This window comes from Oenanthe melanoleuca, chromosome 3, assembly GCF_029582105.1.
Source record: "Oenanthe melanoleuca isolate GR-GAL-2019-014 chromosome 3, OMel1.0, whole genome shotgun sequence".
Lineage (NCBI taxonomy): Eukaryota > Metazoa > Chordata > Aves > Passeriformes > Muscicapidae > Oenanthe > Oenanthe melanoleuca.
The window spans coordinates 33,212,759-33,343,954 of NC_079336.1; the positions used below are offsets into that span (position 1 = coordinate 33,212,759).

General features: G+C 39.4%; 3 protein-coding genes across 9 annotated transcripts in view; 1 reads left to right on the forward strand and 2 right to left on the reverse strand.

Moving 5' to 3' along the window:
* The first annotated feature begins 43,871 nt into the window (after positions 1–43,871).
* Positions 43,872–69,086, forward strand: NT5E (5'-nucleotidase ecto). The gene is made up of 9 exons (XM_056486877.1): positions 43,872–44,391; positions 48,817–49,039; positions 54,070–54,258; positions 58,534–58,731; positions 60,167–60,318; positions 63,421–63,529; positions 64,337–64,486; positions 65,982–66,182; positions 67,754–69,086. Exons 1-9 carry the CDS (start codon positions 44,074–44,076, stop codon positions 67,909–67,911), a joined length of 1,698 nt encoding a protein of 565 aa, XP_056342852.1. The 5' UTR covers positions 43,872–44,073; the 3' UTR covers positions 67,912–69,086.
* Positions 69,087–69,628: 542 nt separating this feature from the next.
* SNX14 (sorting nexin 14) lies at positions 69,629–114,269 on the reverse strand. Of its 4 annotated transcripts, none has more exons than XM_056486874.1 (29): positions 114,066–114,269; positions 113,861–113,981; positions 112,968–113,041; positions 112,777–112,855; positions 106,325–106,368; positions 101,871–101,958; positions 98,958–99,042; positions 96,549–96,705; positions 96,192–96,267; positions 95,274–95,318; positions 95,109–95,189; positions 94,850–94,964; positions 94,314–94,469; positions 93,902–94,026; positions 92,799–92,857; positions 89,237–89,263; positions 85,493–85,625; positions 84,677–84,878; positions 83,642–83,725; positions 83,374–83,474; positions 82,981–83,092; positions 81,256–81,296; positions 80,970–81,089; positions 76,638–76,761; positions 75,954–76,118; positions 74,849–74,944; positions 74,056–74,147; positions 73,845–73,901; positions 69,629–70,498 (listed from the first exon to the last, which is right to left on the reverse strand). In XM_056486874.1, exons 1-29 carry the CDS (start codon positions 114,203–114,205, stop codon positions 70,460–70,462), a joined length of 2,838 nt encoding a protein of 945 aa, XP_056342849.1. In that variant the 5' UTR covers positions 114,206–114,269; the 3' UTR covers positions 69,629–70,459. The 4 variants fall into 4 exon arrangements, with proteins under 4 accessions (XP_056342849.1, XP_056342848.1, XP_056342851.1 ...); XM_056486873.1 differs by having other exon boundaries at positions 112,968–113,044; XM_056486876.1 differs by lacking the exon at positions 89,237–89,263.
* Positions 114,270–129,251: 14,982 nt separating this feature from the next.
* The window catches only part of SYNCRIP (synaptotagmin binding cytoplasmic RNA interacting protein), a 26,238-nt gene continuing 24,293 nt past the window's right edge, over positions 129,252–131,196 (reverse strand). For all 4 annotated transcript variants that reach the window (XM_056486639.1, XM_056486641.1, XM_056486642.1 and 1 more), the window contains one exon: positions 129,252–131,196. This exon is cut by the window's right edge. The gene's annotated coding sequence lies outside the window, so the exon portion shown is untranslated.

A 131,196-nucleotide genomic window follows, 5' to 3' on the forward strand; every position in this document is an offset into this window, starting at 1 on the left:
AGCAGGATTGTAGTGGAAATTATGGTTAAAATATTTTCTAGAGGAAAAGGTCAGCCTAAGCAAGAAAGAAAGATGATCTCATATTTCTGACAGCTCAGATACAAGCAAATTTTAGCACCAATGAGTTATGTCATCTGTTAAATTCACATAAGCAGAATGCCTCTGTAGATTTTGCACTGTTATGACAAGGCTGTAGAGAACAGGGGTAAATATCCCATATGAAATAGCTATCTATACAGGGTTACTTGTATCTACTATTATCTTTAAAGAAATCAACTGAGAGTTAAGGCCAGCATGGTTCTCTGTTCTGTCTTCAGAGAACTAAGCTGTGCCACATTAAAAAACATGGAAAGCATAAATTTATATTTGGCCAGAACAACACTGAAAGCCATGCCTTATGAGATACCATCCATCCCGACCTTGGCTGTAGCTTCATATTTTATACACTATTACTGTCATAGTAACAGACAGAGCCAACAATAATTTGCTTATACAATTTACAATACATTGTCTCCCAGCCACACTGAGGTCTCTTTAACCATCAGCAGATGTGTTGCTTGTATTATCTATATTTGAACAAAGCAGAATCTATTCAGCCCTAAAGTCCCCATGGCTGGTTGGCTGTGTTTTGAACTTAGAGCATAGCTAATTTGGTGTTCATACCACTGTAAATAATAAAAAAACAGCTGAGGAGGTCCAAAAGTTTTAGCCCACAACCTGCTGACTAAATTCTATGTGTTTTTTCCCTTGCTGGCAACTGAGTTTTAGGAGTCCATACTCAGAAAGGTTAATTGGCAATTAATACTGTAGATGTTCTGTGAACATTCAATTCTTAAAGTTATTTATATGTGAAAAAACATCCAAAATTTCCTTCATCATAACATTAAAATGTTAAATGACACTTGTTAAATTCTCAGTATTCATGATTCACAATCGAGCCACAAAATCTTGTACAAAAATCTAGATACTCACATTGATATTCCTGAGAAATAAACTAATGCAAAGAAGAAAAGCACCATCACTGTTGTCTCACATGAAAGACAGAAGGGTTGTAGTATCCATTAATGTGTAGATATGGACCTACTTCTATAAACAAAGGCACTAAAGAAAGAAAAAAGAGAACTGCCTCCCCCAAAAGCAAGTCTTTTGTTCTAAATCTGGGTTCCTGATACGGCAATAGGAATGTGTCTAGCACAGTGCAATAAAGAATGCAGCTATAAATACATTTTCTCTGGGTATAAAGTCATTCTGACTGGTGAAAACAGGTTAATCCTAAACAAGTATTAAGCAAATTACTTAAGCTAGTATTCCCTCTACTCAAATTCATTTGGACAGAAAAGCTGTATGGCTTCAAGGATCAATAGGCTGAGAACTATGACTACTATTTTTAGTCAAATTAGACAAAGAATTGTCTTCCCAGAAGGTTCCCCCGAAAACTTTTGATTCCTATTGAAATAATACGAAGGAAAGAGAAACAGTTCAGAAAGCTGCAATATATTTTACCTTTTTTTGCTAATTCTTGTTCTTTTACATTTCAGAATAAGAAGGCAAGGAACAAGGCAAGTCTTAAATAGATGGGGTTGACTTAAGCAGTCTGTGTATTCCTCGGTTTACTTACCCCTTCTTCTAGCTTTTTCTTACATGTTTTATCCAGCATACAGCCTTTTCTTTTTAATACCTTTATCCCATCATTTATTTCCCTTCCTGGTATCATACCTATCTTTGACATCTGGTCACTAAACCTACCATTATAGCACAATATAAAACAGGGAGTTTATAAAGCTTGTTGCTTATTTTGATAATGTGGCTCTGCAGCCCAAATATTTTGCTTTTAAGCCTGACATATCTAGTCTGCAAGGGATTCATACAGCTGTAGACATGTTCTTATGCCTGCTAGAAAATGAGAAATTTAGGTTCAGAATTTCCCCTTCTTCTTGCTGCCTCCACAGGAGATAGCATTTCTCTAAGCTGATCCCCAGCTGCTTTATTGGACCCTTGAGTCCATTGCCAGGTAATACATAACCCCAAACAGCCTTAAGTTTGCTGGAAGTTCCTGAAGGGTCTGGATGGAGGAATACTGCAACTCAGAAAAAGGCAGCTTTATACTTCCTCCCCTGGGTGTCCTTTTTGCCCTTTGGACATAGTAGAGCATCCAGATTTCATATTTCACTTCTTTCTCTCTGCTTCCCTTTCTAAAAATCTAGGTGAATTTGCTATAAAGTTAGATGTTGGCCTAATTACTGCAGACTGGATGTTTAATCCTTCTGCTTCATTTCTCTGAGACTCACAATGCCTGAACTGTCAAGTACTGGCAATGTTTCTCTAGGATCCTTTGTTCTTATATAATAATATTCATCTTAGTTGAGATGATTATGAAATGAAGGACCTTATTCCTTTTCCTAAGATGGTTTTGCTTAGTTCCAATATGTCTCCAAGTTTTCTGAACTTCAGGGTAGTAATTGTCATCGAAATAGATAATTCTGTTCTTATACAGCTCTTCATTGTTCTTCTCAGCTGCCTGTAAAAAATTATTGCTGAGTTTGATAGTTCTGGAAACAGAAAACAACGTGTCTTGAGGGGTTTTGTGCTTCTGCCCTTTAAGATCTTTACATAAGACCATCAAAATGCAAGGACTGTATAAGTGACAGAGACAACATTTCCACATTTTAGTTATTTTCTCTGTTTTTAGGAATGCCATAAATCCTGTCATTGCTTCTCCTTTGAGTGGTTTTCTAAATCACCACATTTTACTCTTTGGAGCCTGTTCTGTTTTACCAGGAAAAATGAGATGTGTGTTCCCTGCACAAGGTTAATCGATAAAATCTTTACAGTCTCTTCTCATCTGGCCAACCTCACTTTAATTTCAGTAACAGTGCTGTCAACTCACTCAGAGAGGCAGCTTAAGCTTTTTGAAACCTTTGTACTTCACTTCCCCATTCTTTTACTCTTTACTGCTAACCCTTTTGAATGTATTATCCAAGTTTCTGATAGCCAATGGCTTTCACAAAACCCAAGCTTTTCAAGTCATGTTACCTCGTGAACATCTCCATTTCTTAGAGTATTTGTTAACCCTCAAAGTTGTGGAAGATTACTTGGAAAATATGTTGCAAAATACTGAAAATACAGGGTACAAATATCATCAAATGTGTACTGTTTCTGAAAGTTCTTCTTTTTTTCTTAATCTTGTGATTTTTGAGGCCTGATTCATGATTTTCAAATGCCTGAGGCTGGCAGTGATATTTGTTCCCAAAAATAGAGCAAATTTTCTTTTTGGCCAGCTGAGTACCTCAGGACAGTTCTGGACAAGAGTCACTCTATATCTCACCACTTAAGCCACTTTCCCCAGCAGATGCTTAATACCCTACTTCACCTTCCTTTCCATGGGAAAATACTCTTACCAGTGTTCCAAGTCCTTCTACACCAATTTTTTCCCCATCTAAGTGTTGAAATGGACGAGGTGTGGCAGGCATCATTTCTTTTAAAGCCATATTTTCCAATATCAGTCACATTTACACGTGCATCCCTGCAGCTTATGGACAGAGACACGTCAGAAGGATGGGTGATCAGCACAAGAGCAGCAAGGAAGGCTCAAGGACAGCCAGGATTTGTTTCTGCCAAACTCTTTGGTGCTTGTGCCAAATACCTCACCACAGCCTGAGATCTGATGAAGCTGAATGTTTTGGAGAATATTGTGGAAGGCTGCCAACATCCCCCATAAAATTAAGAAAAAAGCATGAAATATTATATTTAATTTTATGATTCAGAGAAAATTAATATATTTATATGGGATAACCTTTATGGCTGAAATAGATTTTTTAATTGGCAATTTCACTGTACTTTATTTTTCAGATCCATCTGTCTGAAAAAATAAAGGGAACAGGAACTGAAACAGTGCACAGTGCTTCAGCAAAGTACCAGGGGTGTTTAAAACTTCTAATATTAATGTACTAAAAATATCCATTCTTTTTCCAGTCCTGCCATTGTAATATTTGGGAACATGAGATTTTATATCCATAGCATTCTAGTTTTTAATTAAGGAAATTAAGAATAAGATTAAATTACAGACATTAAAGACAAGGAAACAAAAATAGTGAAAAAAATGCAAACGTAATGCAAAGTGAATCTTCCTTCTACCATGGCCTAAAGATTACTGCACAGGCAACAAGCTCCAGGTTTTCCAAATAAAAATTACTCTAGACAGACCTGATGGGAAAGCTGGGAGCTGGGTTGTTAAACACTGGAAGTAGTGAAAGCATGAAAAGGGCTCTCTTGGGCAAGTCTGTAAAATATATTTTTAAATACAACCTGAGGAGATCTGGGAATCACTGAAGAAATTTAAAAGGTAAGTTAGGCTGGTTTATACTGAAAATTTAGGTAGGTCTACAATTCTGGATGACATGAAGAAGGGTTCAACTACACGTGGCAGCCTCCACTGCAAAGAGCCATCACAGGGTTATCAAAGGGCAACAAATGCAGGTAGGAAAAGCCACAACTGAAACAAGGAGGATGTGGCAGCAACCTGCAAACTCATGCAACTCCTCAGCTAGGAGCAAAACAAATTTTACACTCTGCAGTGCCAGCCACACACCTAAATTTTTATTTAAATTAATTGTTATTCCAATAGCTATAGATTCTATCTTTAAAAAGAAAGATTTTTTTCCAAAATATTCCTTTTAGAAATCTATTTAATTAAAAAAACCCTCAAAGTGAAGGTTCTTCTTTAATTAAAAAACACATTTTAACGAGATTAGGACTATAATGTATTTTAAAACCTACCAGCTTGGTGTGTAAAATAACAAATACATAATAGAAGAATAGATCTTTTCCTGTTCCCAGTTGTCTAGAAGTAGTGTCAAAAATGTTTCTAAACAACAGGATTAAAATATTGCACATTGCTTATTATGCTGCTAGCAGCTGTACTATCCTCTGCAAACTTAGCTTTTCCAAATGATTAGAGCTACATATTACAAAATCATGGTTTGTTTACTTTTCTATCTAATACCTTTAATTTGCACTCTGAATAGAAGTGCTTTAGGTTCCAACTCAAATAACAGTAGGTTTTGAAGCTGTAGCCACGAGTGCTTTAATCATGTGCTATATGGACCAAGTTCTAAATATTAAGGAGAATATGAGCTCCACCAGCTAAATAAAAGGCTGGGATCCAGCAAAACTTCTCTGCAAAGACAAACTAAATCTCACTCTCTGGGTGACCTTGAGCAAGCTACTTGATCTTTTTGTGCCTTGACAAGACAATTATTAAAACTTGGACTTCTCTGACTAACAGATGTTTCTGTACATCAGCACAGAGAATACTAGAGTAAACACATTACTGAAAACATTCATGACAATAAAACCATGTGGAACCAAATTTCTTTCATTCCCTGTGATTTGCATCTTCAGAATTCTTACTGCACTCACTGACAAAGCCACTTAAACCATGAGATCACTTGTTTTCCAACAAATTAAGTTCCAATACTTGCCAATCATTCTGCTTCAGAGGTCAACAAAGATAAAGTCCTTCTCTTCCTTGCATAGATCCTTAAGACCATTAGAATTACATTTATTTGCAAGAACTGCTCACAAAGCTAACAAGTTCCAAATGTTTCCTTTTCTTAAATGAATGTTTGTTTCAAATCACATGTTTTTAATCTGCACAAACTGCCCATTTCTTATTTATCTCAAGTATAAGCTGTCCAAGAGATAACATAAGTAATACAAGATAGAAAATCTTTTTTTACTATCACACAAACTGTTGAGCTAGACAAAAAACCACCTCTTCTCATGAGCAAACTATGAAGTCTGTAGTATCACTAAATAAAATACTAATTGCAGAGATTATCATTAGTAGAGCTGATTACTTAAAATAGACCTAGCCATAATTAACACTAAATACATCACGATAAAAGGTTTAAATACCTTGGAGTCACAATCACACTTACCTAATCAGTGTGGGTTCATTGCATGCTATCCCAAGGTGATCATTCAAAGGCTAAGTGCTTATTAAAGCTCATCTTAAATTCTGGATGTATTGAAGAAAGGAAGGGAAAAGCTTCTAAGGGTGGGACATCCCACCCTAGACCAGCTGATTAAAGTCACCTGTCTCAGTTAGAGACAGTCCAGATGAAACTCTTTATTGAGTTACTTTATTGAACACCTAAATTCAGGTGAGAAAAATGCCTGCCAAATATGGGACAGTCTTCTAAATGATGCCAGACAAAGAATGTAAAAATTAACCAAGGTTAGTAAGTCTGTTAGATAGGAAAATACATCTAGGTCTCTTATTCTTATATGTGTAATGCTTGGTAATTCTTGCTTGGGAGGAAGAACTTAAGACAACATGGCTTTTGTATTTTTAAAATTTATATTCAAATGAATGTATGCTTTATGCAAATAGAGAAATAATATGCTTCAATAATATGTGCCCAACGGTTCTACTGTAAAAAGAACAATGTTAAAAGAGACAATGCACAAAACAGGACAGGGAAAACACTAAAGTTCAGACACAGGAGAAGCACTATTACATATTTAGCATGACCTCTGGTAGGTTCAGATTATTGCTATTCAGGCTGATGTCAAAGTAAAACCCATTAGATACTGCAGACTCAAGATGGTTCCATGAGACTTGCTCTTCCAGTAGGCATCATTATAGAGTTTAGGTGTTATTTTACTTTCATAGCACTGATTAGCTTTAAGTGTTTAAACAGGAGGTTGGATTGGAGAGTTTTGAGTGGATTTTTTCTTTTGCTTAACATAATGTCCAATAAAAATTATTACTTCCACTTAGGGCTTATTATATGTGAATCCATCTTTGCCTAAGGATGCAACCTCATTAAACAACTTTTCTAAGGTTGTAACAGTTGGGGTTTGAAATGTGAGTTCAGGTCTATAATAATATAGGGATAAACCAGAATCTCTCTGGTGTCTCAGAGTGATTCCAGAAGGTCATCCAACAACAACAACGATGTTATGTGTCATATATGCACTTGTCATATCACAGCAAGAACCTATTTCATAGCAAAAAGAATCCAAAGAGATTTTGGCAAGAAAACAAGAGATTCTCAGGAGATGTAAGCCAGTGAGGCTCTAGTGGCATCCATTCTTCCAAAAATTCATGGGGACCAGAACTAGCTTTAGAGCTGGAAGGAAAGATAAAAGGGTAATTTAAAAGAATCTGACAGCAACATTGATGGAATTATGCTTCCAATTTGAGTCTGGTATGAACTCTAACGAGGTTTCTTCTGGAAACTGGAATTTTTTTTCTTTGCCATTCATATTAAAATAACTCCAGAAATTTGCACTTAGCTCTAGCTTCAATGTCATAAGTTTTCTCTCCATTCTTATCTAATTTTTAGAGACATTGAAAAGTTAACAATGCCAAGTGCTTGAAAGATTTCTTCACAAGACAGTTTCCAGCACATAACTCTCAAGGCTCTCTAATCTCTCACTCATTTCCATGCAGTGAGTGAAATACTGGCTTATAAAAACATTAATCCAAGAAGCATTTTTGCACTTCTAGGTTAAAAGAACCTCACAATAAAACCCTGCTCTATGTCAATATCAGTCATTACAACTGGCTTTGTCCAGCTTTTTTTATGTGATGAGAGCTTGATATGAAACCTGAAGCCTTTTGCCATACCTCTCAAGAAAAAAACAAAATAAAAAAAATAAAAAAGACAAAACAGCCCAAATCCTGACTTACGTTTCCTAAAGCTGTAGATCAAAGTGATGCTAGTTAGCAGGTTTCTAATGAGACTTACCAATAATTAATCAGTTTCTTCTGGGACAAAACAAATCTTCAGACATCAGTTCTACTGTTGACTAGGGGAAGAATTAGGTTTTGAGGGATTTTTTTTTAGACAGTAAGTGTAGAAAACCATGTGGACTCTTCCTATAGATTGGCTTCACCTTGCTGTACATGGAACTAAAACACAGTTCTTTCCTGTGCAGAGAAGTCCCAACTTAAATGTAACTTTTTCTTCTTTTGAGAGCCTCACTGGAAGGCAACTTCTTCAAGTCTCCTCCACAGTCACCTCCTGGCCCTGCCCAAGCAGGTACCCCAGGTCTGAAGGAGGATAAATGACAGCAAGGCTCACAGCAAATTTGGGGGGAGAAAAGTAGGGGTATGTGGAATTCCCCCTTTTTGAGTAGAACCCAGCACATTGGGAAGCTCCCACCATTTCCCTGGGCACTCAGTGTCCCCCAGCCCATCCCTTAGCCATCTCTTTCCCAGCCTTTAAGCCATGTCATTTCAGCTCTCATCAGTTCACCTCCTGGCTTAATTCCTCTGTTTCCTTCCTCTTGCCCCTTCCTAATTGGTAGACTTGGTTAGGACTGAACATTAGTCCTAAAAGGAAAATGGACAAAATAACCACAATCTAGTGGTTACAGATGCTCTTCTCACTTTCAGTCTAAATGTATCTACATCATTTTGCAGCCCTGTGCCTTCCTTCTGGGATGAGGTAAGACAGAGGAGTTCCCAACTGTGTTTATTCTCTATTGTCCTAACCCACAAAATACAACTATGAACTATTTATATCCCTTATCAGCCTTAATCAATCAGGCTAAATATCAATTATTTTTAGTCCACCCTCCTAAACAGGCTTCCTCTTCCACCCTCCTCTGCACCTGTTTCAATTTGAATCTTTTTTATGTTTTTTAACACAAGCAGATGAAATTGCATGAGAATTCAGCTAAGCTCATATTGGTACCACACACAAAAACTCCTCTTTTGTTTAATGCTTCTGCTAGCAATATTCTGCCTGAGATTTATATTTACTTTTTTCCCAGCTGTGCCACATCCTTGGCTCTGTCAGAAACTTTTGTCTTTCCCTCTTTCAACTGCAGCTTCCTGCTTCACATAAAATTTAAGAGAAGCTATGGCAACGAATTGAAATGTGCTTAATAATGTCTTGCTTCACTTAATTTAGTCACAATGAAGATTAAATGTTATTTATAGTGCTATTTTACTTGTTTAGATTAGAAGAATTTCTTATTCTTGAAATTCCAATAACTCAAAAATTATACCAACAGTTATAAACCAAATGCAGGGTGAAGAGCAGGCATCTGTGCTGGTCTGGGACTGCAGTTCCAGAAGCTTCAGCTTTGCTACTGTCAGCTTCAAAGCCTGACTCCAGTTTCAAAGATGTCATCATCTTGCTGTAAAAATTAAGGCTATTTTAAGAGGTTCCTCAGCTGTTTATAGGGATTCAGCTCTCAGCACAGTCAACTCAAGAGGTGGGAGCACATGTCTGAGGACATCTCAGATGAGCATTGGACCTTCCCTCAGTGCACGTTCAGTGTCCTGTAGAGCCTGAGAGTTATCATTGGAATTAGCAATGAGTTGAGCACCAAAGCCACAGTCCTGCTAAACTAACTCTGGTTGAAACATGAGGTTCTTTGTTTTTTCATATTCCTTGAAAAGGTCATGGCAAAATGACAGATTTACAGAGCAGATAATCTTTCTCCAGCTGTTGCTGAAGCTGTGTCTCCTCCCATGCTGGATGTGGCCAGTTCAGCCAGCACTGTGGCTGTGAAGCATTAGTAGATCAGAAAACCCAGGGATCAAGGCCTTCCAGAGATTATGATGCCAGATAGATTATCCTTTATGACAGATAAAATTCCTCAAATCTATATATCTCACAGCTGAAGTAGCTTTATCAGTGGTGTTTAACTCTTCCAGAAAATGCATTTTTACTGGCTCACTTTGCTGATTGCTGGAGTGTGTGCAAATTAGGAAGCTGAACTTCCAGGACATGCTCTCAGTTTTCTTTTTACTTTCATTTGATGATTTGTCATTGGATTAAACAACACAGGCCTGTGAACATGATCTGAAATCCGAGTTCTGCCCTTGGCCCAAGCAGAATGAAGGACTAGAGCCCATCAGGCTTCCTTCTGCCTCCTGCTCTCCACCTCCTACTTCCCAACTGAGTGTTTTTAGCACTAGCCCATCATGCAAGAGGCAGATGGCATCATGTCAGATGAGGAAAGTTGCTTCCCTGACCAAATACAGTACCAGAATGCCTAGAATTTGAATATCAGGACAGTGCTAAGGGGAAATAAACTCCTCTCTTGAATGAGTGAGAAATCAATGCGAGACTAGACATGAGGGACTAAATGAAAATGTTCAGGTTGTCTGGGCTGGTGTCTAATAAATCTGCTTTCCTATGGGGTTGTCATGCAAAAAAGTTGGTAGATTGGAAGACCACTTGGCCTGTTCCAGAATATTTCTGCCTTTTATCACTCTGCTGCAAGGGTTAATATGATATGGGCTGTAATGAGCTGGCCAGCTCCTGACATGAACAGAATCTGATTGATTATATGCATAGTACACTAACTCTCTGCAGATGATAATGGCCATTCATGTATCATGCATTCAGCAATCACCAACATCTTTAATACAGATGTAAACCTTTGTATTGATGCCAGTTAAGCTACAATGAAGAGAGAAAGAATGTCAGAGAACATTCATTTTATTTCACTCCCAGCAGTGCAGCATGCCATTTTGTGCTGCCCTTGTTTCTCAGAAACATAATTCCCAGGAATGTTCTTTTCCCAGTTTCAGAAGTAGGGACACAATTAAACAGAGAAATACTGCAAACAGATAAAATCCATTGCAGCACAGCTCTCATCCTTTATGCAACAGCATAACAATGCCATAGCATTTGTGACAAGATGTCAGAGGAGAGAGGGTGGCCCCTGTTCCCCCTGGATCTTTTACGATGAGCTGGACACTAAATGAGTTCCAGTAGGTTTTTCTTACCTTCAGTTCACAAGATACATTTGCAAGTACAATGTCATGGCATTTTCAGAATAACCTCAGATCCTCCTGGAATCAATGAGAAACAAAACACAGGCAGATATTACAAAACAAATCTGCAGAAGAATAACTCAGGGAGAAATTTGTGCAGGGAATGGAAAAGAGATGCCAGTGGAAAAGGGAATAACATGAAAAAGAAACAAGAAATGTTCAAGAGCAAAAGAAAGGAAAGAATGGTGAGACACCTGCTTTTCCTAGTTCTCAGTATGGTGATATTACATAAAAACTTGCACAACACACTAGGCAGGCAGGGAAACAACAGCAGGAAAACATGGGATGGGTCATAACAGAAAACTGAAACTGCCAGGACAAGTAAATTGAGCTGAAAAGAAAGGTGAGATAAATTATAGTTTCAAATTATATGTTTCTTTGCAATATAAGCTAGGATCAGTACTCCTAGGTGCAAGTACTGCATCATACTGCTAAATCCCAGCTTTGTGCTGAACACAGGTACTGCTAGAGATGGTGCCCCCAGACACTGCCCTTGGCTTGGTGTCAGCCTGTTTGGTGTTACACTCAGGTCTTTTCTCTCTGGTGCCAGCACAAGCACTCAGGCAGCAATGAGCCAAAGAGCTCACCTGAATGAGAAGAAGGAAAACACAGCCATTCCTCACCTGCATCAGTTTTCTGACCAAATTCAGTAGGAGCTGTTGCAAATGGTTCTGTCAGCATAACACAGGAGCCAGCAGACAGACTGGCATGAAGAATGAGTGCTCATGGAATGGGGCATGGACACATGCAATGAATTACACCCTTGACACTTGCTGTTTCTGCTTCATATCTGAAAGAGGCTTGTATGCCTGAAATCTCATCTGTGTTATTTTATCAGTTAGTCTAGTAAAAGCAATAACAGAGTAGGGTCAGAATTAAGATTTGGAGCAAAACCATCTCTATTTTGTAACTAAAATAGTTGTTTCCTTGAATAATTAGATTCACAAAGTTAGCTCTGCTTTGCCTGCCTGGTTCAGTACACTATAAGCCAAGTTTTGCAGCAGTTGGAATTAAATTACAGCAATGGGATTGGTCAAAAAACAAATGATAAAGCAGAGTAGCTTAAAGGTTAAAGTCCCAAAGAGTTAAGTATTCTTTGAGGAATATTTTCATTCCCTAATGTAGATGGGTGTAACTCTTATTCTTGAAGTCATTGATAGGAGTGGCTGATTGCATCAGGTGCATGAATATGGCTCCTGAGAGGCCAAAGTATCCCACAGCACCAAATTAGATAAATAGGATGTTTGCTTTCTCTCATTCTCTGAGTGGTACTTCTTGCCTACTTCTTCTTCCTCTCTACCCTCCAGAAAATGTGCAAGTCACTTTTTGTGTCAAAATGTCCAACGGAGCTTCTTCTCCTTTCAAGACAAGTCTGATTTGCCATACCAAAAAAGCATGCAAGATATTCAGCAAATCTACATTTGCCCACACTGCATTTAGCCAATATTTTGACAGAGGTCATTTAAAGCCAGGAGAAATGAGATAGTGTTAGGTGTCTGTACTATATGAAGGAGGGGGAAATATTTAACAGCGTTATTTTTATATGTATGTAATTCTGAGAGACCTATGTATTCTGATAATTAATAATCATATGTCCAGAACACAAAACAGTCACCAATTCAGTTTATTCAGCAGTTCTTGCTGTGTTAAGACACTAAGAAAAAAAGAGAAGCAAAAAAACTTCCATATGCTGGAAAATAACAGCCTAGGACACCAAAGAGACAAAGGAATGCAAGTCCACTTAATATATAATCAATTCATCTCAGTTTATAATGGGAATTACTCTCACTTCCTCCCATACAGTAAAAAGTATGCAAACAGAGAAATGTACCTGATGAAAGTATATAAGAAATGTCAAATATTCCACATGTGCAAGCCAGGAGCTCAATTTAATTGGAAAACCACAATCAAGAGAGAAAATAGATCTAAGGACTTACTGTATGTCTCTTTTTGTACAGCTAATTCCCATGTATGTTAATGCCCTGTAAAAATTTTTTGGCCTCAACACATCACAAGAAAAAAATCAGGCAGAATTAACTATTCCATCCTGAAGGTGAAAATTTAGGAGACTAAGGTTCAGAATTTCAACTGCTCACCAAAAGCATTTAACATCAATTAATTTGTCTGAATTTTTCTGAAGCAGATTACTGAAACTAGGATCTGTCACTTTTTTTTTTTGTTTGTTTGTTTGTTTGTTTGTATCTACAGTGGGACTTTCAGACCTCTGTGTTTCCTGGGGAAACCCTTAGTTCTCTACTAGTCTTGATTTAGAGTGAGTAGTTGAGTTGCAGAAATCCAGAACTTCAAAATAAGAGGTAAACACCTTCAGGGCTTAGGATTCCAACCAATAAGAGATTTCCTTGTAGTCACAGTTATTTTTTAGTGCCAATCCTGCTGTCCCAAAAACAGTGAGTAGCTGAGGTCTCTAACATTACAGTGAGATGGAAGTTTGTTCTTCTGCCCTGTCATACATCAGAATATCACTGGAGAGGTCCTTGCCTACTTCAGAATTTGTTGAGCCTCTCTTGTAGATAATTTTCAGAACTATATGCTAAAAATGCAAGTCCAAATAGAGCCTGTGAGCACTAGTATGATATCCTACTATAAGATATCCTCACAACCACAACTTCTTGGCTAAACAGAAGGAAGAAGTACCCACAAACAAATGGGACATTCAAGAGAATTTAGACACCAGTCTCCAAAACTGCAAGATGTTCTGCTTCTTGACGTCCCCAAAGCACATCTCTCCCGAAGCCCTTCAAAATTCATTTTTGGACAACCACAGGATGAACTGCCTGAGCAGCTCAATACCTACCTGAGGCTTGAACCTTCTTCAGATCCACAAACCAAGCACTCTCTGTCAGTCTCTCCTGAGACACTCAATCTAGCAAGTGCTTGAAGGAACATGCAAAAAGCAGCAGCAACTGCCATACTTTTCCAAAACAGTTTAGTTTAACCAACACTGGATTTTCTCCCTCTCTTGCTGCCAGCTATGGAGACCTACCCCTCCCTGTCACCAGCTCTTGCATTCATTTGACCCCTTGGAAAGCAAATTTAGCTCACTAAACTGGTAGAAATCTAACCCAACAAAACAAAACAAATCAAGAAAAAGTGAATACTTTTCACCACTTTAGTGAGCTAATGGATCAGACACATCCCAGAGATGACAGAAGGGAGACAAATGGAGCGTGTGTCCAGGAGCCAGCCTGCCCCTTTCACCAGCAGCAAGTTCGTGGGCTGAATCAGCTTCCTCATGAATCCTCACCCTTGGGAGAGCATAAAGCCTGCTGGAGAGGCCAGATACTCTGAAGAGGACTGGCAGAGATAGAGTGAGACCTTTCTAGTCCAGCTGCAGTGCTGGAGGGCCCAAGCTGCTAGAAAATCAGGGCTAGGTAAGACTAAGTCTTCTCAGAGGAGAGCTGTGCCACCCTCTGGCTTGAAGTTTGGTCACCCATCAGCTCCAAAAGGGAAGGAAAGGCAGGAAGGGCAAGGGAGGTTGTCAAAGCCTCTCAGTCCCTGGAGCAGGGGTACTGCTGGACTAGTCATGCCTTTGAAAGGATAGTGCTACAGCTGGCTGTGAGCACAGAAAATGATGTGTCTTCTAACAAGAAAATTAAGGACCAATCACAACAAAGTTTACCACAGCGACTGAGGACATAAAGGACTGAGCTGAAATAAAAACCGATCTAACACAGCAGAACTGGGCCACATGCAGCATTTTCTGGTTGGTATATACAATTGAGAAACATCAGAGAGTGAGAAGTCTGGGTTGACAAAGCAAGTAAATAATTTGTCAAAGGGAAGAACCTGCCCCGTGTTATATCCATGTATGGATATAATTGACCACATTTCATCTTAGGAGAAAAGAAAAGTTGTGGCCAACATCAAAGGGAACTGAACAAAAGTATTCTAATGATTAATGAATTAGCATCGTTGAAGTAAACGAGCTATTCTGAATGCCTGCCCAGAGGCAGTCATGGGAAAGTTTCCAGAACTATTGTCATTTTTCCTGGAACTCATTGACTTTAAGGACTCCACAGCTGCAAGAATTGTGTGAGCATTTCAAGACTGTCATTTTCACCACCGATTTTCTGAAAAATTCTTCCTGAACTGATTTTTATTGGTTTCAGCTGGGGAATCCATTGCACCCAGCCAGGAAATGCCACATGCCTCCTAAGCTACTGCTCTATTCTTCTTGCACTGATGCTATCAGAGACTCAAATTCACTGCAGGGAGAATACTGGGGGCCAAATTTGCCCTCTGATGTATGCACACGGCTCCCATAGAGCTAATGCAGGATTTTTTCGCCTTTGATGCCTCCTATAAAGAAGCCTGGAAGTATTGCATTAGAACAGGGAGTTCACACTATTGGTGGTCCCCATTGTCATTAACACAGTGGCGTTCCAGTGAAAAACACAGAACAACTCTTTTGTTTGTTTGTTTTATAAGCAGATCTTCCAGGGTGGGATCAGGCTTGCTCAAATCCTGCCAGGGAAGAAACTTCAGCCTCTAAAAATCCATGTAAACCAAGAGTGATCCATTCTGCCTTCTTTTGAGAACTGTCTAACCTTTTAGGCACTCAAATAAATCAGTCACTTTCCTCCTCTGCCTAAAAACTCTACAGGCAACTAGTTCACAGCTCCATGCTCATCAAGGCCAGCTGAGCACACTCCCAAAATGAGTTAGGGAGGGTATCTCACTCCTGTTCCCACTCTTACTCCCAGCCACACCAAGCCATGGCTTCTGTTGCCCTGTGATGCTCACAGGACCCTTGCTGAGGCAATTTAACTCGTAACACAGCAGAAGATCACTTCTTTGCTGGGCTTGTCTTTGCTGCTACAGTGAGTTGAATCAGCTCCCAGAGGGTCTCAGTCCCACAGCCAGCCCTAGTTGTGTGGTTGTACATGCAGGCAGGAAGTGTGAATGTGACCACTTTGACAGCATTTTTGGCTCCTTGAACTGGTTGCTCAATTTCCAGTTCATGCTCAGAAGGTTCATTTCTGGGGAGAGAGGAGCTCTAAGTCATCTGCTGCCACTTGCAAGCAGGAAACTACCCCAGAACTGTCCCTACCCTCAGCAAAATCTGAAAAACTAAGCAAGGCCAAGGCTGCAGCTAGTGTGAATCACCGAGTCTTGAAAAATCTACATCAGGCAAGTTTGTTCAGTTGACTTGGCTTTTCCTTTGATACAGTTTGGAATTTTCTTTCTATGAAGTCTAATAAAGGCAGACAAATTAGAGCAAATCGTTAAAGCAAATTAAATACATATAAACATAATTTCACATTGAAGGGAACATAAGTGAAGACATGTAACTTGGAGCAGAACTGAAATCCACGCCCAGCAGCTGCAGCCAGCTCACCTCCTGCTTCCCCAAGAGCACACAGCCCGGGTGTGCTGCTCTGTGGAGCTGCTCTGGTCCTCTGTCCACTCCCAGCTTCAGCAGGGCTTTGATCACAGCTCCTTCCTGAGCTCATTCTTGTGTGCTGGAGCAGCCATGCCAGGGGCCTTGATGGGACTGAGTGCTGAGAGCCACAACAGAAACTCATTTAGTTTGATGTGACAAAACTGCTCCTCAGACAAATGCTCCATGGTGGTCCCTTGGTAGGAACATGTGTAGAAGGCCTTGCTGAAGTAATAATACTGAAGTAATTTCATGCCTCCACCCACTTCCAGGCCTTGGAAATTTGTCATCCTCAGCTGGTATAAATGGATGCAGCTTCTCTGAATTCAGTGAAGCCATGGTAATTTACTGAGGGTTCAAATTTACTGACGGTCTGGTCTTCGTGGTCTTACAGTAAACTATGAAAATGAGCTTTATTCAGAGTCCTATTTATAAATAAAAGCTTGCTCTTCATAAGTTCTACTTTCCTCAAGCCACAAAAATGCTCAATTATTTCCATCTTCTGATTAGGAAACAGACCTACAGACTATCTGTATTTATAAGTATCTGGATACTTAAATTCTCTCATTTCACAAAATGAAGGACCAAGTTCTGTAGGAGATATCCTAGAAAAGAATTCTTTCCCAGGTCTACAATTGGGCTTCAGATGAATCTGATATCCAAAGATTACAAAGAAGAAGTATTAACAGTAGTATTTAAAGTAAGTAAAAAAGTAAGTTATATAAAAGAAGTATTTAAAGTAAGTAATGTGTGAACTTTTACAATACTTTCTGAAGAAGTTATTTGCATACCTGTATTCAAGTTCTTATGAGCTCATTTGTTAAGCAATTCAATGTCATCACTAACACACAGACACATGTTATTTTGGCAGTATACTAAATCACTGACAGCATTTATCCAGCCATTTTTCAAGCACATAGAAGGTCTAGATTCCCAGGGCCACCAGTGGTGCAAAAGAAAGAGGATACAACAGGCTCCTCTGCCATCAAAAGAAAGCAGCCATGAATCCATCAGGAGTCTTGAGCAGAAGGACTCACAAATGAGCTTAGACCAGATTTGGGTACAACAGAAAAAGTTCCAGAGAGCTTGATGTGACACATAGGCTGAAATTGCAAACATCTCTGCCTCTCTGCAAGGGGGGCCAATATAATCCTGCATCTTGCTTGCAAATCCTGTGCTCAAACAACCATCTGAAATTCTGAAATCAATGCAGAATGTTAAAACTGTTAAGCTGTTTAAGTCTGATGGGATGCATTAGGTGGGGCCAGTTCTCTAGTAACTGGATATGAACTAAATTCATTGAAACTATGGTCTCTTCCAGTCCAAGCCATTCTGATTCTATGAAACACTGTTTAACAGCTATTTTATTTAATGAAGTACAATCACAACCAGGTTTGACATTTTCCTAAGGCCAACGGAAAAAGTTAGAGCATTAGAGAATTTCATTGCCTGCTTAGAATGCAACATTTCACACTGGAGCAGGATGGAAATGACATAGATCACTGCCAGGCATGCAGGTTTGTTCTTATAAGATCTCTCAGACTCAAACTAATTTTAGAATAACGAAAAACTCTGCTTCAAACTACCCTGCAGTACAAAAGTTCCAGTGACAAACTTCTACTGTCTTCTTTTATATTTCACATACACTTTCAAATCCTTCTCTACTACACTGTCAAGCTCTGTTAGCATCAGCACACTGTGAAAGAGACTGGAAACAAACCACAAGAAACCCTTTACTAAAATAAACCTGATTTCTCTTTTCATGTGAGATGACTAACTAGCATTAAAAAAGTAGCATTTTATTTTAGTTTAGTGAAGAGGTTTGGCAGAACTGCAACATTTTGGATAGAAACTAGGTTTTTAATTCTGTTTTTCAAATCTCTGTTGGCACATTAAAAGTCAAATGGATTTAGGCTGGTGTTTTGACCTCTTCTGCTGTTTTTTTTCCTCAGTGACCCACCATTCTACTATCTCCACTCAGATCCTAAGCTTCTTGCTAACAAAGAACAATGTATTTACTCTGGCTTGCTAAAATAGTAAGCATAGTTTTAAACCAGAACTGCTGGACACTTGAATTTGAAGTTCTCAGGGAATGGTTAAATGAGGGCGGCCACAGGGCGGGGGGGGGGGGGCTTAAAATAATTTACACTAAAATTATAGAGGCTAAAGGACGACAGTGGGCAATAAACCACCTCTTTTCCATGAGCCAATTAAGGGGAAAAGAGCATTGAGCCCAAGGTCTTATTGAAATATTTCATTAGTGTTGGATGATATATAGAACTGGTGTATTCAGAGAAGGTTACAGCTTGTTCAGCAGAAAGGAAAAATCTGACATACTAAGCATGCATACACTTTCTCTGAAGTCCAGACAGAGAGAGACTTGCTGCTTTAAGACCTTTGGACAATATTAAAAGAGCTAGAAGACTACTGGGACAGTCTTGGATTAGGGCACAGCATAGTATCACATTGGGAAATTCACATGGCTAAGCTTGTGATAGCTGCAACAAGAATGACCTCAAGTGTATAATCTGGTGCTTTGAATTTCCCAACATTTAGCTTAAAAGAAAAGGAATATTACAAGGCCTGTTCAAGTTGGCCAAATATTCAAACACTTTTATAGTCAGTGAAAAAAGATAAATATTTGACAAGAGCTGTTAATCAAGAGCTGGTATTCCAAATGGAGTCAAACACTCTTGGGAATGCTCCTAACCACTGACTGGAGAGACAGCCTGGACATCTGGTCTAGATACCCAATGTCTAGATGTGTAGGATACATGAGCCAACTCCTTCCCAGCAAGTTCTTGAAAAGTGTCTGTCCTGGAGCAAAAAGGACAGCACTTGCCTGGATTCCACTCTAAGGAGTAGGGAGGGATGGGGTAAAGAAGGTGGAGGTGGATTTGTGACCATGGATTTTTAGAAGACAAAGTGGTGAAGAGCAAAAACAACAACAGAATTTAGGAAAATTCAACTATCAAAAAAAACCAAAACAAAACAAAACAAAACAAAACAAACTATTTTAACAGTTTAGAAAGGAAAGAAGAGTCCAGTTCTTTAAAGAAGCAGCAAAGAGGACATTGTCAAAAAGCAGTAATTCTTCCAATCCACGTCTCATTGTCAGATGGTGGCACAGCACTTCACAAAATATGGCAGCCTCTTGTAGGGAGTCTGAAGAAGATATCTAGAAATATGAGGAAAAATAGGAATTCAGAATACTTAAGTCTAGCATAAAACTTCAGACTGATTTACAAAATTGTGATAATACTTTAAACATAGTGCTACATGAAGGAGATTAACCAGTTAGCATGAACATGTCTGATATTGAATTGGTCAAAAATGCTCTGAACTTACAGCAAGAGAGGTTTAGGTTGACATTAGAGATTTCTTTCTCTAGAAAAGAGGTGGTGCAGTGGAAATTCAACAGTCCCAATCTATTAACAGAGTTTTATGAACAACTTTCATCAGTGCCTGCAATAAACGTAGACAATTACCTTGGAGTAAGTGGTGGAGTAGATGAGCTCAGTCATTTCCTAAAGCAGACTCCAGTAAGGCTAATTTTAGCCTAGATTATAATTCCCCTTGGCTCTCTGCACAGTTAGTCAAGAACAGCTCCCATAGATGCAGGTACAGCACAGAACTCTCCCCACTGGCCTAACATGAATAGCCCCAATATTCCCAAAGCTAAGGACACCCATCCTGGTCCCCTACCTCCACTACTGTCACAAATAGTTTTGTGCTCCTTTCAATCCACTTAAAATCTTCTCTTCCTGATCTTTTCAAATATCAGACCTCAGCCTGTGAAACCCAGAGAGATCCCCATTCCTTCTCACTGTGATCCTTGTTCCTTATTTCTGAGTTTTGAAGAAGCATAATTTTTCAAGAACTCTTACAAAACAGATCAGACTGGCAGGGTTGTGTATCAGGAATGCCTCAGCCTGAGTTGCAGTCAGGTCTGTTTTCCAGGAAGTGAATATCACAATACAATATCACAAGCGTCCTTTGTCTCCAATTTTTTAAATCAACATTAACTAATAAGATATTGGTGCTCTCTGGAATATTCCCTCAGGTTTGAAAAGTAGTCACAAGTCAGCAACCACTCTTAAATATTTGCATAAGAAAACAAGTGGCCTCTTTGCCTTCCAAAAAAGCCTCATACTGCCTTTGAAATTAACTATCATTTAGTAGGGCACATTGCCCAATAGTGAAAACAAAACAAAAACCTGATCTCTGACAGACAGAGGTCAACAGCAACAACAGGCTCACAGTCACTCTGGGGTTTTTGCCCAGGATAAGGTTCAGCTTCCAGTGCACAGGTTATATGCAGGCTCAGTGACCACAGAGCAGACCCTTGAGGCAGCACCCTCCTCAGGGCTGGCCAGCTGCAGAGTGCTTCACCCAGCCCTGCCTCTGCAGGTGCTTCAGTCTGCTCTGCATGGGCAGGACTAACTCACAAGTGACACTGATCCTTCAGGGTGACACACAGGGCTGCCTGAACCTCACATGCACACATGAAACCCCCACTGTACTTCTAGGAATAAGGCAAAAAAAACATTGTGGCCACCTAGTCACTTTATGAATTATTTTGCCTCTCAGGAAACACTTGGGGACCCTTTCTTCAAACAACTTTCAGTTCAGAAATCAAGATTATATCTAAAGCCTCAGGAGAAAAAGCATAATATAGAGTAACCCAGACACCTACAGGTTTCAAAATGATTAGAAGAGTAAACACCTAAATCTCAAGTACTGCTCAGGCTCTAACATTATGGTTGCTAACCCCAGAGTTATTCAGCTGCAGATCCTCTATCACTTGCTTCTGTCTTCTGAGCTGCCCCACTGGGAGTCCCTGGGCGAGTGGCAGCAGATGATGTGGTGAGACAAGCCACAGCCTGGTATTGACACAGGCAGCACAGCCTCAGCCCTGAGCTCACCTCATTCACCCCTACATTCCCACTAGCCACCTGCAGGATAAGGAGGGCTGTGGATAACTACTGGGGGCTGTAACAATAGAATCATAGAATCATTAGGGCTGGAAAAGACCTCAGAGATCATCAAGTCCAGCTTTTGGCTGAATACCACCTTGTCAACTAAACCACAGCACTAGATGCCACATTCAGTTGTTTCTTGAGCACTTCCAGGGGTGGTGACTCCACCACTGCCCTGGGCAGCCAATGCACTGGGTGTGACAACACTTTCTGTGAAGAAACTCATCCTGATGTCCAACCTAATGGTTTGGAAGGAAGCAAAAACGATGTTTACACTGTCAAAAAGGTCCATAGATCACAACTTCTTCCTTGGGAGGTACTAAGCAGTATGAAGTCAAAGCAAACCACAGGGCTGAAGTGTTGCTGGCAGGAGAGACTTGGGGCTTGGCAGAGGAACTCATCTATTCAAGATCTGTGAAGGGAGTAGAGTGAATGAGCAGCTACAAACTCATTCACACAAGAATGAGTTTGAATTGAATCAATTAGATACCATGTAAAGGTAAATTCACACATCTGCTGACAATCAGACAATCCTACTATGCCATAAGAGAAAAAAGCCTGAAAATGGCAGAGAGCACATGCACTGGTCTCTGTAAAAACCAGAATGAGAGACATGAGTGATAGTTTGCTTAAAGTAACCAGACAGTTGCCAGAGAGAAGGAACTTGCTGAGAGAGAAACACTTGGTAAGAAGGTACAGGCAATGGCCATTTCTGCAAGTACCAGAATTAAGGCTCAAATAAGGAAGCAGTCAAGATGCAAGAGATTAATTAAATGATCCCTTTAGCCACATCCCCAGCTAAAAAGGGAGACTGTTCAAAGCAAGCAGTAAATAGGTACAGATCTTACTAAGAAAAGTAAACTAACCAGCAAATATCATTCAACAGACACACTTGATTTATTTTTCAGCTCATTGACTTGAACTCATTTAAACAAGTTTATGATAAATATTAAGACCCATTCTGCCTAAGAAAAGCAACAATGTATTAACATAAGCCATGCCAACTGAATACTGAATGCACCATAGGAATGCTATTGAATAAGAATGAATAAGAAATGTTGAATGCCTGGAGATTATTATCTTGATGATGCCTCTATTATTCATGTCATAACCAGAGCTCAGCACTCCTATGGAGTAGTCCCACATAGCTTCCAGCAAACTGCTATTTCTTTCTTATTCCAAATGGAGAAGTTTTGTCTTGAGATTTTAAAAAGGTTTATCAGTGAAGGACAGAAGATAGGTCTTGGTGAGGTGCTTGATCGGTCATTGACTCCTCTGAAAAATGTTCATCACATTTATGATGCTAAAACAAAATATCTTTGAAGCATTTTCAGGCATTGCTTTACAGTTTTCCACACATAAATTTTGGATACAAATAGCAACAGATTCAGACACTCTACTGGCATTTCCAGTAGTCCATAGTCATCAAACTGGCAGCTGCACAGCACCAGCAGCACCATCTGCAATTTAAGTTGTATATGTAAATAGTCAAGGGTGTAAAAAGAGACTGCCAGCTCTCAAGAAAATGAATGCTAAAAAGTGAAGTGTTGCAGTCCCTTTTCTCAGGTGATTCAGATTTATAATGGACAAATTTCTTATGAATCCTCAGCAAGTATGCAGACAACTGAATGTTAGCCAAAGATCCAGCACAAAGGTAGGCTGAAACACAGGAAGAGAAGTGTAATAGTAGCAATATATAATTTATTCCAGTATCCCAGTTACACTTGTATCTGCTTTCATCTCCACCCAGATATTTTCCTGCACCTTATAAAGAAATGTCAAGCACATTCCTAATCTGGTGTTGAGTGTAATCCGACATTTGGAAAAGTTTGGTAACTAGAAGGTGAGGTCACATACACCCCTGAGAGAATCTGGATACTTCAAAGGATGAAGTTACCAAGAAAGCAGAAATTATTTTTGCAACTCACACAATACTAAGATTACATCTTTCTCTGTTATTACTAGATGGAAAATAATCCTTATTCAAACTCTACTCTTCAAAGACAGCCAGAGGTTCTCGGCAGATAGCAGGGCCTTTTCACTTAAAAATATTAAAAATATTTTTTAAATACTGGTTTTTAAAAGAGGAGGAGGAAAGGTTCTCCATATAATACATACAAATAATGAGCAACATCAGGAGGGTGAGAATGGCTGTGTATGATGGTCAAGTAGCCCAGCTTTCACTGGGACCACAAAAATTCCAGTAGGTCTCCTGGTTCCCCCTGTGCCAGAGCAGCAAGAGGGCTGTGTTCCTTACCTTTATCCCACCAGGCTCCAGCTGTCCTTTCCCTGAATGCAGACTCCTACAACCCCCTGACATGGGAGCCTCTCACACATCAGTTTTCAGTCTGCCCATCACATCTCACCTGCACCTCATGCTCTTCCTCACCAGTGCCTCCCAGCACCATGGGCATTCCTCAGGCCTTTCCCATCAGAAGACAGCTCTACACACACACCCTCAGCCTTTCTCACCTTTCCCTGTCTACCAGCCCTTCCTGAAACATCCCTATCCCACTTGATGAGAGTAAATCATTCAGTCATCACCATTTCTAGCCTTTTACTAGAGATCAGATCACCTCCCCCTCCTGTTCCATAGCTTCATTTCCATTCCTGTCTTCCCTGCTCACAATTTCTTTTGTGCAGCAGGCAGTTTCAAACCTCATTTTCACCATCTGGAAGACAAGACAGCATGCTTTGAAGAGTTCCCCTCCACCATATTTTATCCAAATCCTTTAGTCTTGTGTGGATGAGTTGGTTTTGTCAGTAATTTGAGTAATAAGAGCACAAACACAATTGCTAACTGAGCCAAGCTGTTCCTGAGCTTTCCTCAGTAAAATTCCTGTCCTAAATCACAGCTCCCTGTGTTTTAAGAGATAATTGCTCTCCCAACTCTATCTGTCTTACAACCAGAATGGAGTCAGTGTTTTCTACCTGACTCCAAATCAGCAAGAGAGTTGCAGGAACCAGAAATTTAGCTAACAAGAGGGATTGAGAAGATCAGCAGGACAGCTTGCTATAGAAATTCTAATAAATGAGAAGAGTCCTATTAATAATGGCCTTTTTAATTTTCCTTTCAGTTCTGTTTAGATGAGAAATTCTTTTCAAGAAAGAAATTCCTAGCTTCTGGTTTAGAACTGGATTCCCTGGTTAATATTTTTCTTTGAATTCCATGGCCTATTTGCCTTCATTCCTGAAGACCTTTTATTTTTTTTCAAAGCCCATGAAAGCTCTTACTAAGTGTTCATCAGAACACACACATCAGTTCTTGTGTGCTGCCTTCTAGCAGAATGCTTTTAATTGAAAGGAAAACCCAGGCTCCTGCTAGGTTTGGGTGGGCTGCAATTAGTTCCATACTAGTTAGTTTTTCCATAAAGTCATATAACTCTTCTACACAGGCATTCCCACTCCGGTCCAGCTGCAAACAATATGCTGAGTCAGCAAAGAGGAGGGGAGAGAGAGAAAAAAAAAAAAAAAAAAAAGAAGAAAAAAAAAGCAGCAGAAGGAATTTTTCATTGAATTATGAATCCAATCTGTCCTCAAATCTTATAAAATATGTGTTGGATTCCAGCTGTCCTGGAAGATACCCACTCTGATCATGACAGTTCCTGACACTCGCACGGGATCCATGTGCCTGCAGTGATGCTGCAAATTCCCTCACTGCATGAAGTCTTTGGACTCCAGCAGCCAGGGACAACACCTTGCAAGCTAATGGTGTGGGCCTGTGTGGGGAGCAAGATGCAAATGTCCCCTTATGCCTGAACCACACTGCTTCAATGCAAAAAAATAAAAAATAAAATAAAAAACATCCACTGCGCTACTAGCAAGTTGCCAGGAGCAAAGTGTGCCGAACATCTGAATTTGGCAAATTCAGATGCAGATTAAAGTTGGAGGAAACCTTTTTCAGGGTACTTCTGGTTTATTTGAAGCCAACAAAGCGTGAAATGATCTTAGCAGTTTGTTATTTTTTGATGTAACATGAGGCTCCAGAATCTCTTGACAAGTAGAGCAGGAGCTCGAGTTTCAGTTCGTTGATTGGTGGTTTTCTGGATTTGTCCAAGAAATGTATTCAAACAGTATGTGCAGCAGAAACCATTGTCACAAATGTTCAATGGCAAACATCTGAAAGTGGACATCAGATTATGAAAACAACAGTTGAGTAAATAATTGGTTTCCAAAGACAACTGTTAGAATCGCGATATGTTTTATCTTTTCACGTGCACCAAGGTGTGTGTTAGGATATTTCTGTGTTCTAACAGAAAGCCTTGTGTTGCAGGCACATTCAGAGATTTCACTAGACCTAAGAAACACTTATGTTGAGTTGAATTTTGTGGGGTTTCACATCCTTGGCTTGGATCAGCACAGTTGGTCCTCTAACACAACAACTGCTGCATATAAATTCAAAATAGTCAGCCCATATTTAGCTTATTCTTCCACAAGCTTATCTTGGTAGTAGCAAAAGACACCAGTAAATTTTACTTTTTTTACTATAGGTAAAAGGAATGTGTCACTTTTTATTTCACATGGGAAGTGAAAAAAGAAATTTTTTTGAACTTTTTTCTTTGAAGTTACAGGTTTTCATCATGGGAAATTTTTTATAATTTTCAAGGAGTGTTTTATTTTCACTTTAACTCAAAATATCAAGGGTTTTTGCAAAAAGCCCCAAAAGTTAAAATTATTCCATAAATAAATATTTCTGAATATGATTCAGTATGAAAAAAACCCTTCTGGATGTATTTGCTGCAGGAAATTGAAAATTTCCAGTGGAAATAAAGCAACACCATAAAAAATCAACATTAACAAAGCAGTATTTTTGGGAAGAAAATCTTCTGCTCTAAATACTGTGGCCAAGAGTAATTACAATTTATCCAAAAGCCTGAGAGAGCTACAATGGATTTTGGGAACCTTTTAAATATCCCACCTAATGCAGTAATAATGTCACACTGTGAGAGTGTGAAAAGATTATAGTGAAAGGTTTGTATCCCAGCAGCACCTGAATATAAACAACATGTTTAACTTACAACAGCTTTTTTCCATACACTATTTTAAATTTGCACAAAACTATAAATAGATAGCACTTTCACTGAAAGCATTAAATTAACCAACTGGGTACTCAACTTTGTAATGTGGAGCAATGTGGAGTGATAATGAACACCATGTGTGTGTGATAATGGGGGTTGTAGAAAATAGATCTGGCCAGCTGAGTGAAAAGGAAATGCTAAAGAAGAAAAAAATCTGAAGTCCAAGCCAAAACAAGTGACCTAGTGGAGCAAGCAAGGGTTTGTATTTGGGGCAGGCTAGAGGCCTGAGAGAGATCAGCAATTCAGCTGGGTATTTTTAAGCATATGCTCAAGGCCCTCCTTATTCAGCAGGAAACTTAAGCATATGCTCAGAGGTTAAGCATCAGCTAAAGTCTCATTGATGTCAGTGGGTCTTAAACACATGCCTAGAGATACATATGTGCTGAAGTGCTTTTACAAATAGGAATGGACTGGGGATCAGGGCCTCAGTCCCCTGGTATTCCATAGCAGGCTAACTCTGCAACCTCCTGGCTTTCCAAATTCTTCGGAGTAGATCTCATTTATTATCCACACAGGACCAGACTTAAGCGTTAAGAACTTGCATTACTGTACATAACTGCCTTTGGCCCTTTAGTACCGAAATAAGTAGGAAAGTACAGATACATTTATAAAATACCAGTAATTTCTACTGCAATGTGGCCAAAGAATTCTCTTAATAGTAACAATGAAAGCATAAAAAAGCAGAAATGCGACTTTTGAGCAGGTCATTTAGTCTTTCCAGTACTGATGTAAGAAGACTTCCACAAGAACGTATTTAAAGATAAAACTGAATCTTAACTGAAAAGTGACTTAGAGTAATTTATTTTGAAAGAGCACATGGTGCTCTTAATTTTTGTTCAACCAATGGATCTCTATTTCTTTATGACCTTTTGTGCCTGATTAGTCCACTTATCAACCACAGAGCTGACTGGATATCACTGTAACAACAGAACAGACACTTTCTTTGGCAATTTGACTTCATGTGTGCAAACTGCAAAGCATTAACCTGCTATGAAACAAATTTAGAAATCCACAACAATTATTCTCTGAATCTCAGATGGCAGGTTAACATCATGAAAAAGGTCTCTGAAATTTTTAGGTAAGTTATGTCAGACTAAAGCACGGCTTGTCCTTCTTTAAAACTGCATGAAAACATACCATAAAGCGGCACAGGGAATTATGTGGTCAGGTTACTAATGATATTAAATATTTTTTCCATGAAGCTAGTACAGAATTTGAAATTATCAGTGAAAATCCTTCCTGTGCATTTCAGTGAACCTGAACAACCACTTGGTCTTTGCGTTTTGTAACTCTCCAAGGACAAATACTCGGCAGAGGAAATGGTAATAAAGATGCACTGTAGGGCCAGATGAGAACGACTTTAGGTGGATTCTGTAAATGATGGCCCATTTTAAAACACCCTTAATGCAACAGGAGCAAACTGGGGTGCATTTGAGTAGCAGGACACTGCCAGAGTACTGCTGTGTGGAGCACTGCATTGCTTTTCTCTAGTGGTGCCACAGTAATTATTATAGCAAAAAGCTGGCTTAAACAAACAAAGATAACTTCAATAAAATTTATTAAGAAAATGTATTATTTACATGTGTGTTTTCCTTCTGTCAGAGGACTCATGTCTAACTGGAGACCATTAGGATTTGGCATTTCCTGCAAATGCACTGAGGAAAAGCCACAGCAATATAGTATTCCTTCCATAGATGTTAACGTTTAAAGACTCACAGAAGTGGCCAATGTTCAATTTCTGGTTAACATTTGATTACTTCTTGCTTTGCTATTCCAGATGAAGACAACCTGGTGAAAGCATTCCCACATTCCTCTTTGCACTTCTGCTATGACAAAACTTAGCTGATGTAGGCAAATCCAAGTTCTAAAAGCATATATCTTAGTCCAATTTTGTTTCAAGTTTCTGCCTCTTTGTTAACCAGGGAAGAGCACCTCTTCCTTCTTGCCCAAGAAAGCTGCTGGTTATCATTCCCATCCCTCCAGTCGGTCGAGTAACACATGATGCTAGCCTAGTATAAATAGGAAACAGGTTCCTGTGGAATCTGAAATACTGTTTGTACATCCTACCACTGACCACAGCGGAACAATGGTGTGCCAATGACAGAGAAAAAAAAAAAAAACTCTATTTGCTTGCTCTTTCTGTGCCTCTGTCTGAAATACACCTAACTCCAAAGCTATTATTTATAGTTATGAGGTGACAACTGAGAGCTAGCAGTCTGCTGAGTGAAAAAATGTTTGCATTTATCCTTTCTAGAGATATCCTATATATGCACACACATGCATGGGCAGCAGCTATTCATATGTACTGGACAGGGAGAAATACCTAATCAACTACAGTGCTTATGCAGTGCTATGAAAGAAAAGTAAGGAAAAGTTCTTTATTTTGTGTGAATTACATGGAAGATCTTCATTTTGGAGACTATTCAAAATTAATATAATTCTAATCAAAGCCCACAGCTACACTGGTATTGTTTATAACACTGAGAAGCAGTGTTGTAAGTTTTCTGTGAACACTTCTGGGTACCAATTTTGTAAAAAAATCACCTCTTCGGAGTTGCAATATGTTGCAACTTCCAAATGTGTTTGGTTTTGGTTGTTTTTTTTTTTTTGTTTTTTTTTAAAGTCAATCTTGGGCAAAAAGGTTGAACAGGATAGACATTAGGGGGAATTTCTTCAAGGAAAGGATTGTCAAGGCTTGGATTGGATTGGAACAGGCTCTCCAGGGAGGTGGTGGAGTCCCCATCCCTGGCAGTGTCTAAGAAAAGACTGGATGTGGCACTTAGTCCCATGGTCTAGTTGACATGGGGGTGTTTGGCCAAATATTGGATCAGTGATCTCAGAGGTCTTTTCCAACCTAATTGATCCTGTGATTTTGTGAAAAAAATTTACATTGTTCACACAATCACCAAAATACTGATGTTGGAGGGTTCTTCTGGAGGTTATCCAGTTCAGCTGCTTGTCTGCAGAGCTATCACCAGCACCAGACCAAGCCACCCATGGTTTTCTTTAGTCAAGTCCTGAAAACCTTTAGGGATAGATATTCTGCCTCTTCTCCGGGTACCCTGCTCCAATCCTCCAAAGCAAAAAGATGATTCCTGGCTTCCATTCAACCTTCCACAGTCACAGTTTGATGTTGTGACCCCTTTTTGGCCACTTGAATCTATGGAGAAGGGTTTAGCTTCATTATATCCATAGCCTGCCTTCAAGCAGTTCCAGACTGCCCTCAGCTACTTCCTCATCAGGCTCTACAAGCACAGCACCTTCACTTTTCTGTGAAGGGCACATGCTCCAGGCTTCTGGCCAGCTTGGTAGCCCTCCACTTGTCCCTCTCCAGCATCTCTGCTCTCCTAGGGTTTCAGCCAACCTCACACATCACTTCTGTAGTTATGACAAATAGGATGAGCTCAGCTTCATCAGGGTTGACTGGAAGATTGTCACTGAACAACCCCTTTATCCTGCTTGGGATTTAAGCCCTCTTCTGTTGACTCTGCTCTGGGGACAGCACAGGGTGGCAGATCATGAGATCTGCTAAATCTCTTGGACATCATTTCCAGGTGGGCTTTACCTCCGCATTTCAAACAATTTCATTATTCCTGAATCATTTTTTTCCATGACTGGGTCATTTCAAGGAAATATAAAAAACAGTTCTATGATCAGATGCAGTTTAAGTCTTATGACCACTGCCCTTGATTTAAGAGGAGCAGAAATTCCCTGCACAATTCTTTCCAGCAGACAAGCATTTACTAAATCTTGTGAAAGTGTGAGGAAAATGTGGGGGGGAAGGAGACACTGATAAGAGAAATACTTTCAAAATAGACTGCAACAACAGATAGTTTAAAGTAATTTTCTAGCCAAGTAATTGCAAGAGTTCTCTATCATAATTTCCCATGGAAGAAAAAAGTCAAAAACAAATAGGTAGTAATCTGCAAGTCTGAACAACAGAAAATCTGTTGTTAAGGGAAGGATAGAACTTATGTTAAAATAGGAGGTCTGTGTTTTTCTAATCCCACAGAATTTATGGTCTACATCAGTTCCTGGCCCCTGACTGGATGGATTATGGGGGATACCACCCCTCCCATCAGCAGTGTGACTGACTTTGGCCTCTTCTTCAGCAGTTCAGCTTGCAGTCCCCTACTTAAGGTGGGAGAAACAACTACTGAACAGAAGAACCACATTCTAATAGCTGTGATTCCACCCAAATCTCAGCTTTCAGCATGTCAGGACATGCTGTCCATGTTTCCTACTGAGCAAAGCTAACTCCACTTCCCTATTCCTTTAGTTATCTCCCTGCTCAGTGCCTTGTTTATGGTCTCTGGGCTGCTTTCCAGAAGCCATCAAAGCTGCCTGGCTCTCCCCACAGGCTAGGAAGAGGGGATGAGGTGGGATTTAGGTTACCTGACCATGGCCTGAAGCAGAGTCCAAGTGTCCCACCAGCAGGTGACAAGTGCTTGGCTCTCCTCACCTTAGCCATCATGCATGCTTGATCCAGGCCAAATCCCACCCAGCCCAGGGGCTATCCATTCCTACAAGCTTCCAGTCAACCTTTGGGAGTGCAGTGTACACACACACACACTCCCCAGGCGGTTCCTGTGAGTGTGCCAGGCCATTAAAAATGTTTCTTGTTCCCAGCTTGGAAATATTTGACCATTTGAAGAGAAATATACTTTTGGCATGTACTCCCAACCCACACTTTGTTTTCATATTCTTTGCTATCAGTAAAGACATTTTATTATGCCACAAAAAAAGCTCTGGATGAATTTGCTCAGTTAAAAGTATTTCTGAATCTACACTGTAAACAGAGCTGACTCAATAGCAACACTTCCTAAAACCCCAAAACTCAACAGCAAGTTACATACAGGAAACAAGATAGTTTTAGTCATAAAAAGCAAACTCTATTCTCATATTGGGTATTTCTGTCATCTATGAGAGACACATTAATAAGTAATCAGACCTCTGTCATGTTATTTTCCCAATGCCTTAGCAGGCAAATGAGTTCTAGAGAAGTAATAAGCCTACTGTGACAATATGACAGAGACATCTTTCCCTTTTGCACTCCAGGAAACTTGAAAACCACCTCTGAAGATGTCTACACACATTTGCTTTCCAGCCATCAACTGGCAGAACAGCAGTAGCAAAGGGCAGCAGATTCTCTCCAGAGCTCTCCTGGAGACACACTGAGCTGGGATGGGATTTTGAGTCAAGCTGGATATCAGCTCATGGAGCAATTTCAACACTGCTGAAGCCAGGGCTTCAGCCATGAGAGCAATGCCTGCTGTTCCCTCTGCCAAATCCCTCTGTGCAGGTACAAAGGAGACCATGGATAACCAACTGCATGAAGCTGGATATCCTCAAGGAATAAACCTTCTAATTCCCTGTGGAGCTGAGGCTGGAGGTAAAGAAAAAAAAAAGGTTTTACAGGTTCCTCCCTGTTTTTTATGCCTCTCTTAGGGTCAAAGGTGTCATTGGGTGACCCCTTTCTCAATGAAAAGGAAAAAAGAAAAGTTCTGGCAGTTGACTTGATGTTTTTGTGAACATTTTGTTCTAAATTCTTGAAACTGTTCTCAAGAAACAGAAACTGTTTTCAAGTTTGTCTTTGCAAGGAGAAAAAAGTGCTCCCCTTCAAAGGGAGGATAGAAGAAGGTTTAAAAAAGAAATGCACATTTTAGGAATGTTTCTCACAGGAAAAAAAAGGGACACTCATACAAAAGGACATATAAGGCAAAATTCACAGGAGTATTAAGACCATAATAAAGGAAATACTAAAGATTACCAAGGTTTTCTGCTAGTCACACACCTAACCTGTCTGATTCCTCTCACACAAACCAGACAAGCTGCTCCTAGGTGAATGCCAGTGACTGCACTACTGCAGATTTGGGATCTTGACCCAGACTAACACTCTCACATGGACACTGAGGACATTGCTAAAGAAACACAGGCCCCATTGTTAGTCATTGCTTTTAGCAAACTTCCCTCCCAGCCTGAGCTAAGCACCATATTAAATTGTGAAGCAATCCCTAGAACTACTATGCTGCAAGTGACTTTTAAATCAAGTGCATCAGTTATACGATATTTAGCACTGTGCTGTAAAGGGTGGTAAATGGAGGTGTCATAAATATCTGACTTTATCATCTGTTGACTCATAATCCAGATGCCAATGGGATATAAATCATGTAAAGCATGTTTCCAGATTAGGAAAGTCTGGCTGTTCACTATTGTTCTAGTGAGCCACATTATTCCTTTGTAGGATCAGGAGTGCCCTCTGATGGATAGCAGCTATTACTGGGAAGAGTTGACTGGAAAGTGGCACATCCTAAATAGTCTATGCAACACAAGACAGTCTCACTTCCTGCACTATGCATTTACAGTCTACTGTATGCTTAACTACTATAATAACCACTTTTTTATTTCTTGGAAAGAACATTTTGCATATTTCTCTTTGCATTTCCATCAGTTATATTAGTGATGCAATCAGGGCACTGCATACATCTAGTTGTAAAATGAATAAACTGAAAAAAAATTTAAAACAAACTACAAAATTTGTGTAACAAACTCTGAGAAAGGCCTTGAAAGGCTCTGACAAATTTAAACACCTGAAAATTCAAATATTCAGCTGAATATAAAAATATATATTACTTGGGAAACAGGTAAACTCTGTGCATATAAGATTCCAAGAGCTTGTGTGTATTATTCTAGGTCTATATGCTAAACTAACAAAACATGCAAACTTTGCCTCATTTACATCCTTTGACAACCTCAACAGAACTGTGAGAAAACAGAAAATATTTTTGAGTTTTTGGTGAAGATGACTCTGCCCAGTACCTAGTAACATCTCTCCCTTCCACTGGAGTAGCAGGACTGGACTTACTGCCTTTGGTGAGACAAAAATCCCTCCTAAATGGTCTCAAACACACAATTAACCTATTATACACCCAAAAAAATGTACACACAAGTTTGATGTATCCAAGTCCTTACTATACTCATAAACCACACCTTAGGGCTAAGAGCAATTAATACTAGTACACACCACCTGAAGATGCGTTAAAAAGGCAAAATACCAAGAACTGCACATTGTTTTATAAGTTATAAATGCAAATACTCACAAATTTCAGAGCAAAACTCATCTCTTTAGACATGCAAAGGATGATGGGTGGCACCAAGGAATGTGGCTGAGGAACAGGGAGCTGTGAGCGTTTTCCCCACATTTCTCCATCCCTGCTGCTGGTGCACAAAGGCAGCAGCTGTTCTGCCCTGGGTCTGTTGCACCCTCCTGGCAGAGACCCACACAAGCTCTGCTCTCCCACCACTATTTTATTTTAATGTTATTTTCAAGATCTAAACCAAATGTCATTTTTAGATTTTCCCTCTGATGAGCAAAGCAGGAGGAGATAACAGCTTCAAATGAAAGAGAGCAGCAGGAAGTTCTGTGAAAGATTTTACTTGAGTTTTACACAGAACCCTAAATATTCTGAAACAGGCAATACCTGCCTGTATTATTTTAGTTCCCCTTTTTCACATAGAATTGCAGCCAGCTGAGACTCAGACTGGGATTATCCAGGCACTGCCCTGGATGGAGTATGAGGTATCTCCTCAGCACATCTGTCTGGGGAGAGCCCTGGTGCCACAGTTAAGTTGAGACAGACAGGGCTGGTATCACCCCCAGCCCTTTAACTGGCATTCCCACCAGTTCTTTATTAAAAAACTCTATATGTTCTCTTTTACAGACCATTTTCTCATGCAACTCTGACTCCTTCCTCCATAGACCTCTCTCTGACCACTCTGACTCCTTCTCTTTTTGGCAGCTTCACACAGTACTGATTCCTCATACAGGCAGTTCCACACAGCTCTGACTCCCTTTATTCTGCATGACTGGCTAACCCCAAGCTGTCCCTCACACAACATCTTCTTACCTTGTCTGTCCCTTGCATGATCACACGTCCCTTACCTCCTCACAACCAGCAGACTCTGAGTCTCAAGCTCCAACTACAGCTTATGGCCAGCCAGTCCACTCTTTTATAACACCCACCCTCACTGGGCAGGCAAGGCTGTCTCCACTTCTCTGCAATCACTAGAGCTGTAATTCATTGAGGAAAATTGCCTTCTGCACTGTCCTTACAAACCATCTTCCCACAGGATGGGGGTCGGCCTCTTATCCCAGGCAGCCAGAGACAGGACAGGAGGACATAATCCAAAACTGCACCAGGGGAGGTTTAGGTTGAACACTAGAAGGAATTCTTCACAGAAAAGGTGATTAGATGTTGGAATGGGCTGCCCGTGGGGGTAGTGGAGCCACCATCCCTGGAGGTGGCAAAGGAAGGACCAGATGTGGCACTTAGCTACAATTCAAAATTATGTGCCCTTCCAATTTTAAAAGAATAAAAAGGAAAAAAAAAAAAAAAAGAAAAAGAAAAAAGTTTCAATTTTAAAAGGTGAAACATGTTATGTTCTTAGCATCTCTTCAAAACAATTTTCCATTAAGATTAATAGGACCTGACCCTTTTAGCTCGACATTTTGTTCCAAATGTAAGCATTGTTTAGTGGGATAATAGTCATCATAGTAATCATCATTATAATATCACCAACACCATTTGGCATCACTAATACTGAGTGATCCCAGCTCTCTTCTGAAATCCCTGTGTCTCTGGTATCTAGATGTAGCAGTGTGCAACACCTGCTGTTACTCTTCAGCTATGGCAGCCTCTACAAAACAAAATCTGTTTTCAAAATGTGAGATGGGTGGTAAAAATTTAGGCTAAGGGAAAATATTTGTTTTCTAAGAGGAACTAAACTGTTTGGGAATAGCTCACAAACAGCTGCTGGCTTATGAGTATGCAAAATAATATGGTAGAAGAAGATTCCTACTGGGTCCTTCCTGTGTTCATGGCCCTTGGTGAAGTGCTTTTATTGTGAACAGTGTCAGAAGGAAAGTACCTGAGCTGCAGCCAGGGAAAGAGAGTTACAGATTTTTGAGGTTGTTTTTCAGTGAAAACTTTGTTGTTTGAAGTTGCCCTGGATTTCTGTAGAATAAAATACTGTCTTTTGTTGTTGCATAGCACTGAAGAAGCAAAAATTCTGCTGTTTGTACTCTTAAGTGATCAGGGTATTATCAGTTAAGTAGTATGACACCATTCCTGTGTGAACACATGGTTTAAATTTATTCTCCAAAGTTTGACTGGACTTACTCTTTATAGGTGAGGCCTTTCAGATCCTGCATACTTGTCTCTGCCATAAATAAGGAGTCAGAAGTGCAGTGTTGTACTTTTCATTTTGCTTGTCATTCCCCTGATCTGAAATCTTCTTTTGATTTGCTGACAATTCAGGGTAATCATGAATCAAACACAATAGATATGAGAAATGCAGAATTAAAAGCAGTCCAGAAACAGAATTCTATGGACCAAAAAGCAGTGAATTCCTTAGTCACTGGGATAGATGAACTTTAATTTGTCAATAATTCATCAGTGTTATGGAGAAGTATCAATAATAAAATGATACAAAAATACCAGTCTTGTTGCCTTATGGACAAATTGACCCAGCCAGTCCAACACCTTGAATGAGGGGAGGCTGACATGGTCTATACATCTTTACCCTTCAGGCATGCTGAGGTGATGGCAAGATCAAAGAGGCTTTTGAAATGCCAAGTTCTGAGAAAGGAAATTGGGAAATATAACTCCAGAGTTAGCTGGAGGGGGCAGGGATGCAGGTCATGTTAGAAGGTGTTAACCACTGTAGAGAGAAGAGAGGCTCTTATCCCAGATGGTGCAGACATTTCACTGTTGAAATACAACTGTGACCAGCCCATGTTATAAGGTAATGAAATCTGTCACAACTGGAACATCAAAAGTGGTCACAGGTTATAAAGGAACGGTGTTAGTGGGAGCAGTAGGGGCAAGAAATGTTGGACACTGGAGGCTGTGTCTCTGAGAGGCTGTAGTCAAGAGGATCAGAAAGGAGAGGAAGGAAGAGATTGTCTTGCTGACAGCTGCCCGAGGATAGGAGCAGAGGACAAGTAAGATATTGCTTCCTTTGTAATGAATCCAACATGTACCTCCATAGCCTGACATTTACTGAGTCAACTGAGTTAGTTCCTCGCTCAGACAAGTCCTTGCAGTCCACTCTGATTTTTCTATGCATTCTTAGTACATTCTGTTTTAATTAGACCAGTTGAGTCCTTGGTTGTTTGCAAATTTCATGCAGACTTTTCCTTAGCGGTGCTTCTAAAGAAAAGGAACTACAGGAAGATGCCTGGAGCCTGTCATAGCTGGGATGCTTGGTCAAAGGGGCTTGGACTGTGAATTCCCACAGGAGATGGCACCTGCAGAACTGGGGACTGGCAAACACAAAGAAAATACCTGGATGGTTGGATTTTCTTTTATCTTCCTCTGATTTTCTTATGACTTAGAATTTGAGGATAATAGAAGTCAAATCAGAAAGAGGGATGTCAATCAGCTTTCATGAAAATGCTGCAAAGTAGAAAAGTGCAAACTAATTGCAGTAAAACAGGGAGAGCAAACTAAAAAGTGCAAGTAGCAGAACTAGACACTTCCAGCAGAGTGCAGCATCACCCTGGATGAGCTGTGCATGAGCATGAAGGCTGAGAACTGCTTGCCTACCCATAAAAGATAAAATAGTTGGTGTCTGTTGCAAATAAATCTGCCAGAAAAATAATTGCACCTTTCAATTTTTGACTTTTGAGTAACAATTAGATGCTCTTAAATGACTGACTGTGTACTACAAATGTGATGGCAAGTAGGAGAAAGAATCTGGGACTGGAATTGGAAGTGAAAGCCAGGAAGATCCATGCCAGACACATGGGGAGGAGTGGAGGGTTAGCCAAAGAAATAATGAGTTGACTGGTAGCCTGGTGATAGGGCAGGACATTGGAAAGAAATGAACTCGTGGGACTGACCAAGCAGAGAATGAAATGAGAGGAAATACAGGCAAAGAGAAGAGGATTAGTACCTGGAGCCAGACAGCAAATAGAAAAACATGCTGGAAGAGATGGGGCAGGTGGAATCAAAGAGAGAAGGAATAAGCAGAAAGGATATTCTGTTAACCAGTAAAGCCCATCTCCCTGCAGAGGGGTTGGAATGCCTATGTGGCACTATTCTGCTTCCTGCAAGTCTCTGTGAAACCACGTCTGACGTGATAAAATATTGTCCTATCAAGGATGAAAACATGCTGTTGCTGTCTCTCCTTTTCAAAAAAGTCATCAGGTAGAGGTCAATACTGTGGATTTAGAGGTCCCAAGCCAACTGTAATATAATGGAGATAATAAGAAAATGCCACATGATAGAACTTATGATTTTTTGTTCTCTTTTTTAAAAGAGTTTTGCTTTCTTTATAAAAAAATAGGACGTTGCAGACAAAATAATTTTTTAAAACCTTCTTAAGTTTGCAGAGTCAAATCTGGAGAAGTCAGGCAATGAGACTGCCAGAGGGTTTCACCCAATCCTCTGTGGAAAGGCATTGTGATGGGTCCTTGAAGTACATGGCCACCTGGGTCTTTTTCCACTGGAATTCTGTTTCATTTTCTGTATGGAAAAAGCATGTTTTGGGGGCAATTAGATGTGTACAGTAAAGGAGGATGACTTCCTTTATGCCTCATTTGTTTCAGAATTACAAAGGACCTAAGACATGTGGAGAGAAGTTTGTAGAGAAGGACAGTGACCTGAATAACAGCACTTTCCTTCAGTGCCTTAGCACCTTCCTAGTTTTGTCATGATGTCTGGGAATTCACATAGTGAAACTAGAAAAAGCTGGTTGCTTTTGTTTTCTTCTGCTTTTTTTGCTCACTTTTATTTTCTAAGTGGTGCTCATGTCGTAGGGTGCTTGACTTGAGGGTCAGTGATGTGCAGTGTGTAGGACTAGCAAAGGCTCCAACTGAAGCAGTAGCATGCTTGAGACAAGACTACACCCACCTGAGTACTCTGGAAAGCCAGGTATTAAGAGACTGAAGCTGGAGAAGGTGACACTTCTAATCTAAATTTCTGTGCAGCATAAATCCCTGATTAATAAAATTGTGATGATGATGATTATGTCACTACATTACTCCAGAGAAGCAATCTAGAAATTAAATAACATTTTGGTAATACTGAGGGTACAGCAGTGAGGGATTCTACAATCCATCTTGCACATGAATTAGAGGTGCAATTGAAAAGTGTATTTTATGATCTTCTAATTAAAACCCAGTCATAACACCTACAGAGTGAAGTGAAATTAATATTGTGTGGCCGACACGGGATTCATCTGACTTAGTTTTAGTCATCTAGACTTGCTCCAGCAAGTAGGGATTTTATTCCAAAGCAGGCATCTGTGACAGGCAGATGTCTCTCTGTGTCTATTTGCTAGCTGCTTTCTCAGGGAAAATTTATTTAAGAACTAAGTATTTTGCTTCATGGCTTAAAAAATTACTATGATATTTCACACTGCTTGTGAAAACCAATGTGATTTATTACTGACACTTGCAAAGTAGACAGCTACGCCAGGTCAGTCAAGAAGAGACACAGCTATCTGGTGAACTTGATTTCCAAACTTTGTTTTCTGACCAAACAATAAAGGTATAAGCAAAACCCAACTTTGATCTCAAAACTTGTTTTATTTTAGATTTCGACATTATCTTTTCCAGACCCTTTTTTCTACCTGATACTTCTCCCTAGACAGTTCTTTGTTTAACAGCCTGCTCCATGTACTCTTAATCTGGACTGTAAACTCTGGCCTGGGGGCTCTTTTTTATGTGCTGTCTGTGTAACACCTAACATCTGAGACACCTCTTGGGTTTGAAACTAAGCACTGCCATAGAACAGGTAATAAATACTCATAATTCCAGTATTATAATGCTTTCAGTCAAATAGAAGTGAAGCAGTATATGTCAGAGATCCATGGCTGAATCTAGTACTGCATCCAGATTTTTCATCCAGATGAAATCTCTGCAGTGAACCATTTCATGCAGGTGCCATAGGAGTGGAAACAGAGGCTGAGGAAGTTAAATCTGCTTTCAGTAGCAGCAGAGGGTTCAACCAACCACACGTGGTTGCTGTTCCATTCTCAGGGAAGAAGTAGTGAGTATCCCCTAGCAGCTGGAAGGGATGCTATGAGTCACTGGCACCTTCCCACTCAGCTCTACTCTACTGTGGAAAGGAAGGGGCATTTTTCTAGAGTTTTTTTGCACATTTCTGACTAGCCATACTGCTTGAGAAATTTCATTATAGAGCCCCCCCAAAAAAACTAGGGGCAATAGATGCTCTCCTTTCCCCATCTCCCCAATCATATGCACAGAGTAGTGAGTTATCCTCAAGGAAAGCAAAGTACCTTCTCATTTTATTAAATTAAAATTACTATACTGGATATAAAGCAGTAGATATTGCATCAGTTAATGCCACAAAGCTAATAGCAATTAGTGATATTGGCAGAAACTGATGCACAGGAAATTCCACAAGGATATGAGGAACAGCTTCTTTACTGTGCAAGTGACTGAGCACTGGAACAGATTGCCCAGAGAGGGTGTGGAATCTCCCTCAGATGTTTGAGAACCATCTGGATGCAATCCTGTGCTTGAGCAGGGAGGCTGAACAAAATGACCCACTGTGGTTCCTTCCAACCTGCCCCATTCTGTGATTCTTGATACCGAGAAAAGTAGAAAATATAGCTGCATCAAAAGGGACTGAGTCTGTCTGGACTAAACATTGCAAGGAAAATTCATACTTCTAAGACACAGAAGAGAGAGACAGAAGATGAGGATCCCCACTGCACCAGGATGGAAATGGGAATGATGCCCAAAGGATTTAAAGAGGGAAAGAACAGTGGGATTGTTTTGTCTTATAAGACATGCCTATGAGCCTGTTATCAGAGGCATGAGAGTGTGCCCAAGGAGGGCATGTTCTTGTTCAGCTCTGGAAAAGCAATGACAGCATGTCTCAGAGATTATGTAAGCCAGGGCAAAATGAAGCCATGCATGGAGGTCATGAGCTATAGAGAGACCAAGGACAATTTTTAGGTCCCTGACAGCCTTCTGAAGCCTGCTGAGACAGTTCATTGCTCTGTGGTTCTCAGTTCAGGCTCCCTCCATCACACAGCTAGAAGGATAGCCTATGTCAAGGCTGAAGAGTGAAGTCTGGCTGTTCCTGTAATACCTCCAAGGAAAGAAATGCTGTGAATCACCAATCCTTGCAACTCAGCAGATTGCTGAGCCAGACCTGACAGCTCTTAGTCATCTCGGAGCAAGTCCCTGAAGAGAGGACACTCTTGGCCTCACTGCTCTGAGTTCCTCTTCCAGTGCAGTTGAGTGGCCTTGTCTTGGCCCATTCCAGAACATTTGGAAACCGAGTATTTTGTAATACCAGATGTGACCGCTAGGAATTGCAACAGAGATGCCAGGAAAGAATACAGTGACAAACCAAGCCTTTTATCGGGAAGCGCTGTGTGGACACTCCAGAAACATCTTCTAGCCACAAATGTCTTGAACCCTACAGTCAACACATGTAAATTAGCCTTTGCTCCACACTGGCCTCCAGAGTAAGACAAGAATTTGTTTCCCATCCAGTTCTGCTGAGTGACCTAGAAGAACAATAGAGAGCAACCTACTTCTTGGAGGGAAACAGCCAAGGAGAGATAATACCCATGGTCTCTCAAGGTACTGCTGGCTGGATGTGGGGGTCACCAGCCAAGGTTTGCAACACTTGCCCATGCCAGAAGTAGTCCTTTGTGAGAGTTTGGAGATGGTTAAAGAAATTTCAGAAGAGCTTTTCTGAGATATATGCCAGTGCTGAATATGAAGACTGATCTGCACTGTCATGGGATGTGCCACTGATGTCCTGGAGCAAGTCTTAATCACTTCTTTTAGAGGAGCAGAAGGGGAGAAAGGAAGGAGTCAACTACATTATACATTAAGCACTTTTTTCTCTCTCTTTAGCTCTCTCTCACAGATCTGCTAGACAGACACTCTCTGATGCTCTCTTGTCTTCTCTCACTTCAGTTCTAGGAGTCTCAGGTTTATTTCTGTACATTTTCATATGTTGCTCTTTTCCTTAGAGCATCAGTGAAAGGCTGGAGAGGCAGTGATAGGAGCAGATGGATTAGGTATCCAGTGACATCTTGTTTTAATAGCACATCCCTTGGCTCAGATATCCTTGTTTTGAGCATCCCAACAGGATTCTGGAGAAGGCCATTTTAGCATGAAGCTATTCCCACATATTTCCCCCATTATTGCCTGAATTAATATCCAAGAAGTTCTTTTCCAGGATAAAAACAGCTTTGACAAAGAGCCCTTCCCACAGCAAAAGGATGCCTTTTTATACTTCTGATCACTTCATAAATGGATGCCACGTGAGATGAGACCTTCCCAGAATCAGAAGGAGAAGCTTCCTGAGAGAGTCATTGTGAGTGGTCAAGGCCAGCAGACACAAGTGGCAGGGTGACACCCCACAAGTGCTCCATTGTCCACGCTTCCATGAGGTGCAGGGTCAGTTCAGGACAGCCCAGGCTGTTTCTGCTGCACTCTGCCCAACCAGACTAATGCATGAGTGTTCCAGGCATGGACAGCTCTGTTTGGGGTAGGGCTGTGCTGTACAAGCCAAAGACAATTTTGTGTATGCAAGTCCTTTTTTGCTTCCTTTGAGGTTTTGCTGTGTCTCTGTTTGCACACAGCTGTGGTGGGCAGAACCAGCATCTGTTTAGAAATGGTGTGGCTGTGGACAGGGATTGATGAGGAGAGGAAACAAGGCCAGACAGATGCCAACGAGATAAATGGTGTTGGTGCACACAAACATCCAGAAGCAGAATTATCTTTGTTTCTCACACAGCTGACTTCCTAGCAGACTTGAAACACTTGGTAATGATGGTGTTGCTATTTGTATAGCAGATTAGAGCAGGGCCACTGGATCAGGATGAAGTGGATGTGACTAAACTCAGGACCGGTGTTTACTTTCAACATATTGTGAGCAATTCAAACTTACCAGGTCAGCAGAGATCTAGTCACTGCAGGGAATGCACCCCAAAGAGCAATCCATCAGGCCTGAGACACTCAGCTGCCCAAAAAGAGCCAGCCAGACACCCAGACCTCTGCCATATGAGCCTGGCAGGTATGCCATAAGACCTACACAAGATCCTCCTTGCCAGAGGGAAACCTGGAGAGCTCCTAGGAAAACCAGCAAACTTTGAGTGATGAATCCCAGCTGGTGTGTCTACTTTAGTGTGACCAGACCCCACTCTAACTGCCCAAACGGATTTCCATTGGCCATAGAGAAAGTTTAAGTAAGCTAGAGCACATGCAATCACCTCCTTGTGAACATCTGAATGTGTCCTAGCTTTGAACTGAATCCCAGCCAGCTGCCAGCACAGGCCAGCTGAGGAAGAAAGCATAGCCAAAGAGGATGTGAAAAGGAGGGGAGGAAGCACAACTCCAGATTTTGCTAGCACGTAGCTCATGATGCTAAGGATTGCCCTGTGCTGGGGTGGGCAGTGACAGTGCAGTCACCAGGGCAATAGCAAGATACCACACAGCTGTTTTAATTCAAGCCACCTATGGGAGCATGTGGACAGCACAGCTTAGCCTTCATGGAAGAAAATACAGGTTCATTCACTTTCCAGCCATCTGAGGAAACAAACAAACCAAATGAGTCCAGATTCCATTCTGTGGACTTCGGGTACCCAGGAAACTGGGGCATGACATCATGCAGCAGAAAGAAGACGGCAGCTCATTCAGCTTCTGTAATGCTGTAAGAAACCACCACTTCCCTGCACAGTGGGGGAGCTTGTGTTTTTAAGGGAAAAAGTGACCTGTCGGTCACCACTTACAATGTGTGATTGTCCAGAAGTTCCAAAAAAGTGTGTGTAAGTGACAGCACTTCGACTTTGAAAAATTTCTTTGTCCAGATAATTTTGTCGTTTAATAGTGGAAGAAGGTGTGGACTCGCACTGTGAGTGCATGAATTAAAGAAGCAGCTGTGACTCCCAGTCAGTCTGATTTACCCAAGAGATGGTCACCCCATGCTGTACTCCTAACAAGCTGTTTATTTAGGGCATTGGCAGATTTTCCCCTCACCGTGCATTTGCCAAACCACAACTAAGAGCTTTGCATTTAGCCACGGAAGGAAAATCTTGAAAGCAATTCATGAATCTACACTAAAACCACTAGAGCTATAATTAAATCAACTCTTAAAGTAGTGTAACTCTTTTTATGGCTGAAATAGCAGCTTTTATTTTAAGCATCGTTGGAGAAAGAGGAGAGAGGCAAACATTTCCATGTGAAGGCTTGGAAACTCCTTTCAGCGTACTAAACATTCACCAAGGCTTCCTGTGAGCGTTGGAGTTTGTCCTTTCCCTGCTGGCTGGATTTTCATCCCGTTCGACCGTCAAAGGGCTTTGTCCAACCCGACAGCAGCTGAGATCGGTGGGACAGCGGGGACTGGGACGTGCGCGGGTTCAGGACATCGCCTGGAGCTCGGGGAGCGGACAGCGAGTGAGCAGCGGGGCGCGACGAGCGCAGAGCCGGGAGCGCCCCTCGCACACCCGGCAGACGGAGCACCTGGGGCCGGGGCAGCCCGGGGCGGGCGGAGGGACGAGCACACCCGGCAGACTCGGAGCACCTGCGGCCGGGGCAGCCCGGGGCGGGCGGAGGGACGAGCACACCCGGCAGACTCGGAGCACCTGCGGCCGGGGCAGCCCGTGCGGGCGGCGGGCGGGTCCCGGCGGGGGCAGCCCGGGGCGGTGCAGGCTGTGCCGTGTCCCCGAGGCTCGCCGCTCCCCGCCCCGCCGCGCCGCTCCCCAGCCCTCCTGCCCTGCCCTGCCCTGCGCAGCCACCCCGGCGGAGCGGGGATGGCGGGGCTGTGGCTGTGGCTGTGGCTGTGGCTGGGCACGGCGGCGGCGGAGCTGCGGCTGACCCTGCTGCACACCAACGACGTGCACGGGCGGCTGGAGGCGCAGGGCGCGGGCCCGCGGCGCTGCGCTCCCGGAGCGCAGGGATGCTTCGGCGGCGCGGCGCGGAGAGCGGCGCTGGTGGCGGCCGAGCGGGCCGCGCACCGCAACGTGCTGCTGCTGGACGCCGGGGACCAGTACCAGGGCACCGTGTGGTTCTCCCGCTTCAAGGGCCGCGAGGCCGCCCACTTCATGAACCTCCTGCGCTACGATGCCATGGTAAAGCGGGCCGGGGGGCGGCGAGAGGCGCGGCGGGCTCTGCCCTTGGGCGCTGGGTCTGTTCCTGCCTTTCCTCGCCCGATGCCGGCTTTTCTCATTGCCGCCTCCTTCCGTGCGCAAAGTCGCACCAGAAAAGGCAATGAATGCTGAAAGGTAATGCTAAAATCGTGGCCAAAGGTAGCTGGGAGGCAGGCGAGGAGAGGAGAATTGATTCGCTGGGGGATGATCTCCCGGCCGAATGAAGTCCCGAGCTGGCAGCCCCAGGGACAGCCAGAAGCCGGGCGATGATGGCAAGGCTGCACAGCGATGAATGCAGCTCTCCTTGGCAGATACAGCCTTGCGGGCTGGCAAAGGGCTGGACGGGCTCTGTTGGAGAGGGGTTGGCAAGCCGTGGAGACGACCCAGCGAAAGCCGGGTGAGGAGTCTGGTCTGCTCCAGGGGAGTTAACTCTGCTTGCGGCTCGCAGCCCGCCCTGCTTCGGTCCTGGGGGAAGGGACAGGTGGCACACGGTGGCAGTGCTGTTTCAAAGGGTGGAGGGTTTTGGTTTGCATCAATCCCAGCCTGGTTGTGTCCAGTCCGTCAGAGCTGTGGTCGTGACAGGTTGTATAAGGAGCTGTGCGCAAACAGCCCAGAGACTACAACAGCACCTTAGTGGGGAAAGTCTCTGACACTGCTAACCTTCACACTGCCTCTTCCCGTCGTGCAAGTGCTGAGAGGAAAGGTAGAATTTGTGGCTGAGATTGGGGGGTGCCACTCCATGTCCTTTTGTCTCAGGGCAGTGGCTTCTTTTGCTTGTGTAGAGCTCTGTAAAGGAGAAAGATTAAAGTCATGTTTGAGCTTGACTGCTGCTCTGTGAGTGACTGGATATTTGTTTCATCCCAGTTGCCAGCTTGAGGGGAAAATCTTCTGAGCACATCACATTCTCTGTCTTTGTGTTTTTTACTTTTTCTGGAAAAGGCAGACTGTGCTTTCCTTTCCAGGTAAAAATGGCTTCACCTGTGTATTCCCTCTGCCTCAGGACAGCTGTGGAAGGGAAGGTCATGCCCGAAGTGCACTTTCTTAGGCTAAGCACCAGACCTACAGGTCTGGGGTTTACTGCTCCCCATTCATATGCCCTATGAACGGTTTTCTAATTGTGAATCTGACAATAACCGGGTCTTTCCTCCCACTGGTGATGGAGAGGAGTGTGTGCATCCAGGACTCATCCTTGCTGAGAGCTGGGGAGCACCTTGGGATTCTGCAGTGCAGAAATAGCTTGAGGTGGTTTTTCCTACCTTTCTTCATAAAGCTTTCTGCTGTTCGTCATTTTTCAGTCTTGTGCTTGCTGGTATAACTGGTTCATGGGCAGTCTGTGAGCCTGTACAGTTCCTGATTATATCACAAGAAGTTTTTTCAGGCAGCGTCGAAGAGCTGTCAAGTTTTAGAAACAAGTTATGTAGGAGGCGCCTGGTTTTGGAGATACCATGAGCTTTTTCATCAGAAAAAGCTTTAAAAATAAACCCACCCCAGAGGCTTGCACAAGATGTGAATGTTTTAGGCGAAGTAGTCAACCACTTGTTCTCTGTGGAGGTGCTGCTTATTATAATTTGAATAGAAGGTGGCAGGATAGGTGCTAAACGTTCTGCAGCTCCTCAGTGTTTCTCTGCTACCAGGGAGCCTGAGGCACAGATGCCGAGTGCCGGGCAGTGCTGCAGCATCGGTTTCCATTCTCTGTCTGTGGATGCTGCAGGGGGGAGGGAGGCTGGGTGGGGGCACACGGAGCCAGGTGAGAACCGCGGTGAGAAGGGTGAGCTAGTGCTTCTTTAAGCAAAACTTGGGAAGTCACATCCCTGACAGAAGGGGTGGGGATTACTGAGATGTTTAGAAGTGAGCCCCAGCACTAGGATTACAAACAGGATGAAGGAGAGAGCATGAGTCATTGAAGTTGTTACAGGATGCGGGCAGGAGCCGTAGGAGGACTTAGGGCAGCCTGGAAACTTTCGAGCATTTCTCCACAAATGGGAGACAACTCCTTTTTTAAGTTTAGCTATTCTCGTTTATACCTGTTATCACCTCCAGTCTGTTTTCTCCTGTTTCATTGCCTTCCAAAAATTTGCATGGCACCAGCCGTTTTTTTCTGGTGTAATTAAGACTAAAATCCAATTTAAATTCCTCAAAGCCAGTAATTGGAGAAGTGATGGAAGTCTTCTAGCTTTACTTTTAATTTGCATCCTTCTGTTAATTTGTATCCTGATTTTGGAAATATTTTTAGACTTGCTCCTTGTGAAAAAAAAGGATTATATAATCACATGCTGTGTGCCTGAATATTTCTGATTATTTCCCTTGTGACTTACAGTCACTCTGGCCAAGAGATTCAGGTTTGGTGAAGGGATATTGCACAGGTGCAGAGTCCCAGGAGCTCTGGGTGTAAGGGCAGCTAGGTAGAGTACAGGAACCCAAAATGATCCACATCTTCCTCCTCAGAGGAGGAGTACCATAAAAAATAAAACTGTATTATTAGCCACTGGTGATTGCTCATTAACAACTTTGTAACCACCCACACCATGGGGAAAGTTTTGATTAAAGTTAGTGCCCTAATGGACATGAAACAATCCAAATGCAAGACACAAAGCCAAGAGAAATCATCTTTCCTAACTGGTTGTTGGGTTAGGGTTTTGGGTTTCTTCCCCCAACAAGCTGGTGGCAGTTATATCCCATTCAATTTCATAATTCATTTGCAGCCTTTCTTTGTTGGGTTTTAATTGCATATTTAGGAGGGACAGAAGGCATGTGCACTAGCCAAAAGAAACAGCTTTTTGCCATTCTGATATATTCTACCAGTCCATAGATATCTTTTCAGAAAATCCAGACAACATCAAGATGAATGTCTTGTCTTTTTTCCCCCCCTCTTTATTAGTATTTTTTTACAGGAAATTAGGTTTCAATTAGAAGAGTTAGAAATGGAGCATAGTTGGAGTATATCATGTCTTCCCAAGTCAGGATTTTTTTTTTAAGATAGTTCTTGGTTCTTTTGGAAAAGTGCTGCACCAGCACACAAACCATTTGGCTCCTTCCCAGGGGTGTGAGTAGTGTTCTTGCCAGTGTCAGCAGGAGCAGCTGATTTCCAATGCAAGTTACTGCTGATAGCCTGAAATTTCCACAGAGACACTGCCTGTGAGGATAAAAGGAGTCAGTCTGTCCCAAAAGAAAAACACTTCCAATCAATTGATTGAAATGCTGAGATCCCAGATCTGTGGTGGCTTCAAGATCCTGCTTGGTTTGGAATGTGATCAGGGTTAATTCATCCATTTGGAGAATAAAAGCTGGGGCCAGCACAGCTGGGTGTGTGGGTTGGTTTAGTAGAACAGAAGGGTACATAAGCCTTCTGAGATGATGGATACAGCTTTCCCCACTTCATCTCAGAATGAAATAAGAGCACACTTTTGCCTGGAAGAGTTGGCCCATTGGCTTTGATACCTTTTAGGTGCTTTACTCCATCTGCAACCTGAAACCTCACACAAATTTATTGTGTACCAGGTTACACAATTATTGTGATTCTGTGGATACATCTTTTCCTTGCCTAATACCTAAATACATGCTATCTCTGGAGGTTTTGCTGGTTTATCACAAAACTTGCAAGCACAGGCATGTGGCAACTTAGGTTGAGCATGAAAAAGGGGCAGGTAGGAGAAATTTCCCTCGAGGTAAGTCCTTTACCAGCCTGGAAAAAGCTAGACATTCTCATCTTGGTGGTATTACCTTGCCAATAAATAAACAGGACTGCTCACTTTGTGTGGCAGCCTTGATGCCTCACCGTGTTAAGTGCACACCCCCCTGAAGGATTGTCTCTGGGGATTCTCCCTCACTGATAAATATTAGATATTCCATAGGCAAGTAATGATATTGATGATGGATAGAAAATTATATTTTCTTGTTGCATGTTAAAGCAGGGAAGAATCTTTACTAAGTGGAATATATTTTAAAAACTGTAGTCCAAGCACAAAGCTCTTAAAATGAACTTTTTATTTAAAGAAAATATTAAATATCAATAACAATATTTGTTTTCTTCAGTATTTAAACAACATATCTTCCATACACAAAATATATGTTTTCCTTTGTGGTTATTCTTAATCCTCTTTTTCAAAGCTACAGGATGTAAAATGAGTGGGTTTTAATCTGGTACATGGTCACAAACAGGTTTTGGATTTCAATTTTCACATCTGAATCAATGTAAGAGAGTCTGAAAAACAAAAACTTACATCTAAAAAGAAAAATAACCCAAACACTTCTGTGTTCAAACAGGAATGTGTTGGTTTAGACAAGTCAGAATTTTCTTTCATAGAACTTAGACTTTGTTTTCTCAAACATACCATGAATATAACTTATGAGACTGTTTACACTGAATAGTTGAGATAGGGTCTCATATTTTCTTCTTACTTTTTGCAGGCTTTGGGTAACCATGAATTTGATGAAGGTGTGAGTGGATTGTTGGATCCTCTTCTTAAAAACGCAAATTTTACAGTCCTGAGTGCAAATATTAAAGGCAAAACTCCATTAGGAAATGAAATGATGAAATATGTTCATCCTTTTAAAATAGTTCGTTTTGACTCAGAATCTGTTGGAATTGTTGGCTACACTACAAAGGAAACTTCTTTTCTTTCACAGCCAGGTATGTTTTCTTTAGTATGTAAGTTTATGCCCTTTGTTACTATTTTGTTATTTCTCTACTTTTTTTAATCCAAAGATGAATGTTTTCAGCTGAAAAGTGGGAAGTCTGTTGTTTTATCAGTATTTACTTGTATTACTCAACTTAGCCTGATTTTTAAACTTAAAGAGGCTTGCTAACATTAAAACCCTCTTTCATACAGACCTGGGCCATATCTAAGAATATCAGAAAGTCAGTGAAATTGCAAGAGAGCTCAGGGGCTGTTGGGATTTTTATTCTTGCTTGGGTTTTTACAGTTATATTCCATTATATTTCATTGTTATTTATCCATTTAAATGAAAGTTAAAACACTAATACAACTTGTCTGGCATGAAGTCTGACATTTCTCTGTGTGTTGAAATTTTCTTCTTGGATGCCTCCATGCCCAAAAACAAGGAGAGGTTCATACTTGTTTTTGAAGCTAAAGTTGCCCAAGATGTTTTTAGCCTTTCAAAATATTTGTAGAATTCAGACTACAGAAGGAACAGCCATTCAGCTTTTACCACAATTGCTTCATTCATGAATAAAATTAGAATTGATGAGGAAAAAGCTTCTCAATTTCTGCCTGTTTTTTCCAGCATTTCAGGGGGTTTGGTTTGATGAGGATTTTGTTTGGGTTTGGTTTTTTTAGTAAAATAAAATGGTCTACTGGAATGAGAAACACATTTAAATCAGCTGTAGGAGATATGAGTCACTGCCTGCTCAGAGTTCAGCCAACATAACAAAAACAGAGTTTCTTCCCTGGGTCTTGCAGTTAGGGATGCTTTAAACACTGGTTTAAAACACTTTCACATTGAAAGAGGACCTCATGTTATTATTATTTCTCTTTCTATTCCTTAGTAATACAGGAATAGGGATATTCAATACTTTGAGGAAGTATTAGAATATAAAAGTATTCCTTCTGTAGTTTTTAATTCCAATGCTGCATGTTTAACCTGCCAAGAAATGGACATCTGAGGTCTGAATAGACTTATTGATCTCACCTCTATTTTTCAGTGATGTGTTTTTGGCTTCCTGTCTTTTCTTCCTCCCCAAAAAAAAAGAAAATTGAGCTGTATTTTGTGTAGGCAATAGAATTTTGTATGTGCCTGAGGGCATGAGGGTTGATACCATCAGGTGTCATACTAAGTTTGAGTAATGGCAGTCAATATTGTCCTCCATTATGGATTAATAACATCTGCTGCCACTCTGTGTTGGGGCAGCAAGATCATCAAAGTAACTTTCTTGCAAATAAATACACTAGGTGAAAATCCAGTTAGTGCTGCAATGATTCTATGAAGCATTTGAATACACTTCCAATAGCATTTAGACATCATATCCAATGCCTCAGTATGCAGAGACATTGTGAGAGACCACAGCTAGATAAAAAAGCAGTGTTAAAAGAGAAGTCTTGTTAGGTCCATAAATGGAGATGAAGCATCCCTAAGGAAGTATATCCCACAGTGTAACTGAGCAAAAAGCAGAGGGAATTCTAACAGCAACATTTATAGTGATCAGATTTTTTTATAGTTTTCTGCTTTGCTTTCTTGGTGTGTGAAGGAACATTTAGAAGCTTTGAAAACATGAACTCAGGACACATTAATATAACTCAGTGACTATATATTGCCATGACCTAGCAATCCTTCAGACTGGTATAATCATGGCAGACATGGGTCAGTGGCCAAATAATTATCAACCTAGTTCCTTATATTCAATTAATAAGGGACCCTGTAAATTTTAAATTCAGCACCTTGCTTATCTCCACACATTTCTTCCAGATGATTCAGTTTTCTCTGCCTCTGTGTGCTTTGGCATACTCTGCACTCTTAGGGCACTCTCAAGGCAAACAGGAAGTTTGAGAATGCTGAAATGTGAATTCCTACATTACCGCCTTCTGTGGAAGTATTTCTATTGTTAAATCTCAATAACTTCCACCAGATATGAAATTACAACTTGTGCTTTTCATAGTCTGCCTAAAAAAGGTTATCAAAAGACTTGAACGGAGGATAGAGTCCTTAAATCTCAGTGCTTCCATTGGGAGAGACCAACTAATCTCTGCTGAGGGTACTGTTAATGTCACTGTTTGGAAACCATAGGGATGGGGAGCACATTTATAGATCACAGCCAATTGGCAGTTTTTCTGGAGTTCTCTGTTTTGCTATGTACAGCTATCTCAGCTGAGTGCCCAGCAGGTTTTTCCAAGAGTTGCTCATAACTTGGCACATGGACACAATTATCTGAGTATTTACTTTGAGCTGGTAATCACAGGGCCATCTTTCTAGTATTTGATGGTTCCAGCCCATCTGCTTTAGTTCTGCAATGTTGTTAGGTCCACTGTATTTTTGTAAAAGATGCAAACCCAAACCTACCTACTCTGTAACCCTACAGGCAGCAAAATATTTACTAAAACTATCAACTTAGCAGAGTTTTCACAAATGTAATTTTAAATTGCATTTATTCCACTTTATTCTGGCTATCTTTCATAATATTTTTAACAGCCAGACAGTTATTTTTCCTTGTTCAGCTGTAGCAGTTTGGCTGTTTTTTCTGAACCTCTATCTCATCTAAAAAGAGAAGAGGGTGCCACATCAGTTTAATGCCTTGGAAGAGAAGTGAGATATTGACATGAGCAATAAGTTAGTCATTTTGATTCAGATTGTTTTGAAAAATGCCCTGATGAGTGCTAAGCAGTATTTTGCTTTTTATCTGGTTTCTTGAAGAATTGAGCACTGTGTAGTTGCTCTTGCAGTTCCCCACTGTATAACATTCAGTAGCAGGGGACAGGTCAAGAGGAAATGCCCTCAAAGTTTTGCCAGGAGAGGTTTACATTGGATTTTTGGAATAAATTTTTCTTGGAAAGGGTTGTCAAGCTGGAACAGACTGCCCAGGGAAGATCTGGAGTCACCAAGTTCTGGAGGTGTAGATGTGGCACTTAGGGACACAGTTCAGTGGTGGACTTGGCAGTGCTGGGTTAATGGTTGGACTCTATGATCTTAGAGGCATTTTCCAGCCTAAAGGATTCTATGAGTCTGTGTTTGAAGACTAATAACAATGTGTTTTCAATGTATGGTGCATTTGTAGGCTGCAGTGGCATAGAGGGATGACAGAGCTGGTGCTGATGAGCAGAGTTTGGCTGCCATGGACCACCTGGCTACTGGCCATGGAGAAGTTAGCCCACAGGCACCTGCACACTGGCACAGCTCATCAGTGGCTCGTTCCTGCTCTTTGTTTCAAGAGCTCAGCTCTCTTTGCAGAACTGGTCCCTGCACCATTGGGGTGCAGCTGGTGCATGGTGGTGAGAGGAGGACGTGCAGAGCCTGTGCTCAGGGATCAATCCTTGCACTTCCCTTCCTGCCAGCAGCAGACATCAGCCCCAGCTGCTGTCAAATGCAAGGATGTGCAAACAGGGGCTGAAGCCAGTGGTTTCCTTCAGCCTGGAGAAGGCTGAGAGGGAACCAAGTGCAGCCTTCCACTGGTGTAGGGGTATTTATGGGGAGGACAGGGACAGACACTTCCCAGAGGGGAAGAGAAAGGACGAGAAACAGGCTCAAGCAGTAACAAAGGACATTATGGTGGGAGTTAAGGAAAAATTTGTCATGGTTAAGCCATTAAACAGGTTGCCCAGAGAGACTGGAATTTCAGCCAGCTCAGACTAGACCCTGAGCATCCTCATCTGGCATTCAGATCCTGCTTTGAGTGGGTTTTGGACTACATGGCTCCTGGAAGTCTCTTCCAAGCTCAATTAAGTTCTGTCTCTTTGATTCTGAGAAGAGGTCCACAGGAAGAAAATGTGGGGATGCACTGCACAATTCACTCTGCAATGTGCAGTACAGAGATTCCCTCTGGCACTAACTGAACTATTGAATGGGTGTGGTGCTGAACCAGTTTATGTAACCCTCTTTTATCTCTTCCATTGTAGCAGCTTCCTCCTCATTTCCTGAAACATTTTGCCCTGGATTGTGAATTCGTTTCACTCCTCCCTTTGTTATGAAATAATGTAAATCTTTTTACTTTAAAGGCATATTTCAAAATTATTTGATCACAGAACTCTGCAGGAAGGAGAGGCAATAGGTGGAGGAGGAATTGGTAGAATTGGTTGTCTTCACCAGAAAGTCTTAAGTTTACAGTTGGTTGAATCTGTCCATAAACTCCATTCTTACAATTTTGTCAGAGAAATTATCCTCTTACATAAGAAGTCTTTTTATGCAACCCAAACCACTGTGTCTAGGATTAAAACTCCTGTTATTCTAGTGTTCATGTAACTGTTTGTCACATTAGAGTAATTTCAGCAGGGACAGAAAACTTGCAGAAAGGCAGTTTCTAAAGGTTGTCAGTTTCCCAGCATCCTTGTCCAGAAAAGGTTTCTCCTCTCCAGCCTTTCTGTTCCTTATGCCATCCTTTCAGGATGGTACCTCAGATGTGATACTGTGTGCTGTGCTGTGCTGGTATTACTGAGAGTGGTTCACATTAGGTGACATAATTTGTGTGAAAAGGCAATTCAGAGTTTAATGGGGGACTTTGAAGAAGCTGCTGTTTAAAGCCTTGGGGGAGGAGAGATAAAGGAAAGAACAAGTAAAAAGGGAGATTTAACTTGGGAGAAGATAGATGATCTCAAAGAAATACAGTTGGGGAACCTTTGTAATAGAGTACAAGTGTCTGTATGCAAACCCTGACACATTTAGTTTCCCTTTGCTAGTTAAATAATAAAAACCATTCAATTCTTGATCCTTCTATTGATGTCACTGAATTTTTTTATGGAGTTATAACTTTTTTAGTCTAGGCAAGTACATGCATCTTGTTGCAGAAATGTTGTATTAGTCTAAGCACACAGGTGCTCCTGAGAGACTGAAGAATATCAGCCCAGATCAAGAGCTTGAACCAGCTAAGGATATTTGAAAGTCACTGCCATTCAAAGTCCTTTTAATTATACAAACTAATATCTGATGTCAACTACTTTATTTTTAACTAGCAATTAAGGTACTTCGTATGTAAATTATTTTATTTTCTTTTTTAAGGGGATGATGTAACCTTTGAAGATGAAATTGAAGCATTGCAACTGCAAGTGAATAAACTTACTGCTATGGGAGTGAACAAAATAATTGCACTAGGACATTCTGGTTTTACTGTGGACAAAAATATCGCCCAAAAAGTGAAAGGAGTGGACGTTGTGATTGGAGGACATACAAACACATTTCTCTACACAGGTATTTTACTTCTTACTGAAATGTTGCTTCTGAAGCTAAGCTGAAACTGTTTGTCTTTAAACTCAGAGAACTTTCACCAATATAGTTTATTGCTGGCTGCACTCAGCCAGGTTCACAGCTGGCACATGTCCATAATTTCCATGGAAGAAACCAATTCAAAACAGCCTCACAACTCACTGAGAGGTTCCATAATGCTGTGGAGTTCAAGGTGACCTATGCAAAGTGGGGAAGAGGAACAAAGATAGTAATACTGGTAAATTACTGCTAAACATACTGTACTTCTTTGAAGATCACACCTATAAAAGAGTAAATTAGTTGTCTACTTTTAAACATGTATGTGACTTAAGTAGAAAAATGAATCATAGAAGACTTCAAAAGTGCTGCTGCTGATTTTCTCTGTAATCTGATTCTATATCCACAAGTCTCCATTTAGCCTGCCATTAAAATACTTTCCCCAAGTTTCATCTGTTTATTTCAATTGCTTAATCTCCAACTTTATTCTTTTCTCCAGAGGCAGACGTCATTCCAGAGATTAACATTGCTGATCTGGTTTCTCCTGCAGTAATACTACTTTAGCCAGCACGTACCATCAGCAGTTTCCCCAATGCTATTACCTTCCCCAGAGTGAAAGGACACAAGAGAGGCTGTTTTGTTGTTCTGTTTGATTGAATTTTTAAAGTTCTTTAAATTTAAATTTAAATAACTGTTTGAGACTATAATGGGAGCTTCCTGTACTTTTCAGAAAAGTTTCCCATGTATTCTAGTCACAGGGCTAACATTCTGTACCCTACCCTAGAACTTGACCACTTGAAAGGTTTGCACTGTCCATCATCCTCTCCTTTCCCTATTCATCTCCTCTCTTTCTCATGCCTTTCTTGTCTTATCTGGACCTTTTGTTATCTCACTTGTTAAAAAGAAACAATTGCATGCCACAGTTTGAGCAGATCAGAATATCTCTTGAATTTGGCCTCAGGGAATAACTTTGATGACTAATCTGGAGGCATTTACACACCTACCTACAAGTCAGCTCACAAACACTTTGCATAGGGTGCAGCAGAGAAGGAGCCAAACTGGAACGAACAGCAGGATGGACCATCCCAAAACCACGTGTCCAAGAGTGACCAAGGGGGGTTGAGGGGAGTGGATAAGCCTGTGGAGACACTTTACTCAGATCTGCCCATGTTTCCCACCAGCTTGCAGCTCAGGGACTCCCCAAGCCTGCAATGGTGTCTTGATATTTCCTGACTCCATCTTCCCTTGGCTACCTTCAACTTCCACAGCAGCCACAGCAGGGCATTCCAACACTGACCTGCACAATCCACAGGGACCTTGGTCTTGTCTTGGGGTGCAGCCTGCAATTTTATTGAATTATTTTGAGATGGGAGAAACAAGGATGGATTCCATATCCAAAGTGTGCAGTCACTGTGGATTTACACAGTGGAATCCATATTCTCTTGCTTGGTCTTGTTGGCCAATGCCTGCGTGTCACAATTTGGAATCATGACGTGAAGAGCTGAGACATCTGAATTCATATCCTGTCTAGATCTGCAGGAGTTTGCAAGCACACCTCTGGCCATCCCAGAGAGATGGGATGTCAGACTAGACTACGTCAAGCTGTTCCACCCCTCCCTGTTTGAAGCTGTCCAAGATTCACAAGGCCAGAGAGAGCACAATGCAGGAGACTCTGCAGCCTTCAGGTTAAAGATCTCAGCTGGGAATGAGTCCTGGTCCCTTTTCCTACTGTTTTGACAAAACAAAACTGTCTTACTTCCTTTTATTGATACTGGCAAGGTGAGAAAAATAGAGAAGTAATGTCTGGGGGAGATACACAAAAAGTGTCTATTTATTTAGTCAAAATATAAATTTTGACAGAATGTAGTCTAAGCATATAATTTTTATCCCAAGTGCTGTGAAGCACATGCTCACCCATTCAGGATCATCATGAGTGCATTTGTGAACTATGCCCTGCTGAGTCAAATCCATCAGTCAGCATTTCCAGAGAAACAGCCACATCTGTGGAGGTGATTTCACTGCAGAGTAAAACATCTGATTTGAAATGTCTTTCTGCATGTCTCAATGCATATATTAACTAACAAGCTCTCGTTTAAATCAAGGGATGTAATCAATAATTGGCAGCAGAATCTGGGAGAATGTTTCAGCTCAGTCTAAGTGGAGATGTATGAGCTGTTCAGCCTGTTCTGTCATGGAGGTTTAGAGACATACTGCCCATGAAGACATCTCCACAGAGAAATCTTAGTGTAGGGTTTCATCTTGGACTAGTCCAACCTGTCTCTAAAATATTTGCCAATCTCCAGTTTATCCACAGGTTGTAAGGCAAATATTGTCCTGACTTGTTCAGGTGTGCATTTGGTTTGTAGAACTTGATTTAAACAGCAGGGGTAGTTTTGGGTTAGAGCAGTTTAATTCCTGGTTTTCATCAGAACTGATGTCCTTAAAATGTAGTCTGTTGGATAAAACAGGGTAAGAAACAGGCAAGTGTTACATGTTCTTCAGTCACTCAGTATGAGCTTGTGCATTGGTAATGAAACAGCATCTCATGCCTTGACTGAGTGTGAATTCTAGTGCTGGGTTCTTTGGGGTAAGATGCACTGAATGGTCTTTGCATTTCAGAAGGAACACATCTATCTTACAAGGGAAAGATGTCATGGTGCTAATTAATCCTGCAAGGAAGTATCAGCATCAGAAAGTATTTTGTTAGAAAGCAAGAAATTAGTAAGACCCTGGACAAATATTTAACTATACACAGCTGTTATAAACTAAAATAGTGCCTAGAAAGAATAACTTTATCTTTCTAATGCTCTATTCATTTGAGGACTAAAGAAGGACAAGAAATCAAAACTGATTCCTTCTTCAGTTCAGAAAATCCCAAAGCCACTTTTGCATGCATAAATCCTGTGGAGTCCTCATTAGCTACAGGATTTCTTAAATTCTTCCCCAAAAAATGAACAGTTAAGCGGCACTCCAAGAAACCAACTCTGTTGGCCTGGCTGGAAGTAGAAAAGCTGGTTCTGTGGTAAGTTTGGTTCAGTTTGTTGCAGCTCTTCTCCCTGGAGAAATAGGAGGGATTAGAGAGGAATATAAATCGCATTGGAGTTCTAGAAGGAATATTTAGATGCTGTTTATCCTAGGATTTAGTATTACGTAAACAACTGTAAATGGAAGGAAGTGAGTTGTTCTGTGAGCAGTGGAAGTGAAGAGACAGCTTTCCTCTGGATCTGTGGCCCCTGCCTTGCCAGCAGCCCAGTGCTCACCAACACACGGACGGGAAATGCCACCACCTTTGGGACAGGAGTAGGGAGCAGGCTCTGAGGGAGCTCTGTCACACAGGACATTGTGGCTCTTGGAGCTACCCAGCCTTGGTCTGACCGTGGGGCAGAAATAATGGCAGGAATAACAGCAGGGAGAGATACTACTCAGATAATAATGTCACTAAGATAAGTGAAGGAGACTCGGAGAAGGCTGGTACCCTTGAGGAGAGAGCTGTGCTGTGCAGTTCCAGTTTTCTTTGCCACTTTCTGCCCCTATGTGGTTTCTAAATCCTGTGGTAGCCTATGCCAATTGAGCTCTTTTCTTCTGCCAGTGCGTTGCCTTAATGTGTTTCCAAGTCTTACCTCTAGTCACCTTTAAGACTTTGCAGGTTGATTAGAGTTTTAAATCCATGACCACACAACTTTAATGCTAATGAAGTTTGGTTTTGCAGAGGGTTTGCTGTCTCTCTGAAATTTTGGAGTTTGCTTGATATAGTGAAAAAAAATCACCTGGTTCTATGTACGAGTTCACAGAACTGTTTGTAGGTATTCTATCTGCTTATTAACAGTAAAAATGCATTTGACTTTTTCAGATCAAGAAGTCTGATGCCTATTTTACTAAGATTCTTACTTTCTATCTGATGCAGAATAATGTATGAAGGCTCAACAATAAACTTTTCATCCAGTGGCTGGCATGTTTGCATTACTGAGGGTGTTAGATTGCAGTAATTGGAATGAAAACTTGCTTTGTTGCTGTTGTGATGTGATGTCATGGTGGAGTGTGCTGTTAAAAACCACTGTGGTAGTTATTTGAGCTAGTGTCCTGAAAACAGCATTGTCTCTTATGAGATAACTGAACAATCAAATGTGTGCTTGTTGCCCAATGCAGTCATGGCTGTTTCCTGCCTGGGCTTTTTAAGGCTGAGAAATATTTGGAACGTCACTGTGGTAACTCCTTGAAGGTCACATGAGCTGAAGACCCACTTTTGATGCTTGTTCTGTGCAGGCACCCCACCCTCCACTGAACTGCCAGCTGGCCCCTATCCATTCATGGTTGACTCGGATGACGGGAGGAAGGTGCCAGTTGTACAAGCTTACGCTTATGGAAAATATCTTGGTTACTTAAATGTTACATTTGACAAGAAAGGAAATGTAGTTGAAGCAGTTGGAAACCCCATTCTGCTGGACAGCAGTGTTCCTGAAGGTATGTGGACTAGGCATTTGAGTTTGCCTGCAGCACTATGCTACAATTCAAGTTAAATACATGTTAAATACAATGTCTGAATAAGAATTCTGCTTTCTTTCTGAGCTTGCTGTTCTCTTCTGTGTAGGGTTCAGCCTGTGTCACAGTTGAATATGCATGCATTCAGAGTGTGTTTTTATCTACTTAAAATCCCTGAAAGTCCTTTTGTAAGAACTCAGGCGATACAATACCTTGCCACTTTGTAGAACCTGTTTAAGCTAGTCCTGTAATTGTGATTATAAAGATTATGAGGACTAATTTACAGTTTTGCCAGAGGCTGGTTTCTTCAGAACAGAGTTTAGAGCAATACAGGAAAGTGGAAATGTTCCAGGAAAAACTTGAAGTACCCTGCCAACTACTCTGCCAACGTGCAAATATAATATACAAACCCATGAGTTCTTGTATGCAGTGCTAATTGTGTTCAATGTTTTAACTCTGAAACATTTAAAGAAGTGGGAGGAGGAGTGGGAGAGTCTCTCTGTCACTTTTTGTTTGTAACTCTACCCGAGCTCTGTTAACTGGTCCTTTTTGTGAGCTCTGAAATTACTCAAAGCTGGTTTTCTAATCTCTGTTTCTTCTCCAGTGTTTGCTGTATGAAGTTCTGAGCTTATATCAGACTTTCTAGGTTCCAAAAAAAATCCTTTAAAAATTGTTTGTTCATAGATATTTACTGTGTTATTCTCAGTGACCTATTAATATAGTGAGGGATGTAATGAAACTTTACATTCTCCCTCTGAAGTCAGTAAAACTGAAAATTCAGGTACATTGGTGGTATAATTTTATAAATGTTGTTCTTGCTGACAGGTGTGAGCAAATTGATTAAAATTAGTAGCTGATATAAAATAGTTGCAACATCTGTCTCCATATACAAGTATCTTTGTTTTTTTTCCTGAAATAATTAAATTTTCACCTGAGAGACAGATGTGCAAAGAGAATTAATTTATATAAAGGGTTTATTCCTTGACATTGATATTTGAGCTATTTTTCCTTTTAGCAAAACATTAAAGGGAGGAAATTACAAGCAGAAAAAAAAAATGTCAAAGACCAGTCTCACTTGTATTTTAAAAATTCTCTCACCTGTCAAGGTAGGTACTAGAAACTCCATCAGTCAGAGGTTAGAACAGGACAAAAGGTTAGAACTGGGCAAAAGTACAGATAAGGTAACCTTGCTGTGGTACAGGACTGGCTTATTCCCTTGATTGTCCTGCCCTGCCTTCTCCCCTTACAGACTTTTTTTGAAGTGAATATAGTTGCCATGTTGCTTGAGAAGCTTTTAGGAAAACTGTAACCTTTTAGAATCATAACCTTTTTCTTTTCCTAAGGTTTGTATTCACTGAAGTGTCATTAATATGAGATATGTATGATGCTTATTTTACATTTTTATATTACTTTACAGATGAGCACATTAAGGAAGAAGTGGAAAAATGGAGAGAGAACCTGGGAAATTATTCTGAAGAGATTGGGAAAACTAGTGTGTACCTGAATGGTACAAGCCAAGCATGCCGTTTCCAAGAATGTAACATGGGAAATTTGCTTTGTGATGCTATGGTAAGATGTTTTCACCATTGCAATTACATCTAAGGGTTACTCCAGAGCTATCCAGCTCCAAACTATCAGCACATGGGCTCTGTGCCTGCTTTTCAACAGTGCAATATCCAGTGTGTCCCTAGAAAGACCTGGCAGAAGTGAGGCTATAAGGAATGCTGCTGTAGAGAGTAAGCAGCAGTTTATTCTCTGTGCATAGCCCCAGAGAGAGAACAGCTTTTTCACAGATAACTTTGAGGCTGCACTTTCAAAGGACATGGCAGTCTGATGTAAGAGCCCAGCAAGGAGGAGAGCTCAGCTCCCCTGCCCCTCTCCTGCCACTGTCCCCTGCTCACAGCATTCATCCTCTGTCCTCTCATTACTCACTTTGCTGTCACTTCAGTGCACCGGCACAGGAAACAAATCTGGGCAGTTTTCTGTCAAGCTACTGACAAGAATTGTCCCCCTGAAGAGCATAAAAGGCGCCAGCTGAAGTGAGGAGGGGGTGGGAAAGGCCATGCAGCCAGCTGGGCACAGAACCCCAGCCCAGAAGGAGCCACCAGCCCCTGCTGTGCTCTGACAGGCACTACTGGGCTTTAACAGTCACATAACTCCAGAAAAGTCTTTTTACAAGAAGTCACTTCCAGTTTTTAAACCTCCTGAGTCTGACAGTTTTACTGCCCTGCAGCAGCAGCATTTCATTTAAGTGTTTCAGTGAAAAACATTCACTAATGTGACTGTTTCCAGAAAATTAACTTTCCCATAAAGGGAAAGTTAAGAGACAATGAATAATCATGAGTTTTCACTTAGATATGTCCCGAAAGCTATTTATCTAATCTGTGGTATTGCTTTTACTGTAGTCCTTAAAATAATTCTCTAGTTCATGGGCTAATTTGCAAATCAGATTAATGTTTGGGAATTCTGCATACAGTTCTCCTAGAATTGCAACATCTTGCTTTTTTTTTTTTTTTTTTTTGCTAGAATTTTTAATATCTTTATTTGCAAAAATGTCAACAAATGCTTTGGCACTTTTTGAGCTTAAAGAAAGTAACCCTGTAATCTTTCAGAAGTCTGTTGATTTTCTTGCTACACATTTTTCCTTAAGGGGGTCAAATTCTAGTTAATTTCAGTCAATGTCTCTAGACAACCACCTGCAGCCATCAGTAGACACCTATATTTCTGTACACGCTGCCTTACCAGTTCTGTACTTGCTTTCCTGTCTGCTGACATGTGGTCAGAAGTATAAAGGTAAGAAACAGACCTGCCTGTTCCATGAGCTTTAGTATTTTGAGTTGCCCTGAGAAATTGAGAGGTTGAGAATTGCAGAAGACTGACTGAATGTTTGTGCTGGGTCAAAACAGACGTCCATTTAGTTCAGTGATGTGTCTCAACCAGTAACCGAAAATCTCAGAATAAAAGGTTGATAGGCCTAGATGGCAATTTACAAAGGACTTTAAAGGGACTCAGATGAGAAAAGACTGTGAAATTGATAACAGCACTGTGTGAGCTCCTCTTTCAAGCTGCCTGAGCTCAGGGCTGGGAAGCTGTAATCCTTTGATTATGAGTTACAAACCTAAGCATGGTTTAACCAGGGCATAACTTTGATGGAGGCACAAAGCATTTACACAGCTGCAAGTCAGAGGTCACAAACACTTCACACAGGGGTGCAGCAGAGAAGTGACCCACCTGGAGCAGATGACAGGATCATTCATCCCCAAGTTTTGTCTCTGAGAATGATGGAGTGGGGATGGTAGGGGACAAGCATACTCCTGCACAAGCCTGTGGAGTTGCTGTACTCAGATCTTACTAGGTCTCCCAACGGTTTGCAGCCCAGGCATTCCCCAAGGCAGAAGTGGTCTCTTGATATTTACTGGCTCAACTGGAACATGCAGGGAGGGCAGGAAACAGGGAGAGAGAGGGAGAAGGGGAGTGAAACAGTGGAGATTAGCTCCTGCAGAGCAGCTCCACCACCTTTTGCCAGCCTCCAGCTTTCCCAGCAGCTGGTGGCAGGGCATTCCACCACAGACCAATACATCCTGCAGAGCTCTTGGTCCTGTCAGTGTGAAGCCTGCTGCTCCCCACTGCCTGCATAACTGCTGGAGGTCAAGTGGTCCTTGCTCTGGAACACTTGCTCCCCATCCACCATCATACCACCCATAATTTTATAGCTTTCTTGAATATTTCCTTCCATTATCTCTTTACCAGGTCAGACAGTCCAAGTCCACTCTCTAATTCTGCATAAGCTTTTCTGTGTCTTTGACCATCCTCATCACCTCCCTCTGAATCTTTTGGGTTTTTTATCATTCTTGAAATGAGAAAACACAAAAATTCCTACTCATCCTCCACCATGCCCTTCTTTATTTTATAGGCTTCTGTCATGTGCTTCCTGTACTTCTCTCTTTGAGACTCTGTGAGACCTCTCTGTGAGACTGAAGTTATGACCATAGTCATTCCTATGTCCATCCTTTCTATTACCTCAGGTAATTTCAGCCTTCTCCCATTCAACTCAGTTATTTCTGAGGATTAACACTGGAGGCTTATCATCCTTATGCAATTGAGTAAATATCTGGTCTCCACTTTCTTTACTACTAAGGGTGTCACAAGCCAATATTATCCTGTCCTTGCATTTTGTCAGAGCCTCCCCACTAAACTGCTGTGGATAGACACATTGATGTGCATTTCTGATCCAGTATGCCTGTTTCCTGTTCTTCCATTGCTCTACATCTTTCTTTATGCTTTTCCTAAGAGATTTTAATGAACAACAGTATTTAAGGTCTTCTTCACTTCTCAGTTCCCCAAATATGATTAAATCATTTGCCTTTATCACAGTCATTTTCCTTTGATCAGCTGGCCTGCCTTGGCCATGCCATAGACACACACACCATAGGGCAAAGCCCAAGGGTCCATTACAGTAAAAGGAAGCTATTTTTCATTTTAAGAATTTTACAAAGCAAAACACTTGTTTGGGTTTTTTAATAACTAAGTATTTTACAATGGGGCTGAAGATAATGCAACAAAACCAAAACCCACCTTTCTGTCTCTTTTCAATCTCAGATTGTGTTTGGTGTAAATTTCGAGTCTATAATAAGTGAAGATAAAATCTGTTTAAATGTTTTCCTTTGGTAGCTTCATGAGAATGTCAGGCATCCAGATAAAAAGACATGGAACCACGTTTCAATGTGCGTCCTGAACGGAGGTGGGATACGGTCACCCATTGATGAGCAGAGCACCAATGGTACGTAAAATTACCAGCTGAATGACAACTTAATCAGAAAGAAGGAATCAGGTTATGCCAGCCTGAACACTTTTAGGTATGGGTTAGTTCTGATGAGGTTTTCACAGCGTTTAAAAGTGATTTCAAACTTGCTCAAATGGTTGTCCATCATTTGAGCACAGCTGCACTCAGGCTGACATTGGCAAAAGTCTCCAGCATTGTTTGTACACAATGCTTTTTATCATTTCCCTCTCTCCTTGCTGCCTTGGAACAAAGAAAGGTCTCCTGCTGTACAGGGTCATCTGGTATGGTCGCTGTGAGCCTTCTGTAGTCTGCTGTAGAGTAAGTAAATTCTGGGTTCTTCTCAATGCTAAGGTTTTAGTTTTTATTTTTCCTGATACCACATAAATGCAGCCTGAAAACAAACAGCTTTCTCAGTTTAACTAAATCTTTCTGTAGGACTATGTGAGTAAACTTTAATGAACTGGGAAAAGTGCCTTATGTAGTATGAATAGCTGTGTTTCTTCATCTTAGGTTGCTGGTTTGTCATGTCTTTTATAGCTCTGTAACATGCAGCTACATCAAACTCTGATTTATTGGTCTTGATACCTGCTGGACAGTAAAAGATGCAGGTTCTTTGGAACAATATACATGATTCTCACCCCTACCAGCCCTCATTTTCTTAAACTGTATTTGCCATGTTCCTTGTCAAAAACTCAAGGTTAAACAATCCTAAAATAATTCTGTAAAAAAAGGAAAAAGCAAAAAAAAAAAGAAAAAAAAAAACAAAACCCAAACCAAGAAGTGATCAAAGTCTCTTTCCCCCAGGTAGCATTACTGTGGAAGATTTGCTGTCTGTTTTGCCATTTGGAGGTCGTTTTGATATGGTGACGTTAAAAGGTTCCACACTGAAAGAAGCTTTTGAGCACAGTGTGAGGAGATATGGAAAAGGAAGTGGAGAGCTGCTGCAGGTTGGAGGTATATTTTCTTCTTTCCTCTTCTCAGTTTTCCAAAACAGCCATCCCTCCTGTTGTTCCTTATTACATCTGGAAGCCTTTTTTTAAGAATGGAATGTCCAGCTGGCCATACATCCTGGCCCTGTGCCTCGCACATGCCAGCCAGCAGATGCTGTTTATCCCCTGTATGTTTAATTGAGCCACTGCAGCACACAGGCCATTGCTGCTCCCTTCAGCACAGACAGTGTTTCCAAGTTCCTGAACCCAGAATGGCATCAGTTTAACACTGCAATTAACTGGAGGAAGATATAATTTAGTATAGCCGTAATACAGAAATAGCTACAACAAACTCCAGGTTTTAGTTCTTAACTGGCAGCCTACCTGAATTGCCAAAATGGACAGCTGTGCTGAATTTCAGTTCATCAAAATAATGTTCTGCAATTCTCTAATGATTGATGACAGTTTTAGAGTTTATCCAACTGGGCTATGGAATTGCTCCAGGAATTTCTAAATATTTTATGGATGAACAGTTAATATAAAAAAATTCTACTCATATCTTTAATTGCAGCTTCCTATATGTTTATCCAGATGTGTATTAGGCTACAGTCATGTTTATTCCTGGTTTTGTGCAGATTTAGAGCAGATTTTATTGTTTAGTTAGCAGAAGAGCTAAACTTCAAGAGCCCAGGGACATTCTCTCCCTCCATGCCTCTCATCCTATATAACCTCACATGTCACAGACACAACCCGTGTCTCACAATTTCACCAGTAAGTTTCCATGTTCTTAGGTACCTCTAAGGTAAAACAGGAACAAGCTCTGCTTGCTGCCTCTTCACAAAAAAGAAGAAAACCAGTAGCTCTGGAAAGGGTTCAGGATGGGAGATCCAGAGCAGGAAGAGCGCCAGGGTTGGAAGAGCCTCAGTGCTCTGAGTGACCTTTAGTGGCTTCCTCATCTGCAGATTCTTGGCAGTGCTGTTCTGGGGGCCTGGCTCTCCCCTGGCCTTGATCAAGGAAGGCTCACAATGAGAAATGTTGCTTCTTCTACAGTGAGGAGATACTGCAGCATACAGCCCTGGTGTGGCTTTCCTTTTTCAAGACAGTGCCTATTATGCAGAATAGCTACCAAGTTAGGCTTGCTGGCTGGCCTTAAAAAAAGTCATTTCAGCCAGCAGGCCAGGGAAATGAGAAAGCATGTGACTACAGAAATAAGGGAAGGTATTTTTATTTTGAAATATTCCAATCCCATGACCAGTAATTTCCTTTTGTGGAGTAGTGATGAGAACAGACATCAGATAAGCAAATGAGGGAGGACAGTGCTTCAGCAATTCTTATTTCTCTGGAATATTGCATAAAAGTTGAGTAAGTGTGCAAAGAGCTGGGGTAATTCAGAATGATACAACTCTCAGTCACAGAAAGTAATGCAAAGAACCAGCTGAAGATGAGGGAGAATGCTGCTTCTGGCCCTGTGTGTTCAACAAGCACTGCACTAAGTGGCATTCCAATGTGTATTTTTGTAGGCATCCACGTGGTCTATGACCTCTCCAGAGCCCCAGGAAGCAGAGTTGTTAGCTTAGAAGTGCTTTGCACAGCCTGCCGAGTCCCAGCCTATGTCCCACTCCAGATGGATGAAATCTACAACGTGACTCTGCCATCCTACATGTTATTTGGAGGAGATGGCTACAGTATGCTGAAAGACAAAAATCTGGGATACAGTAAAGGTAAGGGGGACACAGTCCAGGTAAGTATGGGCACTAGCAGGGTAGCCGACAAACAATTCCCTAAAATTATAAGATCTTTCTACAGTACAAACCTCTGCCTTTACTCAATGATTAAACTTGCTTTTACTCTGACAGCTCTGGATTCCTACATTTAGTTGTAGGCAGGAACTCCATTCTTTTTCAGTTAAAACAAAGTTTCAAAGAGAAACATCTTTATCAATTCAGCAGTGCTCAGAGAGCAGTTCTGAGACTGTGGTAAACCACAAAAGCAGCTAAGAACACAGAGAGTACCCCTTACACTGCCTTGCTCTTTACTGAATGATGCATCAAAAAGAAAAGTGCTATTTTCTATAGACCTTAACATTTACTGTGTAGAAGGATTTGGAAAAACAGCATCATCACCTCCACTATTAAACGACATGCAGCTCAGGCAAACAACATTGGATGAGATGAGAGATGCCATCCCACTCAAAGGGAATGAGCCTGCCCAGCCAAAACCAGGGACCTCAGGAGTTCTGCAGGCAGGAGAAGGCAGAGTGCCACAGACACCACACCACAGAGGAGACATGTTTTATAATGCTGGCTTAAGGTCCTCTAAAGCTGCATGCAAATTGTTAGAAAGTCTGTGTTTGTACAACTGACATTGTCCATCTTTAGGACGAAGGGAAACTTGAAAAAAATTTGAGATTAAAATCCATTCTTTCTGAAAACAAAAAAGGGGTGTAATGCTGTATTTAAAAAAAAAAATACCTTGTAGGAGCCCATCTACATTTTTGCAGAACTTTAATTTTGTATGTTCTGCTTGTGCATGGTGAAAGCATGCTTTTATCTCAAAAATTTTCCTTCTGGACATTTCTTAAAAGCCAATTTTTTGTTTCTGTAAGTGTTTAAATTTAAAATTTATTCTCACAGCTAGGACTGGTGTTTTAAATCAAGTTCAGTGTAACTAGATTTAAAACATCAGTCCTACTGCTGAGACTGAGAAAAATAATTAGGAATAGTGAAAGGGAACAACCTGTAATGTTCTGGTAAAGTCTTCCAGTACAACAGAAGGGTAAAACTGATTATTCTTAAGAGGAAGGGCTACACTTTGTAAGAGCTTGGATCTAAAGGGACTCATTGCATGGTTGGCAGCAGTGACTGAAAAGGGTCTCCCACTGCAGAAAACCCACATAATATCTTGTGTGCATACAAGCAGTGTCCAGACTCCTTAAAAAAGTAAATCTGAAAAAGTGTAAGTAATAGCTTTGCTAGGTCTACAGCCCTACACCCAAAATATGGGGGAGACTACCTCAAGCTACCTGACTGGAAAATACCATTGTAACAAATTCAAAACAAGCCAGACAAGACAAAAAGAATTTGTTTGGATTTTTTGTAAAATACAAACAAATACAACTTTTGCTACCAAAAATTCTGGCTACAAAGCACCACAGGTGATGTGTGCTGATTCAGAATGGCAAACCATAGAAAACAACTTGATTCTTGGGCTAAAACTGCAATTTAGGCAAGTTCTTACATTTTGGCTAAGAGGTTGGCAGATGGAGAGAACAGTTTTTTGTTTGTTTCTGTAGGTGAACCTGACATTGAGGTTGTTTCCCGCTACCTCCAGAGAATGAAGAGAGTTTACCCAGCAGTTGAAGGTCGAATAAAATTTTCTTCTGGAAGTCTTACTGAAGCAAGTCTCACCCTGATCTCTGTACTGCTCATGGTGACATTCTTGCACACTTGATTTTTTGTTTGGAGGAATACAGGAGGAGAGGTGATCCTGAGGAAGCTGTAAGAGACCTGTTCTCTTCTGTCACGCTTTACAATGAATGAGCAGTGAGCAGCCCCCAGCATTGTCTTTAACCTGGTGCTGCCACTGGAGCACTGTGTGCAGGGCAAGAGGGCAAAATCCATGACTTCTCTTGGTGAGAATAAGCAGGTACCTGAAATTGAGGTCTCAAAGCAAAGTTCCATTGAATACTTACTGCTCAATCATAAAACAAGGACAGACTGAAATGGGGTATTATAAATTGTCAAATTCTTACAGCTGGTTTAGACAGTGACTTAAGAACCTGATTCCAGATGTAAATAAGCTTCTAGAAATGGATTTATTATAGATGTATATTCCTTTCTTTAATCTCCACTCAGGGTTAAGGTATTCAATCTAACATTTCTACTTTGCTTCCAGTCATATTTATCATACCTACATGAAGGCCTGAAAGAGCTGGATTAAACTCAGTGCCATTAAAACCACGAGGTCTATTTAACAGGCAATTTAAAAAAAAAAGTTTTACTTTTGAAAAAGAAACATCACACTCATATTTTCCATTAACAAAGGACATAATGAAAGCTTGACTTGATTTTGATCAATTTTAACAAATTAAGTATTCTTCAGTCTTAAATATGACCAGATGGGGGACTGTGTTCTCACTCCATGTTCTCTCTCTCTCATACAATCTGTGACTGTATTTCATATAAATATGTTCAATTTTATACCTCTTCCAAAGGACAAAGCACAGGACTGCAGCCTGTTAATCTGTATTAGCAACATTCCAAAGAAATGTCAGATACAGGCATTGACTCCTGCAGTACTTTTGGCATCCTTTGGAAATAATCAGGTACCGGGGCTCTTTACAGCATAACCTGCCTTTATGATAACTGTAATTATACCTCTTCCATGGGAAGGATGTGTTTAAAAATTACTTGTAAGAGACAAGCTAGTGAGTATGAAATCAGATTAAATGCTAAATGTACACTGCTGATGCTTTATCAATAATTGATTGCTTATAAATGAGGACAAAAAAATATTATTTTTCTACGATTACTGGGAATTTTGACATTGACATGCTTGGGTTGTTTATTGCTGTTTTAAACTGACTGTGTTTTGAATAAACCTGCTATGTTTTCCTGGAAAGCTCACTACACTCTTTTTCAACAATGAAGCTGCCTCTTCCATTCACTGCACCTGTGAATTTCAAGGAGAAGGTGCATTAAGACAAACATTCAGTATGCTGAAATTTAAAGACCCCATTCATTTCCACATCCATTAAAGAGCAGTGCCTGAAAGGCTCCGAGCTACACAGCTGCATTAGGTAAGGGGTGTACAACAGGGAGACAAATGACAACTGACCTCCACACACTACAGGTTAGGTGCTGGCTTTGATGATTTGTCACTACTACTCCCTAAACTGTTAATTTATAGAATGGTCTTCCCCCATCAACATCAACCCAGTAACAGAGAGGGCACTGATGGGCAGAGCTGTACTTGCACACCAATTCTGAGAGCTGCAACAACTGCTTTGGCAGAGCCAGAAAGGAGAAAACACTTTTACCTTCCTTCAACAAACAGAAGAGAGAGGAATTGACAAAGAACACCATTGCTGCATTAGATTGGTTTGTTTGTAAAAGAGGAGAAAATGGTTGCTTGAAAAGAAAAATTAAGGAATGCCTATTAAAGTATCTCTGTATTTTCTGTGAGTAAAACTTAAAAGTTTACATAAAAGTCCTTTTCAAAATCTCTTTTATAAAGGCCAGGCCAACAAATTAAGATTTACAGAGAAAAACCTTCCACATTTTCATATGAATGGATTTTTATAAAATGCTGTGAACAGACTCACATCCTCTTTTCTAGGTCTGTAAAGAGGATGTCAGAAAAAACCCACAAAGCCAGATAAGAAACTGCAGAAAAATAAAAGCTAAGTTGAAAGTCAAAACCACTTTTCACATCCGTGATTATTTTAAGAAGCCTTTAGATTTGAAGGTCAGGTATTAAAAAGACTAAATTACAAATGTGATTTTCCAGATCACATTCCAGCTCACAGAAATATGAAGGTTTAAAGACAGTTCTGAGATTAATTATTTGTATGCAATAGATTCAATAATATACTTTTGTTAAGACATTTTAAAATAACTTAATGGGAGCACTCTACAACGTCTTCCAAGCAATTTTTCTACATATCCTTTCAGGAAGACACCCAGTAATTGCTCTTTTAGCAAAGTGTAAGTTGGCTGATCGCCCAGCTGTCTTTTTTGATGTCATCCGGTAGTTTCATACACTGAGAGATTTTGGTGAAATTAATTAGACTTTTACTGGTAACAGCTAAAACAAATTTTAAATAAAAAGTATAGATATTTTATTTACTTGCAATTTGTATTAAATTTTAATGTCTTTATTGCATAGAGGTATTTTTTTAACTTAAATTTTATGTTATTTACAACAAAATATACAAAGCAATGTTAAAATTTCACATGTCCATTACAACAGTGCACAGCAGATCCTACTGGGTATCCACTCACATCCAACTTGACATAGAGCTTGCTTCCTTTGGACCCTGTTAAAACAGGAAAGGGGGGAAATTAACTTATTAAGTTTGAAAATATGTATTTACATAGAAATGACTGAACTGAGCTGCAATGATTAATGGTATCTGAAAATACCCATTTGAGACCAGAGTTAAGAGAATGGAAGAATACTGGGTTTTAATAATTTTATTTTAAATTTTATTTCTCAAAATAGGAGTTTTCTTCTTTCTCTAGAGGTTCTCACCTCCCCCATTCGTAACTGCTAAATACAGTTTTCTTAACACAGCAATTTTCTGCTCTGGAAATAGTACTGGAGAGACTTTTTTTTCAACTGGATTTCTTTCCTTACTCTGCTTGGAATGCTTTTTCCCTTTCAGCTGTCCCTTTTCCTTGTATCCTGTCTGACAGAGTCCCAAGGGACTGGCTGCACACTATCTCAGAGGAGTTTTTCAGCTCACTCACACAAGCTGCCATCAAACACAGCACACATCCAGCGATCCGGCGTGTATCCGCACTGGTATGTGCAGCAGGAAATACCTTCAAGATACCAATCTCCAGACTGGGAAGCAGATTGACATCCCCACAAGGAAAATCTTCCCATTTCTCCCATCACTGTTTTCCCTGACAAAGGAGAGATGCTCAAAACAAAACTGAGATGCTCAGTTTCCCCTTTAAAAGCTGACTGGCCAGAAACATTTTTCCATTCTTCACTGTAACTGCAAAAACATTTTGGTATGAAGCAACTCAAAAAGGACCAGTCTGTGGTGAACAGAGAGAACAGGCTGATTCCCCCCAGTACAATGGATAGCTAAGTAAGAACCAGTCATTACTTTTAAACTTCCCCACTGCAGTTGTGAGGAAGAAACAATTCTCTTTCCAAGTGGCTTCACAGTGCCAAGTGTTTGCAGTGATTTTTGGGAAAATGGTTTCAGGGCTCTGAATGAAAACCACTGCCATCCCTCCACTGATCCCCTCTCCACATTGCATTTCCCCTCACAGTCCTGGTACACTGACAACCAGGCCCCAGTGCCAAACACCACAGATGAAGAACTTTGTTCTGAATTGCTCTCCGTATATCTGAAATAAGGAAATAGTTCAAGTCCCAGCTGAACTATTTTTCTTCCTTTCCTCAAATGAAATCTGGGCCAGAGATTCCCTTGCTCTGTCCCCATCAGCTTCAGTCACAGGGGGCAGGGGGATCCCCAATCCTCACTTATGCTATTTCACTTGGAGCAAAAGTGGCACAGAGGTCCCTCCTCAGCAGGTGGTCATGAAACACTACAGAGCAGCCAAGCAGTGTAACAGTTACACAGGAAAAAAAATAGATTAAGAAGTAGAAAATGTGATCTTGATTTACCTCAAATCAAGCTTGTCTTGACTTGTTTTTGAAGAAAAAATATTTTTTGCCATTAAATATACACACTTATGGAAAACCAGCATGGTTGGGGTTGGAAGGTGCCGCTGGAAGTCACCTGGTCATCTCAAGCAGAGCCACCTAGAGATGCCCAGGACCATGTCCAGACAGCTTTTAAGTATCTCCAAGGATAAGCATTCCATAGCACCCCTGGGCAACCTGTGAGAGTGCCTGGTCACCCTCACAGTAGAGAAGTGTTTCTTGACGTTCAGAGGGAACCTCTGGTGTTTCAGTTTGTGCCTGTTGCCACTGGTCCTGTCAGGGGGCACTGCTAGTTCTGTCCTCTTTGTACTATCCCCGCAGGTATTTACAGACATCCATAAGACCCTCTGAACTTTCTCTTCTCCTGGCTGAACAGTCCCTGCTCTGTAGCCTCTTCTCATAGGAGATATGCTATGGGGAGGCCAGACCTGGACACAGCACGCCAGGTGTGACCTCACCAGTGCTGAGCAGAGGGGCAGCATCACCTCCCTCAACCTGCTGGCAACACTGCTCCTACTGCAGCCCAGGATACCTGTGCCCAGGATGCCTTTTGTTCAGCTGTATGTCTGTCCAGCAGGCTGGCCCCCAGCCCATCCTGGCACCTGGGGCTGTTTTTCCCCAGGAACAGGACTCTGCACTTCCCTTTCTTGAAGTTCATTAGGGTCCTCTGCCAGTCCATTTCTCCAGCCTAGTTAGGTCCCTTTGGAAGGTAGCATGGCCTTCTGGTCTATCAGCCACTGATTCCAGTTTTGTGTCATCATCAGGCTTTGCACTCTGTCCCATATCCACATCATTAATGAAGATGTTAAACAGGACTGGAGCCACAACTGACCCCCTTGACTCCCTTGTTACCGGCCTGCCTCCAACTAGACTTCATTCTTCATTCCATTGATCACCACTCTCTGGGCCTGACTGGTGCTTTAAAGACTATTTAAATGCCACTCATTTTTTTCCATAATCAGCTGAAGAAAGACTAGTGTTTTAATACATATATATAATTAGCTGCTGAGACACAAAACCAGTTCAGCAGAGTAAAACAGCAGGGCTATGTCAGGTCTTTCGGCTCCCAGGTGACTTCCTTGTTCCTTTGGTCAGCTGGGTCTTTTTTTCCCTTTTTTTAGCTGTCTGAGCACTGGCTTGAGGAGGGCAGCTACAGAGCTGAAGTACAAAGTAGGTCAGACTTGCTGAGCCAGCCTCATTTCACTGAAAACAATGGAAGTGTCCTTGTTCCAATATCTTGCATTTGTTTTTGTTTGTCATGCAAAACAAATCACTGCTGGCACTCCTCATTTCTCAGGCACAGGGTTCATGGAATGAACATTTACTGTTAGTGAGGGATTTTTAAAATTTGTTTGGGGGTTTGTTTTTTACTAGCTAACTAGCAAGTATCTCCTGCTTGCCATGAAGACCAAACTGTAAAATTACTATGTAAAAATCTGTCAAGGTTTGATATATATGAGTGCAAATATTAGCCAGATCCCAAACCTAATGATATGCATTTATATAGCGATTTCTGTTGTGCAAATTCTTTCTCCTTTATCTGGATAGCTCAAGTTAACATTTCAGTGACCAAATCCTCCTGCCAGGTATTCTTAAGAAAAATTCTTCAGTTTGACCTGAGCTTTGCATGCAGAATTCCCTTCCTAAACTGAGAAATGCATGAAATAGAGTGGAGACAAATCAATCAAAGAGAAAGGCACAGAGATCCCAACTGCTGTTGATCTGTCCAAGTCTCCTGAAAGGCAACTCAGACTTGCTGCATGCTAAACAAATGTGCCTGAGCTGATTTTGAAAGAGCTAATTAGTCAAAATGTAAGTAATCTAGATTTCAATTATTTCAACGTATTGGAAAAATACATATTTTCCCCAAAATTTAGAATTAATATCAGTAATGGAGAACAACAGCAAAAATGCACCAGTGACCAGATTCAGTAGCAGCTTGAAGAATTCTGCAGTTCTCAAATGGAGCTAGCACATACCTTACTCAGCTCTGGAAAGAGTTCTTGAATCCCAATGTCCAGCAGAACGTAAGTAAACTAAAAGAAAATATAGAAAATTAAGGACATTCCAAGGCAAAACTACTGATTTTTATTCTTAATTCTGAGTAACAGTCCACTCCTCTGCTATATCAAGCATTCACTTCAGGAAATCCTGTGCCAGAAGGCAAGTTTTTCACATGTTATGAGTTACCTGTTTGTTGAGCACTGGTTGCTGCAGTCCATCAAAGAGAAGCCTGATGCCTTCGTATTTAGCCTCTTCCCCAATGCACTTGCCTATCAAATCTAGACCAAATTCCAAAAACAAATACACAAGTCATGAGGAAGCACTGCAAAGCAGCTTTATGATGCAGTTATAGAACTCCAGTAATTAACAAATACAAAAACTGTTTAAATTAAAGAAAGAGTTCAATTTTTTTCTGTCTTAAACGGTAAACGGTAAAAAAACCCCACACTTTTGGGTTCATCCTTTTTTCCTCCCTTTCCTTCAGGGCTCCACACCTTAGTAATTACTACACTTTTTATCATATCAATGTTTTGTTCTAATGCACTGTTTAATAAACCATAAACTGTTTTTTTAAAATTACTTTCAATTAAATGGGCCCCTCTTTCCTAGTTTATACAGTGCAAGAGAGCTCAGATGTACCTTCTGGTTTAATGAGGTGCCTTTTTTGACACAGTTTTCATCTGGATAAAATACAAACCATAGGAATATTCAAAAGATGAAAAATTATGGTATTAAACACATGTGTAAAGCTCTTGATTTCCATCACCATGGCTTTATTAATCACTATGCTACAATCTTAGTCAGCAACACTTAAATGACAGAACTGAACTGCCAGGTTTTTACACCTGGTATTCTAGTCAACTCAAATCTCAGCAGCACGAGTATTATTTGATTTGGAAAGATAGTGTGACTGTATTTGGGTTAAATATCTGCTTGACCAATTAACCACACCCATACAGGCAGTCATGGAATACACAACCTGGAATGTATCTCATCATTTCTTCAAAAGTCTGCTTTGCTCGTTTCTGTTTATCCTGGAGAGAGCGAGGCTCAGTGTTCTCACAGAACACAGCATCTGCAGTGAAGACACATTGAAAAAAAATATATCTTTAGGCAGCTACATATCACTGACACAGAAATATGGTTTGGATTGTGGCTTCAAAACTTAACTTCTTTGCATCGTGTTGATTAGAGGGGAATTCTTGTCTTGTCAGATCATACTTTTTGCTTACATTAGCTGGATCAAATCCAGAATACCCACCCTGTTTGAAGGACAATCATCTTTGTACAATTTGTTTCTCTTCAGAGTTTAAAGCATTCTCCACTAAGTTGGGATCATTTCTACTTTAGGTTAGATATGATCTCCTTACTAACAATTTCCCTTATGCTTTCAAAACTATAAGCAGTATTTACACCTTGTGCTGTCTGGAACTGTCAAAAACTTCAAATTTATCTATGAATGAGAAAGCAAGAATTGCTATTCATCTGAAACAACAGGTGGTCAGTTTTGGTTTTAGGCTTACTGCACTCCTTTTTTGCCTTTCACAAGCTCCATTTTTGGTTTGATAAGGACAGAGCTGTCTTGACTCCAGTTTTGGCTGGATGCATAGTTTGGATCAGATTTCAGTAATACTCTACAGTTGTGAGGTGATTTAAAAGTTTTATTTAGTCGCTCTCCCCTTCCTTTATTTGAAGGTCAGGAACACTCAAGCCCTCTCAAGAGCTGACGACAACAAAGGGAACCAAAAATTTAACAATAAAATACTGATGTAGTACACAAGTGAAGTAACTTGACTTCATCAAACATTTGAATTGATACACTAAACCACCTTTATTCTGTTTTTCTTGTTCTTTGCACACCTATGCAAATTACTGTTAATCATACTTTTTTTCTGTAATCATCAGACAGACAACATAGATGACTCAACATCTTTCCACAACAAGCTTTGAAGCTAGTCCAGGCCCACTTGATTTTTAATACTCCACTGGCATTGCAAAGTTTAGCACTCAGAAACTTCACTGAAGGGATTTCAAACGCCAGACTAAAGCAGTATTTTTTCATCAAAGATGTAACTATTACTGACCTCTCAGCAGTGTTATCAGGGAAACCAGCCGGTGCTCCTCAAATAGCTGTTCTAACTTGTTATGCAAGTAATAGTCTGTGTAGAGTTCCAGTGTATTTTTGAAGAGAATTCTTCCTCCCATCAAGAGATGATGCAGCCAGTCAGGAATGCGGAAAACTACCCTACCTGCAAAGTCACAGCAACATCTTTGAGCAGTAACCTACATGAGGGTCTCCTAATATGCATGATAAAAGAATCATTTATTCAAAAGAAAAGAAAAAAAAAACATTGCAAGAAAAGAATATTTCAGTTTTGTAAGTGCAGCACTGAAAATATCGGTACTCTCCAAAGTGCTTATCAAATACTTCCTTTAGCTATTTCTATTAATTTAACAATTCTAATTCCCAGAGTCTACCAGCAGCCTAGGTAGACCTGAGAAAAGGGATGGGACCTACTCTCATAAACTCAGACTACTGAGATGCAGAAAGATGGAGACGTAACAAAGCAACTAAGCAATGATGAATAATAAATGAACATTTTAGCACCACAATAAAGTCTTCTACGGAATGACCATGTTATTAAGTTGTATACTAGCTTGAAAGTGTTGAGTTATATGTGACTGCTATAATAGATTTTCATTTCTTACCAGAGACTGTGAACTTTATACTTGTCATGAAGTATATGAATAATTAAATCACTTCTTACCAATATACATTAAGTAGTCATAGACTCCTTCTACAGTCATCATTTCCATGAAGTAGTTCTGATTTTGTCGTCTCTCTGTATTCTCAGACCGGTTTGCATTATTCTTGAATAAATCATTAAAAAGCTAAAAACAGAAAGGTAAAAAATCAGTGCATTCAGAAGGACAGCCCCCAGTTCTTTGGGTTGGTTTTTTTTTTTATAGAAGTAGCTTCTTTATAGGAGCTCTATAGAAGCTCTTGCAGATCTTTCAAAGAACTGATCAGGGGTGTTGATTTGTTTCGTTGTTTCTAGTTTTGTTTTTTCCAAATCCTTCACTTTCCAATAAAGAGCACATCACATGTTGCTGAGATAGATAACAACCAAAATACCTGGGTTCAGAACAAATCAGCACTGAGATATTAATTCCTGAGCCTTTTTGCTCCCACTAACTTCTTCCAACCTAAACAATTGTATGACTGTAGGCATCTAGACTTTTATCACAGGCTCTGATTTCCTTGATGTACCTTGTTCTGAAAATGAGGGGCTAAGAGGAAACAGAGCTTGTCTACTTTAAATCACAAGGGAAGCCTATAACATCAAAGCATTCAAAAAAGTTCCTGTTGGTTTCTGCTTTGAAATAAATACAATGGAATCTAGACAAAATATACAAGTTTTTTACATAGAGAAATATCTTTTTCCCCTGCTAGCTTAATTATTTATAATAAAAATCTTTATGAACTAACATTTGAGTTTCTTTCCATTTATCTCATTTTTCAATTATACTTCTTTAGCCTTCTATTCTCCTACACCATCACGTTCTTCCCTGATCCCTGTATTTCTTTGCCTTTGATGCCTTCTGAAAAGATACTCTAATTCTTGCAAAACTCCAAGAGCCTCTTCCCTGCACACCAAAAGGGCTCCTAAGCCACCTAGGCAGCAGTCTTTGCCTCCCCTGCCACCAGGTCTGTGAATCTCAGCAGAGGGAAAGGAAAACGTCTCTAAATTCTGATGCTTTCCATGTTTAATACCTAGCAATCCCCCCTAACAGTTTAATTTAAATTAATTTACTCCCAAAACAGTTAATCTAGATATAAAAATAGGATTTATACAAAATACTCTCTATTATGAGAAGAAAGTTCAAAAGTTTATGCCAGGGCTCTAAAAAAAAAGATCCTAGAACTAGAAGGAAATGCAACATAATCACAGAATTGCCTAGGCTGAGGTGATTGCTACTCACTGAGGATTTTTACCACTCCCAAAATAATGTTAGTTCCAAGGAACAGGAAGTAATTTGCTTATATGTGGTTCACTTTCTGTACTGCAATTCTCCCCAAAGTAAATAAAGCCAAATACATGCTAATCCCAACAATCTCTGAATCACACAAGTCTGTAAACAGAATACTTTGCACTCTTAGGAAAAATGACATCAGGACATCTGGCAAGAGTCAGGTTTTTGACCTCCTTTAGGTCCTTTGTTAAGTGCTGAGCTGCTGGTATTACCTTCACAAGGTTCACTCAAACTAAAAACACCAACTTACTACATAAATTACATAAAAGGGCAAATATGGCTAATGCACTGGTGGATGACTGGTATTCAGGAATGTAACAAACCTAAAAAGAACACATAACTATCCACACCTACTTTATGAACACATCCCTAGCCTAGTAGGCTGTTTAAAAAACTCTGTATAAACTGAAGTCTACATCCTCCTTAATACTGAAACCAGAACAGCAGGAAAACCTTAGCTGTAGTACTGTAACTTAAACAAGAGCCTCCTTTATTTTTTAGATACACCCCGTGACCTGACAAAGGTGATACATACTGAGCCAACTCAAAGCAGCCCATTGTGCAATGTATGACACAGGTTCAGAACTGTGTGTGGAGATCAAACTAAATCATCAACAGCAATCTGCTAGGTAAACTATAAAAAAATCAACCATGAAGGCCAGCTTAGGGCAAAGGTTTTTGACTTTCAAGTGCTATTTCCACTTTCACTCCAAACCAAAAGCGGCATCTTCTGAATGTTGACTGCACAGATAATGAGTGTTGCACCTTAAGCAGTAATGGTTCCTTGATCAGAGGCACACTTTGAAAGCATTTCAGAGTGCAATCTACAATGCACTGCAGCAGCCATAACACAAAGTGGCATTAGACCTCTACTTCCATGTTTTACACTTTTCAGTATCTCGGCTCGGAAGAAATTCAAGTGAAAATTGGTTATCTAGCACAGAAGCTGAGATTATACTCACAATTCAGATAAGCATAGGATTTTGGTTTAGATGTTTCTATGCATGTTAATATTTGAGACTAACACCAGAAACCTCAATGTTATCACCATTTGTATCTTTAAGACTAAACACCAATTATAATTATAACCATGAAATATTCTTAAAAGGTTTACAATGAGGAAATTCCATGAATTAGTATTGATTAATAATGGGAGCCAAACTCTTGAAGTCTGTGAAAGATAAAGAAAGAAAAAGACCAATGTAATCCCTTGTACAATAGGTAATCATAGCTTACAGAGAAAAGCAAGCAAAGGAAACATGAAAGCTCATATAAAGTGACTCACAGAAAAAAAAAAAGTTAATCACTGGTGAGTGCATATGCAAACATACACCCATACATTCCAACACAGGAGTGAACTGTACAAAAACAATGCCATGACTATGAGCAGTATCTACAGCTAGAGGCATAAACCTCTCTCTAGTTCTTCCTGCTCATTTAAAAAGTACAGAGGATTATACCAAAATGGTAAGAAGAAAGATTGTATGCACTGTCTGAATCATAGCAGTCAGTGTAAATGATGTCCTCCTCCAAGTAGCTACGCAAAAGCATATATTAATTTATACTGCTGGTGTTCCAAAAGCAGCTTTTATTGCTGTTGGCAGGCCACCACAAGCCAGCAGAGCAGTGCCTTTGCTGGCATATTTGGCAAAGCCTGCATAAGCTAAGACCCGACCTATTATAGCAAGTCTGACAAAAGTATGTTCAGAAGATGATCAAGCTGCTTACACACCTTCAGAACAGAAACATGGCCAGAAATCCTGCCAGTGCCCCTAGGAGGGGGAAGCAGAGCTTTTTGTTCACTTGTTTTTTTTTAACCAGGCAGGTTGGTAACTCTTATTCTAGTGGATCTGATACAGAATGAAATCCAATAGCTCCTGGTTATACTGGGGTTCACTACCCACACTCACCATGCATTTTTAACTAGAAGTCTTTCCACCAGTATTTAAAATACACAAACATATCCATGCCCAGGAGCATTCAAAAGGAAGGAGCATGTGGAGTCAGAGCATTAGGCCCATTTCTGACTGGGCCTGCCCAGACAGACCCTCAGGCATCTCTTATTCAGCCTGCTGAGGAAGAGGGAGCCTGCATGTACCCACTCACGGCAGCACACACACTGGGGAATGTGCATTGTAATCTCAGCACAGTCCAACATGTTGAAACTGAAACAAACAGATCTGTGTCAGAGAAGACACATGAGAACATGGTGGCAATACAAGCATTAGCTGGAAATCGACTACCAATTACCAAAAAATTGGAGAACTCTCTTGCTATGAGATAACACATTCTTCTCACAGAGGGGCACTTAGGAAGTGCTAACCTTTCCTTGGCTGCCTACCATGTCTCCACACTGACTCCACACAGGCAGCTCACACAGTCCTGGCACAGACATTTGGTATTCACCTCCTTCACCAGAAGGGAGGTGCCCTGCTACTGCACAGCAGCAACCACACAGAATCACAGAATGGACTGGCTTGGAAAGGACCTCAAAGATCATCTAGTCCCAACCCTCTGCCATGGGCAGGGACACCTTTCACTAGACCACGCTGCTCAGAGCTCCATGCAATTTGGCATTAAACACTTCCAGGAATGAGGAATCCACACTCTCTCTGAGCAACCTCTTCCAGCACCTCACCGCCCCCTTACAGTTACACATTTTTCCTAATATCTAATCTAAACCTACTCTCAGTTCCATTTCCCCTTGTCCTGACACTAAATATTCTTGTAAAAGTCCCACTACGTCTTTCTTGTAGACTGAAAGGCTACACATCTGCAAAAAGATGTCATGTATCACAACAGAAGTGGAAGTGCAGAACTAAATAGCTCAAATCTATGCCACACATTCTAGGGAGTAGGAAAGTGTGTTACTACCATCTACCTTTGGTCTGGCCTTTGGACTGAACACTCTCAGTGTCTGCATTCTCAGACAGCATTTTTCAGCTTGGCTTCCTCTGAAATAATTTTAGTTAATGAGTTTTAAGACAGCTCCCTAGAATGAGAGAAAATGTATGGTCAGTTTTCCCCATTTCTGTACGATGGGAAAGGAATTTAACTTACTGTACCTTCTTGTTATTTTCAGAAGTGGGGCTCAAAATGGTAAGTTCAGGCCTGCTTGGTTTAGGCTTGGGAGATTCACAGGAGTTGAAAAAATTCATTATGAATGGCTCCAAATGCTGACCTTTCTGGAAAAAAGATATGAGTGACCTGTCACTTACATAATTACAGGAAAGTGAAAACAAAAACAACAAGAAAAATAATTTTCAAACAAAGTTTTTGATTAGTCTGTGACTTAGTAATCTCACAAAATTAGCTAATGAAGTTAAGACAGTGGCAACCTGATAGACTTACCTCTTTCATCAGCTTTCCTGGAACAGATTTTATGATTTTACCTACAATTAGAAACAAACAAACAAACACTGTCTGTTATCACTGTCTGATTTGAAAGACATTTTGCTCTGCTAGATTTTATGTACTCATTGTCTAGTAGTTATTTAAAAATACAGTAACTTTAAAAAAGTCTTTTTTTTTTTCATTTGGCACAAAACCCTATGAAAATAGTCTTGCACATAGATTACAGCTTGTAACCTAGTGGTTACTACTCTTCAAGAAAAGATTCGCAAAAATACACAGATTAATTTCTGAATCCTTTTTAAAACCACACAGTAAAGTACTGTAGATCTACCTTCTAAATCTTCAAGAGCTTAACCATAAATAGCTCTAGCACTGTAACAACAGTACTGCTACAACACCAGTACAGGCAAAATTCCCTGTATTTAAGTTAGTCACAGAATTATTTATATTTATCAGAAGGAATCAAGGTAACTCCTTTCTGTGGAAAAATCAGCAAATTTGGAGATATTCTGGGGGGAACCAGCCTCAAAAACCCTGGTGAGTGGAATTTTCTAAACTGGATAGGTTACAGTTGTGGCCTTAACCATGAGCTCTTGTGTCCTGATAAGGCTATCAAGATGTGGCACAGTAACTTTGAATGCCAAAAAATGAAAGTGTCCAGGACTAGTTTTATTTTAAGCACTACAGTTACAGTAATATTTTTCTTATCTACATGTCATTAAGTTTGGAATTCACATCGGAAAGTATGTACAATGATGAAATGATAACAATAAAAACTGTCATCCTCACAAAAAGCCCTAACAAAATGCTAAGACTTGTTATAATCTCAGACAGGAGATGCATTACAGCAAACACCATAATTATAAGCTTTTATTAAGATGTATGGCTGGATCTAGAAGAGAGACCTGAAGCAAAACAAAACCTTCAGACTGGAGGCTGAGAACAGAAATCTTATTCAACAACTCATGAAGCAGACTAAGAGAAAGGCTGCCCCAGCAGGACAACACTACTCAAACATGGCTGTCTGGGACCACAGCCACAAGTGGCACAACACATGAAGACAGAATGACCATGAGGTTGACCTGACCAGCCAAGCCCACTATTCTGAGACAGCCACACTGCAGCCAAGTCACACTACAGTTGACTTTTTTGATTTATTATGAACTACTGTCATTCGACATTAGAACTTCTCAATTTCCATTTGACCTGCCTATACCACATACACTGCTGCCTCAAATTCTATTAAGTAGGTCATGTTAGAAAAGATCTTAACACCAGCTAATACTCGAAATATCAAATATTGTAGTTTTCAGAATAAAATTAGTTTAATCAAATAAAATCCAAAGGTAGCTTTGTAATGCTTATGCCATCTCATCTGCAGACAAAGACAGACACATGCAGATTTGACTTATGACAATACCATACATTTTCTTGAACTATGCAATTTTTTAAGAGAAATCTTATCATCTTGCTTGCTGAAACAAAAATTCAAAAGCCACTTAAACACTTTTTTCCAAAATTTCAAAGTGTCTTTTTTCTTCAAGGAAGAAGTATCAGCAAATCTTCCTTGCTGAGCTATAATTTCAGGGGCTGTAAAGAAGCAGAGCTCTTATTTTGTACATCCACAAGAGTTATCTATTCATTAATACTGTCAGTCAGTATTCAATCACAGCATCTACGGCATTACTATTTGTCAGCATAAACAAGTAGCATAGTACATACCAAGATTCACATCAGGCAACATTTTATCAAGAAACTGAGTCTCTCCTCCATTAGGGGATAGGAAGTCAGCTAAAAGCTGGCTGTTACTTAGTTCTGGATGTTGCAGAAGTTTCTTTGAAACAGAAGGAATAAAGGAGGTTTAAGTACCTTAAGACTAATCTTTATAAATCAGTTTTTGTATAGCAAAAATAAGAGTATTACACTGCTACAGATATTGCCATTTGCACGAGATTTCTGTTTTCAGTCATGAAACTTTAACATTACCCACTTGAATCCTTTCTCTAACTATAAAGTTACTTGGAAACAAACAAACAAAAAAAACCCAGATATATTTTTATTAGTTTTATATCATTAGTTTTAGAATATTCTTTGCTCCAAATATTTGTATGATACCTGCAGATATTCCTGAAATTCCTCTCTCTTGGATTTTAAGAACTCATAGTTCTTGGGGCCAATGATTCTCTTTGAGGGAAGCTGAGCATCAGGAAATGTACCTAACAAACATATCAAGGAAATAAAATTAATTTTGCAATGCAGTAAACGCTGATTTTATTATTTTATATTTCATCTAAGTAATGAATGATAATCATATATAATATATAATGCTGATAGTCATCAATCAGCAGGGGGAAAATGGCTTTCCAAATGATGGAGAACATACCATGAAATTCCGTAAGCTTTGATTCAAGCACATAAAATTCAAGATATCTCCTGTAGACAGACCAGTGTTCAGGTTCATGTCCAACTGAAGAAAGAAAAAAAGTTTAAAATAAACCAGGTTTTATGGCACCTGAGGGACAAATTAGCAACAGCAAACATAGGCTGCATTATAATAAGCAAAATCTCAATGACATTAGCCCACTTGTTGTAGTAACATAAACCTCAAGGTACTTTTAATGTTAAAGTAACTGGTGGACAGATATGGTACTAGCAAGGAAATTATAATTTATGGGATCCTACAGTCTAAACAATGGAGTCCTGCATAACTTCAATGTTTATGATGGCTGACTGTACTAGATCTATTTTCCAGCATTCATCCAAATGATTTACAGAAATAGTACTTGTTGAATACAGTCCTCTGCACCACCAGCTTGAACACTGATCATTCTTAACCCTATCACTGAATAAAAGATATCATATAATAAAGATATCACTGAATGTCTCTTAAACACTTTCTGCTTATTGTGGAACTACTAGTCTCACTATCACAAATCCCAGCAGTCTTGGGACGATGCTGTTTTCCCCCACTCCATATGGACGTATTGTAATCTAGATGCTGATGAACTAACTGCACACTATGATGGTTCCTAATAAGCAGAACATTTTCATTTCCTAAGAACTAACTTTAAGATTACATAAAAAATTGTTGTTCATTATTCTAAAGTTCAGAGTGGGTGAAGAAAATATGCCAGGTGTTTATTAATATGAATTTTAAGATAAGTATTTTTGGAAAGAGCACATTTTGACATGAAGTCTAAATAGAACTGATTCATGCTGAGGAGTCAGTTCTCAACTTGCAAATGCTAAATTGATAATTTATCTCTCAAACTCATTTCCTCAGAACTTTCAAGCCATTATTTTGAAATCAGAAGAACACATATATAAAACACACTGCAAGAGCCATCAGAATACAGCACACTAGAATATTCTGAGTTCACTTTCAAATGCCACTTTACTTATCTGCAACATTGCATACCTGCCTTCCTATCATTTCTCTCTACATCAATGCAGAATACAGGAATTCTCTCCTTTCTGTCTTTTCTTTCCAAGGAGGGATCATCAAAAAAATCAACATATGGGATGCTGATTTTCCATGCAGCAAGGTTGCGGGGTGTATTTGGGGTGGTAACAGCCTCCTCAGGAGAATCATCTTCCATCACCATAACGCCTTCCTCAATCTGTAAGGATTCAAACAGAGATTTACAGTTCTATTTTAATTGGTACAGTCCATCTCTGTCTTAAACCGATTCCCTCCTCTTCTCTTTTTCAAATTTTTCATTTCTCCCCCAACTGTACTTCAGGTAACAATGTCCTGTGCAGTAAATTCTACCACTGGCTCTATTCATGGCTGTTTAGCATGGAAGAAAAGCATTAACTTAGGGAGACACCCAAGACAAATGAGAAAGGACTATCGGCTCCTGATCTATAGGGAAAATGCTGCATCACAGACCAACTCAACAGCAATTTCTACACTGTTATTTAGGTTTTTAAGGTCTTGTGGCAGGCTGTAGATGAAGAGCCATGCATGCAGTCCTATGCCTTACTACCCAGAATTAGAGAAAAAATATCATTGCTTACAAAAATATCTGACACTGCTACTTTTGGTACTTCTCTATAGAAAAGCAATAAGCTCAGAAGCACAGAAACTGGGGATGTGATCTTGGCTTGTGAATAAATACAGGGAGGATAAAGCAACTTAATCAGAACCCAGCACATAAAAACTGTGCAAAGGAGAAAAAAAGAAATCCAAGCCCAAAAAAGACTTAAAGTAAAATTTAATGGCTTTACTCACAAAATCATCTTCTCCTTCATTTAAGTTATAGTTAGGCAACATAGCTCCTTCCATTGCAGAACTCTTGAATACACCTTTGATTTTGTTCCCTATTTTGCTGATTCCAAATGATTCTCCTCTCTTCTGTGTGGTCCTAGGATTGTAGAAGCCACAGTTTACAAACAAGGCATATTATTACATAGCTGTTCATCAGGCCATTGCACACCATTTGCAGGTAAGAGAAACAACTGTATAAACAGGTAGCCAATATATTTACAGTTCCTCTCAATTAAATTTCATTTATGGTAAATCTGTTCTCTGATCAATCAGCAACATTAAGAGATACGGGATTCCCATACGCTTAACCACGAGTAAACTCCTACAATAGTATCCCAGTAATTAATGACACAGAATAAACAATTAGCTAGGTAAAACAACTTTGTTTTGACAGCAGAAACTGTGGTATTGCTGCAGGCATGCACATCAAGGAGGTCATTAACTTTGTCCTTTCCCTTGCACTTGTATTTAAGTATTTATTCTTCTGCCAAGTGTAGATGTGTTTTTTAATGGAATTTTACAAGCACATATAGATCTCAGTTTTTAAGCAGCAGAGACAGATAAAAGGAATGTACAAGGAGCAAGACTGAGCATGAGAGAAAACAGATGCAACTGAAGAATCTTGGCTTGAAGAGCCAGTCTGACTGAAAGATGAAGAGTTTTTAAAGTCTTGCCACTTATGACAAAGCACCCAAAAGCCAACAAACCAGGTATGGGAATAAAAAAAATACTTGGGCAACAAGCACACTCCTTGTAGAGAGAACAGATTTTTTATTATTTTATGCCCTCACACAAGTCCTGATACTGAAGATTATTTCTTGCATAGAAATGCTAGCAATTTTGGAAAAAAAAAATGTTTCTGTGGAATACAGAACCAGCCTGAGGTTCCTTATGGTGATTCAATATATACAGATGAGAGACAAGTTAAAAATCAATACAGTGAACTTCAGAATCAAAGACTCAAAACAATTTTATAGACTGATATTAGATGTACTAGTACTTTGGAGGACAAAAAATCCTGGTCTTTTTCCCTTTAAAACAAGAAACTATTGACTACTGGAAGGGATTGCAAAGAGAAGAGCAGCAATCAGCAGGTCATTTTCGTCATGTATAAAACCATCAACTGCTGAGTCCAAGCATGCACGTGAATGTTACTAATAACCTTCCTGTTTATAACCATACACAGACTGTGTACATGACTAAAGTTGCACAAATAACCCACTGTTTTTCCAAATCTTTTGCTTTTTCTATCTCATAATCATCAGCTCCAAAGCATCCTGATACCATATATCTTAATTATCTCTTGTTTGCAAAGACAAGGTTGCTTGGCTGTTTGCAGTCTAAATCCATATTTGAACAATTTTACTCCATTCTTGAACAACTTCTACTACAGGTTACTGTGCTGAACTGAGCTGTTTCACATAGGGAACCTTACCTGAATCTTATTCAAGTGCTTCAACGCTGGGCTAGAACACACAAACCTCAATCAGACAAAACTAGCTTTTCTGGAAGGCTGGTATTTCAGACCTTTGGCTTAACCTTGAAGGGAGTTTTCATCATTCCTCTGAAAACTAGAGCAGCTCTCAAGAGTTTGAGCAAAAACACTGATTTGCACAAGGTCAGTGATTTGAAAGGAGGATTCCAGTCTCAAAGCAGTTCTTTTCCACACTGAGCATTCTTCAGGTGAAGGCAGCATTCACCTGTGCCTGTAGTGAGCTGTATGGAGCCAGAACTCAACCTGACAGCTGGGAACTGACCCCTCCAGCTCCAACACAGATCCCAAAGATTATACCAAGCGAATAAAAAGCCCTCACTGAACTGGACAAGTATAAAGTGACAAACTAGGATGGGAGCCTCTTCACAGGAAGAGACAAATGCAGAACAAACACTGGTGAATGAGAGGGTACACAGACCTCTCCACAATATATGGAGAGAACACAGGACTGGTTTGGCAAAAGTCCTCTATCACAAATCACATTAGATGAGCATGGAAAAGAAATCTGTGGATGTTAGCAAAGATGGATGGACAGATAATACGATGACCTGACATTACAAAGAAATGGAGCAATATAAAAATATATACAAAAGGGATCATTATGAAAATCTAATATGTGTATATATATATTTTCTGCAAAGCAGAAATAGAAAAGCTTGAGACTAGGTAGAAGGAAAGAGATGGGACTAGGATAGGGGTAGCTCAAGACATGAAGGACCAAAGACGACAGAGACTACATTTTTTTTAAGTCCTGTCAACAAATATATATACATTCAAAACTTGTTGGAAAAATATCACTCCCACTAGTGCTAATCCATATAATAGCATTGTTAGACCATCATTCTATGGTTGCTCTCTCAGGAGGGGCCTCTGTGCAGAATCTACAGGCTCCAACATTCCTGAAGAATGATATGACAAGAGCTTGGAACACTTCTCTTTTTTTTCAAACATTCCAAAAGTAACACATACCTAACATTAAAAAAATTACAATTATTGTTTACTCTATAACAGGGAATTGCAGGCTGAAGACTGCAGTAGTCCACTGTGTATTGTGACATTCTTTAATCATGGATGGTTGCAAAATCATTTTCCCACAGGATTCCTGCCTCATTCAGTGCACTGTACAGATCTTGGCAGGTGATGAGCCAGGGCTATGCAGCTGAAGAATGATGCTGTGAGCCTCTGTGGGTCAAGAAGGACCAGACCAGTTGTATACATCAGACAAGCCAGATATTAACATGCATGTGAAGTCACAGTACCATTTCCTTTGGCTGACTAAAATCCCTACAGTTAGAGAAATGTTGAGCACATACTGCTGCACTTAAAAATCAATGAACTGCATTTATAACTCAAGAACTCCTTATTGCTTAACAATCAAGTTATAACTCAACACACTGAACTGGCACATAAAATATAAAAGCATCTAATTACCTTGATTCTTAACCTGAAAAATTAAGTTGAAAAATTTCCTCTCACGAGTAAGGAGTATGAGTAATCTGTGTCATATTGATGCTCTGATAAATTCTAAGGAAAAGTCCATATGGAAAAGATTGTTTTCTAAGTTCGGATATCATGTATTTAAAGAGGCATGAATACTGAGAAAAAACACTGGACAGCTACTAAGGCACTAATGAATGGTCACATATTACCTACAGGAAATTATAAAAAATAGATCATGCTGTCATCAAACATGTAACAGTCACAAGAGATGCTGCAAAGAGAACTTTAACTTGGGCAACTGTTGGGTTTGAGTGCTTGAAAATCTTAAAATGGTTATATTTGCATGCAATATTAGACAATGATCACTCCAGATACAGTCTGCCAGAAAAACAAGTACATAAGTGGATAACAATAGGACACAGAATAAAGGAGCAGTCACAAGCAAAAAAAAAAAAAGTGTCAAATTCTGCAAATGTATTTAAAAACAAATGACAACAGACAGACTGTTCTTAAGAAACAGTGTTAATGTACAGAAACTGTTAATGTAATGCAAACACATGAAATTAGTAATTAAGCAATTTCTAAGCACTTGTGAAGAGGACATGGGGAGTAAACTTTTTGTGAGGAGAAACACACCTCAGTCCAGAGAAGACATTCATCTCTTTTACAAATAAAATGAACAGTTAATTACTGTTGTAAAGGCTGTATGATGAAGTCATGAGAGATGCAGCATAACTAACACACAACATTTATTGAGTGTTAGATAGACTTACCGTAAGTCATCCAAACTCAGGCTACTTCTGCAACAACAGGTAAATAAATTACCTCAGAGCCCATCAGGAAATAAAACAAAACCAAAATAACAAAAGAGCCTAAACCAAAACAAATTTGACAGTCCTGTCCCAACAAAACTGAATAGACTCTGACCATCACCATGGGTTAAGAAAAGAGGTAGTATCATTAGGAGTTAGAATGACCTGACCGGAATCCTAAGAAAGTGAAACGTGAACAGTATCTGAACATGTCATCATCACAAGCCTGGCCTTTGAATTTAAAACATCAGTTATTGAAACTTTAGGAGATTCAGCACAATCAACCACCAATTAATGGTGAACAACTTTCATTCTTAGAGTGATCTGTACTGCCAAACAGCCAGCTAACTTTTCCTATTACCTATGTTCAGACGTCATGTCAGAATCTAGTTACTTTGGCCAAAACAATGAAAAGGCTGTGGACTCACTTTATGTAATAATACACGCCCTCTCTCCCTCTGTATTAGTTTAGTATATACATATATAATACAGTATAGTATCTGTATAGTAACAGCCACTATTAAAAATTATAGTATCTATTAAAAAAATTTTATTTCACAGATTTTAAGAACTGTTGTGAATTTCTGACATTGTACATAACCTGGTACATACAACCAATGCCTCAGACATCAACCCAGTAATTCCAATCGAGATATTTAAATTAATTATAAACACTGCCACCACACAAAGGATTTTAATTCATTGCAGCTACTGAATTCTGGAAAAACTGATATGGGACAAAAATATTAAAATTTTAGATTTTGTTTTACAGAAGGGTCTGATTGTAAGACATCCTACACTGTCTTTGACTGTGTTAACTGTGAAACTGGAAATATAACCTACCAGGTAAGAAATGATGGTGACTATTACATTGCATAGAACTTTTCAGATGTAATTCCAGGGGTTTTACTCCTAACCACTCCCTGAAATTGTTAGTGTCTTTTCTACGTGGTCCTTTAACTTGAAAAATGCTTTAATTTCACTGCAATTCCAATATGAGAAACCAGGATGTGTCTATTTCTATTTGTGGTTATGGTATATAGAAAATCAAGAGAGATATGCAGCAATCCAGAAATCTGGGAATTTATGCTATGTAACAGCTTTTCTTTTATTTGTTAGACTTCCGACACAGACCACATTTCAGTAATAGGGTCTTGTATTATAAATACATAAATGTGAGAGAGGGAGAGGGAATTCTCTTCCATGCTATCCAAATTATGTTGACAGAACTGGAACTTGAAACATCAGTTATCATATGCTACACACATTAAACATTAGGTAAAAAATATCAGTTACAGAGTTAAAACTGATGACAACCACAGCTAGTTATCAAGTTGTCAGAATACCTCAATGTGACTTCTTTACACTCCAGAAACCCTCATCACTGCCCTTCTATTGCCTTAGCTGTTTTCATAGCACATTATTTGTCCTGTCCATCTGCAAAAAGCTATGATTGTTCTGTATAGCTCAAAAGAAGTGATTCTAACAAAAAATTACACAGATGTCATTTCTTCCTACCTTTCCACCTATATTTTCTAGAAACTCTAATTTTCTTGTCTTGCAATAAGGGAAATGTTTCAACACATTACCAGCATGCACGTTCCACTGGGATTTCATACCTACTTCTTGATCTGATTTTTTAACCAGCAGTACCTATGCAATACACACAGTACCCATAGCAAAACACATCAAAAATACGGGAAATAAAACTCATCTCTTTGCACATAATTATTTTCAAGTGGAAGAAATGCTAGAATAAGAAAGAGAAGGCAGGACAAACTATATGGAATATCATCTGGCACAATTCCATGAGATACTTTTATTTTTCCCTACGCCCTTGGCAGTGACTATATACAATTCTGCAGAGGGAAATTCCAAAGCAACAGGCAAACTACTCGCAAGATAGGACCTCTGTTTCATGGAAATAATCACTGAGGCACCACTTCTGGAACACACAGTATCTCATATTGTAAATCAGCATATATACTGAGGGCATTCCAATTGTTCTAAAATGTAAACCAGATACATTTTCAATAATGCTATGGATGCTGTTTGAGAATATGTTGCACCATCCCCCAAAGAAAAATTGTTTATTTTGTAGCCAGAGATGCATTTCAAAAACTCCAGGCAGAAATGGCCTGTAACTTCCTCCTTTCCATTCTCAAAAGCAAAGCACCAAAGAGGTGACCTACATGTTTTTGTATTTTAACTAGATGTAAGAAGTGTATAACAATACTTCCAACCCCTGACATGAATAACTGGGGGGAAGAAACCAGAAGGCAGACTTAAAGGTCTAGGTGAAACCCTGTAGCCATCTTCAACAGCAGATGAAGTGTGTTTAAGGTCACCCTATACAGAGCACTATGGAGGAAAGGAATGCAGTTTGGGCTAGCTGCCTTCATTCCATGCCTCTTTGTTAAGAAACAGAAGCTTACCAGCACCGCTATGAGACAGCACTACACCAAAGCTCCAGTCCTGGATCCACAAAAACTACAAATACTGCATAAAAGATGTCACCAATGGAGACATAATGAAGAAGACAATCATGCCATTTTTGAAGAACACGAGAAAGGAAGAAAAGTATGTGCCAGTAATACAAATCTCACAGTAGGCTGTGAAACAGGAGTTGCTGTCAGGTATAACTCCAATGAAAGCAGAAAAGCTTAAATCTAGAAGAGGACAAGTATCAACATTTTCCACACTATCTTATTTCATGCCAAGAAAGCCTATCCAAATTAAAGACTGTCTCACTGAAGTGTTCCTTCTTTTGGTTAGACCATAAGAGAAATTCAGTTGGGCTAGTCCATGACTGTCAGAGCCATCCAACAAAGTGAAACACAGGAAATTTTGAGACCTCAAGGTTTATCAACCCAGCCCAAGCCCACAGTGGGAGATCACCCATCCCCACCACAGGAGAGGCTCTACTCCTCCACAGGCTGTAAGGAGCTTGAAGAGAGTCTGGATCTCGACCATAAGTAAGGAGCCTGAAGGAGGTCTGGACCATAAATATATGGCCCAAGCCCAGAAACAGGCTTCTGATGCTACACGTCTGCAATGGAGTTGGGGGACAGAAAACACATTTGATCTAGAAGTGGCAAACTCTCCTTGTCACAGTAAGAGGAGATTCCCAACAAATAACCACTGTACCTATCCCTGTAACATCCGAAATCCAAGAAGATAAAGACTGGCACTACTAAAATGGTATTACATATACACAGCCAATTAAATCATGGCTTTATATTCACATTATCTTAATCTCACTGCACAATTTTTTTTCCCTTCACTCTTCTCAAATGCTGAGGTCTAAATCACATTTTAAATTCTTTAATGCAAAATACTTAAAGAGAAGAGACATACTGCTTGCATCTTTAGTATGCCATTTATTCATTTGAAAACAAAAAAGTATAGAGCTAAAAATTTAGTCAAATTAATACCAGGCAATAACAAAATTCCTACAGTTTAATACTTTGATGCTTTTAATTAAAAATCAAAGAAAACCACTTAAAAGTTCTATCATACCTACCTGTTAAACTTCGAATTGCGGGTTGGTGACTCTGCTCCTCTTAAAAGGTGTCTGAAGTACTGTAGCAGACAAATAAGGTATCAAAGAAAACACTGGATTAACTGAGGTAAAGGCTACAGTACAACAACATTGCAAAATTCAGGAAGAGAGAACTGAAAGAAAAGCCAAACTGACCCAATCTAGTAGCTAAACTTTTAATCTGGAAAAGGATAGACCATACAGTAATCAGTACATGAGACTAGGACTACTTATTTAACCTTACATAATCATAAATTAAAACCACAAAGAAATAAAAATTAAATTAAGCACCAAAATCCGTGTCTCCTCCTTGTTAAATAAGTCAAGCATTTGAAGCATGATGGCTATCGTGGGAGAGATAACCATCAAAACCATTTTTGAGAAATGCTTTTTATTAATGCCAAGTAAGGAAAGTACCCACTCCCTGGAAAAATCAATATATTCTGCCTCAAATAAATGCAATAAGCTTAACAACCTGACTTATACAAGAACTTCTGAAAGGAACATGAATTCAGACTCACCCCTGTGATTAAAGTGCATCCTACTAGAAGGCCTTAGATAAAGCCAACCCAATGTGGGGAATTCTTATGGTGGCATTTAGGACCCAATTCATAAAACAATCTTAAATACCTTGTAAATTGCTTTGATCTTCTTGAAAACAAACATCAGATTTTAGCTGCTGGAATGCATAATGCTGAAAAAACCTAAATATGACTTTTGTATCTTTAAATACCTTTATACTTTAAAAGTAAGCAAAGAGACTGCGCTGTACATATATCAGGCAGATTACTTTTGCAACAAATTTGCAATCATAAAAGAAGGGGTGGAGAGGATTTTGTAATAGCTGTGATATACACAAACTGTAGTATTAAAAAAATGAAGCTTTTCTTTTATTCTGTGATGATGTGCTGGACTAGAATGAATTTTGTTTTCCTACTGAGAATGGTCCAGCTCTAGAAAGTCAAGTGAAGTGGAAAATGAAGCCATATTTTTCATTTCCACATACACATGACTACTGTAAATAGCATATCCCAAAAAAATATAATCTTGCTTTTAAGACTACTCTTCACATCCTTCACACTTACCTCATCACTGTGACAGAACATAGGAGTGAAAACATTCTCGAGCAGAGAAAGGACGTGCTCATAAGCCTCAAAAAGACACCGCATAGTTTGAAGTTTCACAACATCCATATATGGACCTTCAGCAACTATTAAAAAAAATTAAAAATTAATAGAGAGAGATATACATACAGGTATGTATGTGGTTCATGTTTTCTTCTGGTCAGTTTGTGACTATTTCACAAGCTCCTCTAAGTTTTACAAATAAAAAATAGAAGTAAATTGACAAAACAAGGATTAAGCACAATATAGCACAGGAATAATTTTTAAAACTGACCAAAAAAAGTTTGACGATATTCAGCAAAATTTTTTTCACTTTATTACAGAATACTGTTTAGAATCCAATGTATATTATTCTTTTCGAATTCCAACTTACTTCTTTGAATCTCTTCCACAATAAAAGGGTCAAATCTGATCTTGTCAATGCTTTCATCCAAACAGTAAGTTTTGTAAATTTTCTGTACTTCATCATGAAGAGACATTTTTTCAGTATCTGATAGTTCCGGTCTCAAAATTCGGTCATTGAATTCCTCTGTGAAGTAAAGGAAAGAAGAAAGCATTTCTTGATCAACTTGGTGAACAAATCACATCTTGAAGCACCCTATATCATTTTCCAGTAGGTAAGTAATTTGCAAAACTTCAAAATTAAAAGAAGCATAAGGCATCAAGATCCTTGGTAATAAGGTAGCTGCCTTCTTATTAACTATAATTCAGATTTGTTCATAAAGTTATTACTAAAAATATATTGCAATTAAAATAAATTATTCCTTGTCACAGTAGGGGTAAATCTATGAGGTTGTTCCTGGCATATGAATGATTTTTCTTCCAAAATTACCCAAATGCAAATTGCAGTTTTCCATTAGAATGATTTCCATATCATCAAGTAACATCAGCACACATTTGTAATCTTACCCACAGTTAGGCAGAACTGCAGCACATGGACAGCCCCTTCCTGTTTCAGGAAGTTCATAAACCGAAATAAAAGGTCTTGCTGATCTCTGATCTCCTTTAGCTCCAGTTTCAGTACCTGAGTAGGTTAAAAATACAGTCAGCCAACTTTCAAACTTTCAGTGAGTACATAAATAATGCAAAGAGTTGTAAAACAAAATCAGCAGGTAAAGTAATACACTTATTGAAAACAGGAAAGGAAGCAAATGTTGCCTTTGCTTACAGACGGTTTTTTATTTCTTGGCTCAGCAAATTTCTGAAGGAATGGAACCAAGGAAGAAGTGGGCTCAGTTGCTATCTCAGGCTGCAAGAAAAAATGACAACTGGGTAAGAAAGCTTCTTTCATGGGTGACCAAAATGCCACTCTTTTAACTTTGTCAGTACTCACTGGACTATCATCAATGAAGATGAGCAGTAAATGGTTGACAGTATCCTGCAAGAAACACAACAAATAAAACTATTATTAAAGAAACTCAACAAAATATATTAAAATAATTTCAATACTATATTATACTCAAGTTTAAACCTGAGTATATGAATACTTTTTAAAAAGAAAAGCCTGGCAATACACATTTGAGAATTGACCTTCAACAGTCTCCTCAAGTTGTTAGAAGTCAGGGAATTTGTGAACACCTGCACAGAAATATTCTTTACCTAGTGGAAGAAAGCCCTCCAAAAATATTTTTAATGTAATGAATGTACTAATGTATACATCTGTATATTACAGATGTAATGAAGTACTAATACTTCCACATTACAGCACTTTCTGTTTGCAGCCAGGCAATGCCTGCATAAGCATTTATTAAATCATTAATTATTCAAAAATCATTTATTAAAGCATCTATTAAAATACATGCATATATAAAAACAAGGATGGCAGTGCTGCTTCAAAAATTTGCAGAATTAAGGGAAAAAATTGATTTCAACACAGCAGCAAAAAAGCTGGTTATTTAGATCCACAGAGCTAGAGTTGAAGTAATCAAGCCCTTTTCAAATGTAGTAATAGTAACTTGTAGATGTTTACACTAGCACAGCATTCTCCCACTTGACAGGAGCTGAAAATCCTTCACTGAAAAATACATTCTTAAGAGATCACACCAATACTGTTATTTTAGTCACTTCTGTGAGTTAATTCACATGAATAAACAAAACAACTGGCCACAAGATTTCTTATTCTTTTATCTAGTCAAAATGCACAGCAAGTAAGTCATTGTGCACAATTTGCTTTACCACATATAGTACATACTTAGTAGGTGAACAGTAATAATGAATAAATTAACATTATTCTTGTGCTCAAAAGTCTTACAGGGTCAGCTAAGAAATCCATTGAGGGAAGGAAAACTGAACCAGGGAGAATCTCTCTAATGAGAAGGGCCAGGGATCTGAAAGGAAAATAAAAGAAAGAAAATAAAAATCCAAAGCAATATTAGACTACATGAACTTCTAAGTGAAGTTTCCAATTCTGTCATATACTATTGGGAAATATTTTTTCGGATTTAATAATACCATAAGCATGCTATCTTACAGACAAATTTAAAAAAAATCATTAAAAAGGGGTAAGAAGAAAGATGACTGTGAATTTCATTCTTTCACTTTCCAAAATTATTGTACTACATAGTATGGAGACACTTTAAAAAAACACAAATCTAAATAATTTATATACCTGCACTCTGTTGACTTTGGGGGCAAAATATAAGGAAAAAGAAGTTCAGTAAGTTTTCTTAAGTAGTGAAGTTCATCTCTTCGGCTTCTCAAAGCAACATGGAGCCCTGGTCCATATTCTTCTAAAGCAGCTTGCTGCAAAAACTCCGCATTTTTTACTGCAAGTGAAAAAACAGGATTACAGAGTTACTTCAGCTTTATCTTACTGGTAAACAAAAGGCAATTGGTTTTCATTTGAGCTAAAAAGTTTGTATTTTTAGTACACATACAATTGCCAAAGGGATAAAATGCTAAAACTTTACAAAAGAACCTTGGCTTAGACTTTGAAGCCTGGCTATTTAAAAAGAAAACCTCACACTGAAGCAAGAATTACTTCACCAAACAATTGCAGTTTGCATAGTATCCAGAATGCTTTCTCATTTATCATTATAGATAAATATATATAAAATAATATAAATATATATTTATATATTGCATTTTATATATATATAAACTAAATTTAAAAACTCAGGATCTGGATTCTCAAAAAAACTGCATCATGCAAAGTCTGCCTCTAATTGCCTTTTTCCTGACCTTCTTCATGATTCCCCCATTTTTTTTGGTCCACAACACAATTTGAAATCAACATAAACTTTTACTCAATCCTGTAGTATCTGTTTCCTGCTTAGAACACTTAAAAACAAACCTGAATGAACATACATTTTAAACACAAAGTAAATCAAGCCAAAACCTGCAGGAAGATCTGCACCATACCGCCTCTTAAATTACAGCGGAATTGAAAGTATATCTCTTTATCAGATTAAAAACTATAGTATTAATTGGAAGCAACAATGTTACATTTCTTCAGATCACTTCAAAGGCAAGAACTGAGCTGTTATAAATCACACCTAGCTGAACTAGCACAGCCTCACGCCAACACCACCACCAGGCATGGTGAGTTACATAATATATTCCTCAGTTACCTTCAAGGTTAAAGTTTATTTCCAGCATATGAGAGAAGCCTGCTGGCTTGGCCTTCACAACCAAAACCCATTAGTGGTATCAGCTGACAGAGAGGATGCAGGAATATATATCACCTGATAAATCTGCCTAGCTGGTGTCACTAAATCCATAGAGAAAGAATGCACCCTCTTGCAACGACAGGTAATGAATTGTAGAAGTGCAAATAGGATTACTAAGAGAAGTAAGAGTAATAAGAGTAGGAGAAAAGGAAATGCCCCCTAAAAGCAATCATTTGAAAAAAGGATTTAGTAAAAAAAAGGAGAAAAGGCTAGGCTCAACCAGCAACCAAAGCAAGGTCTGAAAGCTGCCTCTGAACCATGTATTGTGGTGGCTGCTTTAGCAATGTTTACTAGAAAGTGCTTCTAAAAGTAATTTTCAGCTGCTACTTCACATATCTGCTGCTAGGAAACAAGTCTTTTCCTTTAAAACACCGAGAAAAAATGGCAGTATTTTCAATGCCATGCATTTAAAATATGGTTTTTTACTGCTAAAGAAAAGCATTTCCAACCCCTTGGTAGAAATCAAAGGAAGGATGAAATTTGGCGTAAACAGCACTGCAAGCTTATCTACTATCTTGAAATTGCTGTTATGCCATGAAAGACATCCAACGTGATTACACTATGTCTCATTATCCATCTTAATGATAAACACTACTCACAGGACCAATGGCATGTATTTATGGATATCAAGCAGACATTTGGAGGGAAAGAAGAAAAGTTCATGACTCCAGTTAAAGTAAACATCTACACTTAAAAGTTGAATGAAACCACATTTAGTAGATACAGCACTGTGGAACACAGCCAGTGAAAAGAAATAACAACAGCAAGTGTTTCCAAATATCTCTTCAACATGCAGTTTAAATATAATTTTTACATTAGGCTTGTGAAGATACTCTTACCTTGGATAATAAATATGCTTCTGCTCAAAGTCTCTCCATGGCCTACAAATGTGAATCTAACTTTTCATCATATTACAACTTCACTAATGCAGATTTGAAATCATTCTATCTATAACAGCTAGGAGGTACAGTGCACAGATGTACAAATCCTTTCATCTATAACTGCTCATCTGGAATATAAAGGAAAAACTTCAAGAAGTACTCCTAAATTATCTTTATTGCTCTGAACAGACAAAATCCATACTCATGTTCACCCCTGTACGAAGATAGAAATTTAGTATTTTCATCACAGGGCAAAAAAAAAAATCAAAAAAGAGAATACAAATATGTACTGCAACTTTTTACCTATTTGCCTTTGCAACTACCAGAAGAAACATGCAGCAGGACCTCATTTTCAAAAAAAAAAAGGCCATAAGGATAAAAAGACAAAGCAATTTAATCTCAAATATGCATAAAAGAATATTCATACTTGGTCTTTGAAACTGACAACATATTAAGTCTTGACATTACCTTTTTGCCTGGCCTTGGCTATTACTTCAATGTGTTTCATTGCTGCCTTGAGCATCTTCTTTGTTACAACCGTTGGAATGTCCACCTAAAGAATAATTTCAAAATAAAACCAAATCTGTTCTACTCCCCCCTCAAAATTTATTACAGATAACCATCAAACATAGTAATTTGCTTATATGTTCTGGTTTGAACCATAAAATGAACTATTAACGAACAATCCAAAATTGTCTAGGGTGAGCTGACAGTGTCCTCATTCTTCTGCCAAGGTATACAAGAACATGTAGAACTAAATGCCAGAAACAACACTGTTAACACATTTACTGTCAACTCATTCCCATTATTATCTTTTCATTACAACAAATATAGCAAGGCAGTGTGACTTCCAAGTGACAGTATATGAAGCCCTGTTCTATTGGAAAATTTGGCCACCAACAAAAGTATCAAGTTAACTATGCTCTGCATCTAATACTTGTGTGCCTTAAGATTCTGCAATCGTGTCCACAAGGACTAAAACCATAGAGAAAGCCTCCTACGCACAGGCAGAAAAAATGTCACCCCTCAGGTGATAGCAGAATCAAAAGAGAATTTGAGTTACAGAGTCCAAAGACTATTAGACAAGGAAAGAGACAATGCAATTGCAAAGGCCACCAGAGCTGAGAGAAAAGTTGGTGTTTTTTATTCAACTGTACAAGGAGAATATTATTTATTCCTTCACACTCCCTTGTAATATTTGAGGTGCACAGCTATGACCTGACCTGGCCACGCTGACAAGCCAGTACATAACATAAACACAAGGTCAGCTCCTAATTACAAGCACGAAAGGGCAACCTTCTGCTTATCAATGGGAAAACTTTTGTGCCTCACATTCCAACAGCAATTTCTAGAAACTAAGGGTTTCCTATGGCACACAAGGATAGTGCAGTGCTTCTTCCCAAAGAGCACAGCCAACAAATTGTTATCAACACTGCAGCAGACACTGTGAACTTTTGTCAAAAACTTCAGTCAGGTGCAGGGTTATCTGTATCACACTGTAAAAAGGTGTGGTATACCTTCCCTTTCCCTTCAAAATCCCTAACTGATGCAGAATTGGCCATAGCAAGGAAAATCCAGATTTGAAGTATTTCAGCATACATTTAAGAGTTGACTGGCTTGAAGTGCTTGTAACTTCATTCAACAACCATGCTTCAACCTATGCAGCTTTAAACAGAAAACAAAAGAATTCTTTTTTTAAAGCAATTTGCCATTTTAAGTCCCAATGCAAAAGTAGAATATTCTTTGGCAAAAAATATAAAGATACAATAAAAAAATTTAAAAATAGCCTGTGTTTTCTTACACAATTCTTTCTCAATTTAAACATTTTATCTCTATTAGCTAGAACTATAGCTTTCAAGCATTTAAACTAAATCCAAAACAGAGCACAGCTGCTTGGCAAAGTTATACAACTATTTTGTTTGCCAACTGATGACAATGATGAATTTCTCCTCAACACATGCATTTCTGTGATGAACATTATTTTGTAGGTCCCCTGATAGTGCTTAATATTGGTACATCTCAGGTGTTTGTTGCACATATTGCCTACCCAGAGAACTGAAGATACTGCATTTAAATCCTCACTGTCAAAGGCAGAGATGGTAATTAACCCTCTGCTTCAAGATGCTGTGACTCACTTGAGATATCCCAGTTAATGCCCTATTACATGATCCATACAAGAGACATGGACAATGAATCCATGAACAATGCAACTAACACCAGCATGTATCAAAACTCCAAATTAAATTTAAAGACCTTGGTCTAGATTTTCACTTTGAAGCTTTACTCCACTTTCACACCTCCATACAATGTCTGTGCTACATGGACATTTCCTAATCTCCCCCCACGTTCACTTTAAGAAGCAACATTTAGAGTAAACAAGTTATCTGGATTTGCCATGTAAGAAGGAGAGAATCAAGCTGTTAATAAGTCATGACAGGACACATGTTCAACTTGTAGCTCAGAAAATATTGCTGTTAGCAAGGAGGGCGGGAAAAAACACACAGTTATGGCAGTGGCTCCAAAAGAGAGGCCAGCACTGACTAATTCTGGAAATTGAGTTAGCAATGCTTTCTGCTTAGAACTGCCAGAAAGTTAGAAGCAGTTCCTGTGAAGCAGGCTTGAATCACTTTAGCAGGAAAGAGCTGTGGTGCTAAAAAGAAAGCACATACAAAAAAAGTATGGGCTAATAGATTAAACACAACAAATAAAAACTTTTTATCTTCAGCACTCAAACTGCTCCTGAAGAATTGCATTAATACAAGAACCACATCTGTTTTAATTCTTACAGTAACCTGGTCACCTAATGACAGTCTATTCTTTACAGACAATGTAAGAGCATTTACATTCTTTGCATTTTAAGAAGACAAGCCAGCAGAAGCTATAACACAGGTCACCATTTTCAAACAGATCTTTTACAGTAATTCTCAAAATGGTTTCCACTTGGATTAAGTAAGCAAAAGACAGCTAAAAGACCTGAAGGTTTTAATAATGCCTTGCACTGGTGTAAAAAGTATATCCATTTGCAAGAATTGGGGAAAGGTTTGAGTTACAAAGGATCTATACAGACCACTTATTCCAATTCCCTGCCATGGCAAGGACATCTTTCACTAGAACAGGTTGCTCAAAGCCATATCCAACATGATGCTGAACACTTACAGTGATGAATCTTCACAGATGGTTTACAACTAGGAAGGGGACATGCTCCAGAAGGATGGGGCAGATACCACAGAGCAGTAATTCAGATGGTTAGAAATAACCTGCACTGTAAGGCTGACTTTGGGATCATAATTAAAAAAAAAAAAAAATATCAAGAACTCACTAGATATGGATATCAATTACTTCTGATAGAAAACCAACACTAATACCTTTAAGCCACCTTACCTTATGAATTCTCCGAACTAAGACAGATGCAAAAAACCGTAGTGTCCCTCTCAGTTCATCCACTGAGGACTCATCATCAGTAATATTTCTGCAGTGTTTCAAAGCATGGCATAGGAGAAAGCAGAATAAAATACATTTCCATTAATCCAACCACAATACATTTGGCACTATTAAGCACGTAAGAATAAGAACATTCAGCAATGACACTTCAGCTGGAATGAATTTGCATGATTTTGACTGAGTAAAATCTAACCCAGTTTCTACATATGGAAGCATATCTTAACTCATTGGTATAAAGGAAACTGAAATTATTTAAAGTGGCTTCTGCTTGGAAGCAAAGAAAAATTTAAATAGATTTCCAAATCGCTATGTCGAAATATCATGCAAACTCTTAATCTGGTTTGCCAGTTTCCATCTGCTGCAATAAAATATGTTCACTGAAAACTCACAGTAAAAATCATTAAACCTGATTCAGGGAGAAAAATCCCTAACTCTGCAACTTTTTTGGAAAACTGAACGAAAACAAGAACTACACAAAGTATTAGATGAAGAAACTGCAACTAAACTGAGTGGAAAAAAAGATCATGATGCCAGCATTGTACAAAATGCAGGTGAAAAGCAAAAATCTACCAGTCATTAATATGAACTCTAGAGCATGATTAATATATTGGTAAAACTGAAGCATAACAGCTGAAGAATGATAAAACAAAGGAAGCTGCATTCAGTTTTACCTAATGATGATATGCAAGAGTCATCACACTTTTTGGTGAAAAATGAGTGCAGTAAGTAGAAATATTACTTGCTTTATAAAAGAACACTACAGGCAAGAACAGGACATTTAAAAATAATAAAAAAATAATGCATAAAACATTTTACATAATTCAGCATTCAACTTTTAAAGAAATTTTAGCCTGGGTTATAGAATATTCAAAGGCATGTTGATGATGAACAATCAGGTACAGATACTAGAAGTACCAGAGACCTGAGAGTCAAAGTATGTAACTAACTGCATGAAAAAAAAAAACCTCAAAGAAAGCAGGCTGGCACAAGAAACACAACCATCCTCCCAACAGCTAATCACATGCAGATAAGAAGAACACTGTAGGGGAAGTTTGGTTTAAGATCAGCAGCTGACATTTTATAAGCAATATGGTTAGAAAATACCCACATTGTCAAAGGGATTAGCATTGCCAAGGGATTAGCAAACAAACTGTATTATGATATTACTATCATTTGACAGACAACAAGATACATGAAGTAATTTGGACCAAGAAGTTATTATTTTATTGACACTTGGATAACCAGTATCTTGGCTAGCTCTACTTGGACACAACTTTATGCCACATATTCTCACAACAGATTTGCAAAGACATTCTTTTAATCACCAGCAGACTGAAGACTGGTGAAAAAAACATCATGAACCTGTAAAATGTCAAATCTCCAGTGACACACGGGAAAGTCCAAATAACCCTCTTGGAAACATTTTAAAAGCTGCCTGTGCTTTCCCAGAACTTTAGGAATATTAACTGTAAACAGTTATGAGTCTAATGTCTCAAAGGAGATACACCCAATTGCTATCGCACGCAAAGTCTTATGGGATCCACTGATAAATGAAAATCATATACAAATAACAAAGTGATATTCTTCCTCTGTGCGTCAATTATTCTTACAAAACTTGGCTAACTCCTTTCAAAAAGACGTAGAAAAGAAGTCACAAGCTTATAAAAATGTAAAGCTATAGTTTGCAACTCAACAAAAATCCTGAATTTTTCTTGCATTACTTGCATTTAAAATAGAAGCAGCTCCATATGTGAAAACATTGTGTTTAGCCACCATAAAAGAAAAATTTTTTCATAGCTATGTACTACAAAATTGTGATAATTACTGAATTCTGTCCTAATCTGAGAGAACTGGAGTTGCAGCACCATCAATGACCAAAAATATTTAGTAAGCTCAGAGTGACCCATTCAAACTTTAAACTCAATTTAAAATGAGGTTGGTATAACCAAGGTATTACATAGTTTTGCTGTACACCATAAGCAATAGACTCAGACCTGTGTTTTGTGGAATTATTTATAGCTATGCTATATTCTTCTCAGATAGTTGAAAAAAAGGATGTTAATAAAACCAGCATAAATACACTGAATAATAAAATAATAAAAAAAAAGTACATAGGTATAACGATCTATTTCAGTAGAGTTCACTGGATTTTAAGAACTAATCCTCATTCCAAATTTAGAACCTGCTTAAATTTTAACCTACTAATAAAATATAAGAAATTCTTATCCAATTTGTTAATGAAACAAATATAAACCAGCTTTTATCTGGTTATAGCACTTTTATTCCTAAGCATAAAATCAGTGAATTTAACTTGCAACATTAAACTTCCCTGGCTTCTGAGGTAACATTAATGACCATGACAGCATCAGCTGGCACAGCACACAAAACAAAAAAACAATTAAAAAAAAAAACAAAAACGGTAGCTTCTGCACAAAATCCATTCACGTGAAAGGCAGAGCAGCTAGCATAAGGAATTATGGCCAAACCTTTCTTTGCAAAGGAATGTAGCCAACCGTTTTACCAGCCTGTCAAGCATGAATTGCCTGCTAGTGCTTAGCCAGCCACACTGCCAAATAAGGACAGCGTGGATGCAAAGGCTCTGGGAAGAACTAACCAGAGTGAGGTTTATTTGCTCAGAAAGCAAACATGTCCTGAATGCAAGAATCCTCTCTCCCAGGTGATGTGAGCTTTGCCAACAGTGCAGTTACAGCTAGAGTAGGAAAGGTCAAAACTGACATGCTCTACAAGCCAGTTCTCAGATATGGCACACAGACACAGTTCAGGTCTCCCTGCACAACCCCTGCTGGAAACACCTGAATGTCTCGACTAAATAGGATCAGATCTGACACCACTACTGTTTAACTGAAACCAGTAAGCCTTTCAGGACCAAGTTGTTTCCTTTAGAATTAAATGGACATCACTGCACTCACTGTAGGTCACTGAACTCCCAGTATTTCAGATTCACTGAAAGCTTGTTGGATCTGATCAGTACAGTGTGAATTTACAGAACTAGTTCAAAATCCAGAGATGCAGCCATGCAGAACTGAGGACAGGGCAGGAACACCTATACTGCTCACCAGGGGGCAAGATGGAGCAGAATGTATGCTGGTTGGCTTCATACCAAGTATACTTTACACTGCTTTTCTAACTGTATATTATATATATAGTGAATTATTATCCCCACCAGATGATGTATTCCTGACTTCCACTGCTTTGGATGTCAGAGAGGTAAGTAATTGGTAGAAGTCAAGTTTCCTTGTCAGTCCATAACAAAGACATTGAAGACATCTTCCACCAGCCAAGAAAAAACTCTTTTCCAATCATGCAATATAGGAGATGCTTGTCTTACATTTGTTACTTTATCAACAACTCAATAGAACATGCTCTAGTTTTCTGTATTTGAAAGTTTAAACCTTGAGGTTTCCAACTTGCGTTCACAACGCGTGGTGCTAAAGCTCCCTCTGCTGTTTGCATCAGCAGTGAAGTTTTACATTTCAGCATATTCAAAACACAAAGTTAGAGGTGAGACATGCAGGTATTGGCCACAATCAAGAACCCAAGAGGCAAAGAAGTCTGAACAGTCGATTTTAAACCCCAGAGACAGAAAAAAATCCAAACGACACAGAGTGAAAATAAAAGAAAGCATACTTCTTTTTTTAGGACAAATTAAACATTTCCAACCAATGAAAAAGTCAAATTCAGAATAAAGGAAAGATGATGTTTTAACACATTACTGCCAGCATTACCAGATAGAAATATTATATTATGTTCTTACAAAGTATTGCAAAACACTAGTTAATATATAAAATTATGAGGAAAATAGCACAAGATAAAAAACACAGAAAAAAATAAACAGCCATAGTCTTTTCTTTATTCACTAATTTAGTTATTTACACAGTACTATTCTGTTCAGTGTAATGTAATCACCAACAGTCTTAGAAGTCAAAAAATTATGAGATGATCTCCAATAAGTTGGCCATATATATTTGAAATACCTTTTCTTTAAAACCCTGCAAAGTTACTTATTTATTTTTTAAAGCAATGTGATAGATCAGTATGCTTCTAATCTGGAAGTAAATCTCAGAGGAAGCGACAGGTTTCAATCTGTATTTACTTCCAAGTAAGAATTATCATAGAATGGACATATTAAAATAGACAATCTAAAAGTGTTTTAGAACGAAATCCAAATTTCAGAATCACCTCTATTATAACTAAACTATTAAAAGATCTGTACTGCTCTGCTAAGAGACAATAAAACAATGATTTGTAGCACCCAAAAGTATGCCTTATCTTTCACTAAGGAAACAAATGCTTATTTACAGGTGACAACTTCTTAAACAGGTTGACAGGTATCTGTGATATTAAAACCAGCAACTTTTAGGTAAAGCTCATACCTGTACCATGGATAAATAAAGTTTTCCAGCACCAACTCAAGCACCTGCGCAGAACAAAGACAACCATGTTAAAAAATAAAGAGGTTACTACAAATCCCTGTTGAAGTGTTAACATCACAAACACCTTCCAAAACCCACAGGACATAATTCATACATCATAAAACATAAAAATGTGCAAGTTGTGATCCTGTTGCTAGATCAACCATTTTGCATCATCAGTACCTTGGGCAAGCAACAGCAAAGTGATCATCAGACATCAACAAGAAACATCTGCCACATGTACTATCAGTAACATGAAGCAGAGTGCCATGGCCACTGTCAGGCAAATGCTATAAAAAATGTAATCTTATCTTAAACAGCCCATCTCTAATTTTTCAGATCAGTCCCTGCTCTTTTCTGACATAGCACAGAGTGTCCCACAGGCACAGTTACACACTACACTTACACACATCTCCACTCTTTTCCACCCAAACCTCCACCTTCAAGGTGGGACAGTCAATCCTGTATGCTCACCACTCTCAAAGAAAGCAAAAGAAGTAATAAAAAGCAATTCCTATGAAAGCCATCTGTAACAAGAAAGGAGACAGAAGGATAACTTTATCTTAAGATACCTCCTTCTTCACTATAGCCCCAAGATATCACCCATACTACCTTCTCCCACTGCAACCTATCCCTTAATTTGAATCAGTGTTTTAGAGATCAGTTTGTCCCCAGCAGCATCAATGCTGATGAGAGTAGTAACACAGAATACATGTGTTGCTTTGTGAGGTTGCTTTGCCATGTTCTGTCAAAGGAAAGGTTTTTCAAAGCCACTGTATACACAGAAAAATGTGGAGTCTGTTTGAAAGGAAAGCTGAATGTAACAGCTGACACACAAGTGTCATTCATGAGAATAAGTGTTTCTCTTCTTACAAGATCTGCTGCTGCACTCATTCACACAGTATGCACTGCAAGAACTCAAGACTTACTAAATTTATACTATCTTTAGGGTACTACATGCCTCTGCTCCTGTCTTGATTATAAAAGTATACTCAAAAAACACACATGGCCTTTTTAATTCTTCTCACCTCTTCAGACCTGAGCAGCTCATGAATTTTTCTGTCTTCACTATTAAGAGCATCGCCTACTCAGATTTGATAAGATATTTTCTCTTTTCCAGTTGTTCCACTTCAGTGACTTCCCCTCTCTCTAAAGAGATGTTTTGCAGCTTGGGGTACCTTTAGATGTCCATGTTATGGACCACACAAAGCCATCAATGTCTTTTCTCCTACTCTTATGTGCTACAGCAGTAATAGATCTTGAAACTGTAATCATGTTAATGATGGACCAGTAAGCTAAGTGTTGTATCATGTTGTCCTGTGTCATCCCCACTCTCCAATCTCATATTTCCATTTATAAGCAGGGTGGAAGGGTGAGGGAAATGACAACAGATGCTTCAATTCCCAGCCTAGAAGAGATTAAGAAATTCCAGAGAACCTTCTATGGAAGTCAATCTTCAGACAACAGAAAGGAGATCACATCCAGCTCCAGTCAGCCATTGTCCTTAAGAGCATACATTAGACTACTTAAACCAATTTCTCTGATGCCTTCCATAGCACTATCACTACATGAGCCACCAATTTACTCCAAAGAAATCTCAGTCTCACAGGTACTGGGACATTTTTGTTCATGTGGAGTTTCTAACAAAATAAACCTCTTTCAATGCTCAAAGTGCACTCTTCAGAAGAAATGCCTTACACAAAGCTTGCAAAAAATCCATCTGTCTGTTAAAAGAGCCCTTTTCCTTCTTCCTCCACTTTTGCTCTGTGCCTCCCCATTGGGAGCAACAGCAGCAGAGCATCTTCTGTTTGGAGTGGAAAGTGAACTTGCACAGCCTTCAAGCACAGGACAGTGTATTCAAAGGGAATACAATGAACTCTTGAAACAGCTTTCTTCATTTATGACTATTACTTCTGAACTGAAAGCTTGTCTATCAAGCTTTCCATGAATGTGCCACTACAATTCAGTACATCAGATGCTAACATAACTTACTGGCCCCCTCTCCCTCTACAGTCCTATACAGAGGCCCCTGAAGGCACTAGAAGAATTGTTTCAAAGAGTGAGAGATCTGATCCTTACTGTTACCTAAGCAAAACACACAAGGTTCTGACATTCATCTTCCCACCGTTATTAAATAAGCAAGAAAAGTAAAAAGAAGTGCGAGACCTGATGACCCTTCCCACTCAAGTGTGAGTCTTTTCAAGACTTCAAGACTTTTCAAGATGTCTCCTTCAGATTCATCCCATGTGGTAGTAACTGTGCAAGCTGAATCATTTCACAGACTAGCCAGTGTTTCTCTTCCACAGCCACACTGTAAGAGCAAGCTTTATGGTACTGCTTCCACAGAACACCGCAGATAATCTCACTAGACAAAAACACAGAGACAGCATGCACAGAGACAGACTAACTCAAAATGCACTTTCCACTGGCGTCCACTTATCACTAGTCAAGATATCAGAAGGCAGGCAGGACACATTCTACTAGGATTCAGGTTATCTATATAGACCTAATCAAAAATATGTGGACACAGAAAGAAGCTCCTGCTTGCAAATTAATTAAACACATGGCATGGCAGAGGCAGCTAAGTATGATGCTCCATTCCACCGAGGTGCTGTACAGAAGTTAAGGCAGAGCTACTGTGTAAAGTCATCCCTACTACAAAAATAGAAGCACTCAAGAAGTAATAAGCCATTGACTGCCACTAACTGGATATGCTGCTCATACTGTTTTCCTTTGAACCCTAGCAGCATTCAGACTGTGTCAGTGCAATTCTACTGGACAGAAGAAAATCTGCCACGTCATCCACTGCACTTTCATGAAGTACTGGGGAAGTAGGATATGTGTACCCACTTCCACTTTAGCAACAACAAAAATATTATTCAGGCTCAATTGCTCACACTTCACACATGCCAGTAAGTTAGATGGGACACTTCAAAGAATGACAGCTAATAATAAGCCATTTCCTTGGTTGTAAAGTATTCTGTAGTTTGAAATACAAATGATGAGTCATTTCATTTAAAGTTTACCTATTTTTTCAAGCATTTTCTAAAACGACTGGTTTTACTATGCGTGGGCAGCTTTGAATTGAAAAGAGATTACAAGTGTAAAACTAAATGCAGCAGGTAGCAATATAAGCAGCAGCTAAATAAAAAGAAAAATAAATAAATAAATAAATAAATAAATAAAAAGGGAAAGAAATTATTTTCTAGCATACACTGCAAGCTAGTCAGTCTGCTGCTGAGACAAGCTTTTTGGGGACTGCCACACAACTGACCCAATTGTCAGAAGGAGGAATGCAGAGATGAGTGATGACTGAGTCAGTAGTAGGTCAGAACTACCAGGCCCAATCAGAACAGAAAGGAGCAAGGATTTGATACATAAACCACAATAACAATTATAAAGCCTTAAAAGACAGCACAACCTGACAGCTGGGGCCACTTCCTGGGGGTAGAACAAGCTATTCCAATAAGAAAGCATACAGTCCATGTGATACTGTAAGAGTTCAGGACTTCCAAAGAGCACATTTGGCAATAACTGATTTCTTGTCATGCATTTGTCTACTTCTTGCTTTTGGAAAAGAAAAAAAATTCTAGTCCCATAGTCAAGAATCTGAGAAGAATTAAAAAAAAAAAAAGTGAGATCAAAAGACAGCAGCACCTTGATCCAGCAAGACATTTTTTTCACAATGCTGTTAAAGAGTAGCTGAGCAGCTTTCCACAGATTTGACTTGGAATCATCCCTCACACAGCAAAAATGAAATTGTAGAGAGAAAGATGAATTCATCAACATTTGTGGATTATACACACTGTAAAACTGACCAACTGATATGTCCTAGTTCAAAAAGAAAGAAAACATTGAAGAAACAAACAATGCAAAATGGATTAGAAACTGGAAACAAAATTATACTTAGGCCACTGCCTTATATTTGTGCAGGATACAGCCCAAATTATAAAATACTGATGGATGTATGGTTGAGACAGTTTAGTGTTCAGTTATAATAACAAACATAAACGTGAGGAGGAACGTCCAGGCACAGGTTTTGTTATTCTTCTAAACCATGCACAGCAGCTGAATAGACTAAAATAAGGCTGCAAAAGATTAAGAATTTGCAAAGCTTTTGCAAAGAATTTGCATCATCACAATCCAAGAAAGAAAAATCCATACTTGTGAGGAAAACTTGGATTTTTTCTGATTTGAGTGTGCATTAAATTATTCTGAAAGCACTTGGAAACACAAGCTTAAAGGCTATACACCTGGTTCAAATTAGAAACATTTGGAAATGAGAATATTGCCAAAATTCTTCAAGCTGCAAAAAAATAACTAGAAAAATTAAAACATAATAAAAAAATCCAAAATTATTCCAAGTATTTGAAGAAACTGCATTTTAGAAACAGGCTACACTCCGCACTCCTTTAGAATCTAATTAACCTTAATTCAGTTCACACTGTATCAGCTTCTCTCTAATGTATGGCTAACCCACAAAAGAAAATAAGAGCAGTCTCTCCTTCCAACCTGAAGCAGGCTATCCAATTCCAGGCCAGCATTACATGCTGCATCCTCAGAGCAGATGGTCAAGAGGAATATGGTGTGGTCACAGAGGCCCCTGCTACCCTTTCAACCAGTACAGAACAGATGCAATGAGGAGCCATGCAATGAGGTTTCTCATCCTAAATAGTATCTGTCCAACACAGGTGAAAAAGGTGGCTCAGACTACTTGTTTGGGTCCATTGAGGAGGGTGACCCTGGCTCGCTGCCCTGGTTCTTCCTTCTAGTTAAGTATACAAAGGAGGTAAAGGAATGAGAGGCATGGGCATGGATACATAAAACTCATATCTGCAGTGCTAAATAAAGCAGGGCCTGGGACGTGCCACTGAAGTGAAAAGTAACAGCAAAGAAGAAAAGCCAAACAAGAAAATTTCCAGTTTTTACAACATTCTTGAGTAGACTGCCACACTTACCTGGTACCCCAAATGCTAAAAAAATTAAATGCACAGAAGCATTTATTTTACATTCTATTATTAACACAAGAGTCTATTGAAATTCTATTCAGCAATATTGTCATTTTAATACACCTAAACTTATTTTAAAAAGTAGATTAAGTAATCTTAAGAGAATAATTGTTAAAGAATAATTACTTCTGAAATCACAGAAGAAGTCACTTCATTCAACTAAAGGAAGTCAACACCTGCTCTTTTATAAAAACATTCCTCAACTGTCCATGTCTTCCTTAAGGTTTTCATTCTCCTCCCACTCCTGCAGTGGGTCATGTCTAGGACTACATCTCACAGAGCTGAACTAAAGTGTTAGCTTATACCACAGACACTCATGGCTTTGACTTCACACACCATGCTGTTAATTGCAAAGAACTGACATACAAAAAATCCTCTCACTTCTGCCATGCCAGTCATTCATCCATCTATCACAGAACTCCAAAGCTGGAATTCTAAATAAATTAATATTAATCTACCTATGTGCTTGTGTACTTTCCTAGCTTCAAAAAACACAAGATTTATCTGTTTAGCTCCCAATACATTTCATTGATTACTAATCAAGGAAATAAACAAAACCCCAAGCCCAAAGAAAAATTGCTCTTCAAACAGCTCTTTTTAAAAGAGATTAGAACAAAACAAAATTCCTGATTTACAGTCTTACTTAAAAAGATATATATGTTATTCTTCCTTGAGTAAATTCAGCAATTTCTTTTTTAGACAGATTTTGTTACAGCTTTGTCCGATGATTTTAAACAGATTCACGGAATGGTTTGGGTTGGAAGGGACCTTAAAGATCATCTAGTTCCAACCCACTGCCATGGGCAGCGACACCTTCCACTTGGCCTTAAACACTTCCACAGATAGGGCAACCAAAGGTTTTCTAGGCAACCTGTTCCAGCACCTCACCACACTCACAATAAAGCACTTCTTAATATCTAATCTAAACACACTCTACCAGTTTGAATCCATTCCCCTTTGTTTTCCCCCATGCTCTTGTAGTAGTCTTTTCATCATTCCTGTAGGCTCCCTACCATCAAATTATCATCTTCATTACAGAACTTTTGTAATTAGAGCAAATTATCTTTCACCATCAACTCCAAGAAACTAAGCAGGCTGAAATCCTTAACTTTTTAAGACTCAGACATGTTCACTTGTAACTGTTATTTCCATTATTCTTCCCAATTTACACAGACACTTCTATGTTCTAGGTGCACTGCTACCTAGCAGTCCTTGTTTAAAAGCAGGCCACCTCTGCTCCCTGCTCCCAGCAAACACTCTTTTGATTTGACTTTTACCTGAACAAGCTAAAATACCTGCAAGGTACATCTGAACCATTTACTGAACCAGAAGCAAAAAGTTTCAAAGACACGTAATAAAAACCCACTGAATTTTAATGTACTAAAGAAACAGTGCACCAATTACCTCCGAAAGTGATGCATCCACCTTGGAAGGCACTTTCAGATCCAGCCATGGCTGATAGTTTTCCAGAAGCAAAGTAGGTCTGTAGGAGAGCAGGGAGAAGTCTATGTAACAATGTGCAGCTGATGGTTTCCTACTGTGATGTGTAAAATGACAACAGCACTGAGCCTACCAGTGCCACATTTGTAATTTACCTGTGCCTCTTGCACTTGACCTTGCCACATACAGCACAACTGTGACCCTGGGGAAACAGCTCCGGCAATTCCAACTGCTAAGAGATTTGGACAAGTTTACATTCTTCAAAATGATGACTCTATTAATATACCAACATATTTGTCAATTCCCTTTTAGAGCATGCTACTACAGAGAACTAAATAAAGATAAACTTGTTTCTCCAGCAGGGAAGCAAGGTAACAAGGCATGGTATGAAAAACAACTCAACCAAAAATTGCTTCTGCTGAAACAAACCAAGGACACAGATATCCTTTCACATCTCCACTCATCTCCCTCCACATTAATCAGTCTAGTAACAGACCAGATGGTTTCTCTGCCTTGCTCGTAGCATTGAACTATTGCAACTATACCTTTTTAGCCCTATGAAATTCTACATTGAATTGTTTTAAGTTAGAAATGAGCAATTTGCTTTGAGAATATTTTTCGCTTTGAAGTGCAGTACTGCTTAAAGAATTTTGATTACAGTGAGCAAAGGAAACTCATCACTGGCCTGCCAAAAGGAGGGCATCTTTAGAAAAGAAAAAGCCCCATTAAAGGAGCAAACAACATAGTTTCTCTGCCTGCTACTCAAACACTCAAAATGTACAATGAGGGAAGCAGGAAACAACATCCATGGACACTGCAAGATCCGGCCTTGCAGCCATACGTGGATTTGATGGGACTATGCAGAAACACATGAAAAATTCTGTCTTAATCATCACCTATTTGCCACAAACACCTGTCAGTAGGAGTGTATGAGCTGTACTGACATCCTGTATTTCTGAAAGAAGCTAGGATTAGACTAGAATTGCTACTCCATATATATTCTTATCATATTTAAAGAAAGCACAAGACTCTTGACAGGCATATTTACCTTGGGTTTATATTCTATTGTGAACAGAATATTGGGCAGGAGGGAGTCCGGTCCCAAGGAACAGTAGAAGGTGACGACCCCAGCCACGAACGACCAGAAGATCATCAAAATATGAAGATACCTTTACAAACACACGGGAAGGAAAAGGCGCTGCGTGAGAAGGCGCAGCGCCGGCCGCGCCCGGCTCCCCCGCCCGCCCGGTTACCGGTTGAGGAGGAGGGTGGCGGTGCCCAGCGCCAGCAGCAGGCAGCAGGAGAGCGGGTACTGGCGGCAGGTCTCCCGCAGCCCCTCGGCGCCCCGCAGCCGCCGCAGCAGCCGCCGCCCGGCCGCCCGCACCCCGCCCATGGCGGCCGCTGCCCGCGCCGGCCGGGCCGAGGCGGCGCCGCTTCCGCTGCCGGCGCGCGCTGATGGCGGCGGCGCCCCGGCCGCGTCAGGCCCGCCCGCCTCAGGGGCAGCGCCGCGCCGGGAGGAGGAGCGGCGCCGCCCGGGCCGCCTCAGGGGCAGCGCCGCGCCGGGAGGAGGAGCGGTGCCGCCCGGGCCGCCTCAGGGGCCGGGCCGCGCCGCACCGGGAGGAGGAGGAGGAGCGGGTGCCGGCCCGGCCGCGTCAGCCCGCCCGCCTCAGGGGCCGGGCCACGCCGCGCAGGGAGCAGGAGGAGGAGCGGCTGCCGGCCCGACCGCGAGCTGCGGCCCTGCAGCCGCCTCTGCAGCTGTGCTGTGTCACGTAGCGCGCTAAGCACTCCAAATAGAAGGGCTCTGATGACAGCGAGCTTACCTAGTTATAAATACTTGGGCTCTGGACAACAAGGGGTTCCCAGCGCCAAGCAGCCAGAAAGTGCTACGTCTGATTAAATGCTCTATATTTGGACTATGACTGAACTAAATCATTCAGCGACTGGGACACTAAAACCCTATAAACACCACTCAAAGCTTCGTAATTGGCTGTAAAGAAAAGGCATGGGGTAGGAAATGTAACAAGACCCCAGCTTAACATCAGTAAGTATACAAGAGTAAGACATTGAAAAGAGAAGAATTCTAGAATGTAGTTTATTGCTAGAGAGAAGAATTTAAAGCCAACTTCACACGGATAACACCCTCAGTTCCACTGTAAGCCACAAGCTTTCAAACCACTGGAGTGCTTTCAGGTGCTCTGTAGTTACTCAGTCTTACGAAACTCAAGGCTCTGTTAATAAGACACTGCTGGTTGTGGGTGTTTGGGCTCAAAGGGCAAAATGAAACAACTCCTGGGAGTTGGTACCCATAAAGGGGCTCCTGGCTGGCAAGTATGAAGGAGACCCGCTCAGGGAGAGACGCCCACTTTCAGCTGTTTGGAGAAGTTGCCGTTGCCTTGTATGTCCATTTGCACGAGCCCCACGCAGCACTCTGAATAAGCGAGGGCACGTGAAGTACTGAGAAAGATCTGTTCAGACGAGCTGTGTTTACAAATCTTCACTGAGATCCCCCACAACTACGCTGTTAAGAAAATTCAGGTATTTGGAGGGCGAGTCAGCATCTAGAAATCGAAATCACAGAAGAGCTTTCAGAATCTTTGCTCAGATGCTTCGTCAGTTTATGCAACACTTCCCTTGACGTCTTGAGTAGGTGAAATGCTGCAGTTCGACTTCAGTATGTTGACCTTTCTAAGAGCTCTTGGCAAGAGCCCAGGGTCAGCTTGAATTTCTTTAAGTGTCTCTGCACAGTATTATTTCGTGTCAGTCCGCGTTTTCTAGTAGAAAAAAAACAAGGTGCATTCACACAGCAAATCTCTGTACTGCCTATTCAGAGGAAATCAGTTTTCCTAAGATGCATTTTTTTTGTTATCAGCTTACTTTATCCTCAGCTTTACTGCTGGTGATTTTTAGTCATAACTTCTAAAAATCTGTAATTCTTACAATATTTCATGAAGATGCCACAACATTGCATATCTGTAACACAGGAAGTGACTTGCACAGCAAACCAGCAGAAGCTTAAGTCAAACTTCTGCTTCCATTTGCATTGTGTACTTCAGGTAAAGTTTCTTTAATTTATAACTTCATTGTTCAGAATTGTGTTTACTTACTGTAAAATTGCCACATTCACATCTGGCACTAATTGTACCTCATTATCTTAGGAACTCTGCAGCTTCCTTCAGTTCACAGACTGTACATCTGCTGAGCAGACACAACAAACTGCTTTACCCCATCCTGCTCTGCTGGAGACAGAAGTGTTGGCATTGCCCATCACCCCCCTCTGTCTCTACGGTCCCTAGATTGTTCTGGGACACTGAAAGACTCAGCAGATGTTTGTTTGTTTTTCAACAAAACAAAACTATAGAAGAACAAAAGGGAACTGCTGAAACATCAAACTTTTTCAAAGTTCTTTGAGAAATAAGAACTTTATCCATTCCCTGGAAATAGCAAGTTTTTCTCTCTTCACATAAATTCTTGGGAAGACTCTGTGGTCAGCTGGAGGGAGAAGTGCCAGGAAAAAGCATGCATCTGGAGATGGGTTCTGAAGTAATGTGGCCGGGACTGGGTTATTCTGGAAAGACAGATTTTATTTTGGTGCTTAAAATGTAAAAGGATCTTTCAGTGATCATACAAATCATCTTGTGGAGCCAGTTCTCCCTGGTTTGGGGTTTAGGCCTGTTTTCTTTGATGGCAGGAGAAGCTTGCCTATTCTAGCATCTAAGTATATTAGAGCAGATTTTCAACAACTTGAAATATAAAGCTACAATTCTTGGCTAAGTAACATCAATTATTAGGCTGAGATTTTATTTACCAAAGTGTTTTTTTTTTTTTTTCCTTAAAAAATGCCTTTTTAAAATAAGCCAGAGTGAATTGAATGAACAGATTCTCACCAGTTAATTGCATTTAATTTACTCTGCAAGTCTGCTTTTGCTCTTTTCAAGGCCTTACACAGTTCTCTCTTTCAAGGATAGAGTTGTCAAGGCTAATTTACAATATCTAAACTTTCATATTTATTCAACAAGGAATTAATTCTCCTTTGTAATTATTCCTCACAATTCCTGTTCATTTTGTGGGCCCTCTCCAAGAAGGTTAAATAGCAGGCTTCATATTAATCTTTAACTAAAGCCATTTAGCAGAAAACTCTAGTGACCTCTAGAGATTTTCAATATTCAGCAAATAGCTAAGCTTAAGTAAAGAAGTGAAACTGAAATTGGCCAGTCAGATTCCAAGAAAGGCAAATATTAGTAGGCTCTTTGCACTTGACTGTTTCAGATTCAAAACTTAAAGGGCATCCACCAACAGTTACTGGTTTCCACCTGAGATGATCCGGGTGTATGCAACAAATGTAAGGTGAAAACTGAGCTTTAGTAGTACTTTTTGGCCTTTAAAGGAACAATGAAACTACAGGGGAGTGATGGCTGACCATTTGCTGCACATTTCTGGTTTGGGTAGAATAATTATTAGCACTTTGATAAGCAAAATTACAGAATTTACTATTATAAATACATTTATATTCATTTGCCTGTCAATGAGTTAATAAACTGTTCATAGTCTGGATTTATGGCATTTAGGAGTCATATCCCTGTACCACCCAGACCAACCCATGCTTGCCAGCTGTATGGAAATGTGTGCTGCCTGTAGCTGTAGGGTCTTATATTTGCTTCCTGGATCACATGCTGATCTCAGTATGACCAGATTAAAGCAAACTGGATAAGAAAGTGATAACATGGGCGCAGAAGTACCTGCTCAACACAGCAACAAGGGCTTTGGGTTCCTGGATAAAATCCCTCACAAGTGTTCTTTGAAAGGAATGGGGGAATTCAGCTGCTGCAGTAAGGAGAAAAATGGCAGGTGAGATGAAGAAATGGTTTAAGAAAAGATGTGCAAAACACTTTGAAAATGATCACTGGTCTCCATACTTGCAGGGAATGACAAGAGACTTACTAGTTGTGTTGTTTGTTTAGAAGCAGATTTAGAAAGCAATTGAAATTAAGGGGAAAGGCTAAGAAGTTTCAATTCTGTGGTGTAATACACCACTCAGAATTCATCATTTTTTTAAAAAAGACTGTAAAATACAGTTCTGTTAGAAAACCTGAAAATACCTACTAGGCTGTGTCTAGGACTAAAAATACCAGGCAGAATAAGGACTTGCAGGGCAAAAAAAGAAAGACAAGGAGACTGATCCAATACAGAAATTCAAGTAAAAGGACCCACTTCAAGTGGAGTTTCCAGAGGGTCAGTTTAGTATTCCCAACAGGAATAATGCTCTGCAAACTGAAGGGGTGCTGTGGAGCACAGAGTGTGTTAGAATTTCACTGGGACAAGGTCTACTTGGGAATAAGGGAAAAAAACCGAAGCAAAACAAACAACATGCAATATACCAGAGTCAGTTTTGCCTCAAAAAACTTTTAATTCTCAAGGAGAAAGTAAAAAGATTCAGATATAGGCTGGTGTATAGAGCTTTTCTTCAACTTGTTAACAGGAAAAGGAATTTCCTGAAGAAGTCTTTCACAGACAAGTCACTGGAGAGAATTTAGATATTAGAGATGAAAATAATTTGTTCAGTCATAAACTACTATTTATGGGACATTAAAAAAAAGAAAATACAGCAGTAAGTTGCAAGATGTAGAAGTTGACTACAACACAGTAAGAAATAGAGGCCTGCAGGAATATGCACAAAAATGAGGAGAACTAAATGTATACAAGATACACTGGAAAAATGTTAAAATAAATTAATATTCTGATTTGTGGCAACATTTGGCAAAGGCGTACTACCATAGAAATTTTGTCTTGATTCACCTGAGCAAGAAACAACAAGGGTTTTGGATGTGCACCCAAAGTATTAAGTGAGGTGGTCAATTGGTTGTATGTGCAAAAGAAAGATCTGGAAAACCTAATTCCTTTCAAAAACATAGGTTGATCAGGAGGGAATGTCACGTTGGACATTAAGAATTTGTAAGAAAAAGCTTATGAAAGAACGAAGAAGCTGTACTCATGAAGCAGTTAAAACAATGCCAGAGCACATATGTAAGAACTCAGTGGAAATCAAAATTACTCTGACTTACTGTGGGGATAAAGAAAGCCTTGCCCTGGATACAAACTGAAAATAACTATGTCAGGTCCTGAAGGGAATTCCTGTTGACCAGGCTTGGTCAGTGGGGAAAATTTTGAAGTAGGGAGTTAAAGGATGAACTTGAGCCAGGATCCCCTGTTTTCAGCTAAATTAAAAAGTGTCAAGATAATCCTGTTAGATTACATGTTTCTGTTAAATCATTACAAACTGTTGCAGCAGCTATGCCTCAGAACTATGGTAAGACCTGAAGAATTTAAAGCTAGTTAAGTTTTTCATCATAGATGTACACTGGACTTATGGAACAACTGTGTTGGATCAGCAAAAGTTCAGCTGGGCGAGGATCCTGTTGATGACTGTCATCAGGGGATACATACCTAGAAAAAAGTTGTAAAAGCATGGCAAGAATAAGTCCCTGGAACATTCTTTTACTCTGATTCATAATCTTGGGGATATCCTGAGAAAGAATTTCTTTCCTAAGTTTCAAGTTGCTTTTGAAGAATGGGAAACTTTAACATCCATAAAAGTCATGCAAAGAGTTCCATCACTTGCACTTCTGTGAGTGAAAATACAGTTCTCCCAACATTCGTGTTTACTAGAGATGGTGAAAAATAATTCCCGAGCCTTACTTAGCACAATTGCTACTTATCATTTTACCAAATTCTTTGGTCACTTGAAAAAATTGTCTTTTCCAAAATGAAATTTCCTGCACCACTGACTTGTCCTTCACATAAGGGCACTTTTGTACCTTTTATTGCTTTGTTGTTCTCCCTTTCCTTTTCCAATTTTATTATCTGCTCTGTTGTGTAGCAGTGAGTAGGGACAGGCTGCAACATGGAAAACAAAACTGTTAACAAAATACCATTCAAAATTATTTTTATTAGACCTAGTGCCTTCTTAAATAATTTAATTTTTTTGCCCTGCCTCAAGAGTATTTTAACATTTTTGGCAATGAAGATTTATGATCCTTCTTCCTCATTTGGATACAACTAATTTCTGATGGATTCATTTTTTCCACCTTGAAAGAAAAACAGTGAAAAAACCCCAACCTAAAGCCTTCATGTACTCAGGCAATTCTAATCAACAGGCAGAAGTCGTTAAAAGGGAAAAAAGACTAAGGAAGCTTGTTTCCAAGAAAGCTTTCTGTGGATACTTGACATGGCCCTGTAAACCCAGACCTAGTGATGAGATATGCGAAATCAGGCTTCTTTTGGTGACTGGTGAGCTGGTATCCTGGAGCCCATTGCTTTGAGCTTCTGGGGACACAGCAGTAAATGCCTGGAGTGTTTCTGTCAGGTCAGAATTCCACAGAGATATTTTTAGTTCAAGCAACCAGTTTCTCCGACAACATGAAGTATGTAAAAGCAGCACAGGTTAAAAGTTAAACAACATTAATTGTCACCTTGCAGAAGTTATTTGTGCTTAAATTTTTCATCAGACACTTCTATGAAATGTTACGGAACCAGTTGTATAACCAGGATATTGTTTTGTTTACCATTTGTTGGCTGAGGATGTATGGAATCAATCAGACATTTTCTTCCTTTGAAATGATGTTTGGAAAAAATTGAAGTATTTACAGAATGGTAAAGGGAACATAACATAAATGTTATATTTCCCTAGCAAGAATACTGAATATATCCCAAAAGCAAAAGAAAAAAATAAACTGATTCTGTGCAAACAGGTAGAATGTTCAAGGTGATACTACGAGAGCACCTGGACAGAGGGTGTTCCTCCTCATATGTAAGGATGAGTATTAAGGCTTTTTGAAAACAGCTTTTTGGAGCACATGGGCAGCTCGTCCATGTCTTAGATATTTTGTGGTATATTTGGAGCATATAGCTCCATGGTAGAGCTCCACTACAAGAGGAATACGATTGTTTAAAAGAGAGTTTGAGAAGTGGATCTCAATACCATGCTCTCTGCAAGGCCAGGCTTCCTTACGTAACTGATCAATCCTTACAGCTCACAGCAGATCAATGCTATTTATTGAACAGGTGCCCAAGTTCCTGGAGGTATCCCAAACTTTTTTGGCTGTCCAAATTGCTGGCATATCTGATAGAAAAAAAGCAGTCCATTATTACACAGCACTTCCCCTCTAGCACTGGCAGTAATAGTGCTTCTGCAGAAGCAGATGGTCCCTCTGTGGGTTTACCAGCAGACAAGGAAAAGGCACAAACTGAAGTCAAGAAGCAAGGACTATTTGGAAAACTTTGGTGAGTACTACAAAACTCCACTGAAGTTTTGTTTTACTTTTTATTTTCTGTTTTATATATGTAACTAGCATTCTAGCTGGGAAAGGATTGAAGCTAGTAAGGTCTGATATCATGTAGGGCATTATTATTATCACTCAGTATTTTTCTGAAACTCAATAAATTTATTTGAAACTGAATTACTTGCTATTATATAAGCTACCTGGTTTATCTTTGTACAAAAAAAATCACAAAAGAAACTGCTTAAAACACCAGAAAGTAAGTTTTTCCTCTTTCACAGACACATACTTTAAAGTATATATTAATAGAGGGACATTTCAATATGAAAATCAGTTTACTATCCTTTCTATCAAACTTTAAGGAATAACACTTTCTTCCCCTTAAGACATTGTGAATCTTCAAGTCCAGTCTCAAGTTTGGATATTCTCTGTAGATCGAGTTTGTAGTACTTTCACCACCACCACCACCCCAGAAGTTGTAAGTGAAGACTGAGGTCTTTGGGATTTCAACAGATGCTTAAACATAGCTCCTAATGCAACACAAGAACTTGGATGCTGTAGATGGACCTCAGGCTGGGGTCACTGCAGTTCAGATGCCAAGAGGGAAGGGTTTTTTTCCTGAAGAAAGTAGATTTTGCTTCAGAAGATAATCAAAACAGAAAAGGGATTCTCTAATATCAGCCAGATTCCTAGCAGACCACATCTGGAGGATGAATTGAAAATTATCCATTTATTACCACTCAGCTCAGATGCGGTAAACTGTACATCAAACTGTAAACTGTGCATTAAGTACTAAGCTGTAACCACAGAGTGGTGTTTTGTCTACCTCCAGTGTTTTTCTGGGATAGATTATGCTCAAGAAACTTGCGAGTGTCAGCCAGTCTCAGATTCTGGAAGGCCCATGTATCTGATGTGCTCCCCTCTCCATTTTCCCCTTCAGCTATTAGGTCTGGAGAAGTCAACTACCTATGCAGTCATGACTCGCTCTCCTTCCCCAAAGCCCAAGGACAAAAAGAACAGAGAAAGCACCAACCAAAATGAAATCATGTATTATCTGGAGGGACAGCCTTGATAGTGAGAAGACATTAATTTAGTACATTTAATCCAAGGCGTCTTAGTTCAAAGCTGCTCACCTGAGTTTCACCAAGAACTCAGACCATGCACCTATGTCTGTAAGTTCCTTATTTCACGTTACTTCTACATTCAGGTACATTCCCTTTTCCCAGTCTTCAGAGATGCTGCTCACCATGGTCATGCCTGCAGAGAAAGTGACTTTTACGGACCAAAAGCTGTCTATGAAAACAAATCCAGTACTTTCTCAGCACTAATGAATAACATACAAAGATTCATCCTCTTAACTCAGGAAGTAGAAACAACTTCCAAGTATATTCTACCTTACCACATTCCTTCTTCAGCCTCCTCCTACCTTCTGATCTGATAGAGAGGCCTTAGCTTTAGAAAAAAATTCCTTTTGTTCATTAAGGAAGTGTAATTTCTTGAACTAAGACATGTAGCCTAGGAAACAGAACATCTTCAAACACGTTCAGCAACTTTCATTCTGGTTCTTAAGCCTTCATCTCTTGGGGTCCCAGAGGTATGCTTCCAAGCACATGATGTTAATTTTAAGCACTTTCATTTCTTAGCAGCAACCACCTTCAGTGCAGTATTTGGGTTCCTTGCACTACCAGGTTATTAATGAATTAAAAGTCCTGGCCTAGTCCCAAGAAACGATCAGCCACTTCTCCCTCACAGGATGCTGATATTGTATTACACTTTTGAAGAACAAATGTGACTCGTACAAGGCACTAGTGCACCTGGGAGCTCTCTGGGTCCATCCTGAGCTTGAACACTGCAGAGGCTGCTGAATTGGCATTGATTCACCCCAGCTTTACAAGTGTAACACCTGTTCTCACTCTGTGCCCTGCACTGAGACATTCAAATCAAGACTTTAATTGTAAACTTTGCTAGGAACTTGGTATTTCCGCAAGCATTACTAATTATGAGGCATCATTGGGCCTTATTAAAGAGCTTTTCACAGCTACCCACCCTCTAAGGGATTATTAGGACCAGTGAGTGGCAAATGTGTTATACCATTAAAAGGAGATGGCAGAACTTCTTACCTATGTAGGGAAAGAATGCCTTTGGAATATGTGTATCAGATATTCACGGCTGGCTCCTACTTCCCTCTAGACAAGACCATTAGTTCATCACTTCCGAACAGCAATTTTACAAATACCCACTCTAGACCATAACTTATATATTTGAAACAGCAGCATTAGGCATAGTAACAGGGGGTTTTTTCCCTACAAATTTTGAATTTTGCTGTGCTTAAAACCTCCTCCCTTACAGAGATACAATTTTCTTCTGAAATATGTACCAAGATAAACTGGCCCTGACGATTATTACAGCCAGGACAGGATATTCTTACCTTCTGACACATAATCCAAGGGCCCTGTCTGCTTTTGACCTGATGTTTCCATCTGGCCAAGATCCATCATCTGACATTCCCCTCTTATTATGCTGTGGCTGCTAGATGATGCCTGGCTAAAGAGTGCACCTACTTTTCACAGGAAAAGGACAGACAGGTTAGAGGCAAGGAAGATTCTAAAAAGCTGTAACATAGCTAAATGAAGATATTGTATATTATGTGTAGTGGTTTGCTAGGTTATTTCCCTATTTTTTCTTTAATCCTAGATTAGAAACGTGCCAGTAGTATAGTTCAGGCAGATTTGATGGCTGTCTTTTGCCCACAGGGAGATGATGTCTTCTTTTTCAAACTGTTTTTTTTCCCTTTTCTTAGGGAGCAAATAAAATGCTTAAGAGCTTTCCAAAATGGGACTATTTGTGATGAGATCAGTCCTAGGCCAACCTGTTAAATACAAAGCAAACCCCTTGGTATTCCTCAGAGGAGGAACTCCTTGGTTGTCAGCACTATTTCAGAAAGAACAGAGGTACTTACAAAAGATCCTGCAAGTTTTTCTTTTCACGGACACTTTTTGCCCTTCCAGATGTCCAAGTCAAGACATGTCCTTTCTTAATGTGAACATTAACCACAATTTCAGTTCATTTGTGAAACCTGAGAAATCTCAACATTATTTTTACCATGTGGTGGAAAGGCAGAAGTTCCAAGATTATCACATTAATCTCACTTGCCCCCATCTAGGAATTCCAACACCTATGACCTATTTAGATTGCGCTGCCCTTACAAAGTGGTGAATATTGTCCTCTTCCTAAACATCTTTCAAGGTCAGAGGATACAGGTATTGGGGGGGGGTGTTTGTGTTTTGGTTCCTGTGGGTTGGTTGTGTCTCCTCCCACCCACCCTAGAGCAGTATATGCATTTTTGCTAACTACAGGTATTCTAAGATTGGCCCTGCTGTTAAACAGGTTCAGTCTTTCTCAACAGTCAAAAAACTACCTTGATTCTAAAATACATGCCTTGATTACTGGGCTCTAACTACACCCAGCCATCTGAACTTAAAATCAGAATTGCTAGGTTATTCTATCTTTAACTGCATTAGGAATGTGAATCTACATGTTTTAATCTTCATGCATTAAAGAAGAAAAAGTTTGCTTCACAAGGATTTAGAAACTTGTAATACACAGTAAATGTGACTTAGCGTAGTGAGTCTCTTATTCTTCCCGAGACTACAAAAACTGGAGTTGATCGTGTAACTGCAGCTGTATCAGTTACTATCGTAGCTGTTCTTTACTAGCTCCACAGTAAAACTACAGAAGCATTTTAGAACATTTCAATACCACATTATCTGCTTTAGAATGCAGGCCATCACTGAAGACAGTTTGCGCACACCGTGTTGAGATGTGACCACTACTTGTTATATCTCAATGCCATCTGTACCTGCACAGTGGATACACCTTCATGCACCTCAAACTGCATTACACACTGGCAGGCTTCATTTGCCAAAAAGCTTAGTTAGCCATGGTTTTTCACTATTCATCTGTATACTCCACTCATTACTCAATGAAAGCAGTACTATTTAGAAATGTTACACTCGAGGCAATAAACAGTGAATGTTTATATACAGCCATTAAGAAAACAAAACTCTTTACTTGCTAGTAGAAACCTATACTGATTTTAACAGTTAACCTAAGAAAAGACCAACTAGCTCAAATTAAGTACTAGGGTCTAAGACTTACTGATTAGTTCAGAACATACAAATATTAAGATCATTTGCTTGGATAAAAACATGGCCACCTGAATGGCTTAAAAAAAAACCATCAAGTTAGTGCAACATGAAGCAAAATGTGAACTGCCATTTATTACACCATTCCCACTGTAAGGTCACTTCTATGCAAACCCAATCTGCAAACACCATACTAAAATCAATGGATTTAAGACCTTACAGATCCTTCTTAACTGGACGATCGATCATACTGGAGTTAATCCCATAATGAGTTCCTGAGAGTTAGTATTACAAGAAAATAGTGGAGCAAGGCACTGCTAATGCTTGAAGCCACCTATGCTTTATTATACCATCAGGTCTACCAATGAGAGAAGTTATGACCACCTGTTCCTTTATAGCCAGGCCCAGACTTCTGTAAGCATGAAACCCACATTCGTATTTCTTCATCTGCAAATTCTGACAGATTTTAATATCTATAAGAGTTTTCTTCAAAGTAGCTTTTAAGCATCTCACTAATTCAAAAGCAAGTGTAAATCATCACCCTTCTGTAACTGTAGATAACATAAATACAGGACAGCTTCACTAGACTAATTTAAGGCAGTTACACACTGGTCACTTCCAGTGAAAGAGACATCAGTGATTGTCAGTGAATGTCTGTCTTCTGCTAGAGGTATCAACTTAAGCACACATACAGAACTCAAATTCTGTTGAAAACTGTGGATTGGAAACAGGTCGCCTTGTCAAAACAACTATTTCTACTAGAAGAAAAAAATTTAATTGCAATATCCAAAGGAAGCCTTTGACCACAATCTGAAACAGGAACAGTCCTTTAATAGCCACTTTGGCTTTCTAGATACAGGAACTAAGTATTTTTATCTGTTATCTCAAATACTCAAATAACATCTCAAATGTTATAATCACCTTTGAATTAAAATGCAAATCTGCATAATAAAAAGATTACTTACAATTTATTTTATGCTAGCTCTCACAAGTGTTTTGTAAAGCAGCTTTGTTCTAAAGTATGCTGACACTGCTTCTTAAGAAAAGCCCTGATTTACTGATGGGACATCTATAAATTTATCTTTGTAAAATTCCCAAGGAGGCAGCTTTTTAATCCCAAATTCATTACGCTTAGTAATAGTAGTTAGTAGTTATTTTTAAATAACTGTTATGAGTGACAGAATTAGGTATATTCCTCATCCCACTAAAGAGAAAAAAAAATCTGAAAACTTTTACTTTAGATGGCAGAATACTGAAAGCATGACACTTGGAACCAGAAACTCAGGATCTGATACATTCCATTCCTGACTTTCAATAGTTGACCTCATGTAAAATCCCTTAAACTACTATGATTACTAACCATTAGTGTAAAAATAGATACTGAATTATCTATGAAGCATTTAAGACACTTTTAGATCTGAAGTATTTAACACTAACCTATCAGATTACACTCAACATTAACTTGGCATTGAAGAGGTAAAGATTTACTAAGAGGTAAAATGCACAATCTGGGTTAATCACTGCAGATAAGGAATCAAACAGTCTACTGAAGTTGGATTTTAGGTGCTGCAAGTCATTTAAGTACTAGAAAGTCTATTTTACTTACCATTATCTTCTGTGCAGTCAAATGACATAAGACTACTCTACTGGTTGTGCAGCTTAACTACAAGTGCATTTCATAACTTCCTTAGTGCAAAAACAAGGAGTAAGATTCCATGTCTTTTCTACAAGTTAGTGACCAATGCAAGTACACTATCACACTAATGGTGCATAGGGAACTATCACCCATAATCAGCCAAATGGATCATTCTCAGACTATGGGGAATTCAAATTTTTTTTTGACACTTCAAGTTCTACCTAAATGACTGAATCCAAGTGTTGGCTTTAGAGTGGAGACCAAATTTCATGAACAATTATCTGAACTGTATTTCGCAATTCAAATTTTAAATATTCAAGCTGCATTTAAGTACCTATTACCTATATGTTATGGTTGTGTTTTCTAGACTTCACAGATGCTTTTATTTTTCTACTCTTTTTTTTTTAAATAAAAAAGCTTCTATCAAGTACCTGGAAGTCTGACCATCTAAAGAAGCTTTTGTGAAGACAGCTTTAAAAAAATCACATAACCCAATGTATCCAGATGAGCTCAGCTGAGCAGCATCTGCTCAGGAGTAGGCCATTCAAAAATATGTATTTTGTGGAAAAACTAGAAACCAGTTATATATTGGCAAGAAAAAGGTACAATTACATAAGACAATCACCCCTCTCCAAACTGCCAGTCAACTAACAAGTTAGTCCTAGTAGCACTTTTCAACAAATCTCTCTCTTGTAACAATCAAGACAAAGGGGCATCAAAGCAGTCACTCTTTCATCCCATGGATTTTTTAACGTAAGTGAATATACACTTGCAAACTGTGACCAGGTAACTGAGAAAATCAGGCTCCTGGAAAGATTTTAACATCAGAGCTTCTAGGAAGCATTATTTATTTATAATAATGGCTGTAAAGTGACAGTAATTTATTCCTTCTTCCCCCACTACCTGTATTAAGGATCAAGGAATGTTCAGCTCAACTTCCTCTCCTGTTGCCACATCCCATTTTCATCTGACAGAGCAAATGGGAAAGTACAACCTGGTGTTTCCTATGCCCAAGTAATTCAACTAACTAGGCCCAGACAAGAGATGTCATGTGCTGGTGCTGGAGTTAATTCAGGAAGACACTCCATAAAGACAGACTTGTACGTCCATTAAGTCCATATAATCATAAAGTCAGGAATCACAAGCTTCAGGGCACGAACACGGACTCAAGCCTGCATTTTACCTATTTCAATTGTCCGAAAACTGTCTTATCAAGTTCACCACTTTGTTGCCTACTTCAAAACTTGCTACTCCATTTTAAACAATTAATATTTTCCACTAATACCTCACTAATGTGAGGAAATAACAGTCTTAATGTTGTGCAGTGTATCAATTTAAACACACTCTTTTGTGAAAATGTTCTGTATGTTTATGTCCATGTTGCCTTTTATATCTCAAAAGGAAAAAAAAAAAAAAAACCACATGCCTCCTCTCACTGGCATATGGAAGCACTAAAATAATTGCTAGGCTGAACAGGAAAGTTAAGCCTCTGAAGAATAATCAAAGGCACAAGGGAATAAAAAATTTGCAGCCATATATAACATTTCTATCCTGAAGTTGAAAATCCTGCCTTTAGAGGACACTACATTTATTTTAGACTATGTCATACCCCTCACCCCCAAAAAGAACAGCATTAGTATTCCTTATTTTTGATTTTAAAGACAGTATTTACATAAGAGTTGTACAACGCAGAAATTCAGAAACTGATCTTAGTATCTTATTGTAATAACAGCCTTCCTCCAACAGTAAAAACACAAACTTAAGTTCTGGGTCATAACAAATCTCCTCTTTAAAAACTGGAAAGAAAAAAAAAGTACAGTTGCATGTCCTATATGAAACCTTTCAAACAAAAATGAGTATTAAAACAAGAGTATAATTTAAAAAGCTGTGTATTGGAGTGTTTATAAACCAGAAGTGTTAAGCAGCAGCAGTTTCCGGTTTCTTAATAAATTCAACTAGACTCTGAATTTAGAAACACATTACAAACCAATGTGGAACTATACTACTTATGCACCTTTGCAGGTGTTTCAGTAAAGAAAGCCTCCTACGAGAATAAACAGAGGCAGCACATTATATTAAATCAAAACTTGCCTTCAACATGCCAAAAAGAACTGTGTCATGTTCATCTATCACCAAAGCACCCCCTAAGAGATGCATTATTGCTGTAGAACATTTCAAGTTTACCAACACCCAAGTGCAACCAAAATGATGTTATATATATGCGCTTGCCCATTCTCACCAGTATTTCCACTTAATGGTTTTTCTTTAAACAATCAAATTTAAAGCTTTGAAAAATAACATTTTTTTGTTTTTTTTTTTTTCACAATATCAATCACCACATGCAATTTAGTTTTCTGATAATTTTTCTAAAAAACTGCACCAATATCAGAACAGTGCAAATCATATTTAATTGTAAAAGTTATAATGGCTTGAATTCATAATTAGAGGGAACACTGTCAGGATCTTGGTAATTTGCTCACTCACCATTGCTTGCATTCCATTAAAAACTTTCCTGTCAATTTTTTTTTTCTTTAAATAGTCATCCCCCATGCTTTTATCAGAGCTGAAATTAGGGATTTAATCCACAATTTCAACACACATAGTGCCTTAGTCGCAATGTTTTTATGCACTTCCATCCACTGTCACAATTCCATAAATGTATTATCCCCCGCAACACATCTCCAGACTAAGAACTAGTCACTAGCACTTGTGATCCAACAAGTGTTTTAAGTTTTTCAGCAATGGAGAGATTTCAAGATTAAGAAATGTGAGGACTTTCCCTCTCCTACAGGCCCCCAGTGTTTCAATTCATAGCAAGTTCAAAATTGGTTTCCACATCTTGACAGTGTTCCTTATAAAACCGTATGACAGTAAAAGTGCCAGTAGGCATGGCAACCTCTTTGAAGGGAGCATTTAAACTCCTTGGCACTGGGAATGCCAGCACCAAGGATTACATTGAAATTCAAAATTATACTTAAGGCTACAATTAGAAAACCCACTTTCTATAAGCCTAATTTCTCTAAGTAGATTTGAAAATTCGGAAGCTAATGCAACTGTTAAGTTTTACGCTCAAATTTGAGGAAGAAATTTCTTTTCTTTAGCAAGGGCAGTATATGAAACTCTGGTAGCAAATATCTTTTAGGCATTGACTACTCATTTCACCATTGTTCACTTACTTTGTCTTAAAGTTCAAAACTGGCAAGGCACATTTACATATTCCAATGAATACTTGACAATTTTTAATTACACTTTATGTCCCAGCTATCCCAGTAATTGACATACAACATACTAAAATGGTTTATTAAGATAACAAAAAAAATCAATTAATGTGAAAACATACAGGCTATTGGCAACCACTATTCTAAAAATTATGTAAATACAAGTAAACATACTGAAATGTGTGCGATTCTAAGTTTTTAACCAGAAGATCTCTGTACTAACACACATTTATATTAATGACACATAAAAAAAATAAAAACTTTATTACAAAAATAAGTTACACTCGCCTCCAGCTTACAGTATAAAACAATTTTATTTGCAGGAATGCAAAATGATTGTTTGCCATGAGCATTTTCAACATATGACATGTCTAATTTTGTTAAAATTTGCATTTACTGGGGGAACTGGTGTGTATAAAACCTTAATTAGGTATAAGCTTCAATTTTCATTGTGGTGCCTATGGGTATGTAGTATAACTGCAGTATCCCTTTGTGAAGGGGGTTAAGGGAACTCCTTATGCCAAGTCCAAAGTAAGTCATAATTTTATCTTTTACCTATATGAAATTGGACTTGGCAATGTTCTGTTTTTATTCTTTTTTTAAGGGTGGTTCAATAGAGGATGCTTCACCACTGAACACTCACTGTCATCAAGGTGCTTTAGAAAATTAAAAACATAGCACAAATGATTGTAGTCTACTCTACTCTACAGGTTATCATGATCTGCGTAAGAGAAATGGAAAGCTGATCCACATGTTTTTACAGTGATCAGCAATAAGAAATGTACTAATGAAAACATACCTTTTACCTAAAAAGCTAAACTACAGCCATATACTATTCTATGATTTATGAAAAACTTCAAAATATCCAAATGTCAGGCTTCACTGTACAGTTGTCAGTTTTAGTCTGACCTTTTATAAAGGGACACTGCAGTATTTAGTACAAGTTGCTGATGCACTTTTTTTGAACATCTGATGTCTTACAAAAGTAACATCTTGCTAAACTATTATACATCCAAATAACTACAATATCTGAAGAAGCAAGGCTGCTTTTTCAGCCACAAAATACGACAAAAGCAAGGCCTGTTATGATGGTCATGAGGAAGTCTTACAAA

Coding starts and splice junctions, on each gene's coding strand:
- NT5E (XM_056486877.1), top strand. CDS start 44,074: ATGGCGGGGCTGTGGCTGTGGCTGTGGCTGTGGCTGGGCACGGCGGCG. Junction 54,259..58,533: donor AAACACATTTCTCTACACAG/GTATTTTACTTC, acceptor TGTTCTGTGCAG/GCACCCCACCCTCCACTGAA. Junction 60,319..63,420: donor ATTTGCTTTGTGATGCTATG/GTAAGATGTTTT, acceptor TTCCTTTGGTAG/CTTCATGAGAATGTCAGGCA.
- SNX14 (XM_056486873.1), bottom strand. CDS start 114,205: ATGGGCGGGGTGCGGGCGGCCGGGCGGCGGCTGCTGCGGCGGCTGCGG. Junction 96,268..96,548: donor CCAAAGTCAACAGAGTGCAG/GTATATAAATTA, acceptor TTTTCCTTTCAG/ATCCCTGGCCCTTCTCATTA. Junction 76,762..80,969: donor CTTCTGAAAATAACAAGAAG/GTACAGTAAGTT, acceptor TTCTGTTTTTAG/CTTTTTAATGATTTATTCAA.